General features: G+C 38.4%; 2 protein-coding genes across 4 annotated transcripts; one reads left to right on the plus strand and one right to left on the minus strand.

Moving 5' to 3' along the window:
* Positions 1-308: 308 nt before the first annotated feature.
* Positions 309-36,000, minus strand: ANKMY2 (ankyrin repeat and MYND domain containing 2). Of its 2 annotated transcripts, XM_043589022.1 has the most exons (10): positions 35,680-36,000; positions 30,394-30,458; positions 23,408-23,546; positions 21,481-21,579; positions 12,739-12,899; positions 7,697-7,911; positions 6,761-6,896; positions 5,015-5,143; positions 2,922-3,051; positions 309-1,486 (listed from the first exon to the last, which is right to left on the minus strand). In XM_043589022.1, exons 1-10 carry the CDS (start codon positions 35,744-35,746, stop codon positions 1,302-1,304), a joined length of 1,326 nt encoding a protein of 441 aa, XP_043444957.1. In that variant the 5' UTR covers positions 35,747-36,000; the 3' UTR covers positions 309-1,301. The 2 variants fall into 2 exon arrangements, with proteins under 2 accessions (XP_043444957.1, XP_043444959.1); XM_043589024.1 differs by lacking the exon at positions 5,015-5,143 and having other exon boundaries at positions 35,680-35,999.
* Positions 36,001-36,373: 373 nt separating this feature from the next.
* BZW2 (basic leucine zipper and W2 domains 2) lies at positions 36,374-99,837 on the plus strand. Of its 2 annotated transcripts, none has more exons than XM_043589025.1 (12): positions 36,374-36,472; positions 59,493-59,557; positions 67,813-67,989; positions 72,597-72,700; positions 75,073-75,138; positions 78,472-78,607; positions 81,646-81,755; positions 86,647-86,817; positions 88,688-88,834; positions 90,148-90,286; positions 97,806-97,928; positions 99,380-99,837. In XM_043589025.1, exons 2-12 carry the CDS (start codon positions 59,500-59,502, stop codon positions 99,406-99,408), a joined length of 1,260 nt encoding a protein of 419 aa, XP_043444960.1. In that variant the 5' UTR covers positions 36,374-36,472; positions 59,493-59,499; the 3' UTR covers positions 99,409-99,837. The 2 variants fall into 2 exon arrangements, with proteins under 2 accessions (XP_043444960.1, XP_043444961.1); XM_043589026.1 differs by lacking the exon at positions 36,374-36,472 and adding an exon at positions 56,586-56,684.
* Positions 99,838-144,179: the final 44,342 nt, after the last annotated feature.

Genomic DNA, 144,179 nt, shown 5'->3' on the forward strand with positions numbered 1-144,179 from the left:
CAACCAGTTAACTCTTCACACTGAATTTTCCCCCAAGAAGTCCTCCGGGAACAGCATGGTAGCAGGAGTACAGGTGTAGTACTGGGACTGGGAGAAAAGTCATTCAGTGTAAGAGGAGAACGAGCAAGATAGAAGAATGTGATCAGTGAAGTGAAGTGGGAATTTTAGTCACTGTGATTTGCATTTGTGCACATTAAAATACTTACTACGTTGTTCTCTAGTATTTGCTGAAATTCCTAAAATTAAGTCCTCTATTATTTCTTTAATATTTGCCACCCCTTGACAGCAATAAACCAGGAAACAAGGTGTAGAGTTGGTTATACAGTAGGCACAATTTATTTTACAATCATCACAAGAAACTCTGAAACACGGCACTGTCTTTGGCTATCACACCTTAGCCTGCTTCGGTACTGTGTAAGCTAAAAACTGGTGCCGGGACATTCTAAAAGTGACAGTTACAAATCAATTTCTGGACAGGAAGAGCCACATGAAAAGCTTACGGGAAGATAAAAGCCTTTCAAGTGGAATATGGCACGTGAATTAGTTTCATAACTGTGGACACACTATGTTTAGCCATTATTAAATCAAACATTTCATGAAATATCCTTTTTAAAGCACATGCTGAGATAACTGTGGCTATGCCTTCGTTCCTTCTGGGAGATTTGACATTTCTGAAGGTACAAACACTGTATATACAACGTCACCGCAGGAACTATATAAAGTTCAGACTGCTCAGGATAATTTCGATATAAAACTACAATGGGCTGAACTGGGACAGATCCTGTAACATACAACTTTTCTTCATTTCATTGTATCTTAATAAGCAGGGCTTCACTATTGTAAATGCTATTTATATTCATCTTACTCGCATATAAATTATGATTCATTTAACTACCCGTCTCAGTGGCTAAAAAATCCTTCCTTCCTGAAAATCTCTCTCCTACACCTATTCTGCGGGTCCTTTGTTCCCCACAGCCTATATTTTATTTCTTCTTTAAGGGATGTATTTTGCTTTGAGAACAATTGCAGGGAAGCTGGCCTCAGAAAGGGAATAAAAATGTTTCTTCTATAGTTTGAAATAAAAATTTTTCCCTTGTGGTACCTGTCCAATGACAGTACAGAGAGCACGAGGAAATTAGGGCATGGTAGACAGAGCTTTGCTTGAAAGCGTCTATTCTAGGAAACATGGAATCCTGCCATGGTGCCATGCAGGTATCATGAGGCAGTGAGGATACGGTCGCATGAGCTTTCCAGCTACCTGCCAGGGTACGAACCATCCACACTGGTGCTGGCTCTGGCTTTTACTCCTCAGATGCCTGTGGACCTGCAGGAGCATCCTGTAAGCCTTCCAACCCAGCTTCACTCTGAGGACATTCTTCCTCCCCTTCTACAGACTCTTTGGGGTTACAATCCTCTCGGGAAGTTCCCGTTTCGGCCTCTGGCTGCTCTTCATTAACACAATTAGAATTGACATCAAGTTTGCCATCTGACCAAAACAAAAAAAAAAATCATTTTGTTATTCCTACCACATGTCAGTCACTCTCCTAAGTGCTTTCTGTGTATTAAATTATTGAATCCTCCCAATAGCCATGTGAGGTAAATTATCTCTATTATCGTTATTATCATGACTTTTACAAATGGAAAAACTGAGAAGAGAAGGGTTTGGCAACTCAGAGTGAAGGAGCAAACCAGAATTTGGACGCGGGCCTCTGGCTCCACAGCCGCTGGGCCTTGAAATCTAAATGGTTGTCTGGCATCTGATAAAACCTGCATTTAAATACAGCTTTGCCGTGAATTACCTTGATGTCTTTGGGTAGGTGATGGCCTGTACGAGGTTGTTTCCTCATCTGTAAAGTGGGGGATAATAAAGGCTATCCTACCCTGGTGGGAAGTAGAGGTGCGTGAGACATTTAGAAAAGCATATGGCACCTGCTGCTGCTTCGCAACTGGGAATTCCCATGCTTCCTGACAGCCTTACTCTCTCGCTCGTCTGGTACGAGACCAGCTGCTATCCTCCGCCCTCCACAGAACATACAGACGTTTGGTCCAGAAGACACGAGAAGGCGTGGCAGAAAGCCTGGCTGTTCTCGTAACAATTTATTTATATAAATTAAATTTCATTTTGTGCACATCATTCAATCCTATTAATAGTGTTTCTCAAGCAAGTGGTAAAGGCAGTACAGCTTTAAAAGGGGTGGAGGGGGAAGTGTTTTGTATCCGAGTCACCTGGGCCACTTTTTCAAACTAGATGCGCTCCCCAGAACGTATGATATATTTTCAGGGGTGGGGCATAGAGTGGACATTGTTTTCCACTACGGTCTGTGAACCATTGCTGAAGCAACTCACTGTTTCTGATGAAAATGAGTCATATACTTCACGAGGGAGGGAGAGAAAAAATAATAGGGAACTCTATGCCCAGACACTTATAGAAACCTAATCTGTACAGTAGGTCTGCGATGTAATCTGTAATTTATAAATTTGCTCTGTAATTTCACCTACAGCTTTGTAATTTAATTTAAAAAATTAAAGGTTCCCAACCTTAAAATCTGTGGGTAGCCATTAGGGGAAATGTAATTATTTCCTTAGTCGAAGACCTTAAAATCCTTTGTGAGTAGAGGATAAGTGAATACTCACTTAAAGTCCTGTTGTTGCAGGGTACTCTCCTGAGTCCAAATGTAGAATATGGAATAAACCCTATTCCTTAAAATTCTATACCTCTTTGTTTTCCAGGGACTTCTAGGCTAACCATATTCTAGACATTATCCCAGCAACCCGAAGTAGGGACAAATTTAAGTGTGATTTTTATGCTGGTCAACTCCAAGTTTCCTCAGTCCCCAGAGAATACTCCGTCCCTTGGTGCCCTGTGTTAATATTAATAATATCATTCCTCTTCTCCATGAGCTTGCTTTTTATATACGTACTGTTTTCCTCTGCACTCTTTTCTTTGGCAGCTTCCAATTGTTGTTTTTCATAAATGTCCTTTAGATTCTTACAGATTTTCTTATGTGCAAACCAGTGTGTTTTCTGACAGGTTTGATCGCAGTATATTACCTGAAAACAATTGTTAAGTTTATTTCATTTCAAGAGCTGTGACTGCATGATATTCCAACTATAACACTAAACCAACAACTATGCTGTAAAAATGCTGTTTGGTATGCTTTCTTTTAAAACCATAAGTACACTAACTTAGATTTGTGATTTTTAGCTCGTGCTTTATAACAATAACGGATATACAACGAACAGTCTACCAAAGACTCCAACAAGTGATTTACTAAGCACCTACTATGTGGGGACACCTGGGTGGCTCAGTCAGTGAAGCATCCGACTCCTGGTTTCAGCTCAGGTCACGATCTCACGGTTTGTGAGTTCAAGCCCTGCGTTCAAGCCTGTTGGGGACTCTGTCTCCCTCTCTCTCTGCCCCTCCCCTGCTTGCTCTCTACTTCTTTCTCTCTCAAAAATAAATAAACAATTGAAAAATTTGTTTTAAAAAAGAACGTACTATGTGTCAGAAGTGATACAGTACTATGACAAGGGAGATATAGTTATCTCAGAAGAAGGTAGGTTGAAAAAGAGCTGGATGGGGCAGCGTGGAGGAAGGCAGACACTCAACAACATGATTTATATCCTAGTAAGTGTAGTAATAGCAACAGGAGCACAGAGGAAGCAGTGACTCCCTCTAAATGAAGGAAGTCAGTCAACAGAGGAATGGGAAAGAAGCATTCCAGGCAGAGATTATCTTGTACAAAAATGGAGGAAGGGAAACGAATTATATGCTCAAGGAACAGCAAGAAGTTTGTGCAAATGGACCTTAGAGTTTTGTAAGATTCTATGCCAAGCACTGTGCGAGGCCCTTATAAATAGATGACACATACTGGAGACTGTTTCACTGGTCCCAATTCTTAATTTTTCCCTGCATGTTTACATTTTCCCATGAGACTTCAAAGTTCTTTTTACTGAAGGGAAGAACTGAGTTTACAATTTGGCCATGTGACTTGCTTTGGCCAAAGGAATGAGAGAGCATGACAATTTCAAGGCTAGACTTCAGGAGACCTCATGTGCTTTCACCTCCCCACTTTTACTTCTGCCATCATTATGAGATGGCTCAGGCCGCCTGCTGGTCTAAGGAGGATAAGAGACACATGGAGAAAAAGTGCCCCAGGCCCTCTCAGCCCATCTCAGCCAACCGCCAACATGGGAAATTAGCAAATTACTGCATTTTAAGTACTGAATTTTGGAGGGTTTTATATGCAGCAACAGTTAACCAATATAGATGGTCTCAATAAACTCTTACAACACTAACCCCATTTCACATACAAAGAAACCAAGGTTCAAAGAAGTAAGTAATTAAAAGAGATGAAGCGCAGAAGTAGGTTAAAGCAAAATGTGATGAATGTTATTAATACGCTGAAGAATTTCAACCTTAAAAACAACAGGAACTTGATTTAATGGATAGGGTAAAGTGAATGCACAGATGAATGCTTGCAGGTAGTATCTGTGAGGAGAAGAACCCAATTAGATATGCCCTTTCAAAGTTCATTCTGACAGAAGTGGGTAATACAGTCCAGAGAGCTTAAAGATCGGTGGCAGTAAGAAGGGAGTTGTAGTTTTACATAGAAGACATGATGGAGAGATTGCAGTTAAGCTGCTATCAGAAGAGTCGAGATTGCATATCTATGAACTGTCCTACTTTAGGTTCTCAGGTCTGCACCAGCCTCAATCCCTTATGGATTATCTTTTTTGTATTCACTCTCTTGCATTCTTTTTCTTGGAGGTGGTCAGCACTGAAGCTGTGGCAATATGGAAGTCTGAGAGAAGATAAGGCACAGAACTACATTTCTCCCATACTTTTCTCCCAGAACTACTTTTAAGGATTACATGCATAGAATTTGTACCATATTAGAGTCTATTAGAAAACTAATGCCAATCACTGTATTTAGAATATTAAAACTCAGTTTATCAACTCGGATATGAAACCTAAACCAAATCAGTGAACTTCAAAGAACTTCATTCTTACCATCTTGCATACAGAACATCTTTTACTTGCTCCCTTTTCTCCACAGGTTGTGCAAAATTCAACATCCACAAAACCCACCTGACCAGTGATGGCTTGGGTAAGTACAGAGAACGCAGTGGGATCAGAACCCTAGAGTAGGCATGAAGAAGAGAAAAATACACTTTAAAATCACCATGGAGGGGTGCCTGGGAAGCTCGGCTGGTTACCCATCTGACTCTTGGTTTCAGCTCAGGTCATGACCTCACGGTTCATGATATCGAGCCCCACCTTGGGCTCGGTGCTGATGGAGTGGAGCCTGTTTGGGTTTTCTCTCCCTCTCTCGCTGCACCTCGCCAACTTTAAATAAATCAAATCAAATCAGATCAAATCAACATGGGAAGACTACGGAGACGATACTGCATAAACAATGTTGTCCAGAAGCAGGCACACAAGAGACAAAGTCAATAAGGCTATACGTGACACAGACTTTACCTATGTTACAAGAGCACAGCTATTAGTGTGAATTATTGCTTGAGAAAAAAAATTGATGGTACAACTAGACAACATCACGGAACCTTTCTTGTCACTGCTGGGGGGACAGGAACTTTGTTATACACAACCTTGTCATCCACTTTGTTAAGTACAAATTTGTTTAGGTACCAGAGTTCATCTCATGGAAAGATATTCAACTTAAAAACAAACACTCAACACAGCCTGTAAGAACTGAGACATTAGCTAGTCTTCCAGAAGTTAAAATATACTTTGTCAATTACAAAAGCCAAACTTCTTTAAAAGTATACTCTGTTACAATGCGGACTCAACACTTCTTAAATGTAGCTATGCCTCAAACTTCCTGCTGGGATTTGTGACAGGAAGAAGCCAAGAGCCATAGGAGGCAGAGGGGATGAAAACTTCTGCAGGAGGGCCCAGGCACCCACGTGGGCAGAAAGTGCCATAGGTGACGTGGCAGGCAACCCTGAGAGTTACCGTTGTACAGGAAAAGATTAGCATTGCTTCATTGGCTTGTAAACTTGCCAGTTTAACAAAACCCCTTAGGTAGTAAACAGTGGCTACGCGGGACATTCACAACTACCAGCATTCCAGATAAATATAGTTTACCAGAGAGAATATATAATTCTGGAAGAACAATGAAGTTAAATTTTACTTCCTACAGCTGGGAAGTAAAAACAGAATTTTGTTAAGTATGGAAAATTTATAATCAGAGGCATTAAGGTAGAATCTCAGAAGCTGGGGCACACTTTAAGATTGTTTATGAAGACATACAACAAGCTTCCCCGTGACCATCCCTTCACATCTCCCACGACCAGAAACCATCAACCTAGACAATCAGTTCCTCCTTTCAACTAGCGTGGGACTTTGTACTGGTTTTTCACAAGCTGCAAGTGCACATGTGTGTATCTGTATTACAGAACAGGTGTGAACCCACCTTTACAGGTTTCACAGAGGTCTTTAAAATGTTAAGTTTCCATACAGCCGTCTCAATTCCGACAGAGGGGAATACTATTTACTAAACGATGAGTTATATAAAAATGACAGAAGAGGATCAAGAAGGGGAGGCATGTGAACAGAAACAAGGTTAACAGGCAAATCGATCACCATGTCTGTTCCTGAAAACTGTCTACAGTAATTATTTATCTATTAAATAAACAATAAATTAATGCTAAAGAGAACTTGCCTTTAATTGCTCAAAATACAGTAATTAGGTCTTACTGGTAGAGTTAACTAAGTGATCGTGAGGAGCCTTACAATTTCAACAGGAGCAATACTTCGCACCAGTTGCTGGAGGAGTGTCGCTTCACAGTAAGGAAATTTTCGGATACTTTCTCTTATGATCTTTTCTTGATATACCGGAAAGCCATCAGAAGCTCGGCCTTTTAGCAAGCTGTAAGAGATTTTTTTAAAAAAATAACTGGAGTTTGATCCCTAAGCATTTCCTCACAGCCAAACCCATGAACTTTTAGTAGTTTCTTCTTTTCTACGTCAGATTTTCATTGTCTCTTCAAGTCGTGATGACAGACTTAATTCAAATTGCTCTTCTAGCTGCATGCTGAGCTAGGCCTTATCAGGTTTACGGGCCCCGAGCTGTATTTATAAAAGCAACCCCTGCCCTAAAACACACTAACTGCCATGATCAGATTAGCTAGTTACTCATTACCATGCCAGTTATTTGTACAAAGAACGAGAATTCTCATTAAGTTACACCCTTCTGACACAGTTCACTTTTCTCAGTGTGACTGTAAGGGAATTTGATCCCTGGTGGTTCAGAGAACAAGGATAACACACAGATCTCGCAGATTCAGTAACGGAGGTACACTGAGGGCCACGACGAATCCGGACCAGGAACCTACGGCACGGTGTACCCATCGTCAAAGCTGGACTTGGGCTACCTTCTACATCTTACACACACTACTTAACTTCTCCAAACTTCAGATTCCTCACCTGTAAACTGGGGATGACAAAAGCATCACTGTAGAAAGTACAGAACTGAATAACCACTCAGTCTAAACGTAACATCGTCTTTCGTTTCTTACAGACTAAATGTGAGCCCAATAGTAACAACTGCTGCTAAATTGCTTAATGTTTTAATCCATAATGAGGCTTCACATAATAATTCATTATCCATTTGAGCATGTTCTACATATGACATGGTAAAAAACAAAAAAAACCAAAAACAAACAGTACCTTTTGATGAGAGTGTCCAGTTTATTCTCTCCATCTTTTAAAAAGTTAATGCATTTCTGAAAGATACAGCTGATGTAGTGCATTTTCATAGCCAGCACTTCATTCATGTCTCTCTGCTTCATACATTTCTCACAAATCAAATCCATCACCTTGTAGCATTTATTCAGAGCTGTTTCTTCTGCCAGTAGAGGATTCTCATTTATAAGCATCACGATCTAGAAGAAATTACAGTGAGCTTAGAAATTCCATGAGGAAAAAAAAAAAAGAAATTCCATGAGAGATTTTTCCATGTACAAATTAGGCAGTCAGTTTGGGTTGATTTCAATAGATTACCAAATAATGTCTTTCTCAGGGTCATATGTTTACTACGTTAATTCAAATTAGAATGCCGACTGCCAATGATCAAAGTTATGAAACTAATACAGAGGACCGTAGCATCGTGACATCTCTTGAACTCTTTATATCTAAGTTATCACGTGATCTGCCATCCAGCTAAACCAGGGTGTTAGTATGCCACGCAGATGATTTTAGATTCTCGGTTAAAAGCACTTCTACCAAAGATAAAAGTGGCATATTCACATATCCTTTATATACAGAATCAAATCACCAAGTAATCACTACTTTTAGCTAACATTACTGAGCTTTAGAATTTCATGGTTAGGAGTACTATAATTCTCATTAATTCTTATTAATTATAAAGAAATGAGATTTTCACAAGAAGCAGTCTAAAAATAAAAAGTGTATTACTTTCCAATTAACTACATTTCTCTGTGGAAATTTTTATGATATGCTTCTAATCTTCTATGGTAATGAGAATAGGTCAAAGCAATAATAGCTTTAAAAGGAGAAATACTAGAGAGTTATCAAATTTGATGCATTATGAGTCCCACACTTCTCATATATGTACACAGATTAAGTCCAAAATCAGTGTAATGAGGAGTTTTTTTTTTTAATTTTTTTTTTTTTACTGGCTTTGTTATAGGCTAGATTACCTGAAGTAGGTCTGCACAGGACAGATGTAAACATCCGTGGGGACATAACAGTAATGCAAACACATGTGTAACATGGGCACAATTGTACACACACAGCAAAAAGTCAGTATTTGCTAACCTTTGTGTTATAACTAAATACCTATCTTGGGTAATGTAAATATCAGGTAATCACAGAAAGCAGATTTCATGTATTAGATCCTTTTCTTCAGATATGAAGATAATTTGTTAACTTACATAAATCCCATGCCTAGCCTAATTAAAAATTTAACATAGATTAAGTGTTCTTGTGAAATTAAAATATGATTTGAACTTATTTTTGACACTACTAGATTGGTATATAATATAATATTTTACTTACAATATAGCACTCAATAATAAAAGAAAGTTCATGAAATAAGTATAAGGAGAAGTCCGGTTGGTAAATTTGCTGACAACTTACATAATAACATTTATCAAAAATTAACTTTTGGCAGAGAAGGCTTGTTAATTACATGTATTTCTACTGTCAAGTGCAATCACTTGAAACTGTTGTATATTTTTGCATGAAGCGTTTATAATCAAAACACAGGATCTTAAACTTATAAATATAACCTTGTTTAAAAATTCTTAGAACCCAGATTCATTTTTTCCTTTTATGAAAATATTAGGCTTTATTTACTTTGTGATATATACCACTGTACTAAAAAAAAAAAAAAAAAAAAAAAAAAAAAAAACGACATATAACCATAGCTCTATGAGCTTACTTGAAACATTTTATAAACACAAAAAAATATTATTTGAACTAGTTTCCTTCCTTTAATCTTTTGAGCATTATAAAGTAATCCATTATAAAGAAAATCTCATTATTAATTATTGAGGAGGAATAAATATATTCCATTAAGCATAAAAGCCAGATATATCTCATCTCCCAAAGAATGTAAGAATATGTTTATACAGTGACATTCTGAATTCTTTTTATTTTTCTTTTAAAAAAAATTACCAAACCAACAATTCTGGCCTTAAAAAGTTATGTACATCTGTCTCCTGACCACTTAGAGACTCTGCTCAATTCTGTTGTCATTTTTCCTGTGATTCTGTTTTTCTCCTGTATACCTCTGTATTCTGAGCATCAGCACAATTCTCCAAGTCCCTGTTGAAAACAAACATCCATATCGCTACAGGAGCCACTTAACCTTGACGCACAGGCAGCTATGTTAAGTGCACCGCAGTGAAAGGGTGAATTGTGTATCAAGGAGGCTCTCTGTGATTTTAAAAGGTCTGTGACTCTATACAATGGCTGTTAGTTACCTTTTTATAATACGCTTCAAGAAGACCCCTGCTGACTTGAAAAGGGGAAAGCAATGAAAATAAGCCACCACAATAGCAACTGCACAACTTTTATCCAAAGTGGGCGGGGAGGTTTCCAAGTGAATAGATCATTTATAGCTACAAAAAGCAAGGTGTGGTTTGAAGGAAGGTACTATAATTACAGAATAATCTCTTTTAAGACCAAATGTACTAAAAAATATATAATGTAGGCTATTTCAGTTCATACATGTTTACAATTTATTGCCTGTATAAATATACCCTTACTCTAATTTACTCAAATATGTGCTTTTATATTTATTTAGTTTTTAAAAAAATTATTTTGAGAGAGAGTGCACACGTTGTCAGTGTGGAGCCTGCTTAAGATTCTCTCTCCCCCTCTCTCTGCCTGTCCCGTGCTCATGTGCATGGGCATGCACTCTCTTTCTCAAAAAAAAAAAAAAAAAGAAGAAGAAGAAGAAGAAGTAAAAATTTTAAAAAAGAAAAAGTAATAAAGATCATTAAAGAACAGTAATTACTAAAACATTTAACCCGAAGAGACTGGGTTACATATAAATATCAAAAATTACTCCACAGGGGCGCCTGGGTGGCTCAGTCGGTTGAGCGTCTGACTTCGGCTCAGGTCATGATCTCACGATTTGTGAGTTCAAGCCCTGCATCAAGCTCTGTGCTGACAGCTCAGAGCCTGGAGCCTGCTTCAGATTCTGTGTCTCCCTCTCTCTCTGCCCCATCCCCACTCATGCTCTGTCTCTCTCTCTCTCTCTCTCAAAAATAAACACTAAAAAAAAATTACTCCACAGACTCAATTATTCCCATTTATTGAGATTATTGCAGTCTTAAGGGGTAGAAACAGATATAAAAGACAGTGAATCAGAAAAATACAGGGAACTTCTTCAAATCAGTCTAAACCAGAAGATCCCATAATGCTCAGGCTGGAGGGCCTTTTAAAACCGCACACATTCTCCATGTGGAGAAATGCTATATCCTAGGAAAAATCCTGTCTTCCTACCCTAGCCTGCACCACCGCAAAGAAAAAGAGCGCCACGGGCAAGGAGGAGCTCCTACATGGGACTTATCTCTTTGCCTGCGTGTGCTGGGAGGGAAAAAACCCATCGTTACAGAAGGGCTACGCATTTTCTAAAAGTTAAATTCTAAGTTCCACTTAATCTCCACCATAAATACAAACATGATTTGTGGCTGAATTTCTGTTTTTGCCCACTTAGGATCACAAGTGTTACCTCCTAGGGTTCTTTCAGAATATTAAGTACAACAATTGAAGAGGAAAGGCAGATGGCAGGTATGTTTTGTAAGTTTGTTTCTTGAGCTTCAAAGTCTGTATGCAAAGGGAAACATCAATAAAGTAATAATATTACATATAATTTGGAACTTATATCTTCAAGTAAGTGTCAGTCTTTAAAAGAGTTACTTTATGCAAACTGCCCGCTTATTTTAATGGTGTTCAGTATGTTCCACAGATTCACCAAAATAGACTTTAAAGGACATCTAATTCACTGCATTTATAATAACATTTTGTACTAATGTTATTAATTTTTTATCCAATTTGTCATCTTGCTCACCAAACAGTTCTGAATTACTATCAAATCTATACGCTATGAATGAAGATACAGATCACTGAAATTTGAAAAAGGACAGCATCACTGTGGCACACACAGAGTTTTCTATAATGATTCACTGAGAAAATTATGCTCATGTGGATTGATTTATGAAAAAATAAATTAAATTTAAAAATGCATTTTTTAAACAAATAAAAAAGTCTGTATGTAAACTATGAAGAAAATATTAGAGACAGTAGTTCAGAATGGCTCCTGAAGTTTCTCAGGTAAGCCATGTGAACTTCCGGGTTGTTCTAAAGAGTCTGAAAATCTATCGTGATTTGACTAATTCTGGAAGAACTATATTATTTAAGGCATCAAACAGCTACTTGCATTAAAATATGTGGTCATGACCGAGGCGCCTAGGTGGCTCAGTCGGTTAAGCGTCCGATTTCAGCTCAGGTCATGATCTCACAGTCCATAAGTTTGAGCCCTGTGTCAGGCTCTGTGCTGACAGCTCAGAGCCTGGAGCCTGCTTGGGATTCTGTGTCTCCCTCTCTCTCTGCCCCTCCCCAACTCACACTCTGTCTCTCTCTCAAAAAAATAAAATAAAAATATTTTTTTAAAAAATGTGCTCATGATTATATTTCAGAACATTTCCTGGAAGGATCTTTACTGTAATAGATGCTGTTGGTGCCCCACTGAGGTCCTCTTAGCAGCCTGTGTACTAAACCTCAGTTCCTGGGAGTGCTGGCTGCGATGGGCTCAGAGCTGCCTCCTTCTCCAGGGAACTGCCTTCATCCATAGGAAGCCATTGTCCTTGGCAGTAGCTGGGAGGCTGTCCTTTCCCTCTGGGAACAAGTTTCCGGCACTGGCAACTGAGTGATACAAAAGCCTGACTCCCTTGCCCCTCTGGAACCATTAACAGTCCAGAGCTGCCGTGAGATGAGGTGGAAAGTATGCTTCAGCTGAACCCACCTCTTTGCCTAGCTTCTCCTCCTGCCCTAGCCTGTGTCCCTCACTCTCAGGTTTAAACCAAGAACACTCCTTCACTGTACCAACTGAACAACAGAGCTCCATCTCAAGCTCTACACTGGCAAAGCCCAACCAAGATGATCTTACATAACCAAGAGCAGTTTCAACTCCGAAGCAATATTTAAATGAAAAGCGAAGATAAAAAACACTATGCTACCTTGACCGGATGAAGATTTGTCGTGGTAATAATTTTGTGCAGTGGGCCTGCCAATTTTGGAGGCAGTTTTGGCTCTTTATCCAGTCCCTGGGGTTTCGTGTAATAATCCAGTCTCTCTCGGGGAAAGAAATTGTTGATTATAGTCACACAATCATGTTGACCTTTTAACAGAAAAATAGGAAATCTGTTATTTTATTATTCAAAATAGGACATTTTCCAATTTTTTATTAAGTATGTTGCTGCGTTCTTGTGAAGTAACCATGCATTAACGTCTTTCATTTTCAAGAAAAGAGAGTAGAAGAGGAGGAGAGGTAAAATGTTTTGAGGAACATTTATAAGCATGTTTTGTGAGGTCAAGACATAATCTCCTTATAAAGACACAATGCACAGTACATAGGAAGATTATGGAGACTACAAAAAAAAAGGGGGGGGAGTTCAATTTATAATTGACCCTAAATATTTTTTAAAAGTTGTTTTGGGGGCAACCGGGTGTTGCATGATCTCGCAATTCGTGAGTTCAAGCCCTGCATCTGGCTCTGAGCTGACCACTCGGAGTCTGGAGCCTGGTTCAGATTCTGTGTCTCCCTTTCTCTCTCTATCCCTCCCCTGCTTGTGCTCTCTCTCTCTCAAAAACAAATAAATAAAACATTAAAAAAAAAGATTAAAAGTTGTTTGTTTTTTATTCTATTTAAATGTCTCTTCTTCCACCCCTACAGAAATGATGGTCATTCTTCCCTAATCACATCTGGCTTTCTTCACACAGAATGTAAATTCACTCTATATAGATTATTATTATTGTTGTTGTTGTTGTTATCTCCCCTTCCCTTGAATTTGAGAAAAGCTTGGCCTCTTTGTGAATATAATTAGAGGAAAAGCTTTTGCCGGCACAGCCTGGAATCCACTTTACAGCTCCTTATAGATCCCTATGCCACTTCTCTAAGCCATCACTAGAGGTAAAACTGGTTCTATGAAACCAAAACTGTCCCTGGAGAAGTTGGTAGCCTGAATGTGTGTTCCTGTTGCCTCTCCTTCCCAGGCTCCCTCACCACTAACTCTCTGGGGCGGGGAAGAGGCCACTCTGGGCAAGCAGCCAGAACCTCGCAGGGCACAGCTGTAGGTGCAGATTCTTCCGGGATCTCTGGAGAAGAGACTTCTTCCTCTTCTCTGCCTGCCGAGGTGGGAGGGACCAGCAGCGGAAAGTCCTGGGAAGTGGGCCCAGGGCACCAGGGCTCCGGGAGAGTGGTCTGGGTGGCCCCTGCCCAGCTTATGCATGGTCCTGGCAGTGTCTACTTGAGTGAGGACAAAATATCTTCCAGTTGTTGACCCTGGGCCCACGGGTATAGAGATAGTGGCCCTTCTCTTCACTGCTCCACAACCCTCCAGCTTTACCTCGCTGCCTAGGAGATACAGAGCAAAGTTCCTGCAGGGATCCAGCAACATGAAGACTATGTGCTGCCTCCACCAGATGGCTTCTTTCGTGGGAAGTGCACTTACAACCACGACCACTGACCCAAACAAGCACCAAACCATACCCCTAATCACCAAACGAGAACACTCAAATCAAGTAGATCGAGTACAAAATGTGAAGTCTCGCGGACTTTTCTGTTTCTCCAAACAGAAAAATTAGGAAATGGTAATCATTATGGAAGAGATGAGAGCTGAAGGGCAGATCGAGAAACGTAGTAGTGAAAAATAACACAAGTCCCAGAAAGAAAAAGAGAAATGGATCGAGACTTAAAGATTAAACAAATGATAGAAGAACATGTCCCTGATTTGAAGGGAAATTTTAGTAGTGACCACAATCTCCTTTTTGGTATTCAGTGCTGTTCTTAAGTACCCAAACACCAGGGTTTGTTTGTTTGTTTGTGTTTGTTTCTTTCTCTCTCTCTCCCTCTTTCTTTCTTTTATTCAGAAAGCTCCAATATATGTACCTTGAGGGGATGTCAAACAGTAATAGGATATATTAGAAACATGAGGTGCTCTGTTTAGCAAATGATCATCTCTACATCCACAATATTCACAGAGGGAAAGACAGAAACAGTCAATCAAGCAAATGTACTAGCAGGACATGAACATGTCGGCATCAAAATTAACACTGGTCACCGCATGTGGGAATTTACAACTGTGCAGAAAGAAACCAGACAAGATGAAGACAAACAACAATCCTTCCTTAAAATGCAGTCTATATCCAGCTTCAATAAAAAGATGGGTATTGCTACTTAAAAAAACAAAAAAAAAGTTCTAAAATTACCTCCTTAAAACCGTAAAATCGACAGAGAAAAAGTTGAAGAGAAAACAGTCGGGTAAATAGAGAATTAGCTTGTTACTATGTGTTCTCATCAGCCTCTCAACTAATAGTCAGGACAGTCCCTGTGAGCAGTGGCAATATTGGTACATTAAAAATACCAGCTATGTATCAATGACACAGTCACAGGAAGAGAGAGGCTTCTTAAGATTCCATCTTTGTAAGAAGGACAAAATAATAATATTTTCAGCATTAATCTTTTTTACATTTTAGGTAGTGCTTACATTATTTTGATATTTTATTTTAAATAATCAGCTAATAATTTATATTAGACTGATGTATATACTTATAACCAAAACAAATATTTAGTTTTACTGGTATTTAATTTATGAATTCTGAGTAAATACAAATAAAACAGTACTATCACTGCAGAAAATATATGCTGGGGGCGGGCGGCGGGGGGTGGGGGGCAGTGTATAATCTGGGGCCAGAATTGCTATCACTAGACTTAAGTCTTCCTGATTGAATAGGGTCACTGAGTCAGTCTTAGGAAGGATAACTGAGAACACACACACACACACACACACACACACACACACACAACTAAACACATCTTAGTAAAATGTTTTATTTTCTAGGATAGGCTGAAATTTCAAAACACACTTCCAGAATGACATATGGAAAGTTTACTAAGGAAAATAAATTCTCATTTATAAGTACGTAGGAAAGTGTGAAGGAAGTTCTACAAATGACTGAGGGAAAAGCACAGTGATACAAGAACCATGAAACTACCCAGGGATGACTCACATTTCAGAGAGAAAGAGAATTTCTGTTATGATATGTTTCAAACCAGATTCAACCTACAAACCATCCCAGAAGGTCCTGTAGCCCAAACCTAAATGAGAACACAAAGAGCTCCAGATGGAGCTAGGGGGGAGGGGAGAGGAGTGGAGAATGCCTGGTAGCAGAGATGGCTAGTCTGAATAATGGGTGGAGGCAGCATGACTTGACTATGAGGATTACTGGAAGAGAAGTAACACACTTTGAATGACACTCTAATTACATATCGGGACTAAAAATACTAAACTCCCTCAGCAAAGTCCACAGCTGGTGGCAGTGGTGGAGGAGGAAAGGAAAGTCCCAGGCCTGATAAGGCAAAACAGAGAAATGTAGAGAAATCAATGAGTTTAGAAGTATTTTCTCATGTTCGAATTGCTAAATGGGCAAATACAGTTCCTTGGGGGTGGGACATAGAGGAGAATTTTGCTCTTGTTTTGTTTTTTTTTTTCCTTGCCTGGTTCTTTTTTTTAAATTTTATTTTTTATTTTTTAAAATTTGCATCCAAATTAGTTAGCATAGAGTGCAACAATGATTTCTGGAGTAGATTCCCTAATGCCGCTTATCCATTTAGCCCATCTCCCCTCCCACAACCCCTCCAGTAACCCTCAGTTTGTTCTCCATATTTATGAGTCTCTTCTATTTTGTCCCCCTCCCTGTTTTTATATTATTTTTGCTTCCCTTCCCTTTTGTTCATCTGTTTTGTCTCTTAAAGTCCTCATATGAGTGAAGTCATATGATTTTTGTCTTTCTCTGACTAATTTCACTTAGCATAATACCCTTCAGTTCCATCCACATAGTTTCAAATGGCAAGATTTCATTCTTTTTGATTGCCGAGCAATACTCCATATTGTGTGTGTGTGTGTGTGTGTGTGTGTGTGTGTGTGCCACATCTTCTTTATCCATTCATCCGTCGATGGACATTTGGGCTCTTTCCATACTTTGGCTATTGTTGATAGTGCTGCTATAAACATGGGGGGTGCATGTGTCCCTTCGAAACACCACACCTGTATCCTGTGGATAAATGCCTAGTAGTGAAATTGCTGGGTCGTAGGGTAGTTCTATTTTTAGTTTTTTGAGGAACCTCCATACTGTTTTCCAGAGTGGATGCACCAGCTTGCATTCCCATGTTCTTGTTTTTAAATAACCAACAAATATGGGTTTGACTGGGAGTGTCGTGAATAGGAAAGTAAGCATTAGTGGAATGGGAAAGCATTCTTGATCTTTCAAGTTAATGAAAGAAGAAATAAGTGTACTCTAACATGACCAGGCCAGTCACATTAAGCACACACACACACACACACACACGCACGCACACACACACAAAACCACCAAGTAAAACAAAGTGTAAAAACGTGGTAAAAGAGGAGGTATGTAGTCAAGTTTATAAATAACCACAAATATGCATAAGCTGAATACCTGTTAAAAGAAAGAATATCTCATTCTGGGTTAGAGAACAGAGCACACCTACATGGGTTTATAAACATACAGGTATAGAACTAGTTACACTACTAAAATGAAATAATAAAGATGGAAAATAAAGAGATCAGCAAAGAGGTTATTGACAAAAGCAAAAAACCAAAAAGGAATCAAGAATGGTTATAATTTATGAAAAAGTATATTAGTAGATTCTGTACCAATAAAACCACTAGCAATTTCATAAAAAGGGAAGAGCTAAAAATATTACCATTAAAAACAGGGAAAAAAACCTAGACATGTCGATTTTCACTACTATTGTTGCTTCTTACTTTGAAGCCTGAAGCAAATTCAAACAGAAAATAAATGCAATTGAACAGCTATAAAACCCAGGAGACTCTAGTAAGAATGACAAGAAAAATACAGAAATCAATGACTTTCTCCTTATTACCCATAACCAGCTAGAAATGACAGAGTGTGGCAGTCAGTGGTAGTGGGAATTCTCCTTACAATATGGGCAATAACTACAAATTACCTAGAAGTAAATTTTAAAAGAATGGAGTTTCATTTAAAAGAAAGAACTGATCTGAGGGAATATAATGAATATTATTAAGGTACCAAAAATAAGTTCTAAAACACACACACATACACAAAAATCAATATATCAGCATACCATGCGATTGAATGAATAGCATGTCTTATCATACAGTGGTCAATTCTCTGAAAATAATTATATAACTATTTAATAAAAGTCCAACAAGAACCAAAAAAAATGGGGGGACAGAGGAAGGTATTCAAATGGGAAGACCTGAAGGGAACATGTGGTTTAAAGTCAATGTGATCAAACAATATGGTATTGATACAGAGAGTGACAAGCAGGCCTGTAGAAGAGAATATGGGGCCCAGAAATAGATACCAGTATATAAGAGAAATTAACTTACCACAAAAGTGGTATTACAATTTAGTGGGAAAATGCTGGGTGGTTTAGTAAGTGGTGCTATCACAATTAACTACATATCCAGGGGGAAATAAACTCTAAAAAATTAAATTTTGAAAGTACAAAAAAAAAAAAAAAAATTGAAGGGCAATTAGGAGAATCCTCAACTAACCCATATTTAAGAACTCTTCTGACAAGACAAGAACCACGGAAACTATAAAAGAAAAACTATGATTACTTAAAAATAAATTTTCTATGGCAAAAGTTCCCATAAAGTCAAAGAAGGAAATATAACTACTTGAAATACACTTGATAGAAAAAGGGTTAGCAACCATAATACACATAAAGCTCCTCAAAACAGTAAGAAAAAGACAACCCAAAGGATAAATAATGAGTATGAGCAACCACAGAAAAGAGAAATAGAAATGACCAACAGCAGAAAATAACTTAATTTCGTGAATAATGAGGGGAATGTAAATTTACAATATACTATCTTTTCAACTACCAGATTGGCAAAAAAGTGAAAGCACCCAGTTCTGATGAAGATGTTCCTAAGAATGTGAATTGTGTGTGTGTGGCGCGTGGGGGGGCGGGTGCATCTGGGTGGCTCAGTTGGTTAAGCGTCCAACTGTGGCTCAGGTCATGATCTTGCAGTTCATGAGTTCGAGCCCTGCATCAGGCTTTGGGCTGACAGCTCTGAGCCTGGAGTCGGCTTCAGATTTTGTGTCTCCCTCTCTCTGCCCCACCCATGCTCGCACACTGTCTGTCTGAAAAATAAACAAACTTTAAAGAAAAAAAAAAAAAAAGAATGTGAATCATGGGGCACCTGGGTGACTCAGTCAGTTAAGCATACAAGTCTTGATTTTGGCTTAGGTCATGATTTCACAGTTTGTTCGAGCCCCACTCTGTGCTGACAGCTTGCTCAAAGCCTGGAGTTTATTTTGGATTCTGTGTCTCCTTCTCTCTCTCTGCCCCTCCCCCAAATGCACTCTATGTCTCTCAAAAATTAATAAATGTAAATTTAAAAAAATTATTTTTTTTTAATTTTTTAATAAAAAAAATAAGAATGTGAACTGTTATGCCCTTCTTTAAAAGACAATCTAGACTTACACTGAAATTAAAAATACAGACCCTGTGTCTCAGCCCTTTTACTTCTGAGAGTATGTGTTATAGGGATTATAGCACTGTCGTGTAAAAAATATATGACCGAGGATCATTATTACATCATTTGTAGTGAAATGATTTTTAAAAACTATCAGTAGGGGAGAGCCAAATGCACTGTGGTACGTCTGAATCATATGGAATATGACATAAATTCAGTGGAAATAACTGAATTTATATCCACTGAGATGAGAGGGACTTCCATGGCATACTAGTAAGTGAAGGAAACAAGTTATAAGAAATATATTTGTAAGATAAATCTTTTTTAAAAGATAAAAATCTTTTTTAAAAGATAAAAATCATTCATATGCGTGCACATATTGATACAAACCATTCCGCTTGAGGGCAGTAAGAGGGGGTGGATGACTTTTTAAAAAGACTACCTATAATGGAAAATATCGTGTAGACCAAAAGGGTTTAATTCTCGTCTGTGAGATTCAAATGGAATGCAAACAATTCTCTTATTTTAGGATGGGACTGGGGACAATTTCTACCTTAGATTTCTATGGATCTAGTGGTGTTAAGAGAAAGGAAAGTAAAAGAGCATCGTATTCATGTGTGAAAAAAGAGGCCTCTCCACTTCCAGCCCTGTGACCTGAGGGAAGTTACTGAACCTCTGTCTGCGCTCTCATTTGCTACATCGTGGACGTGATGAAAACTGGGAGTTCAGTAGAACCTCATTTCATCTAACTGCTAGTCCTCAGGGCACAGATCAGAAAACCGAGTCCTGCAGAGAGGAGATGTGCCCACGATCTTGTAATGAATTAGCAGCAGACGTGAACTAAAATATGAGAACCAAGCTTCCTGGATGAGTCTTATTTCCCCTTTGTACTGACACCCTCAAAATGAGCCTAGTGGTAAGCTGGGGGCAACCAGGGAGACTCTAACTGTGGGAGATAAATATTTCTCTGAAGTTTGTACTGCAAGACCATACTTAAATCCTCCTGAAATTGAGATAAAATAAGGATATTCGCTCTCACAGAGCTGACTCAGTGACTATCTGACTTAATCACTGGTAGCTACTATTAGTGTTTTGAGATAATTTGGTAACAAAATTTAACAAAACATACAGTTATTGCCCTCCTGCACGAGACTAATTTCCATGGCTTGAATGTAATTTCTCTCAAAACTTCCTTGGAAGAGGATACAAGATCCCTCTATTTGATGTATTTCTATGAAACCCTTAAGCTGTGCCTTGAAGTATATTTTCACAATGGTTGTCATTGCTATTAGCCTCCAACTGCCTGAACACATGAAGAGCCTCTGTTTCATTCACCACTGTATCCAAAGCACCTACAGTGATGCTTGGTATATAGGTTGCAAACAATAATTATTTGTTTAATGACTTATCGGTCCTAAAAAGTCACTTGCTGCATCCCCAATAAATCAGAGGTTTATAATTTGCTTGTCTATTTTTGGACTTTCCTTAACTGCTAACTCAGTGGGACTAAAACAGCAACGACCAAATATTCACGCCACTCTCTTCCAAACCCCTCATATTATGTCCAGTAACAGGATTAATATACCAAGAAATACTGGGCACAACACAATAAAAGTTTGTGCTTGGTGAGGATGAAAATGAAACAGCTATATATTACACTATTATTAATGCTCCTTTCTATGAAAAAACTGCATTGTTGCAATTTTTATTAGCAACGGTAACTGATGATACCTATTTAGTGCTACCCGTAAAGCTCTGGAAGTCAACATCTCATTTAATCCTTTCAATAACCAGGGACCATGTTACAATGGATAAAGTAAAGGTCAGAATAATTAAGTAACCTGCTACTGACTGGCACAGCCAGGATTTCAATTGAGGACTGTTGACTTCACAGTTCATGTTCTTGACTTTAGGTTAAACTACTTCCTTAGAGAAATAAGATACAGTCATCAAAGCACTTAACTACAACTAAAATGGCCCCACTATTCTTTGTATCTCACAAGGTGGAAATTCAAGATAGCTTGCTCATTTTCTCCAAAGGGTCACTGGACGTTTCATTAAGTTAGACAAAACCCAGCAAAGTGTAAACATTTTGCTTCTTTAAAACTAAACATGACACTATTTGTACTCTGAGAAGCGAAGTGCTATTTCTTCACGGAGGACATTTTGGATACAACCTAATTAAAAAATGCCATAAACACTCACCCACAAAGGCTGCCATCTGAGCTGCTGTTCTTCCTACAGAGTTGACAACATCTGTCTCAGCACCAGCTTCCAACATTACCCACGTGATGTCTTTGTTACCTGACGTTAGAAGGGAACGTATCTGTTAATATTAAGGAAATGCCCAACTGAAAACACCTCCTTCAAATGATCTGTACCCTTTTTCCTCATTTAGTTTTAGGTTTCTATCTTGTGAATATTTTCATTTTCTCTGAAATGTAAATCATAACCAGAGTAAAGAGTAAAATAATACAAAAACCCATATAGAGATTAACCTCATTTTGGGGGAAAAACATCAGGCAATACAAAGACGGTATGGAACTGAGTATCACTTTTTTTTTTAACAAAATCTATTTTTTCACTGATAACGTATAAAGTGAAAAGAACAAAAAATATCAACAACAAAGAGTGATAAAATGAAAAATCTCCCCTTAATATCTACTACTAATCCATCCCAATCCTCACATCCACAGGCCCTGGAATAATGATACAACAGGTGACGGTCTATCATTTGCTTTTATTCTATTTGCATTCTATTGCTAATGTAATCATTACAGATATTTTGCTATTATGAACTATACTTAGTGACCAGCATTTTCCATTAATTTCTGCAGGATGGAACAGTTCCTGGAAAACACTGCAGAATCAAAGTTATGCCTATTTTAAAGGCATTTTGCCAGGCTGACTTCTAGCAGGTTGGGCAGATGTGCATATGCCAAAACAGTGCAGAGAAGTCCCTATGCTGACGCTGGACATGATCACTCTTCCTTAACCTCTGCCAATACAGTGAGTGACAAATGATCATTTATTTTTCCAACTGCATTTCTTTGCTAATTGGTGAAAATATTTTATATCCTTATGGGCCAGCTCTATGTCTTTTGTTCTCTGTTCAATTTTCTGTCCAATTTTCTATTGCAGTACTTGTTTCTATATGATTTATGAGAGCTCCTGCTACATAATAATATGACCCTTTAAGATATGTAATGAATATTTTCCTCAGTTTTTCATTTGTACTTTATACATTGGTATATTCTATATTTGGAAATGTTAAGATTATATATAACCAAGTTGGTCAATGTTGTCCTTTTTATATTCTATATTTTATATATCACACTTAGAAAGGCTTTCCTTCTTTTTTCCCCTCCAAGTTTTTATTTAAATTCAAGCTAGTTAACATACAGTGCAATATTAGTTTCAGGTATAGAATTTGGTGATTCATCACTTTCATACAACACCCACTGCTCATCACATCAAGGGCATTCCTCAATCCCCATCATCTATTTAAGCTATCCCCACCCCTTCTCCAGAAATGCTTTCCTCTTCCAGGATTATAAAAATATAGATTACTGTTTTTAAGGTATGAGAGTATTATATCTTCCTTTTCTTAAAAAAAAAAAAAAAACTACAAATACTACAAATACAGATGACTCCACTTAATTGTAAATATTTCCCAATTCCCAATTGTCTTTATTCACAAATCAGAGTAAGTTTCTAACTGGATCAGCATATTTAGGACATAAATGTCAGTGAAGCAAACAGACAGCTCTAACATAGCAGCTATTTTTTCAAGAGACCAAAGAAGTTTTCATATTACTTCAACATACAAAGATACAGAACGTTAATGGAACTCACTTGAAAGAATCATGATCCAACTCCTTAACTCTACACAAAATATATTGTCCATACAATCAGCTGATTTAAATAAGCAAAGAAACATATCACCAAATTAACTATATTACATACTTTATACATTACAACCTTTCAAGAACCAATTCCCACCTTTCCTGTAAGAATTGACCTTAAACTTACTATAATAAAAAAGCATGTGATTTAAAAGTATCTATGTACTTATAAAAATTTTGCATAGGTGACTGATACTGATACATTAGAATAAATTCTAAAACGTCACCAGAAAGTGCAGCAAACATGAGGGCTGTGTATCCATGTTCATGCTGATGACAATTTACATCAGCTCCATGTCGCAGAAGTAATCTGCACATATCAAGTTTTCCTTTATATGCAGCGTGCATTAGAGGAGTCATTCCATTCTGTAACAAAAAGGGAAAAAGTATTAATTATATTTATTTACCTTTTCTCCTATGAACAACTCCTGAAATTAAACTAAAAACATAAAAGAAACATGAATTAATAAACTCATAAAGTACTTTTATGTTGACTTTCTCACTTGGATCTTTCATAAACTACTGAGGAAAAATAAGTTTTGTTATCTGATAATTTTTTTTCAACGTTTATTTACTTTTGGGAGAGAGAGAGACAGAGCATGAACGGGGGAGGGGCAGAGAGAGAGGGAGACACAGAATCGGAAACAGGCTCCAGGCTCCGACCCATCAGCCCAGAGCCCGACGCGGGGCTCGAACTCCCGGACCGCGAGATCGTGACCTGGCTGAAGTTGGACGCTCAACCAACTGTGCCACCCAGGTGCCCCCGTTATCTGATAATTTTTTATTAGCAAATAGTTTCAAGGAAGATTTGCTCAACCTCACAGAGCCAGTAAAATGTCCAGGGAGGCACAAGAACCTAGATCATCAGGGTTCACATCTCTACCACACATACTTAGCTACTGGAGAAACAAATAAACTAACGGATACAAATGCATAAACATAAAAACAAAAACATCTCAAACAATCAGAATGCCTATCAATGAGAAAGCTGAATAAAGCATGTTGTATCCACTTGTAAATCATAACCACGAAAAGAGTAATCGTGAACCTCTTGACTGAATGCATCTGTATCTAACGAATTGGAGAAATTTCCATGAATTACTGCCAATGAGAAAAACCAGATGCAGGAAATGTATATTATAATAGTATCATTTTTAAAATGATACCCCAAACCACATTTGCATTTTGATTATATATATGATTTGATCATATATACAATATAAATATCAAGAAATGATTGGTCATATTCACACTACATTGTTTAGTCTGCATGTTTTGTGCATATCCAGCGAAACATCCAACTTATTTGTTCTGAGTATCTGATGCTACGTGGTAGATAAATGAGCAAGGTGTTCTCTAAGTGGATTTTCAAAGCAAACCAGGAAAACTTTTTAAGTGCTGGAATTTCAAAGTTGTTTTGGATGAAGACTTCTCTAAAATGTAGAATCTGGGGGTGCCTGGGTGGCTCAGTCGGTTAAGCATCTGACTTCGGCTCAGGTCATGATCTCACGGTTCGTGGGTTCGAGCCCCGCATTGGGCTCTGTGCTGACAGCTCAGAGCCTGGAGCCTGTTTCAGATTCTGTGTCTCCTTCTCTCTCTCTGCCCCTCCCCCACTCACGCTCTGTCTCCCTCTGTCTCAAAAATAAATAAACATTAAAATGTAGAATCTGTTACTGTAGTAAATCTTAGAATGTCAACATAATTTGAATCATTCTTTATGAGTCCACACTAGGATTATGAACACAAGCCATCAATATTCTAGAAGTGTTATTGATATAAGAATTATACGAAGGCTGAGACCTTTCAAGGGGCTGTACAAGAGACATCTTAGTAGGAGTAGCCAATGTTTCTTGAGAACAATAAAAAACTGGTAAGATTATAATGTTAAGACTCCCTTTGTTGGGAGTATCTACAAGGATGAGGTATTTAAAGGTTGGGAGTGATTCGGGTGGGCATGGGTAATCAGGATCTCAATACACAGAGGCAGCTCTGAGGAAGTGGGGATGAATTATATGGTTATTACCTTTCGAATAAGACAAAAATGCATTCAAAGCAAGACTAGGGTGGTAGCCTCGTAGGATGCTATAACCTAGACATAAGAAGCTAGGTGCAGCCTGGGGGAAAAGAAGGACACAATACAGGCAGGTAGGCGATTTATCACACAGCAATCCCATTGTGTAAGTAAAGGTTATAAGTCTGACACTGCAGAATTGTCCTATATATTTAAAATAAATAAATACATAACCCTAAAGCAGCTTTCAACACAGTGTGAAAAGATGTTTAAGAACAAAGGAGACGTGCAGTTTTTGAATCTTACATTGCAATTGCAAAGTGTCTTCACTTTTTTTATGTCTGCTTTGTTTTAACTGTCCTTTCTGTTGATCACTTCTGTCCATTTACCTGCCTTCCTGTTTCCTGATACTCCTTTTCTGCTCTCTCTCTCTCTCTCCCTTTTAATTTTTCTTTATTTTTGCTCTTTCTTATTTATCATTGGTCTTCGTAACAGGGATTGGTTTTCAGAACTAATCAATGAGAGCTTTTTTTCAAAGAGGTAATGAGCAAACACAAACATATCATTTGCTGTGCAATCTCTGAACCTGTTATCCTTGTCATGTCTGTAATACAGTGTATGCTTTTCCCATATCAAATTTCAGTGCTGGCCTGGACGACCCTAGGTAAGAGAAGCCAAACATGTTAAGTGATAATTTATACTAAGCTTTTCTTTCTTTTTACTAAGGGTTATAATAACTTAGAACAAAAAATTATAAACTTTGAATGCAATGATTACTACGTATTATCTTTACTGAGTGCTTAATATATGTCAGACACAGATTTATGCACTGTGGATAGCAATGAACAAATTCCATGCTCCTCCAGTCTAAGTCCCTGACATTTAAATTTTAGTTGAGGTGATAAGGCAGGGGTAATATAAGTGCTACAGGGAAAGAACATTGAGTAAGAGGGAAACAGAATGACAGAGAGAAAGAGATTATTTTTAAATAAAAGGACAGTTAAGAAATGTCCGCCTAAGGAGGTGGCATTTGAACAAAACCTTCCTGAGGGAGTGAAGACACAAAGAATTTAAATAACTAGGGGAAGACTGCTCCAGGTAAAGGGAATGCAAGTCGGAAACTTTGAGAGCAAAGGGTATTGCCTTCAAGGAACACCGAGGAGGCCTAATCGGTCTGCAGTTTGCTCACAGAATCTTCAGGAATCTCCTTGTCCTGATTCTCATGCTTCTAGGGTTTTACCATTAAATATGAAAGTGTGTCTAATGTTCTAACATTAAGCAGGATGCTACTGTTTGGGGAAGGTTTCCACAAATCTTTTATCAAGTTACCAAAAAAACCTATTCTATCCTAATCTGTTAAGAGCTTTTACCATCAATGGACACTAAATGTTATCAAAGGTATTATAGCATCCGTTGAGATAAACATAGGTGATTCTTTTATTCTGTAATATAATGGATAATATTGAAAGATTCTCTTAAATTGAACCATCCTATCACTTTTGGAGAAACCTTACTTGGTTATTATTTAATTATTATTTTGACATACTCCTGGATCAATTTGCTAGTATCTTAGAGTTTTTGTATCTGAGTTATAAACTGAATTGGGCCCAAGGTTTTCTTGGTCTTTTTCCTATTTTGGCATCAGTGTTACGCTAGTCTTATCAAATGAGTTGGGTATCTTCCCATCTTTTTATGAACTAACTGCAATCTGTGTAAAATGAGAAGTCCTTGAACATTTTGTAAAGCATAGTCAGGTTTGCAGCTTTAGGAAGTGGTTGGCATTTAAATATATTTACACAAATTTTCCTTAATTATTCTAGTTTTTCTACTTCTATATGAGATGAATATATTCATTTTTATTTTTCTATAAAGTTACTGTTATATGGGTTTTCATATATATTGGCTTCAACACAAAAACTTATGAAAATTTCCTGTATAACTACAGTTATACTCTCTCTTATTTTCTTGGTATTTATATACATCATTTTCTGGCTCATACTTTCCAGACTGTGTCTAATATTTTGGTCTTATGCTGAGAACTTTGTTTTTTTCTATCCTTTTTAAACAGCTTTATTGAGATACATAATTCACATACCACAAAATTCACCATTTAATACATACAATCAAATAGTTTTCAGTATATTTGCAGGGTTGTACAAGGATCACCACAATCAATTTTAGGATATTTTTATTTCCCCCACAAGGAACGACCTATCCATTATCAGGGACCCCCTCCCCCCCACCCGCCCCACCACCTTCCTACCCAGCCCTAGGCAACCACTAATTTACTTTCTGTCCCTATGGATTTGCTTATTTTGGACAGCTCCTACAAATGGAATCATAATATTTAGTATTCTGCGACGGGCTTCTTTGACTTGGCAAATGTTTTCAAGGTTCATCCATGTTGTAGCATTTACCAGTCCTTCACTCCTTTTTATGAAGGACTTTTCCACTGTACGGATATACTACATTTTGTTTATCTGCTCATCAGCTGATGGACATTTGGGTTGTTTCTAACTTTGGCTATTAAGAATAATGCTACTATAAACGTTCATGAGCAAGTTTTTGTGTTGACATATGCTTTGTTTTTCTTAGGAAAATACACCTAGGATTGCTGGGCCATATGAAAACTCTATGTTTAATCAAGGGAGGAATGGTCAACCTGTTTTCTAGACTGGCTGTGCCATTTACCCACCAACAATCAATGAGGATTCCCATTTCTTCACAACCTCACCAATGCTTATTATTATTTATCTTTTTTATTATAGCCATCCCAGCAGGTGTCCTATGGTATCTCACTGCAGTTTTGATTTGCAGTTCCCTGGCAGCTCATACTGAGCATTTTTTCATGTGCACATTGGTCATTTGAGTATCTTTTGGAACAGTATCTATTTAGATCCTTTGTCCAGTTTTTAAAAGTGTTATTTGTCTTTTTTACTGTTGAGTTGTAGGAGTTCATAATAGCTTCTAGTTACAATTCCCTTATCAGATAGGATTTGTAGAACCATTCTGTGGGATTATCTTCTCACTGTTTAATGGTATACCTTGAAGCACAAACCTTTTTATTTTAATTTTTTTTCTTTTGTTGCTTGTGCCTGATGGCTTTTTTAAATGTTTATTTCTATTTTAATTCATTCATTCACTCCTTTTATTCTCTGAGCATACCCTAATCTTTTAAAACAATTTTTATTTTAATTTTTTTTAATTTTTTTTTTCAACGTTTTTTTATTTATTTTTGGGACAGAGAGAGACAGAGCATGAACGGGGGAGGGGCAGAGAGAGAGGGAGACACAGAATCGGAAGCAGGCTCCAGGCTCTGAGCCATCAGCCCAGAGCCCGACGCGGGGCTGGAACTCCCAGACCGCGAGATCGTGACCTGGCTGAAGTCGGACGCTTAACCGACTGCACCACCCAGGCGCCCCAAAACAATTTTTAGTTGAAAGCTCAGAATACCACACAAGTTGAAAGTACAATAAATGCTGCAAAATAATAATAATAATAATAATAATAATAATAATAATAATAGCAGCAATGATGATAACTGTGACAAATGCAAATTTTCCCTGAATATCACTTTGGCCACATACCACAGCTTTTGATAAATAGTAGCTTTTGATAAATGTTCTCAGTTTTAAATAGTAGACAATTCCTACTTCTATTTCTTCTTTTAACCAAGAACTACTGACAGTTAAAATTAATTTTTCAAGTTGCTTTATTATTGAGATCATATTTTTGTTTATTTGTTGTTTTTTGTTTTTTTTTTCAACATTTTTTATTTATTTTTGGGACAAAAAAAGACAGAGCATGAACAGGGGAGGGGCAGAGAGAGAGGGAGACACAGAATCGGAAACAGGCTCCAGGCTCTGAGCCATCAGCCCAGAGCCTGACGCGGGGCTCGAACTCACGGACCGCGAGATCGTGACCTGGCTGAAGTCGGACACTTAACCGACTGCGCCACCCAGGCGCCCCTTTGTTTATTTGTAATGTCTACTACTGCATTAGGTAAACTTCTTTGAAATTAGCTAAAATTTCCTTTGTAAGATAGGGTAACACAGACTAATTTTTATCAATGTTGCAGGTAAAAGAAAATGTACTATTGTTTTTTCTATCTTAGTACACTGTCAATTAGTTATCCAAATTTTCTGTTCCCTGTATTACTTTTTTTCTACTTAATCTAGTGGTTTGTCAAAGTGTTTCGGCAGTTTTACAAATTGCTCCTTTGAATTCTATCTTTTTCTCTATGAATCTCAAAGTCATAAGCTTTTAAGTGAACACCTAAGGCTAGTATGTTCTTGGTGGATTACTAATTTAATCTATGAGAGTCTTCATCTTTTTAAAAATTTTTAAAATTTTTTGCTTGAAACTTTAATTCGTCTGACATTAATTTTGCTACCTATGTCTGGGGAAAGGATCAATAAAACCCCTTCCCCTTCTGCACGAGCAAGTGATGTAAACTTTCCAGCACTAGAACCACACCGAATAATCAAGTAGCCACGAGCCACCCATGGCTAATGGCTGGTATCAGACAGCTCAGAACAGACATCGCCTTCATTGCAGAAAGTTATTTTGGAAAGCAACTATACTAGAAAGTTGAGGTTAGGTTCAGTTAACTTTCCCCAGAAGTAGAATTGCTGTATCAAAAGTATGTACATTTAAAAATGGCACATATTCTAAAATGTTCTCCAGAATGTGATGCCAATTTATACCTAATCCATTAGTATGTAAAAAGTCCAATGTTTCCCACACTTTACAAGAAATAATATGATTTGGTTTCATTTGGACTTATTTGATTATTAATAAAATTAAACATGTTTTTACATGCTTATTTGTATTTTGTAAACTGCCTGCTTACACTTGGTTTAGAGATCAGTATAACTTAATCACAAATGCTAGATAAGAACGCCTACTACTGCATTTTATGTATTATCCATTCTCATAGAAAATAAAACACTTTATTCAGCTTTTTAAATTTTACCTAACCTCGGGCGCCTGGGTGGCTCAGTTGGTTAAGCGTCTGACTTTGGTTCAAGTCATGATCTCCAGGTCTGTGAGTTCGAGTCTGGCGTCGGGCTCTGTGCTGACAGCTCGGAGCCTGGAGCCTGCTTTGGATTCTGTGTCTCCCTCTCTCTTTGCACCTCCTCCACTCGTACTTTGTTTCTCTCTCAAAAATAAATAAACGTTAAAAAAAAATTTAAATTTTACCTCATCCAAACAGTTGACACGGACATTCTTGCTGGCTAACAGTGTTCCTGCTTCTTGAACAGTACCTTTAAAAAAAGAAAAAAAAGAAAAGACTGAAGAAGAAAATGTAAACTAAATTTATTTATCATCATAACAGAAAAAATCTAACACCACGGAAACAAATTTTAAAGGGTTATGTGTAAAACTAAAACTAGTCTGGTTAGATTGTTAAGAAACAAAGCATCAACACATAGTATTTTTCCCACAAAGTAATTACCCAGAACAGAGTTATAGTAACTAAAATAGCCCCATCTTGTTTTTACTTCCACTGACCTTAGAGTATATTAAATTGGCCATATTTTCTTTTTGGCAGTGATACAGTAACCACAAAGCATAAATAAGACTCTTAATACTGAAATCTTAAAGGGCATCTAGTCCAGCCCACCATCTAAAGCTTAAATTCCAGTCAATGTAATAATTGGAGTTCAAAATACAGTCAGTATTTATATTCTCTGTCATCACTAGGCCCTGTGAATTGATGGCAACATACTTATAATAGAATTCTTGGTTTAGAAATGCTTAAGTAAACATATCTTTAAAGCCTGGTTCCATATAAAAGTGCTTTTTGGTTAATAATCAGGCTCTCATACTGAAAGTCCTCTAACTTAAACCTGAAGGTTAGTCCTTTGTACATTTGGAAATAAGCCATAATTGGGCCACAACTGTCAGGTTTTTCCAGTCTTCTGTAAGGCATACTGACAGAAGCAAGTAGTTGCAAGAGAGAATGTTGCTATTATCATCATTAATAACAGTCAGCCACTCGTTCTGCCAAAAAATTTCTGGTTTGACAGGAACGAGACAAATGAAATTGAATGTTCTCAGGAAGAAAGGTTGAGATAAGCCTCTCCTCCAGAAAGGACATAAAAGGAGAATCCCACAATGAGGAGTTATTTCTGTCTTTTAACTGAAAATTACAGTTCAAGAAGATGCTAAATTCTGCTAGTTTTCCAGAGTTAAATGTGGAATGCAGAATAAAGATCAGCCTGCTTCCTTCTCCCTGACCTGCTCTGCAGGCAGGTCATCTGGTTGTCTGACACCAACAGGGGACAGGCAGAGAAATGTCTCTTAGATCGACAGAGAAATAGCTCTGCTGGGGAAATGTGTCAGGCGAATGATCTACAAGTCTCTGGATTACAACAGCAGCTACCTCGTAAACAGTGCATTTTTCCCACCCTGGACTCCATCTGAGGACAGTTAGTACTACTGGATGAGGGGCTACAGAACGAATGAGGAAGGCCTTCAAGCATGTGAGCAAGTTCTACATGGGACATTAGCCATACCTGGGCTTCTCATCAGAGACTTTCTGTCACATCTTTAGAAAGGAATTAAACCAGAACAAAACTCCGGCACCCTAATTTCACTTAAGAAAGATGCTTCAATTGATTTCCATTTGCCAGTGAAAAATAATTGAAATTATTTTCCATCTGATCAGGAGATGTTTGCTCAGTAAATGGAGAGCACCATAGGGACTGTGAGCCTGTCAAAGCATGCTATATGTTAGGGGGAATCTGGGGATTACGGCTCACATGAGAGAACAGGTCAATAATTGTATAAAATGCTTAGCCCAGTGGCCAACAATCTAAGTTATATCTACCCCGTCAGTGAGAAATTTAAAATAAGTAAATAAAAGATGAGGTATATACACACATATCACTGAGTACCAGTTAGCCTTCTGAAATGCAAGGAATGGGATGAAAAATTTTTTTCAAACTGTTTGGGCTTCCAGATTTTGGAAAATAGATAAGCAAAATACCCCAAGAGGAAAACCTTGTGATGATTTCTAATTTGATCTTCCTTACTTAATAACATCAGCAGGAAAATATAGAAGATCTGGAATATACTTTAAATATGCACCATTGATTGTTCTTTCATTATACTTCAATATCGTTGGTGAAATACACCTTATTGTCCAAGACTATTACATAACCCCTTTTATGCAAACAGTGAAAAAAAAAAAAAAAGTAGTAAATACATTCCTTTCTTGTTAAGTACCAAACAAGATAAGTGATTGAAGATCTTCTGGTTTATACCCTTAAAGGAAGATTTTATTTATTTTGAAATAGTGCTTCCTCAGTGCTTAACAAAAAAGATATCAGAACTTAGAAAAACGGGCCAATCTACACCTAATATAAGCCCATTAAATGTGCTTCTGTGATTTCAATTTTCTCTTCTTCAAAGTTGTAAAATGGATGCCATCGTTAACTGAAATATATAAATGGTATATACCAAACAGCTTCCCGGTTTTATCTGGAACTTCTTCTGGGTGTTCTAATAAATAGGTAAGCTGTAAATGACCTACCAAGTGAATTCACTTGAAGAAGAAATTGTTCTAAAGGTGTCCAGAAGCAACACACAGTACTCTCTGGATTTTAAGTCTCACTTGCAGTCTGCTTAACTTCTAGAGGGCCTAAAAGGGATACTCAAAAATGTGCTGAGTTTATTTGAGATTGGCCAACATGGCAGGTCACACTTGGCTGAAAATTTATTGTCAGTTCCAAGTACTAGTGCTGACTAATCTAGTACTTCTCCAGGTTGAGAAATGTTATCAAAGGGAAAACATAGACAAAAGCAAAAACCTTAAGAACGCTGCCAACCCACTTAAAAAAAAATGATTCTTATGAGTACAAACATAAACTTTGTTTATGAACTCTATTCAACTATAAACCAAAAGTTATTTCTCAAATTAAATGCACACAAAACTATGGAATCAGTAACATTTAAAACTAAAACTAATTTAACTTGACAGATGATAATGTTTTGTTGAAATTAAATTGTCTCTAGAAGTGAATATGGTAAGGACTGCTGTGGTATTAGTATCATTTTTTGTTTGGTCTGTTTTCAACTCCAGCGTATTTCTAGGACTATGGGCCAAATGATCTCTCTGTTCTGTCACTTATTTCCTGTGTGACACTGGGCAACTTATCCAACTTGTCGATTCATTTACCGTAATAACAGACAACACAAACAGCATTTTAAATGCTTTACAGACACTAACTCGTTGCATTCTTCTAGCAATGTTGTGGGGTAGGTACCATGTAGAACCAGAAGCTCAGAAAAAGCAATGTGTCCAAGGCCACATCACCAGCAAATGATTGTGGTAGGATTCCTAGCTCATGACGCCTCGGTGGATCAGTCAGTTAAGCGTCGGACTTCGTTCGGCTCAGGTCATGATCTCAAAGTTTGTGAGTTCAAGCCCCAGGTCTGGCTCTGTGCTGACAGCTCAGCGCCTGGAGCCTGCTTGGGATTCTGTGTCTCTGCCTCTCTCTCTGCCCCTCCCCAACTCACACACTGTGTGTGTGTGTGTGTGTGTGTGTGTGTGTCTCAAAAATAAACAAAAAATAATAACAGTTCCTAGCTCATCAAGATTAAATGGATCGATACTTGTAAAGTGCTAAGAATTACGCTAGCTCATACCAACATTCAATAAAGGCTGACTATAGTTGGTATTTTCTCATATGTCCCATTATTTTTCTTTGAGAGTACAGAGATGTCCCACGGACCTTCCCTTGATAAGAATGTGTCACAGACTAAGTCCATCTCAGTTATTCTCATGGGTTGGGCCAATGAAATTGGTGAACCACAATGTCTGTGAACCAATGCAACTTGATGCACCATTTGGGCCCAGAAACATCACAGCGCTAACCAGACTAAACTTAATTAATTCTCTTTCATACCACCTTTAAAATAAAAACTGGTGTACACCTAGGAATATGTTCCAAGGATTCCACCCCCGCCCCACCCCCCCACCACCCGCCCCTTCCAGAAACCCACCTTACAAAACTGTTCATTTGTTTACACTTTTGAAAAACTGATAGCTCTGACTGTTTAAAAGCAGAATGTGCATCCCTGGTGGATTTGGGGTGGATCCTGTTTCCTTTTGCCTACCAAAGTACCTGGCACACAGCTGGGGCTTACATGTTTGCTGACTGGAATCCCAGAGCCTCAGGAAAAACAGAAAGAGTGCAGTGTCAAAAAGGTCAGCCAGTACCATGCAGAAGAAACAATAAAAGCAGCAACTACACGACCCACAGTTCTAGGCAAAGAACTCTTGGCATGAGGAATGTAGATGTGACTGACTTGAAATTGTTGACATGAGATGAGGTGGGATCCGTTCATCAGCACCTGTTGGGTTCAAATCCGATTTTTCTTTTACAGTTAGACTTGCCTTGTCAGCATGAAAAATAAATCTGCCATGGTCTCTGGGGGATCCAGATTTGACCCTGGCTGCTTAACAGAAACAAGACTGGACACTGGGAAGCCTTTATGCTGTCGTAAGTGGCCTCTCTGCCATTCCAGGTCAGATGTGGCTATCTCACTCTTGAGCTTCAATCAACCACATTAACTATATCCGCAGTCCCATGCATCTCCATCCCGGAGCCGTGACCGTGCAGGAGAAGCCACGTAGTCACACTCTTGTCACCTGCCGGGTAACGGAACTCAGCAGGGAGCTCCTCTGGGGCGTCCACTCGGGGACTGAGGGCTTCAGGCTAGTCCCCGCGGCCTGCATCTCCCGCCCTAGCACCCGGAGCGGCGGAAGTGGGACAGGCGTTGGGGGAGTGGAAGGGAAAGCACAGAAGAACTCGCTGAGAAGATCCATGCTGTGCTAAGTGCGCCGACGGCCATGGACGCCTAGGCAACCTCTTCGCTTCCCTGCGGGTTCCTGGGGGGGCCGGGAGCTTCTGGAAGGAAGCCGGGGAGGCCAGGATGTAGAACCCTCAATGAAGCGATTTACCGACCTACTTCTGTGCCCTTATAAAGAACCCTTCTTAGGAGCTCCCTCCACCCCCCAGGCGGGGGCGGGGACAGCTAAAGGATCCAGATCTTTCGGCCTCCGGAAGTCGAAACGGCCCTTTAGACACCCTTCTAAGAAGCTGAGGCCACTGTTGCCCGGACTGACGGTGGTCAAAATCACCTTGAGAGTTTTGAAGAATGTGCATCCAGGGACCCACACACCGAGGTCGCTCATTACAATGTGAGCTGGGGCCTGGAAACGTGTATGTTTCCAAAAGCTGATTTGGGAGACGGACCTCTGCAACCTCAGCTCGAGTCCCAGCAGTGCTTCCCGCTCCGCTCCTCTCCGCCCACGCAACCGGTCCGAGACCATCGAGAGAAACGCTATTTCCCCGTGCGAGGCAGCCAACCTCGCTGAAAAGCAGCGGAGGGTCAGTCCGGCCAGGGGCGCCTCCAGGGCTCCGCCACGCCCCCAGACGAGGCAGGCAGCGCCCGGTCGCAGCCCAGCACCCATACCTTTCCCGATGACTTCCAGCAGCTCCTTTTCCTCCTGGGTCAGCTCGCCTTTCGTTATATGAACCATTGCTCCCGCCAGCTTGAAGATGATTCTGTTTCTTTGAAAGTATTAAGAAGAAACGATATGTGTGCGCGCGTTAGGAACGCCAGCCGCACTGGGGCAGCTCGAAACCCAGGACCCCGAATAGCCAACCACGGAAGCGTTCGAATTCTCTCCTCCCTCCCACCGGCGGGCGAGCGGCGGGCGAGCAGCGGGCGAGCTCGGGCGAGCCGAGCGGTCGGTCGCCGCTAGCCCAGCGACAGTCACCGCCCCCTGCGCGTCATTGGCCGGACCGGGAGGAGGAGCTACAGGAGGCAGCAGCGAGAGGCTCCCATTGGAGCAGCCGGGCCAGGAAAAACCCAACGGAGAAAATCAGAGGGGGAGATGAAACTCCTCTTCCACGTTTCCCACCCACATACTGCCACTATGTTCACATATTTAGACATACGCAACCTTTAAATCTCTTTCCAGATGATCTTTGTCCGGCCGCGGCAGCTCGGGGGGTACAGACCTCCCTGTCTGTCTCTGTAAGCCCCCACCATTTCCCCGGGAGTGGTGCAGCCCGGGCCGGGGGCGGGCTGGGAGGCGGGGCGGCGCGGGAGGCGGGGCTGCGCCGGGCTCCGTGGGTCGATGTCAATGTGTCTGTCCTTCACTCCTCCATTGTCTGCCGCCGCCACTGCCGCGGGTGCCACCGCCGCTGCCGGGATCGCCGCAGCCTGCAGCCTCGCGCGTCGCCGCTACCTCCTCGGACAGGTGAGAAGCAACCCGGGTGGGACACGGGAAGCCGGGAGGGCTGCGGGAACCGCGGGCGCCGCCCCGCCGGGGGGCTTCCATCCGGGCCGGAGCTGGCGGGGAGGAAGCATGTGCCTGCTGGGGCGGCTTCCTGCCCCCCGGTGGGCAAGCCTGCCCTCCACCCGACTGCCATCGCATATATCGCATATCCGCACCCGGGACTGAAGACTCGCCGCTCGCCCCATTTGGCCGCCCCGGGAGACCCTGGGACAGGGAGCCGGCGGGGGCGGGCCACGCGGTGAGAAGCGGCGGGTGCTTACGGTCTCGTGCGTGGCACGGCCAGATGCGGCTCCCCAGAGGCCGGCGCTGGGGCTTTGGGCTAGGGGCGGGATGGCGAGGAGAGCTCCCCAGGACGCGCGAGGGGAACGCATCGTGAGAATAGTGTCTGAAGAAGATAGTTCTCTTCTGGCAAGCCTTAACACCCTCCCCCCTACCCCCCCCCCCCCCCCAACACACACACTACTTGTCATCTCCTCTGGCCTCTGTGGAAGCTGTGGAAGAAAACCGGATCTGATCGCCCTGTGGTGCCTGTTAAGGATGTTTGGAAGCAATTTACACTTAAACTAATACTTCGTTTATGAGAGACGGCCTGGGGGAAGGGGGGAAGGAAGGGCCTCTGCTCTGCCAGAGTTCCCAGTCTTTGTAACTCTGATCTTGAGATTTATGGAAATAGGGAGGGGAGGGGAAGGGGGCGGAGATTAAATTGGTGTTGCTGCCTATATATAGCCTTAGATTAGCCTCTTAATCCAACCTTCATTCAACTGTAATATGTTGCTTCGAGCTTTGAGCTACCACCGTAGGTAGCTAGGGGGTAAATAGAAGTGTGTACCACCTCCTGTGGCTCAGAAGCAAGACTTGCTTGCTAATTCGAAGTCAGTCATTCCTCCAGGGCGCGCATCCGTAACATATTTATGGCATCGTTGAAAGCTTCTTTTAGAAATTAGTGTTTACGTGTCACTGTTGCTTCTCTGCGGACTAGTATTGATGTTTCTTCCTAGACCCATCTGCTTCAAAGAGAAATATTTGAATAATTATCTAGACCTTTTTTGTTAAGCATCCCTACCACCGCGCTTTCTTCCCACAGTGCCATATATGAAATGAAATTCATTTTCCTCTGGCCGTATGCCTTTGATCTTTTTCTTTTTCTTTTTTTATATTTTATTTTATTTTATTTTATTTTATTTTATTTTATTTTATTTATTTTGAAGCATTCACTAACACTTATGAAATCCTGGAAGATGTTCATCATTATTTCTTGCATTTAACAAAATCTTTTCTAAACTCCAGCTGTTTTCTTTTTAAGGCTTCATCTTTGCATGCTGGGGCAGATCTGAGCCCTAACATCTCACATGAAAATACTTTGAAATTATTCATCTCAGTGTATAACAAAGAAACTGTTGTTTGATGATGCTTTAATAATGATGTGGCTGTTCACACAACAAGTAATAAGGCTTTTGAGAGTGACCAATCTTTTGTAACACTTAAAATGCTGTTACTGCCACAGTTACAATTTATTTAGAACATAGTATCATGCAGAAGAAACCCACAAACCTAAGAAAATGCTCGCAGAGGAGCTTCCCCCAACTGGTGACAACATCTTACAGTGGATGTGTCTCCAGAATTGGGTACTTCATTGCCAGTATTTCCATCTCTTATGCCAAATTGGGGCCATGGTTACTTGAAGGTCACACCTGTTTGTCTCCCTGAGGTTGTCAGTTCCTCAAGGATAACAACTTATTACCTATTTTCTTGGTGTTTTATGGCATCTGATTGGTATTTAGGCCTCTGAATACATGACTTCAGTAAATTTAGAGTCAATGCCATTTAAAGACAAAAACTAACATCTACCAAGAAATACAGATAAATAATATGTTAAGTTCCTAGAAACAGATAATGTAATGGATAGCGTTCATTGGATGGATTACATTAATCATTTTGTACAGAATAAATATTTAATGTAGGAATAAGATTAGCTAATGAGCACACCTTAAACTAGATCTAGGAACTTTTTTTATACTAAGAAAGTGTTCATGTCAAACAAGTTTCATTAATAGTAAAACAGTGACCACCCACTTAGGGAGTATTTACTTTGTTTCAGATATTCTAGCAGATGCTTTGTATAGGATTATCTTAACTATTGTTACAGTGACCCAGGAATTAGCCAGTATTATCTGTATTCGGCAGATGAGAGGACAGAAACTAGAAGAACTTAATTAATTTGCCCACGGCCCCACAGTTAGGGAGTGCCAGAGCCAGAACTGGAACCCAGATCTGTCTCCAGAACTTTTTTTCCTACTATTTTCTGCCTATGTGGCTGGCAGTAAGGGGAAGGGGGAAATTATACATTCTTTCAACTAGCTAGTAGATAACAGATTTATGTAGTTCAGTATACCAAAGTAGAAGTCTCCTTCCTACCTCTTTTCCTAGTCCTTTCTTCATGACCTATAACCATTGGTATCTGTTTCTCTCATATCCTCACTGAAATATTTTATATGTTTGTAACTTACATATATATTCCCACTTTTGACAGAAATTGGAGCATACAATACACTGTTCCACACTGCATAATAAAGTTTGCATGATGCTTTGGTCTCTCTTCTGTTTCTTTCATCACCTTTTTAAAAATAATGTTTTCTAAAATGTCTGATATTTTGGGGTCTCCTCCTCTCTTTTCTGTTAGTGCCACCCTAGACCTCTCCTGGCCTGTCCACAGTGGATTGCTATGTAGCCTGCTTCTCTCTCCCCTCACTCCATCCAGCTAGTAGTTCAAGGCACCACCAGTTCAATAAACCTTGAGCACCATCATCCACCCAAGGATGAAACATATACTGTGTAAAAGACCCAGTTGGTCCACTTAAAACGTGTCAATAGCCTTTCACTGGCCATAGAACAGAGGCCCAGTTCTTGCTTGCTAGTTCCAACTTCTGGTCCCAGCCGGCATTTCCAGTCAGCCAGCCCCTCCCACACACTCAGAGGTCACCACACTGCTGGTTCCCTCACATGCCAGTAATTTCCACCCCTTTGTTCCTGCTTTTCTCTTCCTGGAATGCCCTCCCTTCCCTCACCGCTAAGTCTCTTGTCTCCTCCTCATATCTGCTGGACCGCTCAACTTTCGAAATACTACTTACATGTAAATTCTTCTCTCTGGCTTTCGTGATCACCTCATCCACTGAGGGCATCAGAGATGATAAACACATTTCTTCGTGCCCCTCAGCTAGGGGAATGAGTAAAATCTTTACACAGGAGTTGCTGGTACCATTATTGGCATTCTCGAATTCTCACCTATCTTCTTGTGAGCCCTAGTGCTCCCCCACCCCCCATCATCGCCGCTTCATCTGGATCCCCATGAAAATACCCGAAGCAGGTACCTTTTTCATGACGTTGTATTATAGTTCTTATTAATCTGTTTGACCCCTTCTCCTTCTCAACTTTGAATTAACGAGGACTAATTTACCCTTGTTTCTCAAAATCCATAATCCAGTGTCTGGCACCTAGTATATGCTCAGTGCTTGCTGAATTGAGTTCAGTTGCATCTCTAAGTTATTTTAGGTGGATTTGTTTACCTACTTGACTAATCCCTCCTGGCATCATGAGGTGATGTGGCACTGAACACACCTGCCATAACCAAGGGCAGAAGTTCTTTAAATGTTTGGGTGTCGAGCTTCTTGACATTCTGATTGATGAATGCTGTCAACCGAGAAAAAAAATGTTGATATGCACGTGGTTACAGATTTTGCATACCATTCCTGGATTTTCCAATTAAAAGAACTATTGTGGTTGTATATTTTCAAAAAATCCCTTATCTTTAGAGATAAGGACTGAATTATTTAAGGAGGGAATGTTATGGCATCTGAAACTTGCTTCAGTGTAATTCTGTGACCATGGGGGACAGGGACTGAGAGTAAGAATATTAATGAGAAAACTGACTGGTTAACAATTGAAGCGGGTGATGTATGTATGCAGTGACTTCATTATACTGTTCTGTCTACTTTGGGGTATGTTTGAAATTTTCCATAATGAAGTTTTTTAAAAGGAGAAGTTGGAAGTATTATAGTTTCTAAAAATTGTCATTGTTGAACAAAACAGAAGACTAATATGAATGCAAATGTTCTGTCTCTATACTTGGAGTTCAGCTTATGCAGTTACTCGTTTCCATGTTCAAACAGTTACACCTCAGTTTGCAAAGGACTGTCTTGCAAACAATGCATTTCCATAAACTATTCACCTCACATTTTAACTTCTCCACAAAACTCAAAGGTAGGTGGCATTACTCAATGCTTGTGTCACAGGCTTATGAATATCGTACCGAAAGCTAATTTTCATCCTTTTTGGAAAATGACAAAGTAATTTGCAGATAAGTCTGAACGAGGGGTGCAGATACATTTAATTTAACCAAAAAAAGCAAGCTGTGAATGAAGCGGAGACACTGATTTCTTCTATGTCTCATAAACCGTTTCCGAAAAAGAAGGGTCAAACTGTCGTGAGTGGCATTGTTCGGAGAAGTGTACTCGTGTAAGCTTTTAAGGGCCACACTCAGAACGCGTGCCCACAAGACTTCTACCTTTGCTTATTTTCATACTTACACTTCCCTGGATATTTGCAACTTTATAACTTGTGTTTCCTGACCTTTATGTTTCTTTTATTATGTTATGGACTTTTTAATGTTGATGGTTCCCAAAGTCAACAAGGAAATTTGTTGTATCATTTTTAAAACCTCTTCCCAGACTTTGAAGATTTTAAAGAAGTTTTAATTAAGCTTCAAAGCCAAGTCTTCACACTGTCTAAGGGCAATGTAGCCAATCCAGTATCACTGCCAGATATTGTTGAAGCATACATTAGTATATCGTCAACTCATATTTATATGAACTGTATCACTGTGGAATTTAAACCTCTCGGCCGGTGCCTCTTATCAGAGTATAACAGAACTGCTCCACGAATGAAAAGTAGAAAGCTATTTCAGCCTCAGAAGGAAAAAGTTAGTATTTACTTTCCCAATTAATACATTTAGGGAAGAAAATTGGCAGTTTTGTCACTTGTCTATTGTGGGATTGTGTTAAACCCAGAAGACAAAGCAGCCCTTTAAATTACATTGATCACCCTCTGAGCAGAAGAATCTCTTCCTGGTCTGTTGATTGTGGAGTAAAGCAGGCCCATTAAGTAGCCTCTTCTGATCTGGTAGGAAATGATTATGGATGGTCTCTGGGAGACAGCCAAGCACAACCATAGCCCTGGGAATTGGAGAAAACCATGGCTCCAGCTTCCGGGATGAGATGTATTTGCCAAGGCAATCTTCCTTGCTTGCAGTTTCTTCATATATATATATATATATATATATATATATATATATATACACCAAACTTGCAGGGTGACTTTGAGGATGCCCTGTACTGTAAAATGTTATAAAAAAAACAGTGTTATTTTTAGGGTCAATCCTGTCTATTTACAGTTGAGAAGAACACAATTACAGGCCTAGTTGAAGAAACATTTCAGTGTAAAATTGTACTGGCATTAGTTTTGCTATATGCTCATATTCCTAGATTTGGGAAGATAAAAATTATTTTTAAAGAGAGACTCAAAAAATATGCCAATAATTATATCTCATTAATAAGAAAGATCTTGGTGTGCATCTGGTATGACCAATGAGTCATAGAGATTAAGACATGAGGGCCGACTGGGTGGCTCAGTCGGTCAAATGTCAGACTCTTGGTTTCAGCTCAGGTCATGATCTCACAGTTTGTGAGTTCAAGCCCTGCGTGTGTGTTTCTCTCTCTCTCTCTCTCTGTCTCTCTCTCTGTCTCTCAGTAAATAAGTAAGCTTAAAAAAAAAAAAAAAAAGTAAGGAATAAGACATGATCTTTATCTTCAAGAGGCTTGTGCTGTCCTCCAGGAGATAGGTCAGCCCCTGAACCAATAGGGACTGAATGATGAAATTATCCTAAAGCTCTGTTCTGTTTATGTCAGCTCATAGGTTTGCTTAGGTTCTGCTTATGTCAGCTCCTACCTTTGAGAGCCCTTTGTGGGTTCGAGTGGCTTCTCTGGTGGTGCCTGCCAATCTTCCAGCTCTACTTGGAACAATGTTGTTACTCCTCTACCCACCCAACGGCTTCCTGCTCCTCGAATGCCTTCCTCCACCCATTTCTGCATATCAAATTTTACTCAAATCCTTCTCAGCTCAAATGATCCCACCTCCCCACAGCCTTCTCCAATCCCCAACCAGAGCAGTACAGACACAAAGGTGAATTCCAGAATGGGTGGAGCTCAGTGGGAGGGCTAATTCCTGGAGAAAGTGAGATGTTGAACCAAGTCTGGAAGGGCTGATGAATTTGGCAAACCAGAAAATGGACAGCATTCCAGGGAGGACAACCCCCAAGAAAAACAATTACATAAAATATTATAACATCATAAATATTTATAAAATAAATATTGGCTGCAGTTTTTCAGCCAGCTATACTGGAACTAGCAATGATTTCATTCAAAGGTATGTTTTCCTCAATATGTCTACTTTTTAAGATCATGAGAGTAGTAGGGGCGCCTGGGTGGCGCAGTCGGTTAAGCGTCCGACTTCAGCCAGGTCACGATCTCGCGGTCCGTGAGTTCGAGCCCCGCGTCAGGCTCTGGGCTGATGGCTCGGAGCCTGGAGCCTGTTTCCGATTCTGTGTCTCCCTCTCTCTCTGCCCCTCCCCCGTTCATGCTCTGTCTCTCTCTGTCCCAAAAATAAATAAAAACATTGAAAAAAAAATTAAAAAAAAAAAAAGATCATGAGAGTAGTAGATTATATTTTAAAGCACACTTTGATCGTATGTTCTTGCTCTCAAGTAGTTTATAAAATGTGACGTCACATGTTTAAGACTACATCCAAAAGTACAAACCACTATCTTCAGCATTGGTGGTAGCAGGAAGCTGATAATAGACATGAAAACAAACAATGGAAGAGAAAAGGCCACCTATTGGAATATTTTGTCCCTTGATTACAATATGCTTTGAAATTTTCCAAAATAACTAAAATATAAATACCTAGAAAATAAGCAGGAAATTCTTTCTGAAGTTTAGTTTTTAAATATTTCTGAATCTCTGATCCATGGAATTCTTAAAATCTATACCTTAAAGGAATTTTAGGAGTTTTTATTCTCTCACTTTGACTTCTTTCCAGTTGGACTGTTCTGATATATTTTTTTCCTACTTTTATTCAGTGGATTAGAGATGTTGCTGAAACAGTTACACCTGAGAGATAAAACAGGGATGTAATAATCAGATTAATGTGAACCATTTTAATGCAGGATTGTGGTTGTCATTAGGAGTTTCTGCAGTATCTTCCCTCTGCATCTACTAGGGAATAAAACACATGACTTAGAATAATTTCTGATTTTGTAATATAACATGTACTGATGTGAGCAGAGTATGCGCAAAAGTACTTCTCATTCTTGGCTCACTCTAATGTTGATGCTGATGCCATGGGTCTCTTCAGCAAGTGTGTTTTTGGGGCAGTTAACTGCCAAGTGGAATGATTTGGCCTATGTTGAGCAAAGTGTTTGAAAGATGTAGAATTATATTTTGTCTATTCATATTTCAGATTTTATGTCAGATGAGGACTTTCAAAAAACAATGGTTAGATGTACTATTATCTTTGAGGACTTTTAAATAAATATCAAGAAAACCACTAGGCAGAGGTGAGTAATCAGAAGGAATACAAACTGTTACACACTGCAGGGAATATATCCTAAACCACTGTTGGGTGAGCAGTTTTAGAATATTCTACTGTCCTCCTGTTCTTGTTCATTTGCACAGAGGACCTTACTTCTTTTCAAACTAACTTCGACAGCTTCCTGGATATTTTTTTTTTTTTTGTGATCGTTTCTAAGAAAAAAAAATGGCACGTGTTTTTCTCAGTACACGAGGTAATAGAATGAGGTTATTATAAACAGGAAGGAGAACCCCACGTTGCACGGACAGAGGAAACTGCTGCCTAGGGGAAAGTTGTCTGGCTTTGGTATTGAGGAGTGTGAAGATTGTGCTTTTGTTAGAGGTGAGCCTCTGCAGGAAACAATGTGATAACCAGCTCCTGTGATACTAGAAACCATGGTGCCATAGATTTCTTATTTACATGTCTCTCAGAAGCAGGACTTTTGTTAAATCCTCTCACTAAAGATACATGTTTCCGTAACGGAACTCCGTGGAAAACCACTTGGCATTTGGGAGGTAGCCTGTGCCAGTTCAATTTATCCAAGTGCTGAACTAGCCTTGAAAATTAATATTTATGCTTTACTCTATCTAATTCTAAACCGTAAAGTCTGTGAGGCAAATAATGAAAAAACTGCCTTCGAGTATCATGTAAATAATTGCCCTAGCCCATGCTACAACTTTGGTTGGCTTTTTGGAAAGTGCACTGAATGGAAACCAGGTTGATCAGGTTCTGACCCTGACTGGTCCCAGTATGGAAGCCCCTGATGGGAAGGCATTTTTTGCTTTTTATCTCTGCTTTATCACCAATGTTAGAATGGAATGCATGACCTCAAGCAAGTGGTTTGACACATCAGCACTTTATCGGATTGTTAGATGAAGATCTGGGTTTTGGGTCCCTGGTTTTCAAAGGGTTCTATGCTTCATGGCTATCACTTGTAAGTTAAAAAGTAAAAAAAAAAAAAAAAAACAAAACAACAACAAAAAAACATGGCACTTAGGTGGCTCAGTTGGTTAAGCATCCGACTCTTTGTTTCAGCTCAGGTCATGATCTCATGGTTTTGTGAGTTTGAGCCCTGTCTTGGGCTCTGTGCTGTCACCACGGAGCTTTAGGGTTTATCTCTCTCTCTCTCTCTCTCTCTCTCTCTCTCTCTCTCTCTCTGCCCCTCTCCTACTCATGATGTCTCTGTCTCTCTCAAATCCATAAACTTAAAAAAAAAAAAAAAAAGTAAAACATATTTAATTGTTAAAACATTAATAAACACAACCACAGCTCAAATGCATCATGGGATTATTTTAACATACTGGAGACTATTAATTTTTGTTAACTCGCACTCCCCAGGTTTTTGTGCAGTGCTTGGGTTAAACCTCCACTTGGTAGAAAACTAGCACTGTGCAACCTGTCTGATTAACCCCTGTTGAATTCCTGTCGACTAGTACCAGTCATATGTTTGATAAATACAAACAAGCTATTCTCTTTATGTTTGAACCTTAAAAAAAAAAAAATGTACTTGAGAATTTATAGGTCTATGCTACCTTTTGTTCAATGTTTGGGGATTTTGTCTTCTTACATTTGAATTTATGTAGTCCACTGCTATAAAATTATTCCAAGGAATACAATCCCATATCATCAGTGTGCTGTATACCACCAAGTCCGAGGCTTGGCTTTGACATTTCTATTCAGTTCGTGCTTTGGCAATTGTGAAATACTCGTGTGGATGGTAAGTGATTTTTGTGCCACCCTTCAAATAAGGCTTCATCTGCCAGACAGGCCTGGGCAGGTCCCCTTCTGGGCAGGGTGTGAGGGGGGTGGGGGGAATGGTTGCAGGCTTGGTTGAGAGAACTCGTAAATGTGGAAATGTTTGGATGCCTGCCCACCACCACCTTTGAGTTTCCTGAAAATCCATGATCATGTTTTTTAAGCAAATGCTCCAAAGCAAAATTCTCCCACTGGGGGTGTAATCCTTTTTCTAGAAGATTCTCTTTTCCTCTCCTTGGTTAAGAGAAGAATGGAATATACTTCAATCCCCATTTCTATAACTTTATCTTCTAACTTCCCACTTGAACAAGTAGTCATATAGACTCCTACCAGTTTTCCATCTGACACAAAATCAACTTTAATAAAATGATTTGCTGTCTGGAGTTTGGCACTACTCCCTGCTGATTCTTTTTTTTTTTTTTTTTTTTTTTTAAGACTACTTTTTTAGAGCAGTTTTGGGTTCATACTAGATTAAGGGGAAGGTGCAGAGATTTCTGGTATACCTTCTATTTCCATACATACCTAGCCTTTGCCATCGTCCTCATCTCCCCTCGGAGTAGTACACATGGTACAACGGATGAATTTATGGATCGTTTGATAGCACATGGTCTGGCATATCTTGGGTGCTCATCGTAAATGTTCAACCCATTTTCTATACACACACGTATGTGAATTCGTTGACATATACACATAGACATTTTTTGAAAGGATACAAGTCAGACAATCTTAAAGGTTTAAATTTGTTATAGTTTACATGGAGTGGAATGCTACTCCTTGGACATAAGATTATGAGTGAAAGTTGGAAAGTGGTCTTTATTTTTCACTTTTATGCCCTTTTATACTGTTAATTTTTATGCCATCAGTGTGTTAGTGGTACTTTACAGTTTAACAGAGTCCAATAAAATAAAATGATTCTGATTTTCCTAAAGTGATGCATTGGAACACATAGCTTTTAATTTTTTTAAGTTTATTTATATTGAGAGAGAGAGAGAGAGAGAGAGAGAGAGAGAGAGAGAAGAGAGAATCCCAAGCAGGCTCCACGCTGTCAGTGCAGAGCTCCATGAGGGGCTGGATCCCACAAACTGCAAGATCATGACTTGAGCCAAAATCAAGAGCTGGATGGTTAACTGTGTGAGCCCCCGGAGCCCCCTTAGAACACATAGGTTTTAAAATAAAGATCCTGTGGGGCGTCTGGGTGGTTCAAGTGCAGAGCCTGCTTGGAATTCTGTCTCTCCCTCTCTCTGTCCCTCCCCGCTTGCTCTCTGTCTCTGTCTCTCTCTCTCTCTCTCTCTCTCTCTCTCAAAAATAAGTGAATAAACTTTAAAAAATAAACAAAATAAAATAAAGATCCTAGAGGATGTCATTGAATCAAATCTTGTAACTGCAAGTTCTAATGCAAGGACATTTTTTAGGTTATTCTTTGCTGTAACGTTAGAAAAGGTGATAGAATTGGATTTAAATATTTTCTGTATGTAGGTACCAACCTAATAGAGAATTATGCAGTATGTTAAAATGTATACAGTGGCCATTACTTAAAGTTAGATTTATAGATATTTTATCTCCATCTGTTTTCCTTATTTTCTCTAAATGTGCAACCATGGGTATATGATGAACTGATCTTATTATCAATTTTTAAGGAATTATTTTCTCTATAAAAAGTATTTTTTCACACCTTATTCAAGTAATCGAGTGGTATGCATTATAACATAAATGGTATGACCATATGTTAATAAGGTAAACAAAGGGTAACGTAAAATCATATCTTGATAGATATAGCCCTTCCAAATCATCAACTTGTGAGATTTTATTTTTATTCTGTTGATAATTCAGTTGATTGATACATTTTTTAAAAATATTTATTTATTTTTGAAAGAGAGAGCACAAGCCGGGGGGGGAGGGGGGTGGGAAGAGAGAGGGAGACACAGAATCTGAAGGAGGCTCCAGGCTCTGAGATGTCAGCACAGATCTCAAAGCGGGACTTGAACTCACAAACCATGAGATCATGACCTGAGCCGAAGTTGGACGCTTAACCAACTGAGCCACTCAGGTGCCCCTCAATAAATTGTTCTAAGTTTATTTAAATATTTATATTTAAGTAATCTCTACACACAATGTGGGACTTGAACTCACAATCCTGATATGAAGAGTCACACATTCTACCAAATGAGCCAGCCAGGCACCCCATCAATAAGTGTTTTAAATTGCTTTTTGAAAAAATATTTTCATTGCCTGTATTGAAGGAAAAAAGTAATTTGATAGGAAAATTCTGGAATATATCTTTTTTTAATCAGTTTTTTTTAAATGTTTGTTTATTTTGATAGAGAGAGTGTATGTACCTACAAGCAGGGGAGAAGCAGAGACAGAGGGAGAGAGAATTCCAAGCAGGCTCCACACTGTCGGCACAGATTCCACCACGAGGCTGCCATGGGACTGGATTCCAAGAAGTGTGAGATCATGACCTGAGCCAAAATCAAGAGTCAGATGGTTAACCAACTGAGCCACTCAGGCACCCCTTAATCAGTTATTATGTAGTATTTTGTACTTAGATGGTTTTTGCTTAGATAAATATTTTCTAGATATATAGAAAAAATAATGGCCTGTTTTATTTAAAAATTTTAGAAGCCTTTTCTGTTTAGGAACCATAATTTTGCCTTTAGGTATTTGTTTTGAATTACTCAAAGCTAGAACTTCTTAGCTTTAAGAACCTCACATCTGGGGCACCCTGGTGGCTCAGTCGGTTAGGCACCCAACTTCGGCTCAGGTCATGATCTCACGGTTCGTGGGTTCAAACCCCCGCCTTGGGCTTTGTGCTGACAATTCAGAGCCTGGATCCTTCTTCAGATTCTGTATCTCCCTCTCTCTTTGCCCCTCCCCCACTTGTACTCTGTCTCTCTCTGTGTCTCAAAAATAAATAAAACACTTAAAAAAAACCCTCACATATTTTGCATACATACACATTTTTTTAATGCTGACTTTACTCTTTCTATGATGGTAATCCTTAATAATAGTTTCTTTCATATCATCCTTCTGAATATCTCCTCAATTAGGACTGTAATATAGAATATTTACTTCCATGGCAGGAATAACATACATAGTGCAGGGCATTGCTAAGCAGGTCATATAGCTTGCTATGCCAAGGATTTTGTGTAGTCTGTATGTGCAGCAGTATAAAGAACCCTCATTATGATGTTACAGTAAAACCGTTTGGGTGTAATACTGTACATGGGACAAATAGAAAGAAATACATTAACCAGAGTAATGTATTCTAAGGATCTTCAAATCTAGAGTTGGGTTTTATTTTGTTTGTTTGCTTTTTTTACTGGAGTGTGCAATCAATACAGCAGGGTAATTTCCTATATCACAGCTCACCAAATTCTGAAGGATCTGGGAAGTTAGAGTAACTCTCTCTATGGCAAGCTTTATTTCTAAGCAGTCCCCCAAAATACAAAATCCCTGTGTTTTTTAGGTTCTTGGGCTTTTTCAGCTCCCTGAATTACTCTTGTTGCCCACCCTCATTCGCTAAAGCATGTATGTCTTCCAATGTTTGCCTTTGCTCCTTGGTTCTATAATTACATAGTCACTTTATTTCTGATCCATGTAAAAGGAGGTTGTATACACTTTGCCCCTTTTTTCATCAGAGCATATTTCTTTACAAGATATTTCTCTTAAAGAACCACAGTACAATAGTAAAATTCAATGAATTTATAATAGATACCATACTTACCGCCATAGTCTACACTCCAGTTTCATCAATTACCCCCAGTACTATCCTAAATACATTACGTGTGTGTGTGTAGACACACACACACACACACACACACACACACACACACAATATGTATATAACTCCTCATAGTACAGCATGCACTCAAGGATTACATGCTGCATTTAGTAATGTCCTTTTGATTCTCCTTTAATTTGCTATAGTTCTTTGATTTTTGTTTTTATTTTGTTTTTGTTTTTGTTTTTGAGACATTAACATTTTTGAAGAATACAGGCCAGTTGTTTTGGAGAATGTCCCTAGATGTGCCTTTGTTTCCTCATCATTAGATTCAGATCATGCGTTTTTGTTTGGAATGCCACGCAGATAATATCCTGTTCTAACTGTAAACTGTCTGGAGTCATGTGATGTCTGTTGTCCCTGGGTTAAGGTGTTATCTTGTTCCTGCACTGCAGAGTTAGCATTTTCTTTTTGTAACTGATGTGAAGATGCTTTGAGGCTTTTTGAATATCCCGTTGATCATCAAGCACCTCTACATATGCGCATGCACACACACACACACACACACAGTGTGTCAGGGCACTTTTAGCATCCATTGATGATCCTTGCAAGAATCAGTTTTTGGCACAATGATTTTCTAACTCCATGTTTCCTTCTGTATGTATCCATTGGCATTCTACTGAAAAGAAAACTTACATTTATGTCTAATTACTTCTCTTTCCCTTGTGCACTGATCTGTTTCTTTTAGCTAAAATAAATGAGCCTAGACCTTCAGATTCTTATTTTACTCACTGAGTTATTCTCCATGCTGTTGTTAATTATTTTTGTGGCCACATTGTCTCAGGTGATGTCAGTGGATTGTCCTCAGGATAGTTTTTATGTAGTTTGATCTATTTTTATCTTTCTTTGTTAAAAGCCATTCAGTACTTTCTGACACATGACTTCTGAGTATCATATTGAATCTTCCCTGCTCTAACCTTGGAATCAGTCATTTATCCAAGAGACCTTTGTTCTTTAGTAGGAAATGGTATTTAGAGCTTGGGTCATATTTCTCCTTATGCACAGATAATATTATTGCCACACTTTGGGGATTGCTTTAAACTTCAAAAGAGGTTAAAGAGTTTCCATTTAAACATGCAATTTTTCTAATTAAAAAGGCTATGCATTCTTACATTATAGAAAATACAGACAAATAACAGAACAGGAATAAAATGCTCCCTGAACTCTATGCACTCTCTTGACCACGTGTTTTGTGTAGCTTAGATTGTATCATGTATATAGAATTTGGTGGGCGTTTAGGTTTTTTTCTGTTTCTACTTAACACATCATTGTTTTCTCCAAGTCCAAAAAATTAAACAGTTGTAGTTTTCAGTCATATACTTTTTATCTTTTCCTTGTGGTCTTTTTATCACAGTGCTGTGATATCCGTAAGTAGGGAAAGTTTGTTCGCTCGCCCTCCGCATTTTCTGCCTCCCTCTTCAATCCCACATTGTTACCTACCCTCCGTCTTCCGCCTGATCATCAGAGGATGCACAATTATCCATGTGGAAAGACAGCAATTAGTATTAAAGACTGTGGCAAGCATTTATTTTGTATACTGATTGCACTTTTGATTTTAGTTATGACAAGCTACTCAGTGATAAATGTGTTTTCTCTAAAATTAACATCAATGTTTGGCAAACAGAAATAAGTCACTCAAGGAAATATCTGCCTGGTTACTGCTCTGGTATGTTTAGATGTATGTGCACAGCTTTTAACTCTGGAGAGCATAGGCTGTCTCTGGTTTTGCTCACAATTTTTTTTTTTCCTTTTTAGTGTGGGATTTTCCAACCTTGGCACAATTAAGATTTTGGACCAGATAACCCTTTGTTGGGAGGGGGGGGGGGAGCCTCTCCTGTGCATTGTCCATTATTAGCAGCACCTATATCCTCTACCTGCTAGATTTCAGTAGCATCCGCACTTCCCCAGCATGACAAAAGAATATCTACAGACATTGCCACATGTTCCCTTGCAGGGCACATAATTACCCCAGAATGAGATCACTGCTCTAGAATAATGCTTAACACATAATAAGCACCCCCCAAAATGCAAATTAATATATATTTAAACCACAGCTGCCCAATCTTTGGGCATTTACTTATTTTATGCCACCATTTCCTCTAAATTCTTAGAATTTATGGAAATATTGATTACCTGAAATATTGTAGGTATGCAGTCATCACAATACTTTTGCTTGTAGGCAAAAGTTCTAAGTGTTTTAACTTACTAGAACAGAGGTTTTGGGGCGTTTTGCTATTAAAATACTTTGAAACATTATTTTTGAGAACCTGGTTTTCTAAAAGCCAAAGTGTGCTCTTACAAATGTCTGGTGTGTGTGTGTTTGTGTTTCAAAGTGTTGAGAGACTTTAATAATCACATCAGTAAGATTAGACTATCTGTGAAGTTGAATGAATATGCCTGGTTAGTTGTTAAGGGAAGAAGGGAAGGATCTGGGGGAGAGAATCCATCTGGGGAAAGGAGAAGGGCCCAGAGAAGGGAATATGCATGCCCTGAACTACTTCTTACAATCTACATTAAGCAGAGGACATGAATTGATAGAGTGAAAGCATTTTAGGGTTTTATTCAACTTCCTAAAAGTTTTATAAAATAACTTCACTTAAGAGGAAATAAGTGACATTGCACATTATCTTTTTTTTTTTTTTTAATTTTTTAAATTTACATCCAAATTAGTTAGCATATAGTGCACCAATGATTTCAGGAGTAGATTCCTTAAGCCCCTTACCCATTTAGCCCATCCCCTGTCCCACAACCCCTCCAGCAACGCTCAGTTTGTTCTCCATATTTACGAGTCGCTTCTGTTTTGTCCCCTCCCTGTTTTTATATTATTTTTATTTCCCTTCCCTTATGTTCATTTGTTTTGTCTCTTAAAGTCCTCATGTGAGTGAAGTCATATGATATTTGTCTTTCTCTGACTCATTTCACTTAGCATAATACCCTTCAGTTCCATCCACGTAGTTGCAAATGGCAAGATTTCATTCTTTTTCATTGCCAAGTAATACTCCATTGTGTATATATACCACATCTTCTTTACCCATTCATCCCTCGATGGACATTTCAGCTCTTTCCATACTTTGGCTGTTATTGATGACACTGCTGTAAATATGGGGGTGCATGTGTCCCTTCGAAACAGCACACCTGTATCCTGTGGATAAATGCCTAGTAGTGCAATTGCTGGGTCGTAGGGTAGTTCTATTTTTAGTTTTTTGAGGAACCTCCATACTGTTTTCCAGAGTGGCTGCACCAGCTTGCATTCCCAGACATTACACATTGTCTTAATTTATTTCTCTGAAGAAGTTGTACATTGATACTTAAAACGTGATTTTTAGAATATTTCTATTTTTTTTCCGATTCTGTGTCTCCCTCTCTCTCTGCCCCTCCCCCGTTCATGCTCTGTCTCTCTCTGTCCCAAAAATAAATAAACGTTGAAAAAAAAAAAATTAAAAAAGAATATTTCTATTTTTGCTAAAAGGAAAGCAAAGTATCACCATTCAGAACCAAGGTAGATATGCTAACAAGTGTAAGGCGTGAAATTGTTCTAGAAATATGATAATGAAAATTTTATCATGATGCCTCTATATCATAAAAAGATTTAGATGAGTAGTAAGCTTTTAGTGCTTTTTTTCCACAGCACAATTCCTTTGGGTTTTGGTCACTCTTTCCTTGTAAGGTGGTTGCTTAGCACAGTTTAAATTTCCACCATTAATGTCCCTCTGGAGATGGTTGTAAGTTTTTGAGGGGAGAACTATTATTAAGTTTGGTACTCTTTAAGAAAGATTATTTTTGTTCTTTCATACCATTAAGGATAAGAGGAAATGGGACATGAATATAATAGTGATATTTAATTTTTTTTTTTTTTTACCGTTTATTCATTTTTGAGAGACAGAGAGACAGGTGTGAGTGGGGGAGGGGCAGAGAGAGAGGGAGATACAGAATCTGAAACATGAAACAGGCTCCAGGCTCTGAGCTGTCAGCACAGAGCCTGACATGGGCTCCAACTCACAGACCACGAGATCATGATCTGAGCCGATGTCAGATGCTTAACCAACTGAGCCACCCAGGTGACCTTGGCCTATATTTCTTTAACGTACTATTTTAGATTTTAGAGGGAAAATGTTTTTGCCATTCACTGTGTAAGAAGACTCAGTACCATGTTTATATGTATGTAACCTGAACCAGTATTAAGTAGAGTGGCATTTGAGTGACTAATATTTTTGTACTAAAGAAGGGAATATCTGATTTTATTTAGAAACTTTTTTTTTTATAGATAGGCTACTATTTGAAATTTCGTTTTTTTCTTTTTTCCAATTATTATAAAAACTAAAGCTTACATAGAATGTGCCTGGAGATATAATGAAGAATTCTGTAGAGTCTGGGGATGATTTTGAGTATAGAGGCTGTTTGGTACAAAATCATAAGGACATTTAAAAAGATAATGTTGTTCTTGGCAACAAAGTGTAGTGTTATTGTAGGCATTTATCTGGTCTATTGCTTTAGAATGTTAGTAATTTACACTTTTAGAGAGCAACTTAATTATTTTTGCTTCTTCTGAGATCATTTTTATGAACCCGAATGACTCCTGGACACAACTTTCAGTGAAGGATTTTATGATGTATGTTCCTAGAGTTTTAGCTTTAATGGAAAGGAGAAGAGTTTATAACTTTGGGAAATTTTTAGTTCATTCTTCTTATGGTACATTATTTCGCTCATTTGGAGTATAGAATAAAAGGTAGTTCTTGAATGTTCCTCCTGAGCACAAAGTGCTTCATGGGAATGTTGCTGTGAAGTGGCAATCACATGGCCAGTTTTGTGTGCTGGTGTTACTGTGCCGTTCCCAAACACTTTATGCTTTGGAGATGATGTTGCTGCCTGGTAACTTTTATTATCTTAGAATGGAAAGTCTTTTTTTTTTTTTTTTTTTTTTCCTTCATACTGTCTGTAGGGTTATTTACTACCCAGAGAGAGTTTCACTTGGAAGTTTAATAGGTTCTTCTTTTCTCACAATAGCCACCAGGTTTTGAAATTTGGGCAAAATGCTCCTCCAAGCCACTTTATTTAAAAACTTCATATTCTTTGTATGTATTTTCACCTTTTTATTAAATTGAAGTGTGTTAGGCTCTAATGAATGCCTTAGAACTGGGTTGCCCACTGTAACGACTGGCCACATTGGCTATTTTCATTGTAATTCATGAAAATTAAATTTTAATTCCTCAGTTACACCAGCCACATTTCAAGGGCTCAACAGCTACATGTGTCTAGTAGTTGCCGTATTAGACAGTACAGATCTAGAACATTTCCACCACCACAGACACTCCTGTTGGACGCACTGCATTAGAATGGGGGATGGCAGACTGCAACCTGGGAGCCCAGCCTGATCTACCACTTGTTTTCTGTAAATAAAGTTCTATTGCCATACAGTCACGACCGCCTGTTTACATATTGTCTGTGGCTGCTTTCAGGCTATAACAGCAGAATTGAGTAGTTGAAACAGACCATGTGGCTCACAGAGCCGAAACAATTTTCTTTTATCCCTTTGCAGAAGATTTCCATCCCACTGTCCTGTGTGCATACTCATGATTCTTAAAGGTCAAGTTGTTTTCCCAAACGACTTTTTTTTAATGTTTATTTGTTTATATTTGAGAGAGAGAGGGAGACACAGAATCCAAAGCAGGTTCCAGGCTCTGAGCTGTCAGCACAGAGCCACTTGTGGGGCTCAAACCCACGAATCATGAGATCATGACCTGAGCCGAAGTCAGATGCTCACCCAACTGAGCCACCGAGGCACCCCCTGTGTATGCATATTCCTAAAGTTGAGGTTGTTTGGATAGCATAGTTATATGTGCATATTAGCAGTGTAACATATTACATAAGGCAGATTATCATACTCCAGATATTATCCAGACCAGAAGAACAATCGTCCCCTTTTAGGAACAGTAAGAAGTCCTTCTCTGGCAGATCACATTCTTTCCAAAATGAAGGGAATGAAAGAAGGAGAGCACCAGCAAGAGCACATACAACAGGGCAGTCTACTCACGGTGTGCTGGACAACTGGCAGAATTAGTGCACTGTTGGCAAGAGGCCAGTCCATCTGAGTGCTGGCCCATCATCACACTTGGGCCCTGAGTCCTGTAGGGAGTAAGGGATGGAATCTGCGAAGGACCCAGGACAGCTAGAATATTAATAGAGGGAGGTGGGTGAAATTCATCTATTATGTTAAACCTAAAACTCCATTTAGACTTGAATAGGAATGTATTCAAAAAATGTTTATGTCATGAATAGGGTGCTTAGTTTTGAATGTTGGTTGATTGAATCATTTTAATACTTCACTGTCTTTTTTATCTTGTGGAATATCCAAGAAATTTAGTCTCTTAGATGGCAGGTGAAATATTTAAATCCATTTTGTTTTACCATTTTGCATACAGTTTTCTTGAATAATACTATTTTAAACCCCGGAGCTTTTCCATTTTGGGGGACAGCATGAGCTTATTTTTATTTTGTCTGTGTGTTTGGCTTATAGTTTTATATGCATACATATATGCATGCATAGGTTGTATCCCACATAAGTTTTGTCTCTGAGGATTCTGTAAAACTGATTTTAAAATAAATACACATAGACACATACACACAAGTATGCATTTCTCGTTGTTGTCAAGTTGTAAATTGTAATGCAACCCAATAAAAATAAGCTTTTGATGTTGGCCTAATAGAGCTGTCTTTGTTACTTTTTGTTACTTTCCCAGGTTTAAACTAGCACAGTTTCTTATTCAAAGTGCCCTTGCTTCTCTTTTGCCACAGCTTCAGTGAGTGCCTTATAAAGCCTGACCCTCACTGGAGCAGATTATAATGTAGCGTGGATTGCTAAATTTAGAGAGAAGCCAGACCTCTGCTCTAAATAGTAACAGCTAAGCGATAGAGACTTGCTGCGCAGAATATCTTCATTTAGTCTTTCAATACCAGTAGGTGAGTTTCTGTTTGTGTTTGTTTTAATATTTGCTGTTGTGTTCGTCAAGATCTTTGTATGCTTTTTTGTTTGCATGTTTATTATGTTATCTTCCACATATAGCATATGGAGAGTGTGAATGGTAAGCCCAGGAAACTAGACCACGAAGAAACAAACTTTTGTGTTTAGAACTGAAGAAAGTATAAATATAAATGGAGCTAAAGATTTTTAAAATAGAGTAACTCTGTCGTTGGTAGGCTGGGTTTTGTGGTGATTCCTCATTAGCAGAAAAAGAGCAACAAAATGCAAAGGTAGAGGTAGAGAATTCTGTGAGTTTATCTTCTGGACCTTAAAATGAAACTCTTAGTGAAGGCTCACACTTCAAAAGTATTTTTTATTGATTACAAAATAGAGACATCTTTGGCAAAGAGTAACTCGTTCCTGCGTGTTCATCTGCTGGAAAAGCTTCTGGCTACCTGGGGTCTATTTTTCTTATATCTCAGTATGAGCCCTAAACTCTTTACCAAGTGTTTTTCTTTGCTGGCACAAGAAAACATTGATATTTATAATGTTTGGGGAGGGGGGTAGACACTATAAACATGTATGCGTGCGCCCATTTATCACATGTACCCCCAGTGACCTGTTTGCTAATCCAGAGTGAATCTGCTGAAAATGCCAACGAGGAACTTTCTGAATGAGTTTTGTGGTGAATGTAAATAATGCATGAGAAGCTCTATTTCTGACTTGTATCAAATAGAGTTTATTGCATTTGTAATTATTTCAGTATGTAGCAGCTGCCCCAAACACCAAGAGCCATCACTTTCTCTGAGCTTGTTCTAGGTTGTACTTGTGTTGAGTTGTAAATGTTTGTGGATTTTACCTCCCCTAGGCATGCTCCTTGAGGGCACGGAATCTGGCTTAGTCACCTTTATATCACAAAGCATGATATATTAAGTTCACACTATAGTATTAATAAAAATTATCTGTACTGAAACTATAGAAGAAATTTTTGTGTTTGTTACTTTATTTTTTAATCAATTCCACTTAAATTATGATTAAAGTTTTGAGTGATAAGCAGATTGCTTTCTATATGAAGATAGGAGATTTTCTTCTTTTGTTTGTGGAAAGAAGGTTTTGGTGTATAAAGTGAATAATTTTTCCATGTTATTGAAGATTTTTTTTTTAACTTTGAGACATAAATAATTCGCTTAAATACTGCAAATTTTCTTGATTGTTTAATAGTGACTTAATCAGAAAAAACCTAAACATTTTCAAATCACAATTTAAAGAAGACCCTTGAAAGGTAATTAAGTCATTTGCTTGACATTCTCTTAAATTGTTTGGTCTTCATAATTTAGGCAACTTGGATGTATCTTCAGGTTATAATATTAATGCCAACAAGGTTATTCTTAATTTGTAAAAGATCTTATGGAGCAGGGTTTTTTTTTTTTTTTTACTTTTTTTTAAAGGTAATTGATTCTTTTTAAAATTTTCCTTGCAGAGAAAAGCAAAAATTGCATATACTCTCTTTATAACCAAAAAGTTACGCTTCACACTTTTATTTAACTTGCTTTTTTCCATTAACACTGTGCCTTGAACATCTTTCCATGTCTGCAACAGCTTATTTAACAAGTATTTACTAAATGTTCACTCTTTACTTACCATTGTGTTAGATGCTAAAGATACTGCTTTTAGTAGAACGGACAAAGTCCCTACTCACCTAGAGGTTTCACCCTCATGGAAGAAGTAGACCGCAGGCAAACAGATAACAGTGGAATGTCAGGTGCTGCTAAAGGCTGTGAAGCGAAGTAAAGCTAGGTAAAAGGAGAAAGAACAGACATCAGTAGTGGGGATGTACGGGTAAGGCCTCTCTGAAAAAGAGGCCCTTGAGTGTGTCAGTGAGGGAGCCACCTCAAGGGCTGGGGAGAGATCTTCCCAGAGGAGAGGAAACCTTCTCTGGCACATTGGAAGAAGAAAGAGGGCAGTCTGGCTGGAGCACAGTGAGTGATGGGGAGAGATGCAGGTGTGGGAAACATAATCAGAGAGGTAGCCAGAGCAAGAAATGCAGTACATTTAGATTTAACTCATTCTTCTGTATAGCTTCATAACATTCCACTTAATGGCTTATGATAACTTCTCTAACCAGATGACTGTTTATGAGCATTTAACTTTGCATGTTTTTATGCATTCACCAATGCTGCAGCTAAACCTTTACACACACACACACACACACACACACACACATAAATATGCATATTTGTGCAGGTAAAATGGTAAATTTCTAGGAAAAGGAATGCTAGACCACACGTTATAACATGTAAATATTTATATTCACCAAATGCTTCCCAAAAGTATTGTGTGGAATTTATTCCCTATGCCAGAGTTTATGTCTGTGGTTTTCCCTATGTCTTTTGTCAACACTAGGTATTATTAAACTTTAAAAATTTTTGCCAGTTCGACAGTTAAAACTATACCTTGCTTTGGGGTGCCTGGGTGGTTCAGTTGGTTGAACATATGACTTCAGCTCAGGTCACGATCTCATAGTTCCCTAGTTTGAACCCCATGTCAGGCTCTGTACTGACAGCTCAGAGCTTGGAGCCTGCTTCAGATTCTGTGTATCTCCCTCTCTCTCTCTCTGCCCCACCACTGCTCACATTCTGTCTCTCTCTCAAAAATAAATAAACAAACATTAAAAAAATTTTTTTAATTACACCTTGCTTTTTAAAAGTGTATTCAGTATAGGTGAGGTTGAACATATGCTTATTAGCCATACATTTTTGTATGAACTGCTTATTTGAAATATATAATCTTTTTTTCTTTGTTTTCAGAAATTTTATGAATAAGCATCAGAAGCCAGTGCTAACAGGCCAGCGGTTCAAAACTCGGAAAAGGGGTAGGTTGTGCTGCATATTTGTGGGACTGGGGGGCTGAGAGAGTAGGTGAAGTTCTCAGCAAGACAGGAGTTTGGGGAAGGATTAGAATTATCCTTGTTCACACCTAAGCTCACTAGTTCTACTCTCCTGGGCTCTGAATGTAGAATCTGAAGTTCTTCTGCCTCCAAGCCTCTGAAAGGTTATTTCGGTGTCTGACCTCAGACAAGTCATTTAACTTGTCTAAACTTTGTGTCTATCTACAAAACGAGGATGATTCTGTCTGTTCAGGTTTCCTCACTCTCCTGTGAGGCTATGAAGACACTAGATAAACTTTACTATTTTTGACATCAACAATTATTTGAGTTTTGCTTTCTTTGTTGTTTTTAAGGAAATGTTGAAAGCAAAGATGGTAAAACTTAGGAGAGAGGTAATCTAGGGAAGGAGATATTGAGGAGTTTTTACTCTTGAGAATTTAAGAGGTCACATTAAATTTATTGCCTAAGTATCTTGAAAACTCAGTATTTTCAAGTGTCTTTTATTGTGGAAAGGTAGTGTCGAACCTGTTTGATGACTGGGAAAATTTCTGTTTGTGTGAATGACTTATTTTTAGGTCACGTTCATCTCCCTACCCTTTCTGCATAAAGAATGGTTTTAAATTTTAAGTGTTTAATCAGTTTGGCATTCTTATACAGAAGTCCTCTTGGACTTAAAAAAAAAAAAAATAGCTGAGCCATAACCTGATTAGGAAACTTTTTAAAAGGAAACATGGTACAAGATTATTATGTTGACTAACACTAAGATAGTAACTGAAACGTATTTAAGGAAATATCATGTAGAAAGCTAAATGATGGTGGGATATCTCTCTGAAGGCCTCACTACTGATTATGAAACATAATGGCATGTAATGGTATCATGTGCTACATTGTTGAATTGATGACCCATATGTTACGGCTTTGGCATTTCCAGTGTTGAGGTGGCCCCTGAACCTTCCGCTGTCTTGCGTAAGGATGGTGTCTGCATAAGTAGCAAGTCTAGCCTTGCAGAAGAAAAAGAAGTCTCCATGCAGTCAATGGAGTGGAAGAGTTCATGAGAGTAGCTAGATAGCCGCGGAGCTGGATTTCTTTGTAGATGCTGCTTGCAAGGAATTCACATTCGTACTGAAACAATGAAACTAAGAAACTGTAAACTAAGCAAAAGGTGGTTATTTTGTACAGTAATTTTTGTCTTGTGCTTTCCCATTTTCTATTTTTTTTTTTCCATCCCTGGCTCATCCCTATAAACTAATACACATATGACCTCAGCCATCTCCTTCTGCTTAGTCCCGTCTTTGTCATATAAATTGTGTCTCCATGATATTTCCCCATTGAAATCTGGACCCTGATATTAACACAAGGTGTTACAGTCAATGTGCCTTCCTTCTCTCATTGTTTAAAGCAGTCAATGAGGGGAAAATGATGTGGATGATTTCAGAAGGATTTCATCAGTAAGGAACGATATAGTTCAGAAAGCTAATTATAGTTAAGGTATTGTTGGGCCTGGTAATGTGATAATAGCTAATATATGTCCAACTGTGAGGTGCAGAAAGGTTTGCCATCGCCTGCCCACTGGGGGAACATGTTAATCTCAGACCTGGATCTCCAGCTTTATTCGTGGGACGCTGATTCACGGTAACTGAGCTTAAAAGCCAAGAGAGGGCCCAAGGGTGTATTGCACAACCGCAGGCATGATTCAACAAGTCAACTGGCCCTTAGAGTCAGTCTTCAGTTTTAAGCCAGAAAGGTTTTCTCTAAATCTGAGCTGGTTTATCTCTGATTCATTTAGTGGGCAAGATTGTGCCTGTGTCTTACCGCTGCTGGAATACTCAGAGTTACCCAGAAATATATATTATTTGCCATTGATGTGGATTCATATAACTCAGATCTATTGGTGATTTAAGCACTTGAGCTATTTTGTGCCTGCTGGTTGGAAATTAAAAAAAAAAAAAAATGGAGTCAACCTCAATTTCTGCTCTTCATAATAGTGAATTGCATCCTGATGATTTATCGTGCTTTGGCTTTTCTTTTGCTCTTATGATAGGGCTGACTTCAGGTAAATGGCTGGCAGTTTTGTAGAGGTAAGGAAAAAAATCTAGTGAGGATATCTCAAGGTCATTTTGCTAGGCTGTCTTCTGAAGGTCTGTCTTCAATTTGAAATTGTTTTCTAACAAAGCTAATAATGCTCTTCCATGCCAAGTCAGGGAAACAAAACTATTTTTATTGCCTAAGATCAAAATTAAACATTATGACGTGACACATCATTTAGAAATCCATTCAGACTCTTTTCCTTTATAAAATATGCACATCTTGTTTATGATACTTTCTTCAAAGAGATTATGTTTTCTAGTATGACTTGTGGGAATTTGAAATGATGGAATTTCTCCCCTGAGCCATTGTTATGCTTAGCTAAATGAAATAGTTAATGACTGAACTCTCCTCTTTATAAATTTTGTAGAGAAATTGGATTAAAATTACTGAAAATAGGAGAGAAAAAAAAATAACCAACTACAGGCAACCAGAGTGACCACATACTCCATTTCATCTGTGTTGACAGTTTTAAACACTCTTAGATTTTCAGTAAGTGTTAGCGACTAAGCTGGTAAATGTTCAAATGTTGAACTCTGTGTGTGTGTGTGTGTTTGTGTATGTGTGTGTATGCACATAGGTAGAAAACCCATGATAGTTCTTACTCATTTATTATAACTAAGTGACATTCAAAAAGGGATGTAAGTTATGCTATTTATCACTTAATTAACAGGTAGGAAAAGTGTTATATTAACCAGTTACCATGGTTTCCAGTGAAAGCATTGTGTTTAGATAACTTACGGACATATTTGAGCATCAGAAATAGACCTGTTTCTCAGTGTCAGTACAAGGGCCAGCATGACTAACTCTGTAGTGTCACACTTCTGATTCACCAACACAGTATAAATTTGAGACCCTAATTATATACTTCCCGCTTCTAGGGAGGTTTGACCTGTCAAATGGAAACTCAAGGAGTAATAGCATATTTTCATTAGGATTTTGTTAGTTTTTTTGCTAGACTTTCCTCATGTGAAGTACAAATTACACGTAATGTTGTTTCAGATAAAAAAGAACCTTTGGGTAAAATGTCATGTTTCTCCAAACGTTCGTCAGGGTTGTGGCCATTTTCTTGTTGGGGAATTTTGTATTCCACTGGGTGGGCATTTTATCTCAGCAGATGGGAGTTGCTTTTCAGCCTACAAAAGAATGATTAATCCTTTCATGCCATCACGATTTCTTTAGATTCCCGAGCTACAAGGGATCATCTTGACCTACTGCGTTATTGCTCACTGTTGAAGTATCTTCGGCCGTGACCTGCTGTCTCCCTCCTTTTACTTTCCTCTTCCTTGGCAAATCTCTTAGGAAAATAAAACCGAAATGAAGGGCTTTGTGCAGACACAAGTTTTTAAGTTGTCTCTTAGATTCAAAACAAAGCCCTCTGCATGAATTCTTAGCATAGTCTAGATTTTTACCTGTGTACCAGCTTTCATTTTCCACTGCTTCAAATTAATAATTTTCAAATCATCAAAGTCTGTTCTACCACCTGAGTCAACATCCAAATGTGTCGTAGTGCCATTGCAGGAATGGCGTCAGTTGATTTTGAAAGCTGGTTACAAGACAGTAAACAACTTGTGGAGTCTTTTCTTCTCATGTTCTCATATTACAAGGAAAGAAAACTTTCTCTCCCAAGTGGAAAGGAGAATTACCTTTTGGTAAATCTGAACCCTGAGTGGGGGGTAAAGTTTCCCTTGCTTGCCAGTGAGTTCCTCGTGTGCAGTCATGATTACCCCCTCTAACAGCCTCTCATAATCTATTCCTGTGGAGTTCCCATTCTCTTCCTCCCCCTCTACAAAACAAGACCTTAATTATATATATATATATATATATATATATATATATATATATATATATATGTTGTTGTTGTTGTTTGTTTGTTTTTGGTTTTGTTTTTTTTTTTTGCATTCAACATTTGCATTTTCTGGGCTGCTTAATATTTTGCTTATGGCATCAAAAGGACTTTTATCTCTTGTTCATGAAAAATAGTGTTCAATTTACGTCTGTCTTTATGGCATCTTATGCTGTATGACTCTGACTGGTACTGGGAATGCCATTCTTCTCTGGTTCTTGTGCTGTGGTGTTAACCCCTTACAACTCATCCCTTCTACTAGATCAGGATAAACAGTGAGTCTATAGGAACCAGGCAGGTGCTGTCTGGTTTTCAAGTAGTTTTTAATTGTATCACAGTCACGCGTTTTAAATAGTCAAAAGAATTCTGCAAGACATGTGATAGAGACAGCAAATCTGATCCCCAGAGAAATGCCTTCTGCTTTTTACATGCTTGTTTTAATTTTTACATTCATGTAACCAAATACCATCCTTACATGGTTATTTCCTGACTTTCCTGTTTGTACTCTGGAAGATGAAGATTTAGCTCTTTCACGTGCAGACCTCTTCTCAATTCTTTCTCTGTGACACAGTTTTAGCTTAGCCACTATTTAGGGTTTATATTATTGGGACTTTATACCTGCTATTCATAGCTCAACTGTTATGCGGTTGGTTTGATCTATCTGAACATCATTTTATCTCTGGAGTTAATGTTTCATAATTTATCTTCCCTTTTTTGATGAGTTTTCTGTGCCTTAACACTAGTCAATACTAACCTTTCCCTTTGTTATGTAAACCTTCCAATACAAAAACTTTAGGAATTCTTATCCTCCATCATGTTAGACTCATAGTGAAAAGCTCCCCTGGTCAGTTTGCTCCCTGGGCCTGCAGTACAGCTGTCAACATGAAATGTTTGAAATGTCTTTTCACCGGTGTCCTGGAGAATCCTATTTCCTGGCTCATGTTCTTTTTTCCTCCTTTTTCCTGGGATCTCCTGACTTAAGATCACGAGTTATTCTCCCATTTTTGGCCGAGTGTCTGCTTCAGTAGCTCTTTTAAAAAAGATTGTATGAGAAACATCATTTTTGAGGCCTCAGGTGTCTCAAAATACATTTATCCAGCTTTTGTGCTGAGTTAACAGTTTGGCTGAACACTGAATTGTGGTTTCAAAATCGTTGTCTCTCAGAATTTTGAAGACATTTCATCTGGTTTCTGATATTTCTGTGGACCAATTTAATGACATTCTGGTTTTTTGGTAGTTTGTATGTGATTTGGGTTTTTACCCCTGAAACTTCCAATAGCTGCCTTATTCCCAGTGTTGAGATTTCTCGATAATGTGTGAGCCTTGTTGTGGGCCCACTTTGAATCCTTGTGCTGGTGTCTAGACAGTTCTTTATTGGGAAACTCATGTCCTTCAACTCTGTAAAACTTTCTTGAAATTTTTAAATCATTTCTTTCCTTTTTGAAAAAAGAATTCTGAGGGCATCCAGCTGCTCGATTGGTGGAGCGGGTAACTCTTGATCTTGGGGTTGTGAGTTTGAGCCCCGCCTTGGGTGTAGAGATTGCTTTAAAAAAATTCTCATTATGCTCATTATTTAAACATTTGACTTGTCTGCTCTTTTTCTTATTTTTTTGCACTTATTTTCTAGGTCTTTTTTTCTTGACTTTTTAAATCTAGTTTCTAAGAGATATTCTCAGCTTTGTCTTTCAGCTCTTACTATTGAGTTTTTAACTTAGTTTATCATACATTCCATTTCCAAGAACTCTTTTATTCATGAAATGTTTCTTTTCTTTATATAATATATTCTTCTTCCTCTCCTTTCCCTCTTCCCTCCTTAGAGTTGCAGTATCCACTTATCTCCCTAAAGGTATTTATGGTAAGATTTTTGTGAAGTCTCTGTTTCATCTTTTGCCCCTCCCTTTCCACACCCAACTCATTCTCCCTAAAGGGAAGGTAAAGGTGAAGAATTCCTTTGAATTGAATCTTACTTTTACCTTTAATTTAGCTTTTTTTTTTTTTTTCTGCCTCTTCTGACCTCCTCCAATTTATCATCTTCACTTCTTTTCAACAGTGTATGATCCTTGCTTTGTTTAAGATCAGGTTTGTTTAAGGGGTGCTTGACTGGCTCAAGCAACTCTTGATAACTCTGGATCTGCAGGTCATGAGTTCGAGTACCACAGTGGGTGTAGAGATTACTAAAAAATAAAAATTAAAAAAAAAAAAAAAAAGATCTGACTCCAAATGACCTACCACAAGAAGTCTCTCTAGAGTCTGCTGAGCATAGAAAGCTACATGTATTTTTATTCTCAAATCCTCTGAAGCCCTTTCAGGGCTTCTACAAATTCAAAAATATTGTCGTTATAATGCTAGGATATTATTTGTCTCTTTTACATGTTTACTCTGGTTTATGGTGGTTTCCCAGAGGCTACATGATGTGTGATATTACAGTGGGTATGGGACTCCATCTGTCTGCTATTAAGCCAGGTGTTAAAGAGATTCAAGAAAGCCTGGTTCATACTAATTTTTTTTTATTTGATAAATATTTTTTTTAATTTTCTGGTTTAATTTCTATAAAGTAAGTATCCATAGATATAACCTCCTTACACAAAAATGCTCTTTGGAATCCTCAGTACTTTTTTTTTTTTTTAGTAATTTTATTTTGTAGCTTTTTTTTAATGTTTATTTTTAAGACAGAGACAAACAGAGTGTGATACAGGGAAGGGGCAGAGAGAGAAGGAGACACAGAACTTGAAGCAGGCTCCAGGCTCTGAGCTGTCAGCACAGAGTCCAACATGGGGCTCAAACCTATGAACAGAGATCATGACCTGAGCCGAAGTCGAACGCTTAACTGACTGAGCCACCCAGGTGCCCCTGAATCCTCAGTACTTTTTGTAAAGGGTGGCAAAGGGTCATGAGACCAAAAAGACTGAGAGCATCTGCTCTGAAGCTATAAATATACATATCTAGCTCATGATATATATTAAATATTTTAAGTGCCCTGGAATAACTTACCTTGTAAAAAGAGACGCCCCTCCAAGAAATAACAAGTGTTAATGTAGATGTGGAGAAAAGGAAATCCTCATGAAATGTTGGTGGGAATATAAAGTGGCACAGTCACTATGGAAAACAGGTTGGGAGTTCCTCAAAAAATTTAGAACTGAAGAAAACTGAACTAAAAAAAATTTAGCTGAAGAAAATTAAAACAGTAATTCAAAAAGATATATGCGCCCTCATGTTCATTGCAGTATTATTTACAATAGTCAAGATCTGGAAGCACCCTAAGTGTTTATTGATGGATGAATGGATTAAACAATGTGGTATATACATATGTAATAGAATATTATTGAGCCATAAAGAGAGGGAAATCTTGCCATTGGCAACAACATGGATAGACCTGACGGCATTATGATAAATGAAACAAGTCAGAAAAAGACAAATACCATATGATCTTACTTAGGTGTGGAGTCTTTCAAAACAAAACAAAAAACCCCAAACTCGTAGAAAACAGATTGGTGGTTGCCGGAGGCAGAGAGGGAGGGGTGGGCACAATGAGTGAAGGTAGTCAAAAGGAACAGACTTCCAGTTATAAAATAAGTAAGTCCCAGGGATGTAATGTACAGTAGTTAATGATACAGTATGGTATAAGAGAAAGTTGTTAGGAGAGTAGATCTTACAAGTTCTCATCGTAAGAAAAAAAGATCTAGCAATGCATGGTGGTGGATATTAACTAGACTTATTGTGGTAATCATTTTGCAAAATATATAAAATTGAATCATTATGTTGTATATCTGAAAGTAGTATGTCAATTATAGAATTGATATATTGATGATTGAAACTAATGTTATATGTTAATAATAAAAATAATTTAAAAAAGATATGTCCCTCTTTATTTCCTCCCTCCTAACCTTTGTTTATTTATATATTCTCCTTTATTCTTAGGCAGTTGTCCCTGGATCATTTTCCTTATCTCAGATGAAACAAAATTTTAAGTTTTGATTGTTCTACTTTATTTTTTTTCGGATGGTTAGGATTAGTAGATTACATTGGCCTATTCTCTGAATGACATAAATGATCAGTTATTAATTCTATTATGTATTAGATAGAATTAATGTATTTTTTGGCACCTCTAAATAGAAAGTAAATTACTTGATTTAATAAATGTTTAAACAAGGGGTTTAGAACATCGAAATCTAGTAGAAGAACTTAGTTGTCTTCAAACTTTTAAATAACTACACTGTCAAATAAAGAACAATGAACCAAAGAAATGCATAGTTGCTTTTGGGATAGAATGTGTTTTAAAAAAAAGAATAATTTGTAACATTTATTTTAGATGAAAAAGAGAAATTCGAACCCACGGTCTTCAGGGATACACTTGTCCAGGGGCTTAATGAAGCTGGTGATGACCTTGAAGCTGTAGCCAAGTTTCTGGATTCCACAGGCTCAAGATTAGATTATCGTCGCTATGCAGACACACTCTTTGATATCCTGGTGGCTGGCAGTATGCTTGGTAAGCCATGCATTATAGCTTCTTCTTTAGTACTTTAAATTCCATTGAAATAGTTTCTTACAAGATAAAATCTTTATAAATTTACATTTATGAGAGTTGGTAAAAAAAAAAAATGCAAATGGGAGTCTCTATGATTTTTACCTTGTTTACCGTTTGGGATGGTAATGTGGCTGTAGAAACAGTTATTTGTTAAGAGAGACACAGAAATGATGGTTTTTGTTAATGTTACAACATGGCTACTTTCTTTATAGCTAAAGGACAGCTTCCCCATGTGTCCCTAATTCAAAATGTTTCTGGAACAAAGTCTGCTTTTGTATGTCACTAGTTTCTTCCAGTATATTTAATTAACCCCCAAATGCCCTAGCACCCTTTCCCTTAAAGCCCACCCTTTTTCCATGCAGTGAAATGTAACCCTCCGTTTTTCCTTAAATTCTGATTAATCCAAAAAAAATGTCAGAAATATAGTTTAAATCTGGTTTTTAAAAATATGTAATTGTGAGTATATAGCTAAAAGGATTAAAGGTAGAAGTTTGAAAATTATTAGTTTCTTTTTCTTTTTTTTCTCTCTTTTTTTTTTAATATGAAATTTATTGTCAGATTGGTTTCCATACAACACCCAGTGCTCATCCCAAAAGGTGCCCTCCTCAGTACGCATCACCCACCCTCCCCGCCCTCCCACCCCCCATCAACCCTCAGTTTGTTCTCAGGTTGTAAGAGTCTCTTATGCTTTGGCTCTCTCCCACTCTAACCTCTTTTTTTTTCCTTCCCCTCCACCATGGACTTCTGCTAAGTTTCTCAGGATCCACATAAGAGTGAAAACATATGGTATCTGTCTTTCTCTGTATGACTTATTTCACTTAGCATAACACTCTCCAGTTCCATCCACATTGCTACAAAAGTTAAAGTTAGTTTAAAAGCAAAGTAAAAATAATAGAGCAGAGGCATCAAGGTAGAAGGCTTTTCTAAGTGACATGGTATATTGATCTAAATGTTGATTAGGTATCATAATGACCCATTGTTCCTCTCATGTTTATTTTTAGAACTTAGTTTGTGTAATCAGTTTGTGTGGTAACCATAAATCACTAGAAGTGGTCCAATCCTCTAGGCCAGTGATTTGCAACTACTGAGGGGACATTTGCAAATGTGTGAAAGTGTTTGGGTTGCTATAAAGACTTGGTAGTGGAGGCATGCATGCCACCTACTTTGCAAGGGGAACTCAGTACAATGAAAATTTGCCCTACCCAGTGCGCTATCAGTGCCTTTCATTGAGAAACACTGTGTAAGCCAGCCTACTTTAGGACAAAGTGTGTACCTTCTTCCATTTTGAGGTATAGCCACATTTTAATTCCTCCTTCTGAGAAATCTTTCCATTTTGGTACGCGGGCTCTAATTACTACCAGGCTCCCTTTTGATCTGTATTGCTGCTTTATTTTTTTGTTGTTACTATTTGTAAAGATCTCACATCATCACTGTGGATCATTCAAATCCAAGCATAAGAACTATATGTATTGGGGGCACCTGGGTGGCTCAGTCGGTTAAGCGTCCGACTTCGGCTCAGGTCACGATCTCGCGGTATGTGGGTTCGAGCCCCGCGTCGGGCTCTGTGCTGACTGCTCAGAGCCTGGAGCCTGTTTCAGATTCTGTGTCTCCCTCTCTCTCTGACCCTCCCCCGTTCATGCTCTGTCTCTCTCTGTCTCAAAAATAATAAATAAATGTTAAAACAAAATTTTTTTAAAGAACTATATGTATTGTGTTTAAATCCCATTACCTAGAGACAACTGTTATTAATATTTTGGTTAATTCCATTCTAGAAATCTCTTTACCTACATATGCTAATTTTTGAGAATGGGATGATATTATACAAATAAGATACTCTGTATGACTGTTTTGTATTTATTCAGCAATATGTTGTTGCCTTTCATACCTATTAGTGTTACCTTGAATGATTTCGAAAAGAACCAAAATCATACTGATTTTGAATCATATTTAATTTGTTCCTAGTTTCATTGTAAGCACAATATATAATCAGTATCTGTATACACATAGCTTTGTACCTTTATCTAATTATGTCTTTATATATTTAGCAAGGGATAAATGAATTGAAGAATAGAGATATCTATGTCTATCTTTGTCTACCTGTCTATCAGAGAGACACCAGCCCTCAAAAAGAAGATTCTAATTAATATTGTATCAAAAATGGTGTTCTGTTTATCTACACCTTTAGCAACATTAGGTACTCTTATGCTTTTCAGTTTTTTAGGTGTTTGCCAATTAGGTAAGTGATATTTACATTCAAAATTTTTAAATTAATAGTGAAGTTGAATATTTTCTGATGCAATGATTGGCTTTTGTATTTCATGAATTACGATATACTCTCATTGGTGCACTGCTAAATTCTATGCAAGTCTTCAATGAGTTTTGGTACTTGCCAAAGTCACATGTGACTGTATAAGTCAATCCTATAGACCTTTTTCAGTTCTTCGTGCCCTCCTGGCAGTACTGCTGACCCTCCTGTCATTCTTGAAATGTTTACTTTCTTCCCCTACATGAGACCATGTGTTTCTCTGAATGCCTCTTACCTGACTCTTGGGTTTCCATATTACTGCCCCCATATATCTGTTAAATTATCTGTATACTTTGCTTTGATGATCTCAAAGCGTCATTGACCATCTATATAAGGATGATCAGCAAATTTATATCTGTAGCTCAGATTTCATTCCTTCATTCTACCTCCATACATCTAAGAAGGTAAGGCCAAAGGTATGGTAAGACTTAGGAGCACAGCTGGTAAAACCCCCAGGTACCTACCAAGGCCAGACCTTTGATATAATGAATAAACCCAGCCAGGCACATTCTTTTTATATAAATATTTTGTTTACTTATTGAGTATGGGAATTTTCTTAACACCTACCCCAAAATTTACCTTCTTCCATTGTTCTTAAAACAATAGTCATCTTGGTTTTTCAGTTGTGTTTTTTGAAGAGTAGATACAAGAAATATTTTTCTTTTCTTTTAACTTACATTTTGAGGAAAATAGCAGGCTCACCAAAATTTTAGAAAGGCAATTAATTCTTTGTCCCAATATCAGAGGGAAAAAATTTTAATGCAAGCTGTAGCAATATTATTCATGTATGACATGTTTTGTATAAGAATACAATTTTTAAAACTTACCTCTAAGAGAAAAGACTATGGATTAATTTCAATTATATAACTAACTTCTGTCAGATAGGAGTCATTAGCCTGGAGTTTTTAGAAGATTATCACCTTAATAAAATTTTCTTCCAGGTGGTTGTTTTCATTACAGAGGGCTAATTAAATCTTATGCATAAATTAATTGCATGAAAATAGATTCCTGAAGGAGCTCACTTTTCTAAAAAGTAATTTGCTTATGAAATGGTATGCTGGAATCTGAAAAAGTTTGGCTAGGTGTAGCACTTTTCATCCAAAGATCTGAAATCACGAGTTAAATAAAGGCAGTTACATAAATGCATAAAGGAAGTAGCTGGTACAAGTGTATATTCTCCAAATATGTGTTGAGTATATGGAAGACATTAGTCTAACTTGGCTTATTCAAACCTTCTAGAATCCTACCCTAATTATAATGAAGTACAATCAGAAAACAAAAATACCTAGTATGGCTTCTGTTCTTCTCATCAGCCAGTGTTTCTAATGGCCATGATTGAAACTTACAGGAGGAACCTTTGAATATAGAAAGTTGAGTCATAGGAAAAAAATGCACTCTTTTATGCTAGTCCATTTATTCCATGATATTGTATAGGCCAAAGGGGAAAAAGACGATAGAGAATAAAATACACTTTGCTAGCCAACACATCTGCCTGATGACCAAATGCAAATAGCGAGCGGTCGAAGTGTATACTGTTCAACCCTGCATGGATAATTGGGCTAGTGGAGGAGGGAACAGTTTTAATACCTACTCAAGTAGAAACCAACAAGGTCTAAGGGAGCCTGAGTAGCTCAGTCAGGTAAGCATCCGACTCCGGCTCAGGTCATGATCTTGCGGTTCATGGGTTCGAGCCCCATGTTGGGCTCTGCTGACAGCTCAGAGCCTGGAGCCCACTTTGGATTCTGTGTCTCCATCTCTCCCACACTTGGCGCGTGCTCTCTCTCTCTCTCTCTCTCTCTCTCTCTCAAAAATAAACAGACATTAAAAAAAAAGTTAAGAAACTAACAAGGTCTACAAGAGCCAGGTTCTGGCCGATCTCAGTGTTGGTGAAGTGGAGTCTGGCAAAATATTATCAAACCTAAAAAGTGAACCATGTCCTGATGTCAGAAACACCAGGAACTACATTGAGAATAAATGAGTCCAGACTTAGAATGTTAGGAGCCTGGTGAAGTCAAGGATCTAGAACAATAATCTCACACACTATGGTAGTAGTGTGAAATGGAACAACTAGTTTGCATTAGATTAGAAACATAAACATAGCAACATATGTATCTACATGTACACCTCATCCTATCAATTTTTATGTGATTTTTAGATTTTACCCACTTTGACTGTTTTCCTTGAGGTGCAGGAATTCATCTGCTCTGTAAATGTTCCTCTCATTTCAGTATTGTCTTAACTGTAATTACCTTTGTCTTTTCAGCCCCTGGAGGAACACGCATAGATGACGGAGACAAGACCAAGATGACCAACCACTGTGTGTTTTCAGCAAATGAAGATCATGAAACCATCCGAAATTATGCTCAGGTAAAGCCCATCACTGAGAGATTGTTGTGTGAGGAGGGAGATATCTGAACAGGATTTAAGGGAACCTTAGGTTCAGAAATTCTACAGGCCACTTTTTCGGTAGAAATGTTAGAAAACTCTTGCACATATGAAAAGATACTCAATTGCATTCTTAGTAAGCAGTGGATATTAAAACTTAGCTAAGGTAGATTTATTTATATATATATATATATATATATATATATATATATATATTATTTTTTGCCTCTCATCTGTACAGAACACAAGGAATCAGAGGCTCACATAAATTCTGGTGAGAGTATAAATTGGTCCAAACTTCAGGGAGAGCACTTTGGCACTATCTTTCCAAACTAAAACTGCACATTCCCTTTGAACTAGCAACTCCACGTCTAGGACTTCACTCTCAGATGTGCTTACATGTGTGTAGAATGACGCATACACATACGATGGGCGTTATCAGTGATGCTTGTAATAGTATCAAAGGTTGGAAACAGCACAGAAGTCTATCAGTAGAGTACTCATTAAAATTTTCTAATTCATATTAGATATGAATGTAGCTATTCATAGCTATATTAGCTATATTAGACTATCATGTAGCTATTAACAAGAAAGAGACAAGAAGATATTTGTAATTTGTAATATCTATGAGGGATTCATATCAGGATTAAATAAAAAAAAAAATGCAAGTCCTAGAGAAGAAGACAAGCTGCCTATTAGGAAGAGACATAGGCATTTCAAAGAAGAGGAAACACAAGGCTCCCCCAAATCAGATGAAGACATAATCAAACCTACTAGTAATTCGGGAAATGGAAGTAAAATCATGATATTGTTTTGCATTTATTAGATCGGTAAAAAAATAAAATTAGAAGTCTTTAGGCCCTAATGAAGGTCTGGACGTTGCAGGACTGTAGAATGGAGCAACCTAGTAAACGTTAACACTATAGAGCTGAACGTACATGCATCATGAGTAGCTGGTTCCTGTTCTATCACAGACCTGTGTTAACAGCCAGTTGCTCTCAGCTAGACTACAAGGGCAAGTACTAGGACTCGAGTGATGGTGTAAACTGGAAATCAAATTTATTGGATCTCAATACCATTTATTCTTTTTCCTTATTGCATACTACTTCCCTGCCTGGGCTACTATTTCCTCATAAAGGGCAGCACTGTCATCTTTACTCGTGTACCCCATCTTGATCACATTAGGGGATAATCTAAACTAATGTATGTGTATGTGTGATGACAGTGTATTATGTGTATAGAAGAAAAAGGAATTAGGGGCACCTAAGTGGCTCAGTCAATTAAGCATCTGACTTTGGCTCAGGTCATGATCTCGCCTTTCATGAGTTCGAGCCCCCACGTTGGGCTCTGTGCTAACAGCTCAGAGCCTGGAGCCTGCTTCAAATTCTGTGTCTCCCTGTCTCTCAGTCCTTCCCCCACTCACACACTCTCCCTCTCAACAATAAATAAACATTAAAAAAAAGAGAGAGAAAGGAATTAGATTCAGAAATCGTTTTCAATTATAAAAATAATCTATTTATGAAAATCTCTATTTAAATAAGGACACTTATTATTCTATTCAGGCTACCTTGACAAAATACCATAGACTGGGATTTCTATAAAACAATAGAATTTCATTATTCACAGTTCAGAAGGCTGGGAAGTGTACATTTAAGGTGCCAGCCAAGTTGGTTCCTGGTATAGTCTCTCTTATGGCTCTTCTAAGGCCATTAGTTCTATCAGGTTAGGGCCCGACCCTTATGACCTCATTTAACCACCTCCTAAAGTCTCTACTTGCACATATAGTCACATTGGAAGTTAAGTCTTCAACATATGAATTTAGTGGGAATACAAACATTCATTTCACTTAAATAAACAGCCTAGAATTCCACTGACACACTTACGAACCCTGTTTGTGGGTTCTAACTAGATGGGGTGGGGGGGAGGCAGTAATCCTTTATTACTATGAAGTTATACTAAGTTTTGCTTGTCTTCTAAAGATGTCTTTGTGTCCTCCCAGAGTACAATGTGTCTGAGGTCTTCTCTCTCCATCGTATCCATGGTCTCTGTGATTATATGTCACCCCCTTCATTTCCTATTGCCTTTCTCTGCATCTCGCAGGTTTAACATTATTGTGTTTTTATCAGCGTTATTTTTGGTTTCTCACATGTTATACTTTTGGTTGAATTTCTTTTATTATTATGTACACATTGATCACATTTCCCCCCTTGTTATAACTCCTTTGAAATGCTTACAGTTCTTTTACAGTTATCTTTTTACTATAGGGCCATGTTGTGATTATGGTGACTTTCTACACCTCCTATTGTCTTTTAAACTTGTTTACATAATATTGAATGGTTCTGTTTTATGTTTAGGTCTTCAATAAACTCATCAGGAGATATAAGTATTTGGAAAAAGCATTTGAGGATGAAATGAAGAAGGTAAAAATTCAAATGTAATGCCTTACCTGTTTAAAGTAATGAAAGGGAGGGGGATGAAAATAGTTCATTTACACCGATAGTGCAGAAGTGCCAGGGACATAGTAAGTTTTTTAAAAATGTTTGTTGAATGAATGAGTACAACAGGTCATTAGCTAATTGCTATAGGGGAAAATACACGATTAGCCTAGGTTTTGTTCATTCATCTTTATGTAAGATCACATACTTTGCTCTATAGGAGTGGTTTTATAGCATCTGATCCTTGACCTTGCAGAGCTTAAAAATAAAAACTAGAGTTTCCAAATATGCAAGAAAAATAAATATATCAAGGGGGAAATCTAGATGTGGTGATTTAAGCAATTAAAGCATGTGAAGGAGTATATGGCACAACAGCTAATACCCAGTAAAATTCTTTAATTTTCACAAATACAGTCTGGCAAAGAGGATAAAAGAACATCTTTGGAGATAATCTGTGGGTGTATGTCTCAGTGGTGTTTCTCACTGTAAAAAGCTGCAGTAAGATGCCATACCTTAGGATTGCTATAGGAATCAATGAGATCACATATAAGGTACTTAATAGAGTAAGTGGCCTCTAGTAAGTAGCAAAGTAAATAGTAGCACCTCATTAAAGAAGACCTCCTTTCTGCATTGCAACATGTTCCCTCTTGAAATTTGTAACTCTTGTGTGTGTGTGTATATGTAGCACTCACTACATTAACTTGTTACAGATTTGCATGTTGCTTGATCATTATTTCCAATTTTAGATAATCTGCTAAATTATGAACCAAGGGAATAAAGGAACCATAGCATCTACTTTACTACTTATTCACTTCCCCATGTTCAACGCAGATCCATACATCATGAACATTTGACAGTAAAATCCCTTTTTAAAACAATTTGCATTCTCTGTGACTCCATTTTCCCATTTCTTAAGAATAGTTAAGCATGGGTACATAAAACTGTATGTATAAAGATGTTTATCACAGTTTGGAGAAATAAGCTAATTGTGCATTAATGGGAGACTGATTAATTAAATTCTGGTCTGTCCCTACCGTGGAATACTGTACAGTCATGTAAACAATGGAGGGTAACCACATGAATTGATTGGGGAAAATGTCCATGATAAATTGTTACGTGAAATAGGTGCGGAGCAGCCATTTGGTAGTTTAACTTCAGGCAAATTACTTCATTTCTATCTGCCTCAGTTTACTTTTCTGTAAAGTGAAGATCAAGGCTGGTGTAGATTTCAATACACAGAAAGTATTCAGAAAAATAGCTGGTACCCTTGGCAAGTTTCAGCTGTCATCAATGAATAATTCAGTAAAAACAATACATGTTCACACATATAGTTATTTATATAATATATAGAGGTGTATAAGTACATTTAAAAATCTGGAAGGACACATCAAATAGTTATTAATGAACACAATAACAGTTATTAATTCTAAGGAAGCGGGATTAGAGAGGAAATCACATTTTTATATTATTCTGTAGTGATAGATGTTATTCTACTAGCATGTATTACTTTTATAAATATGAAAAAAAATTTAAATGGAAAAAAATGTCCATTAGATTGCTAGGTGTCTAGAAAATAACAAGCACCTGATTAAACAGAGGAATGGATATAACAGGGAGGGAGAATGTAAATCCTTTAAATGACATTTTACCACTTTTGTCTAATAATACCACTTAGGCTTTTCTTAGCTCATTTGTAACTTGAAAATTTCCCTACTATTTTATTCACGTGATGTATATGTATGCTTCAAGAATGATTTATTTTTCATAGTATATCCATTTTAAAAGGAATATTCTGAAGTACAGGCAGCATCTGATTTTAATGTTGATTAATATATTTGATCAATGAGAATATGAATTTAAGAAAAAGATGTAACTTTTGCACTATTTTAATGAATGAGAGTATATTGATGGGCTTAAAAAGTAGTGTTTAATATTTTATTTTGGGAGCCATTTTTCATTGTTCACTTGAATCTGAATCATCTTTTCAATCAGAGGGAAAGGCCAGATTGATACAAAGTGTCTATGATTTTGTCAGTTCTTTTACTGTGTCCCATTCCTGGTATTCCCTGGAGCTTTACACACTGATACTCTCATTCCCTCCATGTTTTTTTTATGAACTTTGAAGGTGGCTTTGTTTTTAATTCACTGACACTTTAATAGGCATAACCTGGGAGTGAAATGGACTAGTTTGATTCCAGTTCTGCCACTTACTCATTACTCATAATACAAATATTTAGACTCACATAACTTCTCTGTAATGTAATAATCCTTTAACTGTCAAGGATAGTAAGTTAATATTGCCCTACCCACTGTACAGAGTTAATGGCATTTCATTGGTGCAAAGTAATGAGAAAGTGAGCAAGGCCCCAGTAGTGATATTGAGCCCTGGGGATCTCAGTAACATGCCTAAGAACTGATGAACTAGAGAAAATAGCCTGGAATAGAGTCAGAGCAATGCGGGGGGTGGGTAGCCTTAAGAAAGAGGAGGGTACTCCACATGACTGAGAGCTCATAGAATGAAAAATGGGAAACGGGGTATAATTACCTTTGCATTGGTTCTCCTTTAACCATCCTGAGGTTGCTACTTTCTCAATTGCCCCCTCTGAAATTGCTCTTTCCAACTCACATCAGAGGGCTTTTCTTTCTTAAGAGGCTTTGTCATATCCTCCATTACCTCATCACCAGGGCTGCTAAGACTGCATGCTCTAAGAAATACCGAGTTTGAATCTTGTTATTTTAGAAAGAGCAGCAGAAACTTAGAAAACCCCTTTCTCACGCAACAGTCTTGTTTTAAAGAATATTATATGCTCTGAACTCAGAAAAATATACGCTGATGTCAAAGCTTAGTGACTTTCCCTGTTTTTTGTGTGTGGAACGATGTAACAAACCCCAAGAAAATGGGTAGCTATAGTATGGGGACAAGGGCACCCCCAACACTGAAAAATATGAAGGACAATAATATATTTCAGTAAATGTTCTGCTCATTATGTAAAACTTACCCTTTCTTCTGTACAAAGTCCAATGTAAATTTTTTATGTAACCTATTCACACCATTCTCCATATGTCTCTTTTTGTTCCCGTGGATGTTATCTATAGCTACGCATAAGTGAACTTGGAAGCAAGGAACTGTGCCTGAGAAAGTCACTTTCCTTAGCATCCAGTTTATAAGTGAGCACGCGCATGTGTTTCTGATGGGTAATACTTACGCTGTGCGTACGACCGACTCATCTGCCATTCAGCCATGCATGTACCTTGTCTGTTATTTTCCTACCTTAGTCCTTTGCTTTATAGACCTGGTTTCTTTTGTTTGACCCACAGCTTCTCCTCTTCCTTAAAGCCTTTTCCGAAACAGAGCAGACAAAGTTGGCAATGCTGTCGGGGATCCTGCTGGGCAACGGCACCCTTCCCGCCACCATCCTCACCAGTCTGTTCACCGACAGCTTAGTCAAAGAAGGTAATGACACTTGCGTTTTCTTACCTGTCATGTGTAAAAAGACAAGTAAAGCCACGGATGATTAGAAAAGTCCCGGCAACTCCTCTTAGTGTTCTCTCCTACCCACCCATCATCCGTATGAGCGAATGTGTGTATGTCTTTAAACAATAAGAATTGTACATGTTTACTGGAGGAAACTGGAAGAAAAAATATGCACACTTGTACAAAGACAAAAACTATTAATGAACTGAATTTCAGGGTGTAAGGCTTAATGCCTGGATCAAATACCCTGAAGTGGATGTCGTCCAAACTGTTTCTCTCAATGTAGTTGCCACTGGCATATTTTGTTGGGAGAATGCTTCATTGTGCTTTGTGGGACATTTAAACTGCCAGGCTCTAGCACCCACCTCTATTTAGTGTAATGAAAAAAGGCCCCTTCATGTTCCCAAATGCCCCCCCCACCAGACTGTTATTTCGCTGGTTAGGACCGTTCTTCTAAACCGTTACCTCTCAAAGTCTTGTGTTCGATGTTCATTTTGATCCCATTTTTAAGATAGTCATTATCTCAGTTTTAGAAAGAAGTCCAGATGGTGGCATCGAAGTCTCGCTTTAATTTTAAGGCAGTAAGAGTTTGATAGGCGTATATACAATCACTTGGTTATGGAATAAAACAAAAGTGGGCTCTTGGAGGAGGATAATGATATTCGAGTTATAATGCAACACAAAACAAAGAGTTATTTTTTCCTTAAAAATAAAAGAGCTTTTGTGAACACATCTGTTTCTTCTTAGAACTTAGTTTCTCTCCTACAAATGTTGGAAGTTCCAGCCTCGTTCATGCCTGCAGTGAAATGGATTGTAGTTTTCTTGTAGCTGAGAAAAGAATAGTAAATTGAGAGTCGAGTGATCTTAGAGATTTTCTATAGTTTTGGGCTTAATATAGCTCAGATTTATGACAGTTCAGATTCTGTAATTTTCATTAGTGTGTTGTTCATATTGTGACATTTTAAAGTGTTTTCCTGAAGAGAATTTGATACTCCACATCTTATTTATGATGTGAGCCATTTTACCCTCAGAAAAACACAAGATAAAATGTAAACAGTAAATGTTAATTATGTTAGATTTCCCTAGCCTTCATAACAGAAAATAATTGTCTTTCTGGTTGTATTAAAATCCTAAGTGATTTCTACAAATTCCTCAAATAATTTGATGGACAATGATGAAGCAAATATAAAATATTAATGGTTATAAAATTTAGATAGTGGGTGTAAGTAACTAACAGTGTTTACAGTTCGAAACACCTGTTTTACCCATAGTGGGTTTTGGGGGGTTTTTTTTGTGGAGGGTGTGGGATCTGTGTGTGTGTGTTTGTTTTGTGTGTGTGTGTGGTTTTTTTTGTTTTGTTTTTTTTTACTCATTCCTCTGCTCATTCGAGTGAAGAAATTTGGGCAAAGTTTGTGTTTGTATAAATGATATATTGATTGAATGCTCTTTCTTGCAACTAACTAGAAGATGGAACTCAAATTGCTGTATAAGAAATTTTGTTCCATATAAGAACCTTTATTTCTTATGTCCAAAACAATAATATTCACGTCTTGGATATTTTCTCCTGTTATTTCTCACTACCAATCATAGCATTATTAACTTTATTCCAAGTATGGTTTCCCTGGTCATTATACGATGTCTGCTGGTACAGTTATGGGACATCCTTTCTTGCTTAGATTCAGTGGGAGAGTACTTCTCAACATAGAATAATTTATCATGCCTTCAGCTGATTGGCCACCATAGGCCACATGACTAGTTTTGGCCCAGTAGCAGTTGCCAGGGAGGCGCCCTGGGCAGATGGGCTTAAAGCGAGGACTCTCAACTAATCATTGCAGAAGGAAATGGTACCAGGACTTAGACTTGAAGTCACCTGGCCTATGCAAAATGGAAATTCTCTTAGGAAAAAAAGGGGGTGTGAGGGATTGAGGCTGCAACAGTGAAGACTTCAGAAAAAATCAGCTTAATATTTCAGCTGTATTTTAACTTGGAAATTTAATAAATGTAACATTAACTTGGAAATTTGTAGTGTTCACAGAGGAACTGTCTTCTAGCTATCTAATTACTTATATTTGGAAATAAATCCTAATGTCAATATGGATATGTAATTGAGTGGTTTTCTGATTAGCATTAGCTCTTTTAGTAATCTCTTTTAAAATATCCAGAAAAGACTTCAGTTTGAAACAGCATCAGTATTTTTATAGCTTGACTCATGAGGTTTTTTTTTTAATTTTTTTTTTTTTAACATTTATTCATTTTTGAGAGTGAGAGAGACAGAGCATGAGCAGAGGAGGGTCAGAGAGAGAGGAAGACACAGAATCAGAAGCAGGCTCCAGGCTCTGAGCTGTCAGCCCAGAGCCCAACACGGGGCTTGAACTCACGGACTGTGAGATCATGACCTGAGCCGAAGTCGGACGCCCAACCGACTGAGCTATCCAGGCACCCCATCATGAGTTTTTTTTTTTTTTTAATGCTTTTTACAAGAAATAAACTTACAAAGTAAATATTGCCTGTTCATCTATAGCTTTATTTATATCTTTCACTATTAATGCATTTTGCCTAGTGTCATTTATCAGCACGTTAATTAACGTGCTGCCATTTCATTTTTATGTCTCAAGATTTAGTTGTTATACCTCAGGATCACTGTTACAGACCTGAAATACTGGTGAACCACAGGTGAAAGAGAAGCAAAAACAAAACAAACAAAAAAACTAGAAAATATTGGGTTTTCAATCTGTTTTGAAACAAGGTAAAAATAAAGACACGGTTACTCCAGGTTGGAATTAGGGAGTCTCACTTTGAAAAATGTTTTAACTGTTTTTCCTTTTCTTTTGAGTAATGGAAACAGAACTATGCCTAAAGAGCTATCCATTTTTCCTCTGTACCAAATCATGTCTTTGAGCAGCAGACTCCGTTCGGGAAACCTAGTGAGCAGCTTGGCCCTGTCTGTCAATTACCGGTGTTTTTGCTTATTAAAAGAATTCAACTCTCACTGTTTCTTTTTCTGTTTCTTTAAACAGGCATTGCAGCCTCATTTGCGGTCAAGCTTTTTAAAGCATGGATGGCAGAAAAAGATGCCAACTCTGTTACCTCTTCTTTGAGAAAAGCCAACTTAGATAAGAGGCTGCTTGTAAGTGTTGTCTGGATAAGGGGTTGATGTTTCTGTCGTGGCTTTGGCAATGCATGACTGAAATGCTTGGGTCTGTGTTAAATCAGAGCATGGTCCCTTTTATTTCTGTATTACTGGCAGAGGGAAATTAATTCCATTTTAACATTTATCATATAAATGAATGGAATCAGAAAATTAAAGAGTCATAACGGACTATTGTGATTTTTGGATCTGGATATTTGTTGAGATTATGTTAACATTGATCAGAATTAACCTTTTTTTTTTTTTGTAACTAGTAAGTATGCAGATTTAACGTTGCAATATGATAAAGTGCCATCAGTCTAATTAAACATTTCTCATGTGTTAGTTTGGAGATGGGTGATACTAATCTCACATACGTATTAATGTGTTAACAGAATAAGAGTTTAAACAGAATTCCTTGTTTATACCAAGACACCATGGAAATGACTTAGCTATTTAAGAAAGCAAACAAATTTGTTATGGTTGATTTGAAGCTCCCACTATCACAGTTGCTTGATTATGTTTTTTATTTCTCTTTCTTTGTGGTTTTCGAAAACAAATGAGGAGAGATATTTTGTTCTTAATATTTCTATCCACTCCCTACAATTTCTTTCTGCTAGAAGTCACACATGTGCAAAAGACAGAGATTTCTGCAAGTGACATTGCTCTTCTAGTCTAGGACAAAGTCTAAAATTGAAAGACGCCCCTTGGGGCGCCTGCCTGGGTGACTCAGTCGGTTGAGCGTCCGACTTCGGCTCAGGTCATGATCTCGCAGTTCATGGGATTGAGCCCTGCTTTGGGTCCTGTGCTGACAGCTCAGAACCTGGAGCCCACTTCCCATTCTGTGTCCCCCTCTCTCTCTGCCCCTCCCTGTCTTGCACTCGGTTTCTCTCTCTCTCTCAAAAATAAATAAACATTAAAAAAATTAAAAAAAAAAGAAAGACACCCTTGCCCTCTTCTCTTCACCTTTTCTCTCCTCGGTTTTCACTTCCACTGTGTTTTAGTGTGCAATTCTGTCTGTCAGTCCAAGGGATTACTGTAAAATGGGCTCCTCCCCTCAGAAAATCCGAGAATAATTTTAACTGTAAATGCTTTTATTCTCTATCTCTTCAAGTTCCTTTGTCTCTTGAAATTTACCTTCAAATAGCCCTTTGGGTATTTCAAGTCTTTAGACTATGATAAAGACCAACGATTAACTAGATGATCATCTAGTTGATTTCTGCCGATAATTATTTTCATTCAGCCTATGTTTCTGTGCCAGACATGCTCCAAGAAGCTATGGAGCCAAGAGAGAACAGGAAGGAAAAGTTCCCTGCCCTCATAGCAACTTACTTTCTCCTGGACTTAGGGCACATCCTTGTGTACAGAAAGAGGAATCATAAAAGATAAGTGAATAGGTCGCCAAGCAGGGTGGAAGTTCATATGAAGGCAACATATTCTCGTCCCTGAGTCTGTGGATTAACTCTATCTGGGCTAGATCCCTCCGTGATCTATACACCTTTTCATTCCGGGACCTAGCCTGCAGGAACACTTCCCATGCAAGCCATTCTGTCCTTATGGGTAAGGGCAGAAACACGGGAGACTGAAGTAAACCCCTCCAGTGCAGTCAAAGCTTACCTTTAGCTGGCCAAAAGTCAGAGTGAAGCCTGGCACTGGGGTAGGAAAGTTCATTCTGTCACAGCTTACTGTTCCACCCTTGCAGCCAGACACAGCAAGGAGGGACTTTAATACTCATTTAAAGAGAGGGGGCACATGACTGGTAATAAAGGTACAGTCTGTTATGGTTTGCCACAAAAGACTCAGGTTTATTTGTTTGTTTGTTTTTAAGTTAATTTTGAAAGAGAGAAAGGGAAAAGAAGGGGAGGGGCAGAGAGGATCTGAAGCAGGCTCCGTGCTGATAGCAGAGAGCCCAGACTCACGAACGGCGAGATCACGACCTGAGCCAAAGTCAGACACTTAGCCAACTAAGCAACCCAGGTGCCCGAGACACAATTATCTCTTAAGGCATCGTTCCTCAAAGATGCCCGTAGGCAGAGCTTGGTTAACTTAATTAGGTTACCTCATAGATTTATTCTTAAAGTGTCTTTCCTTTTTGAGGAATACATCATTTAACTGTTCCTACTTGGTTTCTATGTCTGCATATGTTTTGGGTATGAGAAGCACAGGTAGAAATTTCTAGCAGAAACACTGTAAGCTCCATGAGGACAAGGTAATCCTCTGTGAAGCCTACCTGCTTGATATTTGCTAACTCAGTGAATGAACGAGAAGCAAGAGGGTCAATTTCACCATCAAGGAGGAAATTTTTATTTATTTAACACATACAACAAAATTCTCTCTGGCCGTACTAGTACATTTTAGGGGAAAAGAAGCATATCTCAAAGTTTGCAGTTACCCATTTCTGTAATACAGAAGCAAGAAAAACAGCAAATCTGAAAAGAGGGGATGGGAGGCAACAGACTAAATCAACCATTGATTAGGAAACCATTAAGTAGGAAAACTCTAAGGAATATCAGAGTAGGAGGCAGTTTTCAGTGGCAGAGGAAGATCTCTCTGATAAGGTGACTTTTTTTTAACTGTTTTATTTATTTTGGAGAGCACAAGCTGGGGAGGGGCAGAGAAAGAGGGGGACAGATGATCTGAAGCAGGCTCTGCCCTGACAGCAGCAACCCCAATGCGGGCTCGAACTCATGAACCATGAGATTATGGCCTGAGCCAAAGCCAGACACTTAACTGACTGAGCCACCCAGCTGCCCCAAGGTGACATTTGTGTAAAGACTTGAAGGAGTTGAGGAGTGAGCTTTATAGATATCTCCAGAAGAGTTTTCCAGGCAAAGGGAACAGAATGCAAAGACTTTGGGGGCATGCCATGTTGGGGACAGCAGTGGGGAGTGTTTGGTAAGAACAAAAGTATAGATCAGCTTGGAGACATAGCAGGTCCCATATCATCTAGGAACTTTGGCTTTTATTCTCAGTAAAATGGAAAGCTTTGTGGAAATTGGAAAACTCTGGCTTGGCTTTGAATAGACTCAGAAGCAAGAGCAGAAGCAGGGAGACCTTAATCTAGGGATGAGGTGATGGAGATTTGTGCCTGGGTAGGGTTTTTCTGACTAATGCAAACCATGCTCCAAGCCAGTAAATATCATGATAGGATTTAGACTGACTTTACTTCAGCTTAATCTGAATAATAATCCTCACTGTCTTAAATGTGTCATTTATAAGGACTTTGAATATAGTTCATAAATAAACCCCCAGGAATATGTTTGATATATTCCTCTGAACATAACTTTAGATCAAACTTTGCAGTCACATTCTTCCTAAATTGAATACTCAATGTTGGCACGGAGTAACGGAATAATTACCGGCTATGGGCATAGTCTATGTCCTTAAATATACCTGACTACATAATTTGGGTCAAGCTGTTCAGCCTTGTTGAGACTTAATTTATCCTCTATAAGAGTTTTTACTTTATGTAATTTTCAGGAAAATAGCCACATTTTGATTCCTAGAAGAAAATCAAAATTAAATTTGTTCCCCAAATCCCAAATTTGTTAGACCTTTTGAATGCTAGAACAAATGTCAGTGACTAAATTTCAGTCTGATGTGAAATGTTTGTTTTACCATGAATGCGTTTAATAGCTGCTCCCACCAACTCTTCTGACATTTTGAAACTCCTAACTCAACAGGGGAAGTTATGATACAGAGACTGTTGAAATTTGAGTCGTGTCATAGAAGCCTTTGGCTATGTCCCTCTACATGGTAGCAAAACTATTAGAGATTTTTCTACTGAGATTTTTTACTAGAGGCATATAGCTATTGGCCATATATGTGCAAATCCAACCACCATAAAAATTTGGATCTACTTTTTAGACTGCAGCAGTCTGAAAAATGTGAAAGCTTTGAAAATTACCTTAATATCTTAGCTGGGTGTTGAAGTCACACAGGATTAGAATATGACTAAGTGTTACTGGGACTTTTCCAAGCTGTGTAAGGTAAAATGGAAATGAGGTAAAAATATGCAAGCAGCCATGGTGTATTGCTCTTTAAAAATTTCCAACAGAATTATGTAATGAACTGAAGAGTTGGGAGGGTGGGTTTAGATTAGATCTTGCTGTTACTTAATTTAGAGCCACCATCATTAACAGATATCACAAAAATTCTCTTTAGCTCCAAGCTAGTATTAGACTAATAGCAGCATTTTCTCAGATTGTGAATAGAAGTTCTTGAGATAATAGTCAGTACTGTTTCCTAATATTACCTCACGTCATCTCAGCATTATTAAAACTGACTTTTGGGGCACCTGGGTGGCTCAGGCCATGATCCTAGGGTCATGAGATTCAGTCCTGCATCAGGCTCTGCACTGAACGTGGAGTTTGCTTAAGATTCTCTCCCTTTTCTCTCTCTCTCTGTCTCTCTCTCTCTCCCCCCCCCCCCAACTCCTGCACTCTCTCCCAAATGTATATATACTATACATACGTATATGTATGTATGTATGTATAGTATATATATCAGAAAAACCTGACTTTTGTCCATTAACTTGTAAGTTACGTTATTTGCATTTAATTTAGCAAGTTCACTTCTGTATTCATATATGCTATACTTTGAGTAAAGTGAAAGAAAAAGTAAATAATGGTTCAAAATAGGTGAAGCTAGTTTATATAAGTTGATTAGCATTTTTTTTCTTTCTCTGTAAACCTGTCCGATTTAGAAGGTGCTTAGCAAATGCTCCAGAAAGATACCCAAGATTCATTCATTTGAAAATCATTCTTTGTTCTGTTCTTCCCAGTGTGTGAGATATTCTAAGTGCCATTCTAATATGAAAAGTTTGTCCTTTGTTGCTTGCTGACATTTGAATAGTTTGTTGTGTAACGGTCTTTTTCCTTTTGTCTTCAAGGAACTCTTTCCAGTTAACAGGCAGAGCGTGGATCATTTTGCTAAATACTTCACTGACGCAGGCCTGAAGGAGCTTTCCGACTTCCTCCGAGTCCAGCAGTCCCTGGGCACCAGGAAGGAACTGCAGAAGGAGCTCCAGGAGCGTCTTTCTCAGGAATGCCCAATCAAGGAGGTGGGGACCTGGACTTATTAGATCACTGCAGAACACACGAATGAGAGGATTAACATCGAAGAGCATAGGCTCGACCTTCCTTAAGAAGACCCACCTTTGTTTACTGCTGAGAACTTAATGTACCTGTTCATACCATCTCAGTTGCAAAGTGTTGATTCAGAATCCCCTGGCATATTCCAGAAATTAATGGTTATTTCCACACAAGTGATTTATTTTATCACACTACTGTGATTAACAAAATATTTTCATCTGTCGAATAGATTTGCCATCTACTGTCAGTTATGCACCATTATATGGTGGTTTTTCCATTTAATCACAGATGATATAATATGGTTAAGTATATGATTAGTGTTTGAAATCAACACTATGTATTGCATGCATCACTGGGTATGAATATGTAGGGGTTTTTTTTTTTTTTTTTTAATTTTAAGACAAAAATTTTTGATGGTTTTTGAATTCGTAGCATGGGAAAAGACCAGTTGAACCAATGACTTGTTTGATCATAGTCACAATAACTGCATATCCCTATAATATAAATACTACATTTTTTATAATAATAGTTCATGTAGCTATCGCTGTATCTTTTTAAATTTTTAAAAAATTCCTGCCTGAAGAAAACTTCCCATGTGAACTTTAACAACTTTTATATGACGATCCAAAAATTAAATGAAGTCCTTTCCTTTTGCCATTTACTTCTGAGTCCCAAACCCCTACCACTCTATGTGCCCTAAGCCCCACATGGGACCTTACATGGCTTAAGACTAGAGAATTCTAGACCGATGCTATCCAGCAGATGGAGGTGTTGGAGCAAAAAATATTTCTAAGTCTCATGGCAGTAAGGTCAGCATTATAGTCAGTAACATTTCTCCAAGCAAGACCTTGTGATTTTCCATGAGGTGGAAAAAAAAAGCAAACCCAAAAAACGCTGTGATGCTTCTAGATGCAGAGATGTCGCCTGTCTTTGCATCTTTCTCTGGCCAGCGCAGTCTCTGGGAATTAACCAGAGCTTCTTAACCCATTCCTGATACCTGTGCAACCCAGGCCAACAGGAAAGAAAAGAATGTATTTTCACTAAAAAAGGGGCAATAAGGGGAGTGGTAGTTGTGTTATTCACCAAGTCGTAGTGTACTTGAGGTATAGATTATGGTGTTTTATCACTTTTGAGGACATAACCTCAATTTGTGGTTGTATTTCAAAAGGAAAAGTTTTTTTCCTGACAAGTGTGATATAAAATACATTAGGCTAGACAGACCTTTTATTCCATACTGTCAGATTTGAGGATAAATTTGCATATCAAACATAATTTTAAGGGGAAAATAACCTGTCCAGTGTTGCTGCATTAATATGTATCATATAAAAAATGGCTTTGGCACTTTACAGCTTATTTTCATGGCTCATGAGAGTCTAAAGTAATGATTAAGAATGAATTCTGGTAAACCGACTTGTACAAACCCAACACGTTATTCATCTAGAGGTTTAGAGTTGTGAGTTGGAGGTAAAGATTCACAGCTCTGTGAGCTAATTTCAAACCCAGAGAGTCAAACCAGCTCAAGTCGTCTGTTCTGCTGGACCCAAAGGGGTGCTGCATGTAAAAGAATAACTTCTAAGAAACAAAGATTCCTTCTCACTTCCTATTATCCAGCAGCTCCTGGCCAGAGATAAGCCTATTAATTTTGGAACTAAAAATAAATCTGCTTTGAGAACAAATCATTGTGTTTTTCCTCCCTCTTGTAATCTGAGAGTATGTACTGGGAAGGGAGGGGCTGAGCAGAATATTTATCCACCCAAAGCCTTTTACTGACCAGGCATGGTGACAGGGAAACTGCCATCTGCCTGTTAACTCTCTGACCCCTTTTTCCATGAAATGTAGGTGGTGCTCTATGTTAAGGAAGAAATGAAGAGGAATGATCTTCCGGAAACAGCAGTGATTGGACTTCTGTGGACCTGTATAATGAATGCTGTTGAATGGAACAAGAAGGAAGAACTCGTTGCAGAGCAGGCCCTTAAGCATCTGAAGGTACGGGATCAACAGGAAACTGTCTTGGCCACAGACCAATTGTAGCTCTTAACTGTATGATACGTGGGTTCTAACTGCCGTTCACCCAGTTTGGGCCAAAGGCATTATTTCCCGTCTAAGAGTAAAGTCTTACTAAACACAGTGTCAGAAAACACACAGAATAATTAAAGTTAAAGAGAAATACGGTCTAACTGTATTGGTTTCCTTTTACATGACACAAAAATTCCTGGTAATATTTTTGTTTAAGTAAACTACAAATTGGTATTAGAATTTGAAAAGTATCTGCTCCTGAAACCAGTATTGTACTGTAACTAAATAGCATTTAAATAAAAATTCCAAAACATTTGAAAAGTATCTGAGTGGTGGAAGAGATCAACCGATCGTGTAAATAGCATGTTTTTGAGCAAGGATAAATGTTTTTGCTTTCATTAATTGTCTTCTCCCTATAAAACTATATTAAGATGAGTGAAAGACATATCTTCCTTCAGAGTTTACATTTGAATTGGGAAGTCAAAGACTACCTAGTAGAGGGGCACCTGGTTAGCTCAGTCGGTTGAGCATCCATCTCTTGATTTCACCTCAGGTCATGATCTCACGGTTCATGGGATCAAGCCCCACCTCGGGCTCTGCACTGACAGCACAGAGTCTGCTTGGGATTCTCTCTCTCCCTCTCTCTTCGCCCCTCCCCTCCTCACATGCACACACTCTTTCCTTCTCTCAAGATACAAATAAATGTAAAATAAAAAGACTGCCTAGTGGAAACTAGGTAGCATACAAATTAAAGATAATCCTCTGTGTTTAGAACAGAGGAGTGAGTGAAATCTGCAGGTTAAGTTGATCAGGGAAAGCTCCTTGGAGGAGATTTGTGTTGAAATGAGAAAACGTTGGCTCAACATCAGTGACTAGAAGCCAAGGACAATTAGGACAAAGGGAACAATAGGAACTAAGCCATAAAGATGACCTGTGAGGGTGTCTGGGATGTCTAGGGAAAGAACTCCACACTCCACCAGTACTAAATGTGGCTACCCCAAGACCTCACTCTGCCTCCTTTTCATAGTGCCCTTTAAACAGTAGCATAAGTTACCTTTAATATTGTCAATTTTATTTGGTCTCTTTTAGTGGGTACATTGAGAGAAATCTGATAAGATGCTGGGCTAAAAAATTAATTTTGATTGGACACAATGTTCTAATGAGATAACCCTTAAAGTGAAAGCTTCCTAAAGAAATCTCCAGATTTCTGTTGTGTTTCAAGTATTGTCTCTGTACCTCCCAAGAAAGTTAATGGTTGGTTTTACTCCCCACTTGTATTTCAGCAATACGCTCCACTCCTGGCTGTGTTCAGCTCCCAAGGCCAGTCAGAGCTGATCCTCCTCCAGAAGGTTCAAGAATACTGTTATGACAACATCCATTTCATGAAAGCTTTTCAGAAGATCGTGGTTCTCTTTTATAAAGGTATCTATCCATATTGCCCTACCGCTCTGTTTCCCGGTTTTGTTGAAGATCTTTGAGGGCCAGCGCAAGGCCTAAGGCAGAGGGAGACATGGGATTCATGCTAAACTTTGTAAGTTTTAGTGAGACAGCCGTATTATGTTAGAAGAGAGAAAGTGTATATGCCACATATTCATGGTCTCAAGAACCAGCCTGATGAAGCCCCTGGGCACATTGCCAGAAGACTACTGATAAACCGGTTATTATTTTGCGGGGGGGGGGGGGGGGGGGGGGGGGTGAAAAAGACTGTAATAACAGAAAGTAATTAGGTCTATTTTTGAATTGTAAGAATTAGCTCTAATAACTATAATTACCAAAGTCTGCCTATAGTATATTGAGATCTTCTCAGATGCCATAAAGCTGACTAAAATTATTGAAATAATTAGCTTTTTACTTTGTATTTTAATTATTTGGCCCAGCCATTCTCCTGTTTTTCAGGGAAATGACTATTTTTAGATTTCCCTTTACTGTCTTTTCATTATATTTGTAAGGATTAGGTTGTCATGGCAACTGGCACTGCCTTCAATAAATGAATGCTATTAGGGTTTTAACTGATCTCCATCTCTATACCTACAGTATATAAAAAATAATCCTGGACTATTCTTTGGTCTGAGTTCATGTAGTTTTATGGGGGAGGAGGGAAGAACACTTAGGAAATAACACATTTTGAACATTATAAAAATATGTTTGCTAGAAGGTACGGCAATCTTAAATGGCAATTTAATATAGAAAGAAAAAGTAAAGTACAAATTAACATCAGCCAAATCTTTCTTTTCCTTTTGATGTGTTCTTAAATTTGTCTACTTTTTTAATGTGTATTTTGAGAGAGAGAGAGAGCGAACAAGCAAATTGGGGAGGGCAGGAGAGAGAGGGACACAGAGGATCCAAAGTAGGCTCTCTGCTGTCAGCAGGGCTCAACCTCGTGAACTGTGAGATCATGACCTGAGCCAAAGTCCAGTGCTCAACCAACTGAGCCACTGAGGCACCTCTTACATTTGTCTATCTTGGATGATCATTTGGGCAAATTAGTATAAAAATTTTACATCATTTATTAATGACTACTTTATAGATGTTAATGGCACTTCACAGAGTCTTAACTGGCCGTCAAGATTCTTCAGATGGATATATATCTTGCCCCGGGTGTTTGGGTGATAATTTACTTTCTCAGCATTAAGGTATTCGGCACAATCTTTACTATATCAGTAGGAGAAAGTACTGACTGCTAAGTCTCATTTGAAGTAATTTGGGTTTTCCTCCAGCCAGATCCAAGTTAGGTCCTCTTGGACATGGTCATGAGAGTCAACATCCTAAAACTAGGGCATAAATGGTTTCCATGGTTAGCCATCAGAACCAAATCTGCAGATCATATTGCCAGCCCACCTTCTTTAGCAGCCAAGGAGAAGCCATGCCCATCTAGCCTATGGCCATTCTATCCACATGCACCATAGCAGACTCCACTGTAAACAGGTAGAGACACCTCTGAAATTTGTTTCCCATTTGCTTTGTGAGTGGCTAGTATTTTCCACTACAGAAAAGCGAACTGTTTATAAACTAGTGCCTAAGCCCACAATTTGCTTTCTTGTCATTTAATAGCTAACCCAACCAGTGTCTCTAACCAAATCTTTTTGTAACTGAAACATATGTGTTGGAACTTTATCTGTAGGAGCACCTCATTTTATTATTGAACTTATTCACCAAAACAAACAAAAAAAACCCTACTGTTTTGTCAGTAATGGCATCTATTAAAACACTTTTCCAAATTTCTCATTTTAACCATCAGTGTCAACATCCTTCCCCGTTGACCTCCTTTTAAAAACTACTGACAAAACCGGTTGCTTTCAGGTATTTCCTCTTGTTCGGCCCCATATGCTAAGGAACAGTGACCAGAAATGATAAAATAACCAAGAAATGGGTACCAAAAAGTAAAAAAGGAGAAGAATAAACTCTTCCTTAGGCCATTGATAGCTAGGTGGTCACTTTTTAAATAACCAAAAGTTAGTAAGGTCTGTGGAAAGTATGAGCAGACCCACGGGAACATAGGAAGGTGTCAACGTCAATTTTATTCTGGCCTAGTTCTTTTTGTAAATGAAATCAGGAAACTGTAAAATGAATACCGAAAATAAATCATTGAGAAGTTAAAACTAAGTGTTATTTTCTAGGTAATTTCATAATTTCGCACAAAATTGTATATCTAGTCTTTTTCTGAAAGAAGTAATTATATATATATTTTTTTCTTGGAAACATGGAATCCCCGAGGAGCGATTATTCCATCCCATTTTTTTTTAAATTTTTTTTTTTTTAACGTTTATTTATTTTTGAGACAGAGGGAGACAGAGCATGAACGGCGGAGGGTCAGAGAGAGGGTGACACAGAATTTGAAACAGGCTCCAGGCTCTGAGCTGTCAGCACAGAGCCCGATGCGGGGTTCGAACTCACGGACTGCGAGATCATGACCTGAGCCGAAGTCGGCCGCTTAACCGACTGAGCCACCCAGGCGCCCCTCCATCCCATTTTTTAAGAGAGTTATGGTGTTTACCTTCTTACCTTTTTTGGACAGTGGTCTTTTATTTGACCTAATTTTATCCAACAAATATCTGGGCACCAGGAGACATATGTTATTTGTTTTTACAAGGATTTGGATGTCCTTGTTCTGTAAAAAAATAACACCTGGAAAGGCTTGATGAACAGTGTTGTGTACTAAAGCCCTCTTTTCCCAGTGCTATAACACATATGAATCACCTGGAGAGCTTGTTAAAATACAGATTCCCCAGGGATTTGGGTTCTTTTTAATTTTTTAATGTTTATTTTTGAGAGAGAGAGAGAGAGAGCATGAGCAGGGGAGAGGCAGAGAGAGAGGGAGACACAGAATCTGAAGCAGGCTCCAGGCTCTGAGCTGGCAGCATGTAGCCCAGTACAGGGCTCGAACCCATGAACCAGGAGATCATGACCTAAGCCGAAGTCAGACACTTAACTGACTGAGCCAACCTTTGGGGATTCAGGTTCTGAAGGTGGGTCCAGGGTTGGGCCCACAAATTTGCATTTTGAGAAATTTCCAGGTGATGCTGTGACTGTTGGTCAGGACCACTTGTCTGATGGGTCATTAAATGCCAGAAATGACAAATTCCGTGAACTATGGTAACATGTTTCAAGATTATACTTCTCATTAATTCCACGTACACATACACATTCAACAAATATCAAATAGTATCTTGTTTGTGTCTTTTATGTAATGATGTGGATTCCTTTTATTTACTATAAGGAACACTTTGCTTTATAGCAGGGTTTTTTTTTTTTTTTTAATAGAAATAATTTCTTCTTTCCCATTTAATCTATTATGTACGCACACATCTTCTCTGTATTTCTAGAACTTGAGGATGACAGAAACTTGGGAATTTGATTCCCCATGTCTCTGACAAACCTATTTTTTTTTAACAAATGCCATTATTGAAAGATTTTTTTTTAACATATAAATAACAGGGAAATAAAAGTGAATAAACTGTAAATAATAATACTTTTCACTAATGAACTAAAAAAGTGGTGATCTGTCATTTAGTAAAGATTCTCTTTCTGATTTAAATCTAGATTTTTGTATTTCTGTGCAGTAGGAAAAATAAATCCATCACTAACCTTCAATCATTACATTATTCATTGTTGAAATAATTTCTTTCTCTTCCTTTCTAAAGCCAAGTACCATACTCTCAGTATGTCCATCTGAGAGAAATATAAACCTGTCAGGTACTGGCACTATCTGTGTCATGGGTTTATTGTTTGCAGATACTTCTTAGGTTAATTTCTGTCCCTTGTGGATATTTTTCTGAAAGAAACTTCCTGTTCTCATTCTAAAAAAAAAAAAGGTGAGTGGCCTTCTCGCCATACATTATCAATATTCTTAGGGTAAATTATTTTTCACTTAATGTCCCTGTGTGATGCCCGTAATGAATTTTTTAGTTCATTAAAAAATAATGAATTTCCTAAGTTCCAAGTCATAGTTTTTAACTTAAATATGTAAGTAATGTTCTCGAAAGCTTTGGCATTCTCAAACCACTCGTACAGTAATTCCTCTTTGATCATCACAAAAACCTAACATTTAAATTCTAACTCTGCAAATTGAGAAATATGTAGTTGTTCTCATCGAGTTAATTAATCTGTCCATCATACATTTATTGAATGCATAGGAGATGGCCGGCCTTCCATTAAATGCTGGAAGTGAGTTAATGAACAGAATAGTTCCTGAGTTCCTGGATTTCAGAGTGTAGAAGAAAACCAAGGATTACAGTCCTCGTTTCATTTCTAAAATGAGGCTCACACAGAGGGTGATACTGAGGAAGGACACACAGCATTCCACCAGACGTGATGAGGAAGTTGGCCAGACAGGATAGAGAAAATTATTTTTTAATCTGAGGGAGTTCTACATGCAATTGTAGGATGTCTGCTTTTCTTATGGGACTTGCACTGATATTCTGTATTCCTAGTAGGATTTCTCTGGGAGATCCCAGCAAACACTTTGCTGCTTCTCTCTATTAATGAGAACTCTCCCCACTTTTCCTTAGTGGAGAGAAAAAAAGTTCTCTCTTTATTTCTCAAGAAGTTCTTTCCTCTTTAGATTAGACTTTTCACTAAACAAAAGTTGAGTGTCTTTTTAAGCTTTTCGATGTTTGTGCTTTGCCCCCTAAGTTGCCCTGGGTGGTTGCTTTTGTCCTTTTGTTATTATTTATTCCCCCCTCTACGAGGAATACGGTCTTGCAGGCAGAATTCATTACAAAATTAGGCTTTTCTAAGAACTCAGCTTTGCACCTGGTCTCCTTTTCTGCTAACAGTGTATCTGATAAGTTTTACCTAATGATCTAATATCTGTGGTTGACAAGATTTTAGTAGCTGCATGCCCTCTTTCAGCCTCTGTGGGGCAATAAAACACATGAATGAGTTCTCCATCTTCAGAAGAAAAACCTGAGAAAAAATAATAACCTTAAAGTGCAGCCTCAATCAGCTTTCCACCATGAGCATGGTATCACCACAATTCATTAAAGTGGGGAGTTAACATAGCATTTCCCTATGTGTTTGTCACATTTTAAATTCCATTTGTTTTATAATAATAATAGTTCTGTAGTACTTGCGTATAATTTATAAGCTGAAAAGCATACATATGTTGGTTGTATGCGCTCAAAATTGTCCCATTAGGGGAGCATGATCAAAAAAGTTTGGAACAAAAGCTGTCTAAGTCACAAACATCTTAAAAATGTTACAAAGACAAAATATTAAAAAGGCCATTTATTTATTTAAAGTTTATTTATTTTTGAGAGAGAGAGAGAGAGCAAGCACACAAAAGTGGGTTAGGAGCAGAGAGGGAGAGAGAATCCCAACCAGGCTCCACACTGTCAGCACAGAGCCCGATGCCGGGATCAAACCCACAAACCATGAGATCGTGACCTGAGGCAAAGCCTGGCACTTGACTGACTGAGCCACCCAGGAGCCCTAAATAGGACCTTTAAGCTCCATGTTGGAGGGGCACCTAGATGGCTCAGTCAGTTACTAGTCCAACTTCGGCTCAGGTCATGATCTCACGGTTGTGAGTTCGAGCCCCACATGGGCTCTGCGCTGACAGCTCAGGACCTGGAACCTGCTTCAGATTCTGTGTCTCCCATTTCTCCGCTCTTCCCCCACTCCACACACACATACTCTCTCTCTCTCTGTCTCTTTCTCTCTCAAAAATAAATAAACTTTAAAGTAAATAGATAAATAACATAAAATCCATGTCGGAGCTAATAAGTGTTCTCAAAGTCTGCGCAAAGCAGCCTTGCACAAGAACAAGTCACTTCCTCAGGCTGGGAAGCATTTGCTCCTCTCCTCAACCAACACTGGGATTCGATGGCAGTTTTTCATCGTTGTGAGTGCAGGGTGTGAGTTGGAAGTGGAAGCTAAAAGCTAACAATAATTCTCTAGGACAACTGATTCTGATTTTTACACCGAATTCTTATAGATGAGTAAATCCAGACTTTTTTCTCCCTTTACACTTTGTAGTGTATTTCTTAATAAAAACAAACAAAACAAACTTGATATTTTCTAAAACCAGTCCTGTGCATTTTTCGTCAGTTCATTCTCTTCCATTGAATCCAAGCCAGTTATTAATTTTGAAAAAAAAAAAAAAAAATTTCAGGTTTTGGTTATGAAAACATCAGTGGTGTTTTCAATGAAAACAATAGTGGTGTTTTCATTGAAAACAATCTCACTATTTTTCTCATTTTTTGTAAGTTAAAATTCTCTTTCAACTGCACAAACATCATTAGCATGATTTATCGGCATTTTTGGTGGATTGCGCAGGCATTGAGGACAATAATATCCTTTTTATCTGCATCCCATCTCGTTTCTTACTCTGAAATCTGAAAAGACAACCCATTGGAACATTGGCAAAATATGTAGACTATCATTTTCATATTTTCCTTCCTAAACATTAAATGGTCTAAATTAATGGTAACTTGAGGGTTTCAAGGCACATTTCTGGAGTTTAGAATTTAAGGTAACGAGTATTAGTAGATAATTCATTTTGCTGGAAACCTGTAAGAAGTCCACCTAATGTCTCTTTTTCTCTTAATGGAGTACAAGGAAAACATTACTCTTGTGACTTAAGATATTATGCTATAAGAGATTCATGACTTAGCAGTAGAATAAACATAGGGGCACCTGGGTGGCTTGGTCAGCTAAGCATCTGACACTTGATTTCAGCTCAGGTCCATGATCTCATGGTTTGTGAGATTCAGCTCCACAGAGACCTCTGCACTGAGCATGGAGCCAGCTTGAGATTCTCTCTCTCTCTCTCTCTCTCTCTCTCTCTCTCTCTCTGTGCCCCTTCCCCCACTCACACTCTTAATATAAACTTAAAAAAAAAGAGAGAGTAATATAGGATTTTGAGTGTGTTGGTCCTGTGATACACCCAGAAAGCTGATCTTCATATTTAATTGTAAATAGCCTTATTACATTCTAGTTATGTGTTTTTATTTGCCATTTTGTTTCCTCCTAAAAGAGTAAATCGCCTTAAAAGACCAGTCATTTGAGGTTGCTATTTAATCAAGACGTGTTTGGAATTGGCAGGACACATAGTGTTCTGAATCGCTGGAATTGCTGATTCATTTGCAAAATTACAAAATAACCCAGTTTCCTACCAGCAAATTAGCACTGAGAAAGACTTCCAAGTCCCAGTAGTGACTCACAGATAAGCTTGCAATATATCATACCTGATGAGATGTATATCGTCGTCATCACTAAAGTATTTGCCAAGCTAACTCCCAAAATACAGCACTGTGCTATATTGGAAATGAGCTTGGTTCCTGTTTTCTTGATAAGTGTCAGATATGGAGTTCTTTTATAACAGCACTTTTAATATTTAAAGTCATTGCTTTCTATTAAATTATGAGACATAAAGTTGCTTTTTTTTACAAAAACATCATATTTATGTAGTAACTTGGAAATCTTTGCTTTGAAATTGCAGCTGATGTACTAAGTGAAGAAGCAATATTGAAATGGTACAAAGAAGCACATGTTGCCAAAGGCAAAAGTGTTTTTCTTGACCAGATGAAGAAATTCGTTGAGTGGCTACAAAACGCAGAAGAAGGTATGATTCCATTTACCACTTTGGTGGTAATTTAGCAAATACTTTCTCATTATAATTTAAGGTATCTACCTCTTGCACAGATTTTTGTTGTTGTAGTTGCTTCTCTAAAACTGAAGGTCTTAGGGTGTCTTCCATATCAAGCATCTTGCCTATAATCTTAGCCTTCCTTTCTGAAATCAAAGCAATGAAAAGTGCTATGTGTTAAAAAACAAGAGACAACCTTTTCAATTATCCACCCTATAGGAGACAAGGGGGAAGAAATCATCAGCAGTTGTGAAAGGAGGAAAAAAAGTATTTGGCTTAATTACACATTATGGGATTATTATTAACCAGTTGACTGGTGCTGAAAATGGGAATACAAGGTGGAAGAATAATAATGGATGAGAGTGAATCCCACTAAGCCTGAGAAGTTTATTTTAGATGACCCAGAAGGATGAAAGTAATTACAGTCTTCAATAATATTTATGAGCATGCTGCATTATTAGAAAGGCAAAGTTCAACTACTAGGTATTTATCCAGGAGATACAGGTATGCTGTTTTGAAGGGGCACACACACCCCAATGTTTACAGCAGCATTATCAACAATAGCCAAAGTATGGAAAAAGCCAAAATGTCCATTGATGGATGAATGGGTAAAGAAGAGATGAATATATACAATGGAGTATTACTCGGCCATCAAAAAGAATGAAATCTTGCCATTTGCAACTACGTGGATGGAACTGGAGGGTATTATGCTAAGTGAAATTAGTCAGTCAGAGAAAGACAAATACATGAATTCACTCATGAGGACTTTAAGAGACAAAACAGATGAACATAAAGGAAGGGAAACAAAAATAATATACAAACAGGGAGGGGGACAAAACAGAAGAGACTCATAAATATGGAGAACAAACTGAGGGTTACTGGATGGGTTGTTGGAGGCGGGATGGGCTAAATGGGTAAGGGGCTTAAGGAATCCACTCCTGAAATCATTATTGCACTATAGGCTAACTAACTTGGATGTAAATTAAAAAAAAAAAAAAAAAAAAATCCACATCTTAAACTCACCAAGTTGTGCATGTTAAATATGTATAACTTTTTGTGTATCAGTCATAGGTCAATGAAATGGTTTTAAAAAATAAACAAATAAAATAAAAATTAAAAAATGGAAAGGCAAAGTTCATTTAAAAGCAAAAAAGAATGAATGTTTGACTGTTTTTCCTAGTCAATGCATGACCAGGGCAAAAAACAATGCCTTTTGGGGGTTGGGGTAGGTAGCATATTGGAAACTCTTTCATGACTCTAAAGGAGTCTTTGGGGGCCCCTGGCTGGCTCAGTTGAGAAAGTCTTCAACTCTCCATCTCAGGGTTGAAAGTTCGAGCCCCATGTTGAGCATAACGTTTACTTAATAAACATTTTACAAAAGGAATCTCTGAATAAAAAACCTGACTTTTCTCTCTCATCTCTCCTAGAATCTGAGTCAGAAGGTGAAGAAAATTAGATGGCTCAAGAAGCACAACAGGCCACCACACAACACTTTTACTGGGAATGCTGAACCATTTGAGAAGAGAAAACTTGGCTTCCGTTTTCACAAAGGAAAAAAAAAAATAGGATAGGTTGCCCTTGTGCGAAGGGGAAATGGTTTTTGTTTTCGTTTTGTTTTTAAATGGAGCCCTGAGGCATCAGCTATTATACTTGGGACTCTACCTCTCACTCACTATATGCTAACTTAAAGCCATTCAACAAGGAGTCCAGTAGGTATCTGAAATTCAATACTCAACAGACTCCTCTTTTTTAGCTGTATTTTTCAGGTACTGTGTGGTGAACGCCCCACTGGTGTCTATTACAGGGCCACTTTGGTAGTTGTGTATCTGCTCGTGTATGTGATTTGACAAACCAGTTTTTTAAAATAAATGGCTTTTTAAAAATCTGGGCTTATATTCTCAGAGCTTTTATTTCTTCAGAGCACACGGCTTCTTCCACAGATGACATTTCAGCGTTAGGCTTTTTTTCTCCATCCAGAATTTTGAAAGGTTCCTCTCTTGTCATCTATAAAAACAACTCTGTTCCTTTTGCCATGATAAGTACCACATCTCAGTTGTCTTCATACTGAAATGGAAATTCACCCAAAATACATGCATGTTAGCACAAACACCAGGAAGTGATCGTATTAACAGTTTTTAGGTATGTAAATACATTGTTCCACACTTCTTGTGTTTACCCTCAGCGCAATTTCCTCCTTGTTTGAAGGAGAGCTAGTGTACATATGTAAATAGATCTTTGTTTATATTTATAACTAGGGGATTTTAGTCTTTAAAATATCTTGTTCTCAGTAGTAGCAGTGGGAGGCATTTTACTGTTGGGTCAAGCTCTTCGTTTTATGACACAGTTCTTTCTTAACTCTTGGAAAACTTAAGGGCTGCACCTGTTGCTGTTAGGGTAATGGTAATCTCCAAGACAAACATTTTAAGTAAGAGTTGAAATGGAGAGGATCCATTGGAAACAACAGTCACCAAGTTAAGTATATGAAGAGCTTTATTACTACCGTGTCACCATCCTGTATCAAAAGATAGTTTTCTAGTTTCCTGTTTGTCCTCAGGAAGAAAAGGAAATCTTTTGCCTAGGACTAGACCACACACGTAAATCTGTAACATGATGGATTCCGCCTGTCTTTTAAGTAATCAGCCTTTGATAACTTTCTGTCTTCCCATAGAGCACTCTCAGGTTCACTGTCCCAACAGAGAAATATCGATTTGAATAGATCTTTTTGAAAAATCATCTATATGTGAGAATGTCATTTTCATAACATGAGAAATAATAATGACAGGAATGATGGGAAGTCAGAATAAAGAGCCTTACAGCACCTTGAAGTGATTAGAATACCCCAATGTATGTATATGTATTCTTTCTTAAAATTCTGAGAAATGCCCCTGTTTCCCAGTCTGCCCTTCTATTTTATAGAAGAAAGTATGAACTCATCCATCCCATTATGGTACACTACTTTGAAGATGAAAATCACCTGGAAATAAACAAAGGGACAATTCTAGAATGCGTTGTCTTATAGGACAATCCTTTGAGAGAAAAGCAGGAAGGAACCTGACATGAGAGGTGTCTGATACTTTCTGGGCCATTGATTCATCACAAGTCTCCATTATCTATCCTACATCCATCTAAAAATTAGAATTATGAAGTGATAGTCACATCCTAGAGTACATACTAAAAGTGTTTGGTGAATTGAAAAGTGAAAAATTTTAATGGGAAAATAAATTTGGCCATCTCATTTGATAAGTGCTGACTGCCAGTTGGGATACATGGCATATTTCACAAGTGGAATAAGTTAAATCTGCATCTGATATTTTGACAAAAAGATCTATGAAAGGTAGAACTTTGAGAATTAGATGCAGTTGGTAATAAAAAAATTCATGTCAATGTTTATCTTTTATTCTATATATGTCATGTTGCATTTTATATGTCAATGTGTAAGAGGCTTTTCCCTTCATTTTAGGGGATCACAAATAAAAAGTGTGTTAGAGGCTATTTGACTTCTCTCCCACTATATCAAAGGTAGCCACACTGAGATCTACAGAAGCACAGAGCTGTCCAGGGCCTTAGAGTTAGTGACCAAAATGGAACTAGAAGTCCCATCTTCTGAGTCCCACACTTATACTTTTTCTCCCCTATATTCCGCAGGCAAATTATTTATAATGACTTATGTCTCTACAGTTCAAACAAATGTTTTTGTTTTTAAGAAGCACTTTTTTTATTAGAGAGTACTCATGGACAGGGGAAAGACAGAGGGAGAGAGAATCTTAAGCAGGCTCCTCACTCAGCCTGAAGCCCCATGGAAAGCTCAGTCTCATGACCCTGAGATGGTAACTTGAGCTGAAAACAAGAGCTAGATGCTTAACCAACTGAGCCACCAAGGGGCCTGCCCCTAAACTACCACTTTCAATGAATAAACATCTGGAGATATCCAGAAAATCAATTTTCTAAACTATAAAATGTAACAATTATAGAATACTAAATAGTCCATGTTTTCTAGCACAGATGTTTTTCCCAAACAGAATTTGAGTTGGTGACTCTAAAGAAAGCAAGCATGGAGGAGGGAAATGCTCAAATAGCAAGGACTTATTTAATAAATTCTCAAACCAAAGTCCTTTCTTTTTCTGAAGGACAGATGTCTCTTTTCTTAGAAAAATAAAACCTGTCCTAATTATGAAAGTAGTTGCTTTAGTTATCTATTGCTGCATAACAGATTGTCCCCAAAATTTTCAGCTTTAAATAACAATTACATCATGGTTTCTGTGGATCAGGACCCAGGAGCAGCTTAGCTAGGTGGCCATAACTCAGGGTCTCTCACAAGTTGTAGGCAAGGTGTTGGCTAGAACTACAGTCATCTGAAGGTTATAGGATCTACTTCCAAGTTGACAGTGGGGCTTGGTGGGTCTCAGTTCTTTCCTATTAGCCAGAGACTAGTTCCTCACCACAAGGTCCTCTGCTTAGTCTGCCTGAGTCTTCATGACAACAGCTGCCCCCTGGCCCTGTTCAAAATGAGTAATCTGAGAGAAAGGGAGTGCTAGAAGGAAGCCATTTTTTTTTTTTAATGTTTATTTTTTGAAAGAGAGAGAGAGCATGAGCTGGGGAGGGGCAGAGAATGACGGAGACACATAATCTGAAGCCCACTCCAGGCTCTGAACTGTCACCACCGAGCCTGACACAGGGCTCAAACTCAAGAGCTGTGAGATCATGACCTGAGCCAAAATCAAGGGTTGGGTGCTTAACCGACGGAGCCATCCAGGTGCCCCAGGAAGCCATCTTTAACAACCTAATATTGGAAATGACATAGCATCTCTTCTACCACATTCTATTGGTCACACAGACAACCATGGTGCAATGTAGAATGCTGCTGCATGAGGTATGAATACCAGTTAATGGGGTTAATTGAAGGCCATCTTGGTGGCTGCCTACTGCAGTAGTACATACCCACATACTAAAATAGTATCTGCGGAGTTGCGGCAAGATGGCGGCTTAGGAGGACGCTGGGCTCACCACACGTCCTGCTGATCACTTAGATTCCATCTACACCTGCCTAAATAACCCAGAAAACTGCCAGAGGATTAGCAGAACAGAGTCGCCGGAGCCAAACGCAGACGAGAGGCCCACGGAAGAGGGTAGGAAGGGCGGCGAGGCGGTGCGCGCTCCACGGACTGGCGGGAGGGAGCCGGGGCGGAGGGGCGGCTCGCCGGCCAAGCAGAGCCCCCGAGTCGGGCTTGCAAAAGCGGAGGGGCCGGGCGGACTGTGTTCCGACAGCAAGCGCGACTTAGCGTCTGGGAGGTCAGAAATTAACAGCTCTGCTCGGAAAGCGGGAAGGCTGGAGGACAAAGGGAGGGAGAGCTGCTGAGCCCCCTGACAACAGAGCTCAGTTTGGTGGGGAACAAAGGCGCTCGCCAGCGCCATTTCCCCCGCCCATCCCCCAGCCGAAATCCCAAAGGGAACCGGTTCCTGCCAGGGAACTTGCTCGCTCCGCGCAAACACCCAACTCTGCGCTTCTGCGGAGCCAAACCTCCGGCAGCGGATCTGACTCCCTCCCGCTGCCACAGGGCCCCTCCTGAAGTGGATCACCTAAGGAGAAGCGATCTAAGCCTGCCCCTCCTGCCCCCGAGCACCTTGCCTACCCACCCCAGCTAATACGCCAGATCCCCAGCATCACAAGCCTGGCAGGGTGCAAGTAGCCCAGACGAGCCACACCACCCCACAGTGAATCCCGCCCCTAGGAGAGGGGAAGAGAAGGCACACACCAGTCTGACTGTGGCCCCAGCGGTGGGCTGGGGGCAGACATCAGGTCTGACTGCGGCCCCGCCCACCAACTCCAGGTATACACCACAGCACAGGGGAAGTGCCCTGCAGGTCCTCACCACGCCAGGGACTATCCAAAATGACCAAGCGGAAGAACTCCCCTCAGAAGAATCTCCAGGAAATAACAACAGCTAATGAGCTGATCAAAAAGGATTTAAATAATATAACAGAAAGTGAATTTAGAATAATAGTCATAAAATTAATCGCTGGGCTTGAAAACAGTATACAGGACAGCAGAGAATCTCTTGCTACAGAGATCAAGGGACTAAGGAACAGTCACGAGGAGCTGAAAAACGCTTTAAACGAAATGCATAACAAAATGGAAACCACCACAGCTCGGCTTGAAGAGGCAGAGGAGAGAATAGGTGAACTAGAAGATAAAGTTATGGAAAAAGAGGAAGCTGAGAAAAAGAGAGATAAAAAAATCCAGGAGTATGAGGGGAAAATTAGAGAATTAAGTGATACACTAAAAAGAAATAATATACGCATAATTGGTATCCCAGAGGAGGAAGAGAGAGGGAAAGGTGCTGAAGGGGTACTTGAAGAAATCATAGCTGAGAACTTCCCTGAACTGGGGAAGGAAAAAGGCATTGAAATCCAAGAGGCACAGAGAACTCCCTTCAGACGTAACTTGAATCGATCTTCTGCACGACATATCATAGTGAAACTGGCAAAATACAAGGATAAAGAGAAAATTCTGAAAGCAGCAAGGGGTAAACGTGCCCTCACATATAAAGGGAGACCTATAAGACTCGTGACTGATCTCTCTTTTGAAACTTGGCAGGCCAGAAAGAATTGGCAAGAGATTTTCAGGGTGCTAGACAGAAAAAATATGCAGCCAAGAATCCTTTATCCAGCAAGTCTGTCATTTAGAATAGAAGGAGAGATAAAGGTCTTCCCAAACAAACAAAAACTGAAGGAATTTGTCACCACTAAACCAGCCCTACAAGAGATCCTAAGGGGGACCCTGTGAGACAAAGTCCCAGAGACATCACTATAAGCATAAAACATACAGACATCACAATGACTCTAAACCCGTATCTTTCTATAATAACACTGAATGTAAATGGATTAAATGCGCCAACCAAAAGACATAGGGTATCAGAATGGATAAAAAAAACAAGACCCATCTATTTGCTGTCTACAAGAGACTCATTTTAGACCTGAGGACACCTTTAGATTGAGAGTGAGGGGATGGAGAACTATTTATCATGCGACTGGAAGCCAAAAGAAAGCTGGAGTAGCCATACTTATATCAGACAAACTAGACTTTAAATTAAAGGCTGTAACAAGAGATGAAGAAGGACATTATATAATAGTTACAGGGTCTATCCATCAGGAAGAGCTAACAATTATAAATGTCTATGCACCGAATACCGGAGCCCCCAAATATATAAAACAATTACTCATAAACATAAGCAACCTTATTGATAAGAATGTGGTAATTGCAGGGGACTTTAATACACCACTTACAGAAATGGATAGATCATCTAGACACACGGTCAATAAAGAAACAAGGGCCCTGAATGAGACATTGGATGAGATGGACTTGACAGATATATTTAGAACTCTGCATCCCAAAGCAACAGAATATACTTTCTTCTCGAGTGCACATGGAACATTCTCCAAGATAGATCATATACTGGGTCACAAAACAGCCCTTCATAAGTTTACAAGAATTGAAATTATACCATGCTTACTTTCAGACCACAATGCCATGAAGCTTGAAATCAACCACAGGAAAAAGTCTGGAAAACCTCCAAAAGCATGGAGGTTAAAGAACACCCTACTAACGAATGAGTGGGTCAACCAGGCAATTAGAGAAGAAATTAAAAAATATATGGAAACAAACGAAAATGAAAATACAACAATCCAAACGCTTTGGGACGCAGCAAAGGCAGTCCTGAGAGGAAAATACATTGCAATCCAGGCCTATCTCAAGAAACAAGAAAAATCCCAAATACAAAATCTAACAGCACACCTAAAGGAACTAGAAGCAGAACAGCAAAGGCAGCCTAAGCCCAGCAGAAGAAGAGAAATAATAAAGATCAGAGCAGAAATAAACAATATAGAAACTAAAAAAACTGTAGAGCAGATCAACGAAACCAAGAGTTGGTTTTTTGAAAAAATAAACAAAATTGACAAACCTCTAGCCAGGCTTCTCAAAAAGAAAAGGGAGATGACCCAAATAGATAAAATCATGAATGAAAATGGAATTATTACAACCAATCCCTCAGAGATACAAACAATTATCAGGGAATACTATGAAAACTTATATGCCAACAAATTGGACAACCTGGAAGAAATGGACGAATTCCTGAACACCCACACGCTTCCAAAACTCAATCAGGAGGAAATAGAAAGCTTGAACAGACCCATAACCAGCGAAGAAATTGAATCGGTTATCAAAAATCTCCCAACAAATAAGAGTCCAGGACCAGATGGCTTCCCAGGGGAGTTCTACCAGACGTTTAAAGCAGAGATAATACCTATCCTTCTCAAGCTATTCCAAGAAATAGAAAGGGAAGGAAAACTTCCAGACTCATTCTATGAAGCCAGTATTACTTTGATTCCTAAACCAGACAGAGACCCAGTAAAAAAAGAGAACTACAGGCCAATATCCCTGATGAATATGGATGCAAAAATTCTCAATAAGATACTAGCAAATCGAATTCAACGGCATATAAAAAGAATTATTCACCATGATCAAGTGGGATTCATTCCTGGGATGCAGGGCTGGTTCAACATTCGCAAATCAATCAACGTGATACATCACATTAACAAAAAAAGAGAGAAGAACCATATGATCCTGTCAATCGATGCAGAAAAGGCCTTCGACAAAATCCAGCACCCTTTCTTAATAAAAACCCTTGAGAAAGTCGGGATAGAAGGAACATACTTAAAGATCATAAAAGCCATTTATGAAAAGCCCACAGCTAACATCATCCTCAACGGGGAAAAACTGAAAGCTTTTTCCCTGAGATCAGGAACACGACAAGGATGCCCACTCTCACCGCTGCTGTTTAACATAGTGCTGGAAGTTCTAGCATCAGCAATCAGACAACAAAAGGAAATCAAAGGCATCCAAATTGGCAAAGATGAAGTCAAGCTTTCGCTTTTTGCAGATGACATGATATTATACATGGAAAATCCGATAGACTCCACCAAAAGTCTGCTAGAACTGATACAGGAATTCAGCAAAGTTGCAGGATACAAAATCAATGTACAGAAATCAGTTGCATTCTTATACACTAACAATGAAGCAACAGAAAGACAAATAAAGAAACTGATCCCATTCACAATTGCACCAAGAAGCATAAAATACCTAGGAATAAATCTAACCAAAGATGTAAAGGATCTGTATGCTGAAAACTATAGAAAGCTTCTGAAGGAAATTGAAGAAGATTTAAAGAAATGGAAAGACATTCCCTGCTCATGGATTGGAAAAATAAATATTGTCAAAATGTCAATACTACCCAAAGCTATCTACACATTCAATGCAATCCCAATCAAAATTGCACCAGCATTCTTCTCGAAACTAGAACAAGCAATCCTAAAATTCATATGGAACCACAAAAGGCCCCGAATAGCCAAAGGAATTTTGAAGAAGAAGACCAAAGCAGGAGGCATCACAATCCCAGACTTTAGCCTCTACTACAAAGCTGTCATCATCAAGACAGCATGGTATTGGCACCAAAACAGACACATAGACCAATGGAATAGAATAGAAACCCCAGAACTAGACCCACAAACGTATGGCCAACTCATCTTTGACAAAGCAGGAAAGAACATCCAATGGAAAAAAGACAGCCTCTTTAACAAATGGTGCTGGGAGAACTGGACAGCAACATGCAGAAGGTTGAAACTAGACCACTTTCTCACACCATTCACAAAAATAAACTCAAAATGGATAAAGGACCTAAATGTGAGACAGGAAACCATCAAAACCTTAGAGGAGAAAGCAGGAAAAGACCTCTCTGACCTCAGCCGTAGCAATCTCTTACTCGACACATCCCCAAAGGCAAGGGAATTAAAAGCAAAAGTGAATTACTGGGACCTTATGAAGATAAAAAGCTTCTGCACAGCAAAGGAAACAACCAACAAAACTAAAAGGCAACCAACGGAATGGGAAAAGATATTCGCAAATGACATATCGGACAAAGGGCTAGTATCCAAAATCTATAAAGAGCTCACCAAACTCCACACCCGAAAAACAAATAACCCAGTGAAGAAATGGGCAGAAAACATGAATAGACACTTCTCTAAAGAAGACATCCGGATGGCCAACAGGCACATGAAAAGATGTTCAGCGTCGCTCCTTATCAGGGAAATACAAATCAAAACCACACTCAGGTATCACCTCACGCCAGTCAGAGTGGCCAAAATGAACAAATCAGGAGACTATAGATGCTGGAGAGGATGTGGAGAAACGGGAACCCTCTTGCACTGTTGGTGGGAATGCAAATTGGTGCAGCCGCTCTGGAAAGCAGTGTGGAGGTTCCTCAGAAAATTAAAAATAGACCTACCCTATGACCCAGCAATAGCACTGCTAGGAATTTATCCAAGGGATACAGGAGCACTGATGCATAGGGCCACTTGTACCCCAATGTTCATAGCAGCACTCTCAACAATAGCCAAATTATGGAAAGAGCCTAAATGTCCATCAACTGATGAATGGATAAAGAAATTGTGGTTTATATACACAATGGAATATTACGTGGCAATGAGAAAAAATGAAATATGGCCTTTTGTAGCAACGTGGATGGAACTGGAGAGTGTGATGCTAAGTGAAATAAGCCATACAGAGAAAGACAGATACCATATGGTCTCACTCTTATGTGGATCCTGAGAAACTTAACAGGAACCCATGGGGGAGGGGAAGGAAAAAAAAAAAAAAAAGAGGTTAGAATGGGAGAGAGCCAAAGCATAAGAGACTGTTAAAAACTGAGATCAAACTGAGGGTTGATGGGGGGTGGGAGGGAGGAGAGGGTGGGTGATGGGTATTGAGGAGGGCACCTTTTGGGATGAGCACTGGGTGTTGTATGGAAACCAATTTGTCAATAAATTTCAGAAAAAAAAAATAAATAAAAAATAAAATAAAATAGTATCTGCATCAATAGAAAAATGGATAAAGAGAAGATATTGTATATATATATATACATATATATATACACCCTTGACATTTGTGACAACATGGATGTACCTAGAGAGTATTATGCTAAGTGAAGTAAGTCAGAGAAGACAAATATCATACGATTTCACTAATATGTAATATCTAAGAAAAGAACAAACAAAAAGCAAAAACAGACCAATAAATACAAAGAACAAACATGGTTGCCAAGAGGGGGTGGGTGATGGGCAAAATGGTGAAGGGGAGTGGGACACACAGGCTTCCAGTTATGGAATGAGTAAGTCATGGGAATAAAAGGTACAACATAGGGAATACAGTGAAAGGTATTGTAATAGCGATGTATGGTGGTAGATGGTAACCACACGTGTGGTGAGCATAACATAACAAATTGAGTTGAATCACTATGTTGTACACCTGAAACTGATGTAATATTGTGTGTCAACTACTTAAAAAAAAAAAAAAAAAAAAAGGAAGAAAAACATCCAAAGAATTCTTCCAAAGTTTTAGAGTGCCTAGGTGTCTCAGTCAGTTAAGCATTCAACTCTTGATTTTGGCTCAGGTCATGATTTTATGGTTCAGTTTGTGAGTTCCAGCACCACAATGGGCTCTGTGCTTACAGTGCCAAGCCTGTTTAGGATTCTGTCTCTGTCTCTCTCTCTCTCTCTGCCACTCCCTCACTCATGCTCTCGTGCATGCTCTATCAAAAATAAACAAAAAAATAAAAAAATGAAATAAAATAAAAAGTCAATTCATGTTAAAAAAAATTTCAAGTTTAAAAATTTTTTAAATTTAAAGAAGTTTTAAAATGTTTCTGGATAGATTTAAATTCTTCATTTAATGTTAAAACCATAAAAGTACTAAAAAAGTGTAGGAAATACTTTTATAACTGAGGCATGGAAAAAACATTAACACAAAAGCCAAAAAAAAAAATCTGATTATAAAATGTCAATACTTTTTCCATATTTAAACATATGTGATTAAAAATGTATAAGGTATCAGTAGAGTTTCAACAGATTGGAAGAAAAAAATTTTGATACAAATGAAGAATTAACAACAATATGACAAAAAGAGCATCTATAAATCAATAAGAAATTGAGAAAATGTAAAATGAGTATGAAAAGTCAATTAAAATGAGCAACATGGAAAGATGTTCAATCCTATTGTTAATCAGTATGTGTAAAATAATAAGATAAAATAACTTACGGTGTTGGAAAAAATTCCTAAAACCAATACTAAATGGTCGTGTGTATGGGAAAAATGGGTTCTTTGCTTTTGCACACAGCCATTAGAGTTGTAATTTGGAAATAAATATTAACACTTAAAAATAAATATTAACTCATATTCCTTGACTCAGCACTTTCATTCTAGAATTCACTCCATAGGTGTACCCCCAGATTTACATGTAGTGATCATTCTGTTAGTAATGAAACGGGAACGAACTGAGACATTCTTAAAATGTCAGTGTCCAAAATGTCTGAGAAGAGGACTAGCAGAATAAATTAATAGAAACTCTTATCAGAGAATGAGGTAGACTCAAAAAGTTGTTCAAAATATATCATTAAAGGAAAATGCAAGTTAAAAACAATATTTTTCCCACTAAGGAAAGCTGTGTTTATATAATATACCTTTATAAGTACATAGAAAGGGAATAATATTTTCTAATATTTGCTATTCCTGTGTAAGTCTTGGGCAGAGCTGGGAGGAGAGAAGGGAAAGGAGAATTTTTCTCTTTTTACTCTGTGTACTTGAATTTCTTTAGAAAGAACATGCACTATCTTTTTTTAACTTTTTTTAATTTAAAAAAATTAATTTACAACCAAATTAGTTAGCATATAGCACAATAATGATTTAAGGAGTAGAATCCAGTGATTCATCCCCTACATATAACACCCCGCTCATCCCAACAAGTACCCTCCTCAATGTCCCTTGACCATTTAGCCCATCCCCCCACTCCATATCCCTCCAGCAACCATGTTTGTTCTCTGTATTTAAGAGTCTCATGGTTTGTCCCCTCCCCATTTTTGTATTATTTTTGCTTCACTTGCCTTATGTTCATCTGTTTTGTATCTTCAATTCCATATATAAGTGAAGCCATATGATATTTGTCTTTCTCTGACGGACTAATTTCACTTAGCATAGTACCCTCCAGGTCCATCCCCGTAGTTGCAAATGGCAAGAGTTCATTCTTTTTGATTGCCAAGTAATACTCCATTGTATATATAGACCACATCTTCTTTATCCATTCATCCATTGATGGATATTTGGGCTCTTTCCATACTTTGGTTACTATTGATAGTGCTGCTATAAACATGGGGTGCATGTGCCTCTTTGAAACAGCCCTCTAATATCCTTTGGATAAATACCTAGTAATACAATTGCTGGGTCGTAGGGTAGTTCTATTTTTACTTTTTTGAGGAACCTCCATACCGTTTTCCACAGTGGCTGCACCAGTTTGCATTTCCACCAGCAGAAACATGCACTATCTTTATGATTTAAAAGGTCAATGCATGTTTATTTTGGAAAATGTAAAAAAGCTTTTGGAAGAAACTACCACATAGTTTTCTGCCACAGAGATGAGCCCTTCCAATATTTTTATATTTTTAAAAATATGGCTTTCCCTAATTATTTAAACAATAAGTCCATTGTGTAACAATTTTATGCCTTGCTCTCTGTTAAATAGTATTCTACAACATTTTACCATATCAATAACTCTTCTTCAAAACCATGATTTTCAAATATGTACAATTGTTCTCGCTATGGATGGAGCATATTTATCACTCTATGTTCAATACAAAGCATTTTATAATTTTGCCTTTAAAAATAACCATTTAAGATACTTTTATATAAATCTTTGTTTATCCATGGTTATTTAGAAAAATAGAAATGGATTTTGGGTTAAAGAATTTGAATATTTTTAACACAATGTGATCTTATTTCTTAATTTGCATTTATACATTTGAATACGTTTTACTCCCATTTTGGGAATAGTTCAAGGCAGTATCATTTTAGTCACAAATTTTACAACTTTCTTTTTTTTTTAGATACATGAAATTTATTGTCAAATTGGTTTCCATACAACACCCAGTGCTCATCCCAAAAGATGCCTGCTTCAATACCCATCACCCCCCTCCCCTCCCTCCCACCCCCCATCAGCCCTCAGTTTGTTCTCAAAAACTATTTTTAAGAGTCTCTTATGCTTTGGCGCTCTCCACTCTAACCTCTCTTTTTTTTTTTTTTCCTTCCCCTCCCCCATGGGCTCCTGTTAAGTTTCTCAGGATCCACGTAAGAGTGAAACCATATGGTACCTGTCTTTCTCTGTATGGCTTATTTCACTTAGCATCACACTCTCCAGTTCCATCCACGTTGCTACAAAGGGCCATATTTCATTCTTTCTCATTGCCACGTAGTACTCCATTGTGTATATAAACCATATCTTCTTTATCCATTCATCAGTTGATGGACATTTAGGCTCTTTCCACAATTTGGCTATTGTTGAAAGTGTTGCTATAAACATTGGGGTACAAGTGCCCCTATGCATCAGTACTCCTGTATCCCTTGGGTAAATTCCTAGCAGTGCTATTGCTGGGTCTAGGGTAGGTCTATTTTTAATTTTTTGAGGAACCTCCACACTGTTTTCCAGAGTGGCTGCACCAATTTGCATTCCCACCAACAGTGCGAGAGGGTTCTCGTTTCTCCACATCCTCTCCAGCATCTATAGTCTCCTGATTTGTTCATTTTGGCCACTCTGACTGGCGTGAGGTGATATCTGAGTGTGGTTTTGATTTGTATTTCCCCAATGAGGAGCGACGTTGAGCATCTTTTCATGTGCCTGTTGGCCATCCGGATGTCTTCTTTAGAGAAGTGTCTATTCATGTTTTCTGCCCATTTCTTCACTGGATTATTTGTTTTTCGGGTGTGGAGTTTGGTGAGCTCTTTATAGATTTTGGATACTAGCCCTTTGTCCGATATGTCATTTACAACTTTCTATTTGTCTCTAAAAATATGAAAGTTTAAACTTCTGAAATTCAGCAGATTGAATTTGTAAAATCATAGGAATATGGGAAAGTAAAATATTTCATTTTCAAGCCAAGAAAACCAGTAGTCTGGAAAGACCTCAGGTGTTGCCTGGCTATAGAATCATCGGATTTGAGCCAATGTGGTGTCCTCAGCTCAGCTGATTCAGCATCTCTGACATCACCTTCTCTGAGCTAATGGCAATTACTTCTTTCCACTCTGTACTTTTGAAAGACAGTAGGATTCAAGGCCCCTCTGGATAGGTGCTTCTACACTGCCATGGCCCTCTTCTTGGAGACTAGATTTGAGTAAGACATTTATTTCATGAAAAAGACATTTTTGGAGCTATTCTTTACACATTTAAAATCTCTATACCTTGGTTTTGTGTGTTTCAATTATATATCGATAAATAAATAAAAAATGCATAATCTATGGCTTAAATAGAAACAGCACACCTGTGTAATCAGCCGTCAGATGAGACAGTGAACATGAGCAGAGTCCCATATGCCTCTCCCAAACTCCACCTTCACGTCCTCCTCGAGGTAATCATTGTCCTGTGTTCTGACAGCATAGATTCATTTTGTCTGTCTTTAAAGTGGATGCGGACGGTGATATTGCGTTTATGCCTCCTTTTGTTCAACTTTGCTTTACCTCTTTTGTGGTTGTCCTTTGCGTTTAGTTCCTTTCTCGTATGTAATTAAGTGAACACAGGCTCTCTACCAACAGTAATACCCAGCTCTTTCAGCAAGGACACGCGTAACGTGGGAACGTTATTTTTTAATGAGCCAAAATGTGCTACTTTATTTTGGCACAGAGAATAATTCCTAGGCACGTATCTGTTTTTCAGAGATAGTTTTGGAACACGTGCATTTCCTCCTGTAGCCATTACAAAAAGAAAATGATCCCTCCCTTCTCTGAAGGAGGATTCCCATTTTATGTGGGCAGATCGATTTTTAAAGACTCAAATCATGGATTACTGTGGCTTCAATGACACGTACTGCCTCCCATACTGTGCTCTTGCTGCTCCTGCTACTGGAGGATAGAAATTCATTTGGAATTGTTTGGCTTAAGCTTGGAGGCAGCATCCTGCCATTAATTAGCTGTTTAACCAATTAGCAAGTCACTTAACTCTTACTATTTACTGTGTTTAATTGTAAAATAAGGGTCTGTTCAAAATTATCCCTTAAACTGGGACTTCACAGTTCACACCACCCAAAGTTTTATGCGAGACTCTGTTTTCTGCAGATTCTCCGAGTGGTCTGTGACCTAGGAAAGGTCAAATATAGTTAGGCTAGGTTGATGGTTCTCAAACCTCAGCATGCATCAAGATCACCCAAAAGGCTTAACCTCAATTTCTGGCAGCACCTCCCCTACCCCTGCCCCGGGAGTTTCTGACTCAGTAGGTCATCTGGGGCAACTGGGGCAAGGTCTACGGACAAGTTTTGGGTGATCACTGATCTTCCTGGTGTCCGGACCGTACAGACACCGGGCCAGATGGTTAGTAGGGCCTGTTCCAGTATGGATTTCTGCAGTCTATTATGTCTCCAACAAAGGAGGTGGGTTGTATTTTGCTCAACTGTGTGTCTTTGATTGCCATTCAGCACAATGCATGGCTTGGCAAGAAGTTGTTGTTCAGTGAATGTATGAATGAATGAATAAATGAGCGAATGTGCCTTAAGAATTCCCTTTTTTTTTTCAATATATGAAGTTTATTGTCAAATTGGTTTCCATACAACACCCAGTGCTCATCCCAAAAGGTGCCCTCCTCAATACCCATCACCCACCCTCCCCTCCCTCCCACCCCCTTCAACCCTCAGTTTGTTCTTAGTTTTTAAGAGTCTCTTAAGAATTCCCTTTTAAAGGGTTGATCATCAATTCAGTCTAATGTTTCCCTATACCTTCTTTTAAAAGTTCAGCATTGGGACCACAGCCTAACTGCTACTTAGTATGAGTTTGGATTATTGCACTATACAGAAATGCATCATTATTGATTGTGCCTTCTCTAAAACAGAGCCAATAAAATGTGGGCCCATAACTTACAAAATGATCCTGACACTTTCCCTTATCTGTTTCCAGAAGAAGCAAAAATACTTTCCTGAGTATTGTCTAGCCATATTCTGTAAGAGTGCATTGTGGGTGTTGACAACACAGTGCTGAACAACTGTGAGCCCCTCAGCCCACGTCCCCCCCCCCAATTCCTAGAACGGATCTAAGAAAGGTAAAATATCCCTGGGCTAGATCCCTAGCTCTCAGACTAATGCATTAGTGCATTTGAATCACCGGGAGGGCTTGTTAATTAAGGTTGCTGAACTATAACCCACCCCCTCCCCCCAGAGTTTCTGACTCATACACCTGAGGTGGGGCCTGAGGATTTGCATTTCTTAACAAGTTCCCAGGTCTTGCTCCTGCTGCTGCTGCTGGTCCAGTGACCACACACTGAGAACAATTGGGCCAGATGGTTTCTAATCCCTCAGTCACTGGGATGCGGAAGCAACCCAATTCCATAAACTGGAACCTTGAGTTAGACTAGCTTGAAAGCTTTTGAAGTTCTATAATTTCTTCCCTAGCTCTCTCAAACTCCTGTCTCGTCAGAAATTCTAAAGTATTCTCAAGACGTGTGAAAGGATTTGAAGCATCACAATTCAGTCTTGATGTCTCACAAGAGAAACAAAAAAATCTGTTGAGTAAATACTTTCTTACCATTCCTCTTTCCCTTTAAACAGGAAAGTCCTCGGGGCGCCTGGGTGGCTCGGTCGGTCGGTTGAGTGTCCGACTTCGGCCCAGGTCATGATCTCACAGTCCGTGAGTTCGAGCCCCGTGTCGGGCTCTGTGCTGACCGCTCAGAGCCTGGAGCCTGTTTCAGATTCTGTGTCTCCCTCTCTGTGACCCTCCCCCGTTTATGCTCTGTCTCTCTCTGTCTCAAAAATAAATAAAAACGTATAAAAAAAATTAAAAAAAAATAAATAAACAGGAAAGTCCTAGACCAACAGCATCAGCATCACCTGGAGGCTAGAAATGGATATTGTCAGAATCCCCTCCAGATACGCTAAATCAGAAATTCTAGGGGGTAGACCCTGCAATCTATTTTAACAAGCACTCTGAGTGATCCTGATGCATGCTTAGTTATAAAAGCCACTGGCCAGATGTAAACTTTAAGTGACCACCTTGGAAAACATCCCTAAAGACATAAGAGTAGGAAGACAGTTACAATAGAAGCTGGACCAGGATTTCGCACAAGATCAGAGGTTAGTGAAGTGATAGATACGCTTTTTTTGAAGGTTGATCAGAGACTGAAAAATATCTCTCGAGACAAGGTGACCAGGCATACTTCAGTGATATAAGAGGATAGACGATGTCAACGCCCTGTAGCTATATGACATAGATCAAACTATGGAAGTAGCTGGCAGCTATGAACTCAGCTTGTAACAAGAGATTGTTAAGTTCTGATGCTGCATTAATGCTGGGGATAAAATAACAGATGAAATATGTGATCATTTATCTTCTTTTGGCCAAACCTTAAAGTTTTCCAGGGATCTTAGAAAAGCTGTTTACTTTGTCCATAAAAGCCTCTACTCATTTGTTCATATCAAAACACATTTCACATCATAGAATGTGAATACCCAATGGCTTCTGAAATATTATGAACAATGGCAATGGCCCATGGACTGTTTACAAGTGCATTTTAAAATTTCCAGATATTGGGGCGCCTGGCTGGAGATTACTTAAAAATAAAATCTTAAAGGACGCCTTGATGGCTCAGTTGGTTAAACATCGGACTCTTGATTTCAACTCAGGTCAAGATCCCATGAGTTGTGGGACTGAACTCACGTCGAGCCCACGTTGAACCTGGAACTTGCTTGAGATTCTCTCTCCCTCTTCCTCTGCCCATCCTCTGTTCACACTGGAGGCCCTATCTCTCTCTCTTTCATTAAAAAAAAAAAAAAAAAAAAAAAATCTTAAAAAAAAAAACCAACCTCTTAAATAAATAAATAAATAAATAAAATTTCCAGATATTTGTTTTTCTAACATTACTGGTTTCTACTGTAATTTCATTATGGTCAGAAAAGATACATATTCTATATGATTTTGGAGTTTTTATGTTTATTGAGATTTGTTTTACAGCCCAGCACATGGTCTATCTTGGTGAATGTATCATGTGCATTTGAGAATAATGTGCAATCTGCAGTTGTTGGAGGGAATATTCTATGAATATATGTAAGATCATGGTGGTTGATGGAATTGTTCAGAGATTCTGTCTTCAATGATTTCTTTGTCTGGTAGTTATATTAATTGCTGAAACAGGGGTATTAAAATCAACCTCGATTGTAAATTATCTGTCTATTTAATTTGATCAATATTGCTTCATGTACCTAGAAGTTCTGTTATTAGATGCATACACATTTATGATTGCTATGGCTTTCTCATGAATTGGCCAATTTTTCCTTAAGAAATGTTCCTCTTTACCTCCAATGACAATCTTTGTATTGTGAAGTCCACTTTATCTGATAGTATAGTCCCTCCACCCTTTTTAGGCTTCCATTTGTATAGCATATCTTTTTTTTATCCGTGCTATCTGTGCCTTTGTATTTAAAGGTAGACTCTTGTACACGGCAGGTAACTGAGTCTTGCTTTAAAAAAAAACAAACAACAAAAAAACCAACCTGATAATCGTTGCCTTTTTAAATGGAGTGTTTGGTCCATTATTGATATCATTAAATTTAAATTTACAATTTTACAATTTTTTCCTACTTCTCCCCTCTGGTTTTTACTCCTTTGTCTTTTGTTTCCTGCCTACTTTTATAAATAATTGAATGTTTGTTAGAATTCCGTTTCAATCTGTTGCCTTCTAACTATACTACTTTATGTTATCTTTTAGTGGTTGCCCTAGGGATTATAATGAACAAATGTTATTGTTCAAAATTATAATGAAAAAGTTTCAGTCTAGTTAGAGTTAATGCTGTAACACTTTACATAAAATATAAGTATATTGTAACAGTACAGATCTCTTTACCCTCTCCCCATTCTTTCTTATAAAACTTGTTGTACATACTGCATCTATAAAAATTAAACCCTCCAGAAAACAATAACCTCTTGTTTTAACAGGTCCATGTGTTTTTTTAATTTAAGACAAAATTGTTTTATGCCTATCCATTTATGTACCATTTCCAGGGCTTCTTTTCTGCGGTTTGAGTTTTCACCTTATATCATATTTCTTAATGATAAAATCAAAACCAAAGAGCCCCATTTTTAGAATTTCTAAACGTATAGATCTGCTGACAAATTATCTTAATTTACTTTTACTTGAAAATGTCTTTATTTTGCTTTTATTATTAAATAATATTTTACTGGATATAATGTTCTGAAATAGTAATTCTTTTTTAATGTTTATTTTTCAGAGAGAGGAGACACAGAGAGAGAGTGCAAGGGGGGTTGCAGAGAGAGAGGTAGACACAGAATCTGAAGCAGGCTCCAGGCTCTGAGCTGTCAGCACAGAGCCCGACACAGGACTTGAACCCACAAACCATGAGACTATGACCTGAGCCAGAGTTGGATGTTTTACCAACTAAGCCACCCAGGTGCCCCTGGTATTGCGATTTTTATCTTTCAGTGCTTAAAAAAGCCTGTTTCACTGCATTTTGGCCTCCACTTTTTTGGATGAGAGGTTGGCAGGGAGGAGATTCGAATCAGTGTTCCAGAACTGCCCCCACGTGCAAAGCTTTTACACACGCACACACTTTTTTAAAAGTATGGAGGAGATATACCCCACCCAGTGCTCTTCTCTTCTTCTAAGTGTCAACTCCTCCCATTGTTTGTCCCCCAAGTAGCATCTGCCTGATTTCTTGTCATTCTCCAGTGCCTTCACATAATTGTTTCTCTTACTTTGTTTGGAGTTCATAGCTGTTACCTATGGGGAGTTTGATCTCATAGACACTACTTGGTCATTAGCAGAAGCAGAAACTTGAGCAATGAATTCTTTCAGGAATCTTATTGACGAGCCCAACATTCCAGTTTATAGCTATATACATACAATGCCCACACCTCTCCTTGTTCAGGTATACATTTATTACATGTAAGCTTTTTTCAACTCTGTTACATTTGTCTCATTTAAAAACCTGGGGGGGATAAAAAAAAAAACCTGGGGGTTCCACATCTGGAGAACTAACACTAGAAGCAATTTATCATATTATTATTGTTAATGGCCTAGAGTGGGATTCAGCTTACCCCAAAAGTCAAGAGAGACCAAAGAGATAACAAAGAAGAGCCTATGTCAGGAACTCACTGCAGAGTTGTGACTTTAAAAACTCAGGTAATAGACTTGAATTGCTCAAAACAACAGTGAACTAAGGAGTAGGGCCCATGAGTGTTCATTTTGGAAGGCAGCTGTGCTTACCACTCTACTGACATTCTTCATACTAGCATCTGACTCTACAACCCTCAAACAAAATTCACATTCTATACCATGCCTAGATCCTACTCGGGGATAGGTATGAGAGTCGGTTAACTTATGTTCAAATCGATTGCTCACAGTTCCAAGGAGAAAGCTCTGGTTCTAGAAATCTCCTTTTACCTTAGATATCATCCCCATCAGCCATTAGTTACTTAGCAGAAGCAAGAAAAGCAGATGTTCTGCAGAAATCATCTTAAGTTCCATAAGACAAAAGTCTCTATTAAAACTTAACCACAAAGACAGTTATGTTCACCACTATCAAAATAATAATAATGATGATAATAATAATGATAAATTTTTTAAAAAGATCAAGGACTGGGAATTTATGTGGAGAAGAGAGAATTCCTTTAGGTCATGATTTATGTAACAAAATTATTATAACTCAGTGAATGAGCATCAATATCACACGTGGGAGATAGGGGCAGGATTGTTTTGTATTCTGATAAGCACCTTTAAAAGCTATTATACCTTGTTATTTTCTGGTTGATAGGAAAAACACAAAATTGTAAATAATGCCATGTATCCTCATAGTTTTAATATCACTTCTCCTGGCAGCCTATTCAAAGCACTTAAAGACAATGATGACAACTTTAAAAATAGACTGTGGGTTTCATTATGTTACAGAACTTATTCAATGATTCAGTGTTTTTAGTGTAATATGATATCCAGATATAAGAATACCAAAATCTGTATTGGTCAGAGTTCTACCAGAAGAATAAAACCAGTAGGAGATAGATAGATAGATAGATAGATGTCTATCATTCATTTATTTTTATAATAGCTTTGGAGGATCACGTTTGTTTATGTTCAAAGGCTGGAGTAATGTGGTTTTGGGGACAAGTGCATCACATGGGATTCAAGAGACTATGGTCTTGCCCTCCCCAATTTTTTTTATTAAAAAAAAAAAGGCCATGTGCTCTCTGTTCTTCATCTTATCTTCTCTTGAGTTACTTCTCTTGCAAACTCCGATGATTAGACATGATGGCCTCTAACAGCATATATCTTTCTACACGTGTGTGATGGCATAATTCCATGCATACATAAGACCTGAGACTTGGAGATACTCCAAAACTGCTTTCTGCCCTCTTTGAACCCTACATCTGTGCTCTCAGTACACCATAAAAGAATGTTATAATAAAAAGATTTAAGGATTTGTTAATACCACAATCACAATTTTTAAAAATGCTAACAAAATTAATAAAAAAACACTGATCAGTTCCTCCACTATCCTGTGGTTAAAAATATTCAAGTCAAATGTTAATTCCTAACGTTGTTTTAGATGGAGTCCAAAGATTTGCTTGTCTTTTCCCTTTGTATTTATAAAGAAAGTATTTTCCATATACGATGACCAACAAAGTTTCAAGTAAACAAATTAATTCCCCAGAGCTTTTTATGATTGGCACATGTGGGGAAACTATGTTGGTTCTTCAAATCATGCTGAAAATTAAAAAAATAAAAATTCTAATAGCGAAAGATTTGTAAATAATTAAATGAATACAGTAGATGTCTTTGAAGATGGGCTTGCAAAATATGTTAGAAACGTGTGCATTCAGGAAAAGTGCATAGAACTCATACACGAATATGAGGATTTAAAAAAAAAAAATTAGCAGCCAGCTGGCAAGGGCTTATCAAATAGTGGTATCAAGTTAGCTACTGGCAGTTATAGCTGGACAGCCTGACTCCCACATGAAATGCATGTGCCATTGTCAACTCCCATGCTAGCTTCACATTTTTGTCCCGGGTGCTATTCTTTCTTCCTTCTGACATATGATCACAATGGAAAAATGAAGAGCAGGGGCGCCTGGATGGCTCGGTCAGTTGAGCATCTGACTTCGGCTCAGGGCATGATCTCGTGAGTTCAAGGCCCACCTCAGGCTTGCTGCTGTCAGCCTGTCAGCCCAGACCCGTTTGGGGTCCTCTCTCCCCCTCCCTACCCTCCCCCAGTTGCGCTCTCTCAAAAATAAATAAGCAATAAAAAAAAAAAGGGAAAAAGGAATTGGAAAGGGATCTCAGGGTATAGAGATTTGAAGGGGCAAAGTTAGGGCTGATGTAATGAAGCGCTTGCTGTAGTGACTCACTTACTTCTTTTTGTCCATCTCAGGAGTTGGCTCTAGAACCCTATAAGGCTCTAGAACCCTTTCCGAAAAAGTCCTAGCTCATTTTCTAAGAAATATGGAGTAGTTTAGGCAACTCGCTGTACATTTCTGACTTTAAAAACTCAGGTAATAAACTTGAATTGTTCAAACCAATACTGACCTAAGGAGTAGGGCCCATGAGTGTTCATTTTGGAAGGCAGCTGTGCTCACCGGTCTACCACCACTCTTCATACTAGTGCCTGTTTGGGATAAATTAGGTTTTGTTTTGTTTTGTTTTGTTTTTCTTATCCTTATAAATACTGAAAAAAAATTAAATTAAAAGACCTAGTGTTAAAGATCTAATTTTTGAAACTTAATTGGGATGTTTAGAGGTAGTACTAGCCTCTAGAATAGTAAAACCCAGAGTAAACTAAATATAACTTCATGCCATGCCTTGTTAAAAATCTTTTCTCTTAGAGACCATCTTTCAGCAGAATTTCAGCCAACAAAACTGGCGGACGTGGGCACACATGCACACACACAGAGACACACACTCAGACACTCACATACACGCTATCTCTGAGGTTATTATCTCAGAGGGTAAATGAGGGAGGAGATGAAAAAGCAAGAATAAAAACCGAGAAGAATAAAAGGAGTCAGGCTCACACTCTTAATTTTACGTGGAAGCAGAAGTAAGCCGTAGACAATCTGGGCTCTGAACCAAATAGGAAAGAAGATAATCAGAGGAAACCTCAAAGATCGATATTTAATTAAAGAGAATAAAAGTATTGCAGTTGGGAAACATTTTTCGTATCAGTGTGGTCTGATTGTTCCAGACTTATCTCAGAACAATAAAGGTTCAAGATGAATATATTCTACTCAAATTTACAGGAAACTCAAATCAGATTAAGCAGTGACGAAGAGCAGTTGAAATTTACTGATTAGAGTCACTAATTGGGTTCAGGTATTGCCATTTCCTTGAATGGTCCTCTAAGTTGTCTATTTTATTTAAAATTAATTTGTTAGTGTTTTTATTATAGTGAATAGCTTTCTAATCTGTATCTTGGGTAGGGACACGGAAGAGAAACCCAGCTATTTAGTATAAGGCAGTTTAGGCAGCCCCATTCACCTTGGGTTTCAACCACTTTTTAGGCCACTAACTGGAGGTGCTCCCTAGAGCATTACTGACCTCATAAACACACCTAAAAGCAACACCACAAGCAACATATTCAGATCCCATAAAGGGATGAGTAAAAGCTGCTTGCAGACCATTGTTGTCCTAATTTCCTCCCAGCCCTGTAGCAAATCACCACAAATGCAATGGCCTACAAACACACAAATTTATTATCTTCCTGTTCTGGAGGTCAGAAGTCTAAAAGGGGTCATCAGAACTGTGTTCCTTGTGTAGGCTCCAGAGAAGAGTCCTGGCCTTTGTCAGCTTCTAGCAGCTGTCTGTCTTCCTCCGCTAGTGGCCCCTTCCTCCAGCTTCACAGCCAGCAGCATAGCCTCTGGCTATGTGCATCTCCCTCTTACAGGACTCTTGTGATTCTATGGTAATTCCATCACACTTGGATAATACACACGACAATCTCCCCATCTCAAAATCCTTAATTCAACCTTATCTGCAAAGTCCACTTGCCCTATAAAGAAACATACTCACAGGTTCTGGAGATTAGGACATGGGTCTCTTTGGTAGGGAGTGGGTCACATTATATAATCTGCAACAATTGTCAAAATGCCAACAGGATATAAAGAAACTTGGTCCTAATGCTCATTCACAATGAACTATTATAAGAGGAAAAACAAACGATTAGCCCAGGATACTTTAATTCAACCTTGATTAAGCTAAAGGAAAAGAGTCAATGTAGGTAAAGATTCCTAAAATGTAACCTGAAAGGAAAAATAAAACAGTACTGAACCAATTAACTCCAAGGATTGAAAGTAACAGGTCAGCCATTACTATATGTTTAGAGAGATAAGGAAAAATTATGAAGAACAAAGAATATTTGGCCTTTATTTGCCATGTATTCTGTTCCTTATCATCCTAAAGTGAATATCTTAGCCTGTTTACTAAAAGAAGTGAAATTTCCCCTAACATTTCAATTTTTTATTTGTTTTTTGTATTGATATTTAATACGTTTTTATTAAGTATTCTCTAAGCACTGTTGACCTTAGAACTACTTTGACCTTAGAACTACTTTTTAACGGGAAGCAGTGTTTGTGAAAATACTCGTTCTGGAGAATTGTTTGTTCACTTAAAGTTGTAAACAATGTTTGTCTTAGGAGGTTGAATTGACTCACCAGCCCTAATAATTTCCGTGACTTAATTGATCCTGTTAGAAGCAACTCAGCCAATAGGAAAATAAAAGTTTAGGCATTTAAATGAGGAGAGTGTCCCATAGCCTTCTTATTTGTAAAACTTGATTTTGTAAATAAATACTTTGTTGATTTTAAAAACAGTTGTTTTTAGGGGCACTTGAGTGGCTCAGTTGGTTAAGTGTCTGACTTTGGATCAGGTTATGATCTCACGGTTCATGAAATTGAGCCCCTCATCGGGCTCTGTCCTGTCAGGGAGGAGCCTGCTTGGGATTCTCTCCATTCTTTGTTCTCTCTGCCTCTCCCCTGCTTGCTCTCTCTCTCCAAATAAATATATAAATATTTTTTTAAAAATGTAACTTTTTAAAATCAGTGACACTGTATTTTCATGAGTCTTCTGACCCAACAAGTCCTTCAATAGCATGCAATTGAATCTTAAATGTGGATATCCAAGCGTCCCAGCAGCTCTCTTCCTCATACATTTGAAACTTTTCATATTTCAAAGTGAAAAAAATGTATATTTTTACACCTATTCTAAAATATACACCTAAACTTTTATTTTATTATTATTATTATTATTTAGAGTGGGAGAGTGCGAGCAGGGGAGAAGAGCAGAGGGAGAGAGAATCCTCGGGACACCTGGGTGGCTGAGTTGGTTAAGTGTCTGAGCCTTGATTTCTGCTCAGGTCATGATCTCACAGTTTTGAAGACTGAGCCCCTCGCTAAGAATGAAGAGCCTGTTTAGAGTCCTCTCTTCCCCTCTCTCTGCCCTTTCCCTGCTTGTGCACACATACATGCACTCTCTCTCTCTGTCTCTCTCTCTTAGAATAAATAAATAAACGTTAAAAGAGAGAAAAAGAGAGGGAATGAGAGAGAGAGAGAGAGAGAGAGAGAGAGAATCCTTAGCAGGCTCAGTGGGGAGCCTGACATGGAACTCGATTCCACGATCCCAGGATCATGACCTGAGCCAAAATCAAGAGTTGGATATCCAACTGATTCAGCCACCCAGGTGCCCCTCAACTTTTAGAATTTTGAAGCTGTACCTGGTGAGAGTTCACACAGAGCCTCTGGGCTTTGAGCCCCCAAGCAGCCACACCTGGAACTACTTGCCTTCTTCCATGTGTAATATAATACCTACGGCTCCTCCCTCGGCTGTGTCGATGATGGGCAGTGTCACCCGTAGCCAGATGACAGAACACCTCTTGGGCATCACCAAGGTATCAGAGGAGCGGTGAGTACCTCTGTCATTCATTTTGCTTATTGTTTTGGAGACCATGACATGCCCTTAAACTCCTCTCACTTCAAGAGCCCCTGAGGTAACTGACTGGGGCTAGAGGTCAGCAGACTGGGACCTCCCACAGCCCCAGAGCCTGCCTGGTCACCAAAGAGCTACAGATGCCCTGTTGCATTAGATAGCAGAGTCTTCTTTCTGTTGGTGTTATTCTTACTTAACTCTTAACAATTTGTTTTTATCAGGGCACCTGACTCAGTTGGTAGAGCACACAACTCTTGGTCTTGGGATCGTGAGTTAGAGCCCCATCTTGGGCGTGGAGCCTACTTTAAAAAATTTGTTTGTATTATCAGTATCATTGTCTGCAAGCTGGTGAAAACTTTTGAGAACCAACTTGCTCTAGACTATTGAGTATTCAGAATACTTGCAGCATCTTTTTGGGTCTGTTAGAGACTGCATTGGGTAGTGGCTGTGTCTAAAGGCTAATAAATACAAACACATAGAAGGAAAGTCATAATAGTATTTTGAATTTACTGTGGGTTATTGTGTGCCACTAGGCCCAAATCTGTAAAATGTGACTTGCTAGTTCCTTCTGAATCATTTGAAAACCCAGAGTGGTACATAAATAATTGAATAGTGACTTTTAATTAAGGCTCTGTAGTGGAAGCTGCTTTATGCAAAATTAAATGCTTTTTAATAGCTAATTTAGAAATCATGTTTAAACACTGGAAGTACCATACAAGGAAACTCAGCAAATTACTAATTTGATTTGGCAAAGTGTTCTCAGATGACACTTAGGATTCAATTTCTTTTTGTAAATGAGTGTTTCCTTTCATTCACAAAGCTCAGAATTTTATTTCGATTGCCTATACTTCTCAAAGAAGAGAAGATATCAAATGAGAAAACAGAGACCACATAATATATTAAATAATATTTTATTTTAATGTGAAAAACTAATATGGCCTATGAATACATAGGAACTAAATAAGGTTTCCTATCCTTGTCTAAGTTTTATACTTTTAGAAGTAACTAGGCATTATGGATTGAATTGTGGCCCCCATTCGTATGTTGGTGTCCTAGCCCCTAATACCTTACAATGTGAATCTATCCAGAAGTAGGACCACCACAGATGTATTTAGTTAAGGTGAGGTTATTCTAGAGCAGGGTCGGCTCCTAACCCAATGACTGGTGTCCTTATGGCCAGGGGAGAATTGGACACAGAGACACTCAGGGAGAACATTGTGTGAAGATGAGGGCAGAGATCAGATTGATGCAGCAGAAGCCAAGGAATGCCAGAGCTTGCCAGCAAACTAGCAGCGCCAAGAAAGTGGCATGGAAGAGATTCTCCTGCATAGCTCTGAGCAGGAACCAGCCCTACTGACATTGATTTTAGACTCTCAGCCTCCACACCTGGAAGACAATAAGTTTCTACTGTTTATACCACCCAGTTTGTCGTACTTTGTCATGACAGCCCTAGAAATGTTATGGACTGAGTGTTTTCATCCTTCAAAATTCATACGGTGAAGTCCTAACTCCCCATGTGATGGTACTTAAAAGTAGGGTTTTTAGGGGGTTAAATGAGGTTTAGATGAGATCGTGCTGGTAGGTTCTCCATAATTGTGTTAGTGTTCTTATAAAAAGAGACATCGGAGAGCTTGCACTGTGTATCTCTCTGCCCTGTGAAGACACAGTGAAAAGGTGGCCATCTGCAAGCCAAGAAGAGAGCTCTCACCAGAATCCAAGCATGCTACCATGGCATCCTGATCTTGAACTTCCCAGCCTCAGAACTGTGAAAAATAAATGTGTGTCGTGTCAGCCACCCGGTCTATGGTGGTTTGTTAGAGCAAGCAGCCTAAGCCGACCAAGACACCAACTAATACACGGGGTGATGTGTGCGGAACTCTGAGATGCAGCACCAGTAGGTCTGCTGGCTGTCCCAAATCAAGGTGACATAAAATTTCTTCTAAAGTATTAGATGTAATTATGATCAAAAGCCACATTTTCAAGCATCCTAACATCTATCAGAAATTGCTTTTAGAAACAGATGAATATAACAAATATCATTAAATATGCAGTATAATATCATTTTCTAAAATTCTTCAACATTGGGAATTTTATCACCCAGAGCTAATTTAAACATTTGCTAAATTAAAACATATGGTAACCAAACACGGTTTCCATAAATGTGACTAAGGCAAATGAAATGTTCATTTCAGTAATTATACTTCATTTCCTAAGGCCAAATAATTATATTATCTTTTAATCTTCAAAGCAGCACTGTAGGATAAAGCTAGTATTAATCTGACTGTACAGTTGATGAACCAGCTTAGCAAAGCGAAGTTACTCATCCAAATTTTTACAGAAAACAAGTCATGGAAATCTGATTTTACTTTCTTTGACTTAGTTTTGCCTTCCCACACATGTTCCTCCAAGCCTCCCTTTATTAATGTTATTATAGTCCCTATTAAAAAGTTTATTAACTCCTCATAGGGTCACAGCTGAATGAGATGAAAGTTATTTCACAGTACAATATCTCATATATAAAGAGTATATATCTCATATATAAAGTTATTCAAGTTAGCCTCTAATTGTAGTCACAATTAGGTGAAATAATATATATAATATGCTTAGTGCATTGTCAGGCCCCCAGTAAGCACTGACTACATATCACCTGTTAATAGCAACAAAATTCTTTTAATAATGGATAAAGAGATTTATGTTACAATAATGGGTCATTATTATATTATATGTATACATATACACTGATAATAAAAGAATGGTGAAAAAGGGAAATAAATCTTTTGCCTATGCTCAATAAACTTAAAACTATGTAATTTTTTGTCTTTTCTTTATACCTGTACACCTTTGTACTTTTACCTGTTTATCTGTAGGGATGACCCAGAAAGTTGAACCAAGAGACCCAGATTGCTCATGGGGGCCTGGACTGCTGTTGTACTTGGTCTCTACAGGTGTTTTATGACTTGTGTCATTCATTCTCCAGGGCTGCCCTGAGACCAGAAAACAGGTCTCCAAGCCGTGGATGACTCTATTAGTTGACTGCCCTGAGATCGCTTCCCATTATTTGCTGTCAGGAGGTGCTCAATATATTGAAATTTGTAGCTCCTCATGCAGATGACTGAGCTTATGATATCAGATATCTGGAAGGATGAAGGTTACGCATGATGCATTCTTCTGCTGGGTAATACTTTCAGGAGTTCCAGCAATTTCTTAGTCCCAGAACCTGGTTAACTCTGTCATTGTCAAGTAGCTGAAGCCAGATGTATAGGTAATTATGCCTGTGCTATCTTCTTACATAGTTCTAGGTACTAGAGTCTTTCTTTCTTTACACTTACTATTTGCCAGATGTATAAGTAATTATATCTTACAGAGTTCTAGATACTACAATCTCACTTATCTTTTACACATTATTTTCTGTAAAAAAAATAGATTGTTTTTCCATTGGTGATTAAATTATTAGATGACCGACAAAAAAGAATAGATTACTCCTCTATTGTTTTAATGCCGTTGGGCCAGAACAAAATTTGCATAAGCATTTTATATTTCTGTGAGTAGCTTCTGAAATAGAAATGATTCAACCAATCTTATTGAATAGAAACTCTAGTTACATAGCTGATATAATAGTGGAGGAACTTTAGAAATGTCCATGCGGTAAAAGGTTAAGGATGATTCTAGACTGTATAGCTCCTCAAGAAGAGATACATTAATAATGTCGCTGGAGCAGGGGATGGAATCACTAAAGTATGTTAATGGTTGAAAATCTCTTGTTCCCCTGGTGTCCCTGGGTGATTCGAGTGGTATTCCTAGCTGTCATACCTCCCCCACAGCTCATGTTTTATGAGCTACATCACATCTTGCCTGACAGATCTCTGCTTTAAAATAATACTCAACAGTAATCCACCAGACCCTTTGGGCAAACAGGCACATGATTTTATCCAGGAAGATAATCTTTCAAACCATAGACTGGCTTTAAAGAGCACAGATTATGAGGAAGCTTCAGTGTTATACCTACCCAGTTAGGATCGTAAAGTCTCTTACAATCTTGATTTCCTCATCTTCAACTCCTCCCTGTGAGAGCCAACCTAGGAATAATGAGTACTCCTCAATCTTCCAGTCAAGAGAATCCCATGGATATTGATACAACGAAAAGAGGAAGCTCCAATTTTAATCATTTGTTTAACAAATATTTAGTGTTTGAGGACTAGGAGACCCATACGGTGATCCTTCGTGGGCACATAGCACCAATGAGACAGAACTAGTCTATGACTTCATGGAACACAAGTTTTCCTGGGAAAGGAAAATATATAAGCACAAAAATAAATGCTTAATTGTGATTATTGGAAATGCTTTCAAGGAAGAATGCAAGGTGTTAGTGCATTTATTAAGTGGACCTGATTTAGAATGAGGGTAACATTTAACTTGAGAAACCCAAGGTGCCCAGAATTTGGTCAGGCCAGCATGACAGGGAAGTGGTATGGGGAATAGGGGTGTGGGACTGGGGAGAAAAGATGTGAGGACGGGTGCTTCAGGCAAAATGAACAATGATCCCGTATGAAGGCCGCACAGGAGACCCGATTTGATGCGGCCTAGAAATAAAAAAAGAAAAAAAAGTCGGTGAAGACATAGAAACAGGGTGAGTTAGGGGTGGGGGTTGAGAAATTAGCCTGTAAAAGTGGACTGGGCCAAGTAGGTCAAATTAAACAAGTTGAATTTTATTCTTAGAGCAAAAGAAATATCTTTTTTATTCTGGGTTTATTGAGATATAATTGACATATAATGTTGTGTAGGTTTACAATGTATAACCTATTGACATGACGCATTTATATATCGCAAGAGGATTACCACTGTAGCATTAGTCAACACCTCCATCCTATCACATAATTGCCATTTTGTTTTTGTGGCGAGGACATTTAAGTTCTACTCTCTTAGCAACTTTTAAATATATAATACAGTAATGTTAGCTATAATCACAATGCTGCATGCACAAAGAGCCCTAGAACTTGCTAATATTATAACTGCAAATTTGTACCCTTAGACCAGTACCTCCCTACTTCCTCCATCTCGACCCTGGTAACCATCAGTCTGAGAAAGATCTTGAATGATATTCAGCAAGAGTGAGTCATAACCAAATGTATATGGAGGATGAATTGTAGGAAAACAAGAATAGAAGAGAAGCTGGTTCAAAGATGATCCTAGTAACCCAGGTGCATGTGAGTGGGGACTGGAGCCCTCTGAACACAGGAGAGACACGGGGAAATAGGTAGATTTTCCAAAAGAAAGTCAGCAGGACTTGATGACTGAATGTGGGGGGTGTGAGGTACAACAAGATGTCAGGTGGTTTTTCCCACCAGTCAGGGTTGATGATGCTTGTTTGAAGTGATAAAGATACCTGCGAGGAGAGGGCAGACACAAGAAGAATGAAGTTGAATTTTGGGGAGATGTGTATAAAAATCAAGAGTTAAGTTTGGAGTGAAACAACACGTGTAGTTACAAGTGTAACTGTGGTCCCATGGATAGTAGTCCTTATAGCAGGAGGCTAGCAGATCACCTAGGGCAGAGGTACGCAATTCTGGATTTTCAATAAGATCACCTGGAGGAGTGTGTGTGTGTGTGTGTGTGTGTGTGTGTGTGTTTAGTATGGATGTCCAAGACCCAGTCTGAAGGAATTGGATCAAAATACGTGGAACTGAAGCCAAGAAACCAGTATGTTTAAAAGCTTCCTCGGGCAATTCTTGTAGGTCACCAAAATGAAGAATTACTGGCTAAGATGAGGGAAAAGCTAACATTAAGTTGCTTCTCACCTCATGTTCAAATTTTCTTATATTCTTGTGCATCTTAGGACTAACATCACCTAACTGATGATAACCTCATTTGCTCACACACCATTTCTTTTGCGTCTACTATCACCCTGGACCTGGGTTCTTGCTCTTCCCTATTGCCTGGATTAAATCTCCCGGGTCTAACAAGAACAACACAATTTTACAGTGGACAAAATCAAAAGCGGAGACATCATCCCTGGGACAATTTGAAGGTTTAAGGATCTTCTGAATAATTAATATTTGGAGGTGTCCTTAGAGAGTGAATGCCTGTGGATAACATTGCCACACACAAAGAATCCAGAGGCAAACAACAATGCTCTTGCCAAGCTGTGTAACATCTCTTTTCAAATGCAAACATCTCAGAGGCTGGGGTATCTTTTACTCATTCTGAAGAAAAGGTGGATACCCTCAGACCTCGGCAGGACTTCACCCCATCAGCTCAGCTCTTCAGTCACTGTCAGTGCAACTAAAAGAATAATTTCCTGCCTGGTGAGCTGCTGTGGCTTGAAAATTTAAGTATAAATAACAAGTGTCAGAAAGTCTTTAATCAGTAAATTAGCATTTCAAAGATCAAAGATAATAGACCTTGAAGTCTCTGCCTGCTCTATAGAGCTGTCACTAGGCTAATAGTTTAGACACTTCTGTCTCCTTCCTTCCTGTCTCTTTATAGCCCTTCTGTGGCCTAGAGTGTGGCACCCCCCTCCAGTTTCAGGAATGTGCTGGTCACTCCTTTTCCCTTTGTGGTTTTTCTATGAATGTCTTTTTCTATTTCCTGTGCTTGTCCAGCTCTTCTTCCGCCTGTATCTTTCATTACACAAATACTTAGTGAGTTTTCAGTTAGTTTTATGCTCTGTGCTAAATTCTGGATAGTTAACAAAAAAATAAAACAAATATGATCCTTGCCCACATATGCATATTTCCTGTTTGCCTTTTCCTTTTCCTTCAGTTTGTCTACTTCGTTCTTTTTCTTTCTACTTTGTTAAGAAGAAAACCACAGACCCCAAATGGCATCATTTAGGTTAAAGGCCCCAAAATCAGTAAACCAAGACTTAATACCTAACCTAACTGCAGTTTCAACCCCCTAGAAATAGAACCTTTAACCGGAGGACATGGGAATTTCCTGGTCAGCACTAGGAAATTTACCCATAGTCCCCTTCTTTTTTCCTCAGAAGTGTGACCTTGCCTAAAACAATGGATTCTTTGCTAATGATTTCCTTTTTTTCCGCTCCCTCTCTACCTTTAGAAACCTTTCCTTTTCTGTAGTCCTTTGGAGCTCCCCTCTGCTTACTAAGTGGGACGCTGCCTGCCTGATTCATGAATCAATTAATAAAGCCAGTTAGATATTTAAAATTTACTCAGCTGAAATTCTGTTATTTAACGTCTTACATCTCCATTAACTGGCTATAACGTGGAATTAAGTTTTTTAGAAATGCAATTTATGCATATTGAATCTAATCCCCTTCTTTTCACTGTGCCACGTTTTAATGCTTTTTTTCTTCAAAAATTAAAGTAAAACAGTCACTAAAGCTAACTGAGCAGAGTCTGGGATATTATCTGGTATTCAAGCACATTAGTAATTCTCAGTAAAATGTATTAAAATTATTCACATCAAGTGGAATAAATAAAAGACTGTGCTTAGTCTCATGTCATTTTAGGTCAAGTTTTGCTAAAAAAAAAAAAAAAAGAATCTGCGCCAAACTTAAAAAAACTTTATAATTTTCAGAGCCTTTTAGATTTTAGAATAAGGATGAAGATTTTGGACTTGTCTAGCACATGCCTGCCCACAGTAGGTGTCCTTAGAAATACGTGTTCAACTTGCATTGCATCCACGTTATTGTCTGGGACACTAAAATAAAATAAAAATACATGCATAATGCAAGGATAAATATAAATTAAAAATAAGAGAGACTTGATTTCTCTGTTGAAAATAAAAGATTTTCCTCCCTTTGTTTTTTCAGAAAAGTTGTAATTGGAAGTACTTTCTCCTCCCTTTGAAATGTATATAAATCCTTTTGAGGACTAGATTGGCAGTTGGTCAGTGATAGGACAGAGAATGTGCTTCTCAAGGACCTGATAACCATCTCTTTGAACCATCTCTTTGAACGTAAGGGAGATAGGACCCTTGTTTCCCAGTTTCTGGGGCGAGGGAGGGGGAGATAATGGCGGCCTAATTTGGTGGGCACCTTGCTCCAAGTTGCAAAACTACTTTCTGTCATAAAGATATGAGAAGTTTGTTTTTCATCATGATAAAGCCAATTAGCTAACATAGGTGGTCACTCAATTGCCAGGTAAAGTTAGGATGAACTATGTGTGACAAATGGTGTTGTCACATCTTCTTACTTGAGGAGTAGTTATCATTTATCTTGCAAGCATGTATATTACGGGTTGTATCTTCTTGGCTATCTAAAGGGGTGTGAGTCCTTTCTGTTTTTGTAGTCACTTAGAGTATTGCCTGTGATGCGTATGACATCTTGGTTTAATGCTTAATTGGTTAAAAAAATTTTTTTTCTAGGGGAGCCTGGGTGGCTCATTTGGTTGGGCGTATGACTTTGACTCAGGTCATGATCTTCCTGTCCTTGGGTTGGAGCCCTGCCTCAGGCTCTGTGCTGACAATTTGGAGCTCAGAGCCTGGAGCCTGCTTCAGGCTCTGTGTCTGCCTCTGTCTCTGCACCTGCCCGTTCGCACTCTGTCTCTCTCAGAAATAAATAAACATTAAAACAAGTTTTTTTTTAAGTGTTTCTCGACTACCTTTGTGGAGAGGATTTCTGGGTTGGAAGAAGATTTTGTTTTTAATTTTACTTCCCCAACAATTTATACCATGGTATAGTAGCCACATTTTAAATATCGTGTTCAGCTAATTTTAATTCCTTCCTACCAAAACTTTTGCTTGCTAATTAATGATAAACATCAGTTTATGTTAAATTAACTCCTTGCATAAAGTATGGGCAGTTGGCAGGTACCACTTGTAAAAGTAATATGTGTACCTCTTAAATATTGCTGCATAAGTCAGAGACTGCTGGGACAGTGAGAAAGGGATGATATTTGAGTAAAATGAGAGAAAAGATAAGGAAATTTTCTAAAGTCTGTCACAAAAGGTAAAGAGAGGAGAGAAGAGGATCAGGGCTGAGCTAGTCTGAGAGATTATTTTATTCAATGAGTGTGAGGGTTAATTTTATGTGTCAACTTGACTGAGCTATGGGATGCCCAGAGATCTGGTAAAACCCCATTTCCTGGTGTGTCCCTGAGGGGGTTTTCAGAAGAGATTAGCATTTGGATCAGTAGATGAAGTAAAGAAGATCTACCCTCGCCCATGCCAGTGGGTGTCATCCAATTGTGTGAGGGCCTGAATAGAACAAAAAGACAGAGGAAGCTCAAATTTACTCCTTTTGCTTGAGGTCAGACATCCAGCTTCTCTGGGCCTTGAACAGCAGCACTTTGGATTCTCCAGTTTTCAGACTCAGACCTAGACTTATACCATTGTCCCCTTTCCGGTATTGGGGCCTTAGTACTCAGACTTACACCATTGTCTCCCTTGGTTCTCAGGCCTTCAGACTGAAACTGAATTACACAAGTGCTTTTTCTGCTTTTCCAGCCTTTAGACAGTAAATCATGGGACTTCTTGGCCTCCACAATTGGATAAGCCAATTCCTATAAATAAATCTTCTCTCTCCCTCTCTCTTTCCTATTGGTTCTGTTTATTTCTGGACAACTGTGACAAATACAGTGAGACTCATTACAGTGTTCCTGTAGAGTTATCAATTTTTAACTCAATTAGGATCCCAAACACATGCGCTGTCATGTAAACTTAGTTTATTGGTCAGCTCACTGCATGTATATGGACTTATTGTAAATATTGTAGACCTGCAGATATTTTCAGAATTTAGGTGTTAAATATGTTATAATATCTTTGGCTGCACAGAGAATACCTGACTCAATGGCCTTTGAAGATTTACGCTAACTCCTTTGACTGCAAGTTTAGAGGAAGGGCAGGACTTCATCATTGACTAAATCCAGGGCTTCAGACTCCATTTCTTTTTTATTCTACTGGTTGTGATTTTGCGTTAGCATGATCCTCAGACTTTATCATGGTATGTTCCATGCTTTACATCTGCCTACCATGTAAGGAAACTGTTGACCAACTATTTCAAGCAAGACTACTAAGATTCTCCTTAATCAGACCACTTAATTGACATCTCTACATCTGGAGGAGAGCTTCTGGACAAGGGAAGGCCATTCATCAAACCATGTAAGATCCATCCTTTAGATAGAGTGAAATTACCTTCCTCTGTTACGTGTACTGCTTGAGAAATTAGTGTGTACTTTCATCAAGGAAGAAAGTAGTTGGAATAAATGGACACTGGGGAGATACCCAACACATCATGTATTGTATAGGCCAACACGTGTCTGTTACATCGAATTGTACAATGTACCATTTAACAAGGAACATATGAGTTTGTTTTACTAGGTTCTAGAGGAGACTCAGGGTGTATCTGCTTTGTGTATCTTTTCATGCCAGTAATATCATACTAGCAATAAGTCATTACCATGTGACATGCTTGTGGGTAAGATGAACAGTGCTGACTGCATTTGGCTTCCTGAACAACACCATAGTCTTTTGCAGTAGTTATTTTAGAAAATGAGCTATACGGAGTATCTGGGCCATAAGTTCCTTATGCCAGTTTAAGCCTGCCATGCTCCCTCTTCCTGCGCTATGACAACCTTAGAAGCCTCATGTTGAGATAGTCACATCACTAGGTGATACAGCCTCCATTAACCCAAACTGGGTGATAATATAGAGCAAAAGGCTCTGCTATCTCTGATGAGGCAGGATAGGCCAGAAATAAACCTTACTTCTGTTAATCCATGAGATTTCCAGGTCATATGACCACAACATAACCTAGTCTATCCTGATTAGATATTATGTCATTATTATATCATATATGGGATTATCTGAGCATTATTATAACTTTCAAGTGTTTTTATTTCATATTTATAAGGTAATATTTATATTAGCAGGTGTTGACTGTGGGCTTATTGAAACATTTTCTCCTTATGGTCCATCTTTGTCTCTTTTAGGGCTATAAATTAGTATATAAAACATGTTTTCCTTACCCAGCCTTCTCATTGCACCTATAGTTTAACAACAAAAGTATGTTACTTTTAGGAGTAAAAATTTTAAGCTTTGAAGTATGAATTTCATACTACATACTACTCTTGTAACTACTATACAAGAGTCCACTTAAGAGCACAATTGAGCTACATTGAAAATGCTGCTTTGTTGCCACTAAGTCGAGAATATACAATAATGTTTTACATTATAATGCTTTCATGTTTTCAAACATTTTTTTTAAGTATGGTTTCTCTCTTTTTCTCTTCACTGTGATTCAATGAGGTATTACAAGAAGAGTATAATTACAGGTTATAGATGAGTACACTGAAGGTCAGATCTAACCAAGGTCTAATCCATGGCTAAAACAAGATTTATAGACTCTCAAATCAGTGATATTTATATCATGCCACATGTCAAAACCGCTTCTCTAAATAAATGTAATAGTCATATTTCCTATGATTTTCTAAAAAGATGAGGCAATAATTAGTCTTACTTTTAGCAGTATAAACTAATTTACTGCATTTTGCCTTAAGCTAATTGGTTAGAACTGGAAGTTTACTTTATGCTTGCCAACTAACACAACAATGATTGAAAATTCTCTTATTTAATGCTATTTAGTAAGTAAGCTCCAAATGTAAAACTATGTATCTCTGAAAATTAGCATTGGCACATTTTATTATACAAGAGTTAATTATAAAAAGCATTTATTTTCCAACTGGGATCCTAGCCACTAGAAGGAGTCAGAAAGGCTGTTATATGCATGTTGGAGTTTATTATTTATCCAGTGAGAGGATACAGATTAAAATCAGCAAAGGAAAAAGGTGCATGGGGAGAGGCCCAGGAGTCATCAGGTTCAAGTTTTCAGGCATTCCCTCCAAGTGGGGTCTCAAGGGGACACGCTTATTCTCCCAGCAATGATGCATGACAACACATACAAAGTGTCGTGAACTATGGAAGCTCACTTAAGCCTTGATGTCCAGGGTTTTTGTTGGGGGTCTGTCATGTAGATGTGCAGCCCAGTGACTGACCACAACTCAGACTCCTGTCCTTCCCCTACTCCCATCCCCTGCTGGAACAAAACAGACATTCACTATAAAAACAGCATACCCCAAGGCCTTGGGCATACAAACACACTTAGGTAAGCTATTCCAAGGGCTCTGGCCTTCTCTCAGGAACTGGTCCAGGGCAGTCCTAAAGACTGGCTTTTCTTTGGAATGCTCAGGATTTGAGCAATGCAGGCCTGCACAAAATAGTGAACGTTTTTTTCCCTAGATATAGAATGGGACTTGAAATTAGAACAAAGGAAGTCTGCCATATGACCAATAATGAATCCTTTGTGATCCCTAAACCTCAACTTTGTGATCTCTAAAATGGAGTAAATAACATAAAAAATCATAATGCTCTCACTGGAGTATAATAAAAGCCAAGTAAAGGAATAGACGTAAGTAAGTTTTATAACATACTTTATTCAGGTGATTATGGAAAGTAGGGGCTAGACATCTTGTAAATACATGATAGCATCAATATTTTGTGCATTTATTTATTCATTCAGTAAACACAAATTGAATGCCTAGAATTTGCTGAGACTAGGAGAGAAAAAAAATATTAAACCATACTAACATGTTTGTTCTCTCACAAAATGTATCATATACTAATAAAAGGTAGAGAGAGAAGTGAAAAGACCTGGGAACATTGTGATAAAGATGGTGATGGGTCTGGTAGGAGCTATGATGGGGGTAGCTTAGATGAATAATGTGACTAAGTTAGTGGTGTTCACCAATTACTACAGTAATTTGATACATTCTAGTCAAGCAGAAAGTGCATGGAGGCTTTAATAGCAGGTCTGTGTTCTCCAGGCTCTCGGGTCACTGCATGGAGAACAGCCCTTCTGATTTCGACTTCTTCATGTGGGAGGAATAAATGTCTGTATTGCTAGGATTATGAAATTTAATGGTCAAACTGTTATTGCAGCTTAGTCTACCTTAGTTGGCTGATAGGGTACCCAACCCAGACCTAGGAGTGAAGAAGACCCAGAGTGAAAGAATACCAGGGAATTAAAATAATTTAATGTGATTGGATTAAAGAGTGCTTGAAGGGCAGTAAGAAGTACTAGGATGAAAGGTAGTTATGGTCCAAGCTTTGAAAAGGCTTGTAAGCCATGTTAAGGAATTGGACAAATGGCAAAGAACCACTGAAAATTTTAAGCTAGGGGCACCTGGGTGGCTGAGTCATTTTGACGGCCCTGATTTCTTGATTGAGGCTCAGGTCTTGAGCTCACAGTCATGAGATTGAATCCCATGTTGGGCTCCATGCTGAGCATGGAGCCTGCTTTGGATTCATTCGCTCGCTCTCCTTCTCTCTCTCTGCCCCTCTCCCCCCTCAAAATAAAGAAATAAACATCTAAAAAGAAAAGTTAAAGCTAGCGTGACAATCAGGTCACATTTATGTTTTAGAATGATTACTCTTGTTGCAGGATAGAGAATAGATTTAAGTAGGCCAAAATCTGAGGTAAGGAGGCTCATAGAGGCTAGCGAAGAAAGCCCCAGGAAAGGTATCCTGAATTGATGACGAGACCGGGGTGAAGGGTGGGGGTGGGGTGGAGAAGAATATAAATAAATTTTTCACAGGCTTTGGGAGGGATTCTAGCAATGTGTTCAAATAATTCAATGTTTTTGTAAAATTTGCAAACACAAGATATTTTAATGCTAATCAGGTGACTCTCTCTACTCCAACTTGCCCTCTGTTAATCTTCTCCATCTTGTTGAATGGCTTTGTAGAGACTGTGAACATACTTAGGTTCAGTGAGGGGAAGTTGAGTTGGGAACACATTTAGTTTGGGCTTAGTGTGATATAATTATGTAGCCTGCAGCCACTTCCATATGTAGTTAGTTATTCCATATGTATATTGCATGTATAGTTTAGCTAGTCCCATGTAGGAATGGCTTCCAGGAAAATTCATATTGACACTGTGTCAATTCACCCTAAGAAACAAGATGCAGTGCCAGAAGTCATAATGTGTTATGGATTTATCCTATGGAACCCAGCACAAAAAGAATATGAAAAAGAAAGTTTTGTGATTTATAGGGCCAGAAGGAAGTCTGTAGAATTTTTTTTTCAATCATTAGATATGTAAAATTATAAATGGAAGATTCCATTTCAATCACACCTCATCAAAATGGAAGTTTTCTCATAGCAGATAGAATTACATAAAACTCATAATATTTCACTGCACATGGACATCCATGCAAACTTACTGAGTGTTGTCAATTCAAGAGTATTTAGGATTATGAAATGCCTTGAATTGGAAGAAATTTGTTAAGTGGTGGCAGCTAACATCAAAGATAGCCCCAAATGACTCCTGGCGGCTATGCCCTTGTATATAGTCTCCTCCCCTTAAATCTGGGTTGGCCATATCAGGCTTTGACAAATAAAATATGGTAGAAGTAGTATAGGGGAGTTCTGAAGCTAAGTTCCAAGAAGTCTTTCAGCTTCTGCCTGGATCTCTTGGAACACGTACTCCAGGAGCAGCAATACATTGTGTAAGAAGTCCAGTTACCCTGAAATTGCCATGTGAGGAAGCTCATGCTACTCATGCGAAAAGCCTGCATCCTCCACCTGCTTCAGCCATCCCAGCTGAGGCTCCAGACGTGTGGTGAGGAAGCCATCTTGAATATCTGGCCATTTTGAGTCTTCCGATCACTTTAACAGTCTCCAACTGATAGCAACAGAATGAGAAATCTGAAGTGAGAAATGCCGAGCTGAATACACAAAACACACAGAATCATAACAGTTGATGACAAATTGTTGTTTAAAAAAATTTTTTTAATGTTTATTTATTTTTGATACAGAGAGAGTGAGAGCGAGCAGGGGAGGGGCAGAGAGAAAGGGAGACACAGAATCCAAAGCAGGCTCTAGGCTCTGAGCTGTCAGCACAGAGCCTGACCTGGGCTCAAACTCATGAACTGTGAGATCATCACCTGAGCCGAAGTTGGATGCTTAATGGAATGAGCCATCCAGGTGCCCCACAAGTTATTGTTTTAAGCTTTGGTGTTTGAGGGTGGTTTGTTGTATAGCTGATAGGTAACTGAAATAGAATCACTGTGGTATAATTAAAGCCACAAAATCTTTGCCACACTCCCATCAAGAGGGTGGGTCTATTTTCCTTTCCCCTTGAATGTGGCCTGGCCTGTGACGGCTTTGCCCAACAAGTTCTGTGGAGGTGATACTGTGCCAGTTCTGAGTCCCATCTTTGAGAAGATTATTACTGTCTTCCTTGCTTTTAGAGCACTGAGCCACGTATGTAGTCAATTCACAGACACTGCATGAAGAGGCCTTGAGATGACATGGAGAAGGGGTGTCTCAGGTGAACTCCAGGATGTGAGGATGGACCCTCCAGACCAACTTGGCTGCTACCTGAATATCACCAAACAACCCTGTCAATTCTGTACGGAACAGAAGAATTGGCCAGTCAAGCCCTGCTCAAATTCTTGACCTATAAAATGGTGAGATACAATAAAATGGTTATTGTTTTAAGCTATTAAATTTAGGGGTAATGTGTTATGTAGAAATAGATAATGATTAGGGGTTTCCCCCAAATTTATATAGCATTACCAATAATGCATTGTGATTGTAAGTTGTAAAGCAGAAAATGTTAAACTAAATTATTGATAATAAAAAATAGATTTCAATCAACCATGTTAGAGGAAACACTGAATTATGTTTCCATCCTTTTTGTGGAAAATACTACAAAATGGTTGTCATGTAAAGAAGAAATCAGAGTAAGAAGACAAAAGAGTAGGGAAAATGTATTATAGAGTTAGATAAGTGGTTAGTAAAAACAATATGAGTTTTGGGGCGCCTGGGTGGCGCAGTCGGTTAAGCGTCCGACTTCAGCCAGGTCACGATCTCGCGGTTAGTGAGTTCGAGCCCCGCGTCAGGCTCTGGGCTGATGGCTCAGAGCCTGGAGCCTGCTTCCGATTCTGTGTCTCCCTCTCTCTCTGCCCCTCCCCCATTCATGCTCTGTCTCTCTCTGTCCCAAAAATAAATAAACGTTGAAAAAAAAATTAAAAAAAAAATATGAGTTTTGTGGGGTTTGTAGAATTTATCGTTTATTTTAAAAATTTATAATTTGCTGTGTTTTCTTTTTCCATTTTAGACAATTACTTTTTGCACCTAAGTTTTTTTTTTTTAATTTTTATTTTTGTACTCTAGTATCCTTTTTCTTAAAGAGCTCCTCCAAGTTTTCAGAACACTGCAGTCAAAGGGAAGGTCTTTCAAGCTTCCAAAGAGAGAACAAAAAATATAAATTGTCATAAGCGAAGTATCAGGAATCAGAAAGACTGGATTTTGCAAAAGCACTGCATGATAAAATTTATTAGAGAAAGACCTTCAAACTTATAAAGAGAAACAGATTCCAACCTAGAATTCAATATATTAGGAGCCATTAATAAAATGAAAAAGCAGGATGAAAATATTTTCTGACTAGTGTATGGTCTCAAAAAATTTACCATGCTTCCTATTTCAGGAAAGTTTTAAACATGTGCCAGTATACTTAAATTTGTGTAAATAGGATATGACTTAACTCTGGCACACATTTATTTCCAAAAACTAGGTCTCTTTGCCCTAAATTGTACCTGCTAGACTTTGCCAAAAATATCTTGGAGACACAATTGGCACTTTATGGTAGCAACAGTTAATATACAAAACCCTCTGATGTGAAATGACAAAGGTCACCTTATCAGCTACATTCCCTAAAAAAACAGTTACTGTTCAAAAGAAAAATTTGTGCAAGAAACTAAGTTTGAGAATACACTGATGATTTTTTTTTGTATTTTTTTCTAGAATAACAATAATATCGTTTATATGATATAAAATCTCAGATTACTTGTACTTCAGGCTGTAAATTTTTTTCCCCTCCTCCACTCTTCATCAGAGTAATCATCAGAAAGGGATCCTCGAGGAACATGAGGACACTCCAGGAGACCCCCTTTACCCTTTTCCAATCACTGTTTCCACACATACCTCCCCAAACGCATGACTATCCTGACGTTTATGGTTACCCACTCCTTGCTTTTATTTATAGTTTGCCTCTTGAGCGTTCATCTCTGAATACTGCATTAGAATTGATGTTTTTGAGTTTTATATAAATGGAAGGATGCATTATATATTCTTGTGTTTCTGGTTTCTTTTAACCCAGTGTCTGTAAGACACATCCATATTATGGAGGTAGCTGTATTTTGTTCAGTTTCAGTTTGGGATACGTTTCCATTATGTGAGTGTACCATGATTTCATTATCTATTTCCAGTACTGATGGATATCTGAGTTGTTTCCAGCTTGAATGATTTCCAGTGTGCCAGGACCTGCATTATACTATATCAATATTATTTTAGAACTCACAAACTGTTTATAGGTAAGAGTCAGAAAGATACTTAAAAAAAAATTAAGTACATTTGGTCACCCTTATAAATGTCAGATTTCCTTTCATTTTCTCAAACATAATGACAGCTTATTTTAATAAATTCAGTTGACCCCTATAATTGTACCTTTTCCTATTCATTTTTTACCTATTTTTCTCTGATATATGTGTCTTAACGAAGGCAGTATTATTATTAGCTTTCAGATATAAAAAGTATGTATTTACTGAAGTAGCCACTGGACTAAATAAATGCAATACATACTGATCTACAGTACTCAAAATGGAAAGTCTTAGATTTCCAGAAATTTCTTTCATGTGATGGAACCTTAAAAATATCATCAATTTACTTCCAATTGTACTCTCATTGGTACATCATTAATATAGCACATGAAAAAAAAAATGGAAGGGAAGATGTGGAGAAAACAGAGGCAAAGGGTAAGCAGATTATCTCATGCTTCAAGCTGATTGTCCCCCCTCATTACAGGCAGCTGATCAGTGGTCTGGTTGGTTTGTCTGGCCGTCAAGCTGGATTTGCCTGTTAGGCCCTGGAATTCTCTGCAATGCTGTAAAAGCTGAATTTGCTACTACAAATGGCCACAGAAATTTAGAATCGAGATTTTAGTGCCATAGCATATGACAAGATAGTCACATATATGCATATATTTTAGTCCCATTGACATTACATAGAAGGAAATAAGAAGTTGGTAAAAGCAAGAAAAACTTCAAGTTTAATTTGTGGTTGGAAGAAAAACTTTCTCTGAAAATGAAGTATCATTTGAAGTCCTTTGGCATTAATGTTGAAACATTCTGCATAGCAAAAGGGAGACAATATTATTGTAGGATGGAGGAATATGTCACATACAATTGCTAAAACCTGGCAAAACATCAAAAAGGATAACAGGGAAAATAGCGGAAGAGAGAGATTTGGAAGGAGAGAAGTAACAATTGATCAGCTGCTTTGTCTTATTCTTGGCCAAGAAATTCCCTTCTTATGCTTCACTGGATCCAAAAGATTACAAATCATCTCAAATGGAAGATTCTACAGTCCTTTCTTTTATTTGTCCAGGAGACAGAAGAATATCAGAGAATAATGGACCAAAAAAAAATGTGGAATAAAAAATGTATTTGTAATTAGAAATCATTTAGCTGGATCAATTTTAGTTAAAACCATTGACAGGCATTTTAGGAATTGGCATTTAATTTATTTAATAGTATTTTATTGGTTAAAGCAATATACTGGGGTTTAGCTATAACAAGGTGTACTGTAGTTGAAGTGTTTTAAAATTGCTATACTATTTATGTGGCCATAAAATGTGCATGAACAATTTCATATTCATATTTCTGAGAAGTCTAAAAAGTTTTTTGATAGAGTAGTTAACAATGTTGTACAAAAGCTTAGGAGTTGTTTTAAGATTTATTGAAAACAATGAAATCCTTGTATTGAATTATTAAGAGGAAAATGTGGAGGTGCGCTTGGGTGGCTCAGTCTGTTGGGTGTATGGCTTCAGCTCAGGTCATGATCTCACAGTTTGTGAGTTCAAGCCCCGCCTCAGGCTCTTGTGCTGACAGCTCAGAGCCTGAAGCCTGCTTTCGATTCTGTGTCTCCCTCTCTCTCTGCCCCTTCCCTGCTCACACTCTGTCTCTCTCTGTCTCAAAAATAAATAAATACTTAAAAAAAATAAAGAAAAATTAAAATATATATATATATATAGACCTTAAACTTGAATGGCAAAAAATAATAAAAAATTAAGGGGCACCTGGGTGGCTCAGTCAATTGAGTGGCTGACTTGATTTCGGCTCAGGTAATGATTTTGGAATCATGGGATGGAGCCCCATGT

This window comes from Prionailurus bengalensis, chromosome A2 (assembly GCF_016509475.1).
Source record: "Prionailurus bengalensis isolate Pbe53 chromosome A2, Fcat_Pben_1.1_paternal_pri, whole genome shotgun sequence".
Lineage (NCBI taxonomy): Eukaryota > Metazoa > Chordata > Mammalia > Carnivora > Felidae > Prionailurus > Prionailurus bengalensis.

Coding starts and splice junctions, on each gene's coding strand:
- ANKMY2 (XM_043589022.1), bottom strand. CDS start 35,746: ATGGTTCATATAACGAAAGGCGAGCTGACCCAGGAGGAAAAGGAGCTG. Junction 12,900..21,480: donor TCAGATGGCAGCCTTTGTGG/GTGAGTGTTTAT, acceptor TTCTGTTAAAAG/GTCAACATGATTGTGTGACT. Junction 6,897..7,696: donor CTGGACACTCTCATCAAAAG/GTACTGTTTGTT, acceptor AATCTCTTACAG/CTTGCTAAAAGGCCGAGCTT.
- BZW2 (XM_043589025.1), top strand. CDS start 59,500: ATGAATAAGCATCAGAAGCCAGTGCTAACAGGCCAGCGGTTCAAAACT. Junction 78,608..81,645: donor CGACAGCTTAGTCAAAGAAG/GTAATGACACTT, acceptor TTCTTTAAACAG/GCATTGCAGCCTCATTTGCG. Junction 81,756..86,646: donor ACTTAGATAAGAGGCTGCTT/GTAAGTGTTGTC, acceptor TTTGTCTTCAAG/GAACTCTTTCCAGTTAACAG.